The sequence below is a fragment of the Dysidea avara genome, chromosome 1, assembly GCF_963678975.1.
Source record: "Dysidea avara chromosome 1, odDysAvar1.4, whole genome shotgun sequence".
Classification (NCBI taxonomy): Eukaryota; Metazoa; Porifera; class Demospongiae; order Dictyoceratida; family Dysideidae; genus Dysidea; species Dysidea avara.
Genome location: NC_089272.1, coordinates 24,389,797 through 24,533,975, shown reverse-complemented (window position 1 = coordinate 24,533,975; position 144,179 = coordinate 24,389,797). Strand labels below are relative to the sequence as shown.

At 38.7% G+C, this 144,179-nt stretch overlaps 8 protein-coding genes, 1 long non-coding RNA gene and 2 pseudogenes across 15 annotated transcripts; 4 read left to right on the top strand and 7 right to left on the bottom strand.

Moving 5' to 3' along the window:
* Nucleotides 1-14,498: 14,498 nt before the first annotated feature.
* On the bottom strand, nucleotides 14,499-29,101 carry LOC136260197 (exosome complex component RRP43-like). The gene is made up of 9 exons (XM_066053836.1): nucleotides 29,013-29,101; nucleotides 27,683-27,749; nucleotides 25,939-26,012; nucleotides 25,841-25,886; nucleotides 25,160-25,232; nucleotides 24,617-24,756; nucleotides 23,783-23,900; nucleotides 14,688-14,800; nucleotides 14,499-14,635 (listed from the first exon to the last, which is right to left on the bottom strand). The coding sequence occupies exons 1-9, from the start codon at nucleotides 29,064-29,066 to the stop codon at nucleotides 14,544-14,546; spliced, it is 777 nt and encodes a 258-aa protein (XP_065909908.1). The 5' UTR covers nucleotides 29,067-29,101; the 3' UTR covers nucleotides 14,499-14,543.
* A 998-nt stretch (nucleotides 29,102-30,099) lies between these two features.
* On the bottom strand, nucleotides 30,100-38,439 carry LOC136260181 (uncharacterized). 2 transcript variants are annotated; one of them, XM_066053821.1, is made up of 2 exons: nucleotides 38,342-38,439; nucleotides 30,100-31,449 (listed from the first exon to the last, which is right to left on the bottom strand). In XM_066053821.1, exon 2 carries the CDS (start codon nucleotides 31,441-31,443, stop codon nucleotides 30,151-30,153), a length of 1,293 nt encoding a protein of 430 aa, XP_065909893.1. In that variant the 5' UTR covers nucleotides 31,444-31,449; nucleotides 38,342-38,439; the 3' UTR covers nucleotides 30,100-30,150. The 2 variants fall into 2 exon arrangements, with proteins under 2 accessions (XP_065909893.1, XP_065909901.1); XM_066053829.1 differs by lacking the exon at nucleotides 38,342-38,439 and adding an exon at nucleotides 35,747-35,766.
* A 16,779-nt stretch (nucleotides 38,440-55,218) lies between these two features.
* Nucleotides 55,219-55,748, bottom strand: LOC136237716 (zinc finger MYM-type protein 1-like; annotated as a pseudogene).
* Nucleotides 55,749-67,857: 12,109 nt separating this feature from the next.
* LOC136237629 (galanin receptor 2b-like) lies at nucleotides 67,858-68,853 on the top strand. Its single transcript, XM_066027874.1, has one exon. It carries the CDS (start codon nucleotides 67,858-67,860, stop codon nucleotides 68,851-68,853), a length of 996 nt encoding a protein of 331 aa, XP_065883946.1.
* Nucleotides 68,854-72,888: 4,035 nt separating this feature from the next.
* Nucleotides 72,889-76,296, top strand: LOC136237559 (uncharacterized). Its single transcript, XM_066027789.1, has 7 exons — nucleotides 72,889-72,994; nucleotides 73,208-73,390; nucleotides 73,717-73,935; nucleotides 74,243-74,395; nucleotides 74,445-74,687; nucleotides 74,754-75,637; nucleotides 75,697-76,296. Exons 1-7 carry the CDS (start codon nucleotides 72,889-72,891, stop codon nucleotides 76,294-76,296), a joined length of 2,388 nt encoding a protein of 795 aa, XP_065883861.1.
* Nucleotides 76,297-87,595: 11,299 nt separating this feature from the next.
* Nucleotides 87,596-90,229, top strand: LOC136260163 (uncharacterized). The gene is made up of 2 exons (XM_066053797.1): nucleotides 87,596-87,708; nucleotides 87,819-90,229. The coding sequence occupies exon 2, from the start codon at nucleotides 87,819-87,821 to the stop codon at nucleotides 90,084-90,086; it is 2,268 nt and encodes a 755-aa protein (XP_065909869.1). The 5' UTR covers nucleotides 87,596-87,708; the 3' UTR covers nucleotides 90,087-90,229.
* A 752-nt stretch (nucleotides 90,230-90,981) lies between these two features.
* On the bottom strand, nucleotides 90,982-99,928 carry LOC136260175 (NACHT, LRR and PYD domains-containing protein 12-like). The gene is made up of 2 exons (XM_066053809.1): nucleotides 99,487-99,928; nucleotides 90,982-93,856 (listed from the first exon to the last, which is right to left on the bottom strand). Exons 1-2 carry the CDS (start codon nucleotides 99,654-99,656, stop codon nucleotides 92,047-92,049), a joined length of 1,980 nt encoding a protein of 659 aa, XP_065909881.1. The 5' UTR covers nucleotides 99,657-99,928; the 3' UTR covers nucleotides 90,982-92,046.
* Nucleotides 99,929-112,033: 12,105 nt separating this feature from the next.
* Nucleotides 112,034-118,519, bottom strand: LOC136260150 (uncharacterized). The gene is made up of 3 exons (XR_010703440.1): nucleotides 118,207-118,519; nucleotides 112,780-112,851; nucleotides 112,034-112,265 (listed from the first exon to the last, which is right to left on the bottom strand). It is a non-coding gene; the product is annotated as an uncharacterized lncRNA (long non-coding RNA).
* On the bottom strand, nucleotides 115,135-116,660 carry LOC136241736 (zinc finger MYM-type protein 1-like; annotated as a pseudogene).
* Nucleotides 118,520-119,800: 1,281 nt separating the features above from the next.
* LOC136260111 (uncharacterized) lies at nucleotides 119,801-141,540 on the bottom strand. Of its 6 annotated transcripts, none has more exons than XM_066053741.1 (14): nucleotides 141,384-141,539; nucleotides 141,178-141,268; nucleotides 129,052-129,157; nucleotides 127,999-128,122; nucleotides 127,806-127,950; nucleotides 127,634-127,759; nucleotides 127,542-127,580; nucleotides 127,438-127,476; nucleotides 127,347-127,388; nucleotides 127,237-127,293; nucleotides 127,128-127,169; nucleotides 120,127-120,171; nucleotides 120,013-120,072; nucleotides 119,801-119,957 (listed from the first exon to the last, which is right to left on the bottom strand). In XM_066053741.1, the coding sequence occupies exons 6-14, from the start codon at nucleotides 127,659-127,661 to the stop codon at nucleotides 119,863-119,865; spliced, it is 447 nt and encodes a 148-aa protein (XP_065909813.1). In that variant the 5' UTR covers nucleotides 127,662-127,759; nucleotides 127,806-127,950; nucleotides 127,999-128,122; nucleotides 129,052-129,157; nucleotides 141,178-141,268; nucleotides 141,384-141,539; the 3' UTR covers nucleotides 119,801-119,862. The 6 variants fall into 6 exon arrangements, with proteins under 6 accessions (XP_065909813.1, XP_065909825.1, XP_065909837.1 ...); XM_066053753.1 differs by having other exon boundaries at nucleotides 127,438-127,473; XM_066053765.1 differs by lacking the exon at nucleotides 127,128-127,169 and having other exon boundaries at nucleotides 141,384-141,540.
* Nucleotides 137,041-138,051, top strand: LOC136249164 (uncharacterized). The gene has a single exon (XM_066041116.1). It carries the CDS (start codon nucleotides 137,193-137,195, stop codon nucleotides 137,988-137,990), a length of 798 nt encoding a protein of 265 aa, XP_065897188.1. The 5' UTR covers nucleotides 137,041-137,192; the 3' UTR covers nucleotides 137,991-138,051.
* Nucleotides 141,541-144,179: the final 2,639 nt, after the last annotated feature.

Here is a 144,179-nt window from a genome sequence, read left to right as displayed (position 1 = left end):
CTCTGCAGGTTGATTAATTTGCAGCCGATCTCTCTACAAGGTAATTTGTTTGTAGCTGAACTGTCTATAAAGTGATTTATTTGTAGCTGATCTCTCTGCAGGTTGATTTGTTTTAGCTGAACTCTCTACAGGGTGATTTACTTGTAGCTGAACTCCTTACATTGTGTCTAGTTTCTAGCTGATCTCTCTACAGGGTGATTTGTTTGTAGCTGATCTCTCTACAAGTTGATTTGTGTGTAGCTGATCTTTCTACAGGTTGATTTGTTTGTAGCCGATCTCTCTACAGGGTAATTTGTTTGTAGTTGAACTCTGTACAAGGTGCTTTTTTGTAGGTGATCCCACTGCAGGTTGATTTGTTTGTAGCTGAACTCACTAAAGTGTGATTTGCTTGTAGCTGAACTCCTTACATTGTGTCTGGTTTCTAGCTGATCTCTCTACAGGGTGATTTGTTTGTAGCTGAACTCTCTATAAGGTGATTTGTTTGCAGCTGAACTCTCTACATGGTGGTTTCTTTGTTGCTGAACTCTCTACAGGGTGTTTTGCTTGTAGCTGAACTCTCTACAGGGTGATTTGTTTCTAGCTTATCTCTCTACAGGTTGATTTGTGTGTAACTGATCTCTCTACAAGCTGATTTGTTTGTAGCTGAATTCTCTGCAAAGTGTTTTGTTTGTAGCTGACCTCTCTTCAGGGTGATTTGTTTCTAGCTAATCTCTCTACAGGGTGATTTTTTTGTAGCTGACCTCTCTTCAGGGTGATTCGTTTCTAGCTGATCTCTCTACAGGGTAATTTTTTGTAGCTGACCTCTCTTCAGGGTGATTTGTTTCTAGCTGATTGCTCTGCAGGTTGATTTGCTTGTAGATGAACTCTCTACAGGGTAACTTGCTTGTAGCTGAACTCCTTACTTTGTGTCTAGTTTGTAGCTGATCTCTGTACAGGGTGATTTGAACTCCTTACATTGTGTGTAGTTTCTAGCTGATCTCTCTACAGGGTGATTTGTTTGTAGCTGATCTATATACAAGTTGATTTGTGTGTAGCTGATCTCTCTGCAGGGTGATTTGTTTGTAGCCGATCTCTCTACAAGGTAATTTGTTTGTAGCTGAACTATCTATAAGGTGATTTGTATGTAGCTAATCTCTCTGCAGATTGATTTGTTTTAGCTGAACTCTGATTTGTTTTTAGCTTATCTCTGTACAGGTTGATTTGTGTGTAACTGATCTCACTACAAGCTGATTTGTTTGTAGCTGATCACTCTGCAGGTTGATTTGTTTCTAGATGATCTCTCTACAGGTTGATTTGTTTGTTGCTGATCACTCTAAAGGTTGATTTGTTTGTAGCTGAACTCTCTGCAAAATGTTTTGTTTGTAGTTGATCTCTCTATAAGGTGATTTTTTGTAGCTGACCTCTCTTCAGGGTGATTTGTTTCTAGCTGATATCTCTACAGGGTGATTTTTTGTAGCTGACCTCTCTTCAGGGTGATTTGTTTCTAGCTGATCGCTCTACAGGTTGGTTTGTTTGTAGCTGAACTCTCTACACGGTGATTTGCTTGTAGCTGAACTCCTTACATTGTGTCTAGTTTCTAGCTGATCTCTCTACAGGGTGATTTGTTTGTAGCTGATCTCTCTACAAGTTGAATTGTGTGTAGCTGATCTCTCTGCAGGTTGATTTGTTTGTAGCCAATCTCTCTACAAGGTAATTTGTTTGTAGCTGAACTGTCTAAAAGGTGATTTGTTTGTAGCTGATCTCTCTGCAGGTTGATTTGTTTTAGCTGAACTCTCTACAGGGTGATTTATTTGTAGCTGAACTCCTTACATTGTGTGTAGTTTCTAGCTGATCTCTCTACAAGTTGATTTGTGTGTAGCTGATCTCTCTGCAGGTTGATTTGTTTGTAGCCGATCTCTCTATAGGGTAATTTGTTTGTAGCTGAACTCTCTATAAGGTGATTTGTTTGTAGTTGACAGGTTGATTTGTTTTAACTGAACTCTCTATGGGCTGATTTGTTTGTAGCCGATCTCTCTACAGGGTAATTTGTTTGTAGCTGAACTCTCTACAAGTTGATTTGTGTGTAGCTGATCTCTGCAGGTTGATTTGTTTGTAGCCGATCTCTCTACAGGGCAATTTGTTTGTTGTTGATCTCTCTACAGGGTGATTTTTTTGTAGCTGATCTCTCTACAGGATGATTTGTTTCAAGCTGATTGCTCTACAGGTTGATTTGTTTGTAGATGATCTCTCTACAGGGTGATTTGTTTGTAGCTAATCTCTATACAAGTTGATATGTGTGTAGCTGTTCTCTCTGCAGGGTGATTTGTTTGTAGCCGATCTCTCTACAAGGTAATTTTTTTGTAGCTGAACTATCTATAAGGTGATTTGTACGTAGCTGATCTCTCTGCAGATTGATTTGTTTTAGCTGAACTCTCTACAGGGTGATTTGTTTCTAGCTTATCTCTCTACAGGTTGATTTGTTTGTTGCTGATCGCTCTAAAGGTTGATTTGTTTGTAGCTGAACTCTCTGCAAAGTGTTTTGTTTGTAGTTGATTTCTCTACAACGTGATTTTTTGTAGCTGACCTCTCTTCAGGGTGATTTGTTTCTAGCTGATATCTCTACAGGGTGATTTTTTGTAGCTGACCTCTCTTCAGGGTAATTTGTTTCTAGCTGATCGCTCTACAGGTTGGTTTGTTTGTAGCTGAACTCTCTACAGGGTGATTTGCTTGTAGCTGAACTCCTTACATTGTGTCTAGTTTCTAGCTGATCTCTCTACAGGGTGATTTGTTTGTAGCTGATCTCTCTACAAGTCGAATTGTGTGTAGCTGATCTCTCTGCAGGTTGATTTGTTTGTAGCCGATCTCTCTACAAGGTAATTTGTTTGTAGCTGAACTGTCTATAAGGTGATTTGTTTGTAGCTGATCTCTCTGCAGGTTGATTTGTTTTAGCTGAACTCTCTACAGGGTGATTTGTTTGTAGCTGAACTCCTTACATTGTGTCTAGTTTCTAGCTGATCTCCCTACAGGGTGATTTGTTTGTAGCTGATCTCTCTACAAGTTGATTTGTGTGTAGCTGATCTCTCTGCAGGTTGATTTGTTTGTAGCCGATCTCTCTACAGGCAATCTGTTTGTAGCTGAACTGTCTATAAGGTGATTTGTTTGTAGCTGATCTCTCTGCAGGTTGATTTGTTTTAGCTGAACTCTCTACAGGGTGATTGCTTGTAGCTGAACTCCTTACATTGTGTCTAGTTTATAGCTGATGTCTCTACAGGGTGATTTTTTGTAGCTGAACTCTCTACAGGGTGATTTGTTTCTAGCTTATCTCTCTACAGGTAGATTTGTGTTGATTTGTTCATTGCTGATCGCTCTAAAGGTTGATTTGTTGCAGCTGAATACCCTGCAAAGTGTTTTGTTTGTAGCTGATCACTCTAAAGGGTAATTTGTTTGTAGCTGAACTCTCTCCACAGTGACTTGTGTGTAGCTGAATTCTGTGTAACTGAATTCTCTAGAGAGTGACTTAATTGTAGCTGAATTCTCTACACAGTGCATGACTTGTTTATAGCTGAACTTTCTTCAGTGTGACTTGTAATGTTCTGAATCTCTATAGTGATATATTTGCTTAACTCTCCACATGGTGACTGTCTTCTTGTTGAACTGTCTATAAGATTAACTGTTTGCAGCTGAACTCCCTACAGAATAACTTGTGATGTAATAAAATTCTATAATGGAATAAATAAATTAGCCGAATGCTCTATTAGGGTGACTGTTCTATTAGAGTATCTCGATCTCGCATTTGCTACACGGAGTTGGCTTTCGAATCATAACTCAGTGGTTTGTTATCCGATTCTTCTGTACTACTGCAAGGACTTTCTATGAAGATTATTCCAGCTATACACCGATTTTCAGCTCATTGCTCTAAGCGGTTTGCCTAGTAGGCGTGAAAACTAATACTTTTTTATTCATAAAAATCGATCGCGTAATTGTGACACTGGTTGGGTTTTGTGTCATATCTCCGTGGTCTTTATCTCGATTCCTTTCAAACCACCAAAAGGCACTCCTACGATGGTTACTCCATCTACATAGCAATTTTCAACTCATTCCATGAAGCGGTTTACCCTGTAGGCGTGACAACAAATCGATCTTGTTTTACGCGAATAATCGGTCATAACTCCTGAACCATTCATCGGATTTGTACAAAATTTGATGCTAGGATTCGCCTTTGGACTCCCTTTCTGTGTGCCAAATTTCAAGGCGATCGGAGTACGCGTTTGCGTGTTATAGCAATTTTTGCAATTGTGCGAAAAGACGAAGAAGAAGAAAAAAAACGAAGAAAAAAAAACGAAACTTTGGCAGCTCGTATCTCGGAAATGGCTGGAGCGATTTCCTTCAAAATTGGAATGTAGACTCCCTTGGCTGGCGGGCAACTGTGTAGCAAATTTGGTTCCAATCAGATAAGTGATCACCGAGATACAGAGGTGTGAAAATGACGTTTTCGTTCTTCCTGTCAATATACTCACGGGTGTGGCGCGCCGGCTTCTTGGGCCGCACGACACACTACCGTGTGTCTTGATTGTGCTGTTCCAGTGTCATCTCAGCTCTTCTCTGTCTGTGGTATTCTTTTTGTCTGGATCTTCTTGCTTGTTTCTATTGTAAAGTTTCTTTATCACATTTTTGTCTATACAGGTCTCTACGCCTTCGTCTACGTCTATCATCTTGACTTTCAAATGAGCGTTCAACAGTAGTGCCCTCTGACTGCGTTCATCCAGGGGATAGTCGATAGCATTTGGAGCATCAGTAATTTACAGCGTATATTCATCTGATGGTTGATAGCATCAACCATATTTGGAGCATCAGTAATCTTACAGCATATATTCATCATGTGATGGTCAATGGCGTGAACCATATTTGGAGCATCAGTAATCTACAGCATATATTCATGGTGTGTTGGTTGATAACATGAACAATATTTTGAGCATCAGTAATCTACAGCGTATATTCATTGTGTAATAGTTGATAGCACGAACCAAATGTGTTGTTTTCAGGAACATGATGCTCATACCACAGTCAAATGACTACCAATCTGTGTGGGGCTTGCTCAGGCTCGCCCCGGCTCATCTCAAATATTGATGAATTCAAATTTGGCAGTTTGGTAATGAATTGCCAAATTGTGTGCCTTTAGAGTGATTGAAATTGTAACCCAAAATGTGTGCCTTCAGAGTGATTCAAAATACTTAAGCTTCTGATATATTTCTAAACAATTCCCAACTACAGTAAATGCTACAGGCTCAATTTCTTCACTGTACAAGCCTAATATGTGCCTTTTAACCTACCACTGCAACACCATTGATAAAGCTAATGTACATGTAGCTATACAGTGGTGGATACAGGGGGGGTTGCAATGACTAGTTGAAACCCCCTCTGAAAATAGCACGTGCCCCTAATCTATTTATGATTCATGTGGGTGACGATTCGTGATCATCGTGTGGGTAATAACACCACCAAGAGTTATATACATAGTTGAGTGTATTATATTAGGACTTTTTCTACTAGCCAAACTTCATACTTTTGCCTTTAAAATCAGCATTACGTCGTTCAACAGTAGAGAATTACCTATTTTTTGGTCTTCGACTTAAAGTTAGACTGAAGTTGCAATTCCAGGACAGTGAAAACTTGAAATCCCCTCTGAACATTTCTATATCCTCCACTACTATATGACTGAAGTATATAGCTGTAGGTACTTTGCAATTTTATTATCATTTGTGATATTTTTCCTGATACATGTAGTTACTTGTATTACAGAAGTATTAGGTAAATCATATATTACTACTCTCTCTCTCCCCATTCACTCTCACTCACTCACTCACTCACTCACTCACTCACTCACTCACTCACTCACTCACTCACTCACTCACTCACTCACTCACTCACTCACTCACTCACTCACTCACTCACTCACTCACTCACTCACTCACTCACTCACTCACTCACTCACTCACTCACTCACTCACTCACTCACTCACTCACTCACTCACTCACTCACTCACTCACTCACACACACACATATATGCACAAACACAAATGCATATGCTGACAGTGGGGATAAAAGTGGGAGGTACCATGTCCCTGAGCACTTTTGTCATTGTAACATTTGGTCACCTATCTCATACTCAGAAACTATGTGAAGGCTCAATAGAGTCAGAATCTTGTAATTGACATTAAAAATGTGGAGTAAATTTTGACTTGATCTCTAGACATCATGCAGTCAAGGCTATAGCAGCTGTGATCTGGAACTTCTGTGATACCTTTAGTAGTATGTGATTGGTATAAGATCTACATGCACTGACAATCCAGCAAGTAGTTGATTGTACCCTATAATTTATGTGTACACAGTGTCATCATCAAGCAGTCAAGATCCAGTAATTTTATACCCATCAACAACTGCTTCTTAAATTTGCAACTTCGAATGTTCTTTTGGGGATCAGACATACCCACAGCCACTTTATGGTTCAATCAATGGGTAATATGCATGCATGCACAATTTGCATGCATACACAATTTGCATGCATGCAGTTACAGTGTCAGGATTGGTTATAAATGATGATTTATTATAGCTAGACACGACAACTTGTTGCTGGAAAATATACACTACGAATAGTCATAATAAAGTATGGAAAAAGGAAAAAAACTGATCTGTGGAGCTCTTCGTAGTTGCAAGGCAAACTGCAAGAAAGAGAATGTGAAGGCTGTTTTGAAAGGTGAATTTGATATGCCAGACAATAAGTACTCCTTTGCCCTAAAGCTCTCCACAAATTCCTTGTTGTCTGTGTATTTTTTGATTCAACTGATATACCCCTTTATCATCATTGGAGTTGAGAGGGAGAATTATACATATAATTTTACCTGTGCTGGTATCTCTTTGTTTGGACTGCTGTCACAACTTTTTGACATCCCTGATTTGGTTAATTCAGTTCAAAAGTTGGTGGGATGCATTAGAGCTCGGTCTTATAATGAAGTTAGAGATTTGGAGAACTGTTGTTCTTGTGATCACCATGAGAAATGCAACACTTTCAAGAATGGGTGCTCGTGGTTTACTGATACGTTGTCTGAGTCTCTAGTTTATCCAGCTCTTATTTGCAATTTGATGGGATTTATCAATGAAAGAACTTGGGAGTTTGATGAAGGACTGGACTATAGGACTTTTCTGCTTGGGAATCTTCACAGACGTAGTGCTAAAGTACATTAAAAAGATTTGGAAGTACATCTTAGTGAAAAATGAAATAAACAAATATATTAACGACATGGAAGCAGATAGAAAGTGCAAGTGTGCATGGTGCAATGTGTTCAACTACACCTTGTTCTACCTAATATTTCAAACACTGATGCGACTTACGATGCTTGGAATAATTTCCTGCAAACTATATACAGATGTGTTTGGTAGCATAGAAAACACAGAAGAGGGAAATTACAGAGTGGAGGGCTGGACATGGTTCATTATTGTTGCAGGATGGTATCTTCCAACAGTGTCATGGTTAGCATTCTTCTTCATTAACATTTATTGCTTTATGAGGCCAATGCATCTCCTTACTAATGAAAAAACTGATGTATGGGTATCAACCGACTTGACATTCTTCGGTTCTATCCGTAATCCATGTGCTATTATCTTTATATACATACTTTTGGTAACACTCGTGCTATTTCATGTTGGTGGAACCAATCCACAGGGTGAAACCAATGACATACCGGATGGTCTTAATGCAGCTTGGGCATTCTTTTTTATACTATTTGATTTGTTTTTTATAATTTCAAATTTTCAGGCTGTATTATTTCATTGTCTGTGTTGTCAAATCCCATGTGTGTACTGTTTTGTGTGTTTTTGTACTAATGCAGGAAATCCTGCAAATGAAGCATCCATAAAATACTTTGAACGTTAAATGTGAACATTATACACTATTTGTACTTGTGTGCATCCACTATGTACATATATAGTATACAAGCAAGTGTGTATGTATACATTGTAACAACAATAACAAATATAAAAGGTTAATAGGTGAAACGTATAAATGGAGTATAATAACTGGAAGCATATGACGTCTAGAATTACGTATACATATATTTCAGTGACTAGAGGAGAAGCAATAACTTGGAGAAGTGGAAGGTGATAACTTTCCAAACCCAACATAGCACAAATTTTAAAGTAGATTGGAGCAATTACTCAGAGCTATAAATACACAGCTTTTGTTTCTGCTGAATACCTAGCACCAACCACCCATAAAATCCTACACATGTGGTAACTACCACATCACTTATTCATACATCCATCATCAGTTTCTCATAGCAGTGGCAAAGATTCCTGGAAAAGCATTTAGTGTCTTCCCTCCCAAACTATTAACCAACCACCACTTGAAAGGTGACCATCATGCATGTACACAAAGGTAATTACATGAGAAATACACTATAAGCTATATATGGTTATATTTTCTGTACCAGCAGTAATGCCTCTATCCAGCACCCTTGCATGTTTACAGTACACAGTACATATAGGCCATAATCAACTTGTAGACACTAGCTAGTTGGCCATTCACTAGCACTAGCCACAAACAAAGTAGTATACTGGATAAGGCAAAAACATGCTTGCACTTAGCTAACCCTACTGTGAACACTTCAGTTTATTCATTATATAGATGAATGTCTAACTCCACTCTATATGTTTTCGATGTGACAATGTCATAGTTTTTGTCTCAAGCCTCAAATATGTATTGTGGTCTTGAAACTTCCTTTGCTTCTAAAAGATTTAATGGTACAACCTAGAAATTGTAGACAGTAATGTGGTAGCAAAACTAGCTATAAAGGCACTGGTTCTAGGAAAAGCATTTAGGGGAGACCTCCCAAGCCATAATGTAACAATGTGATAGTTTATTACAAGTTTAACCACAGGTTAAACAGTGTTAACTAGAAGGTTGTTTACATTCATATAGCTAGCGCTGTTGATCTGGAAATCAGTATGAACAACAGTGCAGTCACGTGTACCAACATAGTGTGGGCGGGAATTTTAAATAAGATCGAGGCGCCCGCCAACTGGTTACTTAGCGACGTTCAACAGACAAACCCGAGAACCATAGTGAGCTGGGAAGCTTCTTACTTTTATTCGCCAGCAGAACGACTCCTGGACTTGGGTGGAGGCGTTTACACTAGAAACAGCGCCGGGAGAGCGCAAACGCGGACCGAACTTGCGTTTGTTTCAGTACGTTAGGCCATACCTATTGGATTTTATGTTGCACGACTGTCTTTTTTCATGACCTGAAATGATAATGATAATCATGTGATATAGGATCACGTGTGCTAAGATGGTCAATCTCGTATCTGCTAGTGAAAATCAGCTATTGGGATAACCAGGCTCCTCTAGGGATTAAACTCTTCAAAAGGTTGAGCTTTAATGGTGAAGATACTCCAAACGAAATAGTTCTTATATTCAAGAGGTTTGATTCATTGTACAGCAATACATTATGGTGCTGCAGAACACCCTATATGTTTCATTGACGTTTTTTGTAGTTGTTGCTCTTTTTGTATGGTTCATAATACTTTAATTTTCTATTATGTACTAATTATTATTGTCATTATCAAATCGACCTACCTACCCAAATTTTCTGAGGTTTTGCCCGCGCAACATAAGATCCAGTAGGTATGGCCTTACAGTACTCACGTAACTACCTTGCATTTGTTACTCACGTAACTAACTCACAAGCCCACGGACGCCTAGGCAGGTAGTTAATATGGTGTATATTTGTTAGAGTTTGGCGTGGGTGCACGCTTGCCTACTGGTGGGTTCAATGTAGAAATTTGGGCAGCATGGAAACTATACTTTCCTGATATTACAGTGGGAAACCAACGGATATTTGCCATTTAATGTGGGAGAAGATTCAAACAAGAGCGCTCTGTGGTAGAAAGTAATGTTCAATTACAGGGATGTTCATATGCGCTACAGCTTAATACTCGTATAAATGCTTTTCCAGCAATCTAGACTTCAGTTGCTATGCAAGACCAATCAGAGATGGATCAATTTATCATGCTACCAACTGCAGCTTACTCATATTACTGTTTCTGAAACTCCACTTGATTGAAGAGGAAGAAGGAATGAGAAAAGAACTTTGTGTACCACTGTCCATTGGAGGTGCAACTATTGTCTGGCTGTTCTCTTCTTTCTAATGAGATATTGTGTTTTTAAAAGGGTCAGTGCACTAGCTGTTCTCAGAATTATTGGTATATTGTGTACTATCTATTATTCAAGTGTTGGGCGTTACTCAAGTGGGACTTGGCATGCTTGTGTGACCGGCATGCTTGCCATTAATATGTGTTACGGAAAAGGGACTGGCATGTTTGCCACCATATATGTTACTCAAAAGGATCAGGCACACGTGCCATTATGCATTGGTTACTGGATGTCACATAAGATGGACTGACATGCTTGCCATTGTGTGTTGTCCAATAGTGTGGCCCAGTTTTGCCATCTAACTGTGTGTTCAGCAGTGTTAGGCCCAGCCTTTGAAACTCAAACCTCCACTCAATCATAGTACTAGAAGTAATAGAAAGTCACCTCCACAGTCTGGATAACAGAAAATTCGGATAATTGCTGGCTGGACAATTGAGGGTCCACTGTATCTACAACACAACCCATGTTATATCATGATGTTCTCCTACACATTATGTTGTTTGTATATGTGATAGCTCGTCATCTTCAACTATGACAGCTCATTAACTGGTACACTTGCCATTATGTATTACTCAAGTGGGATTGGAACATATATGTTGCTCAAGAGGGGCTGGCACGCTTGCCATTATGTGTTACTTATAAGAGACTGGTACACTTGCCATTTTGTGTTACACAAGAGGGGCGGCACGCTTGCCATTATGTGTTACTTATAAGAGACTGGTACACTTGCCATTATGTGTTACACAAGAGGGGCTGGCACGCTTGCCATTATGTGTTACTTATAAGAGGCCAGTACACTTGCAATTATGTGTCACTCAGGAGGGACTGGCTTGCTTTCCATTATGTGCTACACAAGATGGGCTGGCATGCTTACCATTATGTGTTACTTATTTAAGAGACTGGTACATTTGCCGTTATGTGTTACACAAGGACTGGCACACTTGCCATTATGTGTTACTCAAGAGGGACTGGCACACTTGTCATTATGTGTTGCTTATAAAATACTGATACACTTGCCTTTATGTGTTACACAAGAGGGAGTCAGCATAAGGGACTGGCACGCTGGCCAGCATGCTTTACTCAGCTTGCTTACCATTATGCATTACTCAACTGGCATGCTTTCTATTAGGTGTTGTTTAAGTGGATCATGTGTGCTTGCTATTATACATTTTTGGCATGCTTGCAATGTGTTGCTCAACAGGCTGGCATACGTATGCTTACCAACTATATAAGATGCTGTGTGGTAGTAACAGTGATAGGAGTATCTTTCATCTTAAAAACAGAGTTACTGGCATGTTTACTGGAAAGGAAAGCAAAAGTTTCTAGTCCAGTTGATGACTGTCCCTCAGTTGCAACAATCCATCATATCATTTTTTCTGCAAATGTTCTCTACACAGAAATTTTGTTGGCTCCACCCTGTGCTTATCTCATCACAAATAGTGGTACTCATGTATGTAAGAGTTCATTATCTTCAATCACTGACAAGCCATTATGTATAAGGATACTCTTCATCATGTTTATTTTATTACATTATACACCTTATGTGTGGTGATACTGGATCCTGCAGCTGTGCTCTACACTCTTCATAAGCTAATCACTATCATGCAGTCCTTAGGAGGAGAAAGGGGCCTTATGTTCCACCCCTTTTAGGGGTGTGATCATCATTAAGGCTGTCCACTCTCTCTAATGTATTGTGTAGATAGTTGTTTTGTGTTTATACGTACACAGTATGTACTTCCCAGCAATCAATCACTTATCTCACACCTTCTTGGTATATATACAATGATTTACAGAGACAATGCTATTGGATTTTGATCACATACTGATTGATGGTAACAGGCAATTTCACTATGATTCTATTTGTGATAAAGCTTTGGAAGTTTTAGTATGGATTGTAGAATTTGCACATCTGATCACAACATTGTCGTGCTCTTAAAGACCCTATGTTCATTGTTATAATGAAAGCAATTACAGCTTGTCGCTATCATAATTTATTAAACCATTCTTTAACTTAAACTCTACCAGGGCCGTATATAGCCAGACTTTTACCTGGGTAGGTTCTTTAGACAAAAAGGTGGACCTCTTGTGTGGTATGATACAGAATTCCATCGTGGTGTGCTAAAGAAGGATCTGAGGCTATGTGGCTCTCCCCAAGAAATTTTTGGAAATAGATACCAAAGGTTAAATTTAGTGACATTTCAGACTTTCAATCACTAAAAATAATAAAATTTTGGACTTTAGTACTGAAATTGTGGACCTTTTTACTGAAAATGACTTTTTTGCTGAAGAGGGGGGTTCTCCAAACCCCCACTTCCCTACAGGCCTGTCCACTAAAAGATACTGTAACATGTCTGGATCAAATTATGCTACAAGTGATTTTAACTCTTCCAAGCCAGTGTTTGCTAAAGAGAAATGACAATTTTCTCAATAAATACCTTCACAATTATTGTCCTAGCTCCTGGAACATAATGGTACTGGAGCAGAATGCTGACAGCTCAAGTCTCTTGTACACTATTAATGCTATAATGTACCTAGCCTGTAATAATAATAACAAGGCGATGTGGATATCGGATGTACGTACTAGTACAATGCTATTATTTGGATTTTTAATTGTGGACACAAGTACAACATTAATTTAATTAAAACTTTGCTGATTTTTTTTCTTCCTACTTTTATAGTGAAGGATAATATGTTGTAAGTGGTCTTGTACCTCAAGTTAGTTGTTCATGTAGTCATTGTTAGCCAGTGTAGTAATCATAACTTGGTAATTATCGTGTCTGTAAATATCCATTTGTATGAAGTAATGAAGTATTTATTTACATTACTGTGACAATTGTGACACTTAATTACAACATTGTCATACATTTTTTTTCTATTCATATCATCATATTTACACCTCTTTGGATCCCCGGTTCTATCCAGTCTCCAAGTTCAACCTGAGATGAAACACACCAAATGGTCTCCCTTGAGCCCAAGCCAAGTCTGGTGAGGTACTCAGTGGATAAATGGCTCAGTTCAATGCCCCTGGACAATGTCGGAAATGTATGGCAAATGACTTTTGGTGGTTTTGAGTTACCACATGTGTGCAATGTCAAATGAAGACTCAACCTTATCCCATGCTGCAACTGATCCAGCTGCAGTGTGCCTCAAGCAGATGTACATGCAGGAATTCTTCCCCACTTGCCTGATGTTTTATTATATCAGTTTTACACCTCAGATTAAAATAAAATGGCAATGATAGTAGCATACATGTACGTCTCTGGCTCCATAACATGGCTTCCTTATGATTATATCATATTGGGCAGAAAATTCATTGTAATGAGAGTCATGTGAATATAAGCTGCCATAGTAAGGTTTAAGCAGGCCAAGCAGTACCATCAAATAGGTTCAAGTGTACTATAAGTTATGGCAGTATGTGAAGGCACTTACTTAATTGGTAGATTGAGCATTCACCATAGCTTTGTTCTAATGACAGACTTGTTTGTTGGCTGTGTATATACCATCACATCTATGGGTAAGTGACTTTTTAAATGCAATGGCTTGCTTGTATGGGTGTTGCCAGATTCCACATTGTGACTAATGTGGGTAATTAAATGCTGGCATCGTTAATGCCAGCTTAGGTGGGTTGTTTACCACATGAGTTTGTAATGAAGATTTGTAGTGACTGAATTGTCTTCCGGATCACGTGAGATTCTCACGTGTCCCCTAAACCAGGAATACGGTTAACTACACAAAAACGATACAAGACAATTCAGCCATTCCACCCTGGCACACCCATTCCTCCACACGAGCCTCATATGTATTCATATAATAGTATTGGTGGTCATAGAAACCGCAACTAGTTAATCATAGTTGTTACACAAAGTCTAAGCAGCTACTAAATATTATCAGCACCCTTACAAATCAGTGTGACCTTGAGAATACATACAATCTAATACCATCTCTCTGCTTTGTACATGTATACCTCAATAGTACTCTTGCATACATAGTATAGTGAATTAAAACTAGGACTTACAAGCATAAAATTTATGCACATCAACTATGAGGGTAGATGACAAGATCATTAGTGGATTTCTATATAATGTCTTCTGTAGGCTACTGACATCTTCTAAGACATACACACTACATCTATGGGTGTACATGTGAGCTCACTATTATCCCACCTCTTGGTTGGTTTCCTCTTGTACTATGAAAAAGGATCAACCATTACATTGTAGTATTTCTCTTTTGCATTAATGTCATACCCTGTACATAGTGACAGGTAGGATACACAACTTACATACTGAGATGAAAAAAGCAAAAGCCACATAGCTGACACTTTTAAATTAATTACTAATTTAGCATGTAGGAACATAAGCTACACACTAGTTAGTAATGTTCTTATAGTTAACAACAACTTTGGTGCTGCCTGTAGACACTTCTTAACATCGTCATGATCACCGATGGGTCCTAATATAGACAAACTCATAGCAAAGTAGCACAGTAATAATAATAATCCAACCTGATACACTAATTGTGTTGAGCTCAGAAAAGTCATCCTTGTTGTTTGATATGATGCACACCGTACCATCACATATTTCTAGTTCCTCGTGACTGGGGTCTGCTACCATCTCACTATGATAACAAGAAAATGTGATAAATTAATAGTTTTGTTTGCATAGCCTCTAGATTATCACCATATGTTACAGTAGTAGGGACCATGAAAGTGTACACTTCCCCACCCCCTAAAAAACCAGTCTCATCTTCCTGTTGTTGGCAGCATTGGATAGGTACCAAATATTACAGCAACAAAAATTGGCAATAAAATAAATTTGGCAAAATTGGCAATTCACCAAACCGCCAAATTTGAATTCATCAGTATTATTTTCATACCTTGTGATCAAGCCATTGATAGCAGCTGTTGAAGTAGGTTTTCACAAACTGATTCATGGTTAAACACACATTACTGGTAAATCAGCATGGTTTTACAGATGCAAATGGATATGGCTCACGACAGAAGCTACCTGCTGTAAAACTAGACGAACTCGTATTCGATTAGTGGGCGTGGCTCAATATGCTTGCAGACAGCAACAGATATGGATTAGTGCACAGCCACTGATAAATGTGTGGGGGTCTACATTAGTCTTGCACAGCCAGACCACTTGTTCTTCTTCTGTAATGGGCCTGACTCAATACAAAAGAAGAAAAGGCAGTCTGGCTGTGAGAGACTAGCTCGGCCCCTACTCTACGTACACTGTATGCTTACAAACACATGATCCTGATAAGTGGACGTGACCCACGAAAGAAACTGGACCACCTGGATATTCTATATAGCGGGATGATCAAACCCATGAAAGCAGCCCGGCCAGATGCATGCAGTGCCTGAATACATAAGATCAACATTTGAGCACAAAAGGATTGTACTACATGCATACTTCGTCCTTCTGTCTGCTTACACCACGTACAACCTCACGTGCAACGGTGCACTGCCAATTTTTCAGTGAGAACATTTCACCAAATTAATATTTCACCAAATATTAATTACACCAATATTTGTTGTTATATGGTATAAAATTGTATTCAGAACAACCCAAAATGCTTCAATTGTACTTAACCTTATTTTCTAATGAATAACTGATGTCTATTGCCAAGCATAACAAAGGGGTTAGTGGGAAAAGGGACATTTTGAGATTTGCCATTTTGTGAAAACAAAATTGCTTGGTCAGGCATGCTAATAATGGTTCCACTAAATTTAACAACAGGACTTAAAAGTTCATGTCACAACATAATTTAAATTTACATTAGTATACTGCAATTCAGGAATGTCAGAAAATTATATTTAATGCCCATTACATACCCATTTTATTTTTCAAATGTGGGTTACCCCCTTTTTCCACTGACCCCTTCAATTCAACTATGGTAAAAGTTATGGGCTTGATTTCTACACCGTTCAACACCGTTCAACATCACCGAGGCCCAACATGCATCTTTTCATCTACTGCTGTAGCTACAAACTGCAATACATGAATCATGGACTTCCCTTTGTCATGCCCCCATTTTTTTCCACTATATACCACATACTGTAGGTGTTAATTAGTGGGTAGCATGTAAGTGGCTTCTTGTGCTGGCTATTACGAAAATTGTCTGCATAATTTTTGTTATGAGCAGATTGATTGCAGAGATGCTTCTTATACTTGTAATGCTGTACAATGAGCGGAACAGAACTGAAAACAGGTAGACTGGCATACATCATTTTTCATTAATTGACAGTTAGGACATGAGTTCAGTTGTGGAATTAATTTTATAACACCTGGCACCATTCTTTTCGTTGATGCCATATGCATTGGCTCACCAATCATATTTAATGCTATACAGAAAAGTAAACAAACAAGTATAAGGAAAAATTAGAAACTATAGGGAGTGTGGTAGTAGGGATCATGAAGGTTTGGGCTTTCCTGCCCACCCCAAGTTAGAGAATAAGGAGCGCCCCTATTTGATCGCATACACAGTTTAAATAATTTATTGTCAACTGGACACAAAATCAATGACAAGCACAACTAACACAATGATACATCTCAGTCTATTTATATGTCAATGTTCCGGTTATCATCCGTATTCTCCATCTCCCCCCAAGTCTGTATCATAATCACATGGTAGAGACTAATTTAATAAAGGATGATATCTTCTGAGGTTTGCCATTTAGGGGGTTGTCTGATCCGGGTAGAGCGCCGCAACTTGATTGGAGAGGTCTGTGGTTAAACAGGCAGCTGTGGTGAAGTCTCCGTCTGGGCTGGCTGTGGCGAGGCCATCAACTGAGGTGAAATAATTGGAGTTGTTGAGGGTGGTCTTGGTGACAATGTAGGAGAGTAACTTTGTGGAGGGATCGGGGCTACTGGTTGATCCTGTTCAACAGGAGGGGAGGTCGATATGTGCACCTCAGGTGAATTGCCTGGAGAGGAAACATCAGGATGGATGGGTACATCATCAGTATGTGTAGTGGAGGTTGGTGGTGACTGATCAGCAGAGCAGCTAGGTGGCAGGTACTTCAAGTCATCCAGTATCGATCTTTTCCTATCAGGTTTATATACAGGAGTGTATTTTCGTAGAAATTTACGATTTCTGATAGTAATTCTGCCTGAACCATCCACTCTAACAACATACTGATGATACTGACGTACTTCAATGACAATTCCAGTTTTATCCCATTTTCTGGGGTGATTATCAACCTGATTCTGAATCCTTACATGATCCCCGACAGACAGAGGTGGAAGGCGTCTGGTATGCTCTTGCCATCTTTCATGATTGGCTATGTGACGCCTCCTCAGTGCTGCCTCTCTAGCCAGTAATGACTCTTTCCACACTGGATGTGGCTGGTATTTGCCAGGTAGGATTGGGATGAGATATTTGATAGGTCTGCCAAATATGCACATTGCAGGAGATAGTTTGGTGTCCTTGTCTGGAGTGTTGCGGTATTGCAGAATTGCTTGTTGGAACTTGTCCAAATCAAGGTTACCTCCAGGTCCAACATTGTCGACAATTAGTCGCTTGATTGTTTTGACTCCAACTTCTGCTCTGCAATTGCTGTGAGGAAAGGCCACTGAGCTAAGTCGGTGATGAACGCCCCAACTAGATAAAAATGATCTTGTGATGTGGGAGACAAACTCAGGCCCGCCATCAGAAGACAGCTCATCTGGGATCCCATAAGTGGCGAATGTCCGTCAAAGTACCGCAATGAGGCCTTCGGATCCATTCTGCGCCCTTTCAACTATTGGCCAATCGAATATCGGTCCACAATGACAAGGTAGTTCATTCCCTGTTGGTGAAAATAATCAGCACATATACATTGAAAAGGATACACTGCAAGAATTGGTGGTGTAGGTGGCAAAGCAGGTTGGGATGGTGCCAACTGGTTACAGTAGCTGCAATTGGCCCTAGTTGCTTGAATGTCGTAGGTGATACCCGGCCAGAAGATTGAAGCATCCGATCTAGAAATCATTGAGGAAGTGCCCTGATGCGCTGCATGAAGAGCAGACAAGCAGCATTGCCGAAGAGATGGTGGAATAACGATTCTATCTTTGTACAGAATTACACCATCTATACTGTACAGATGCTCCTTAAATTGGTGATAGTCTCTAAGCTGAGATGGTAGCTGGCATCTTTGGTCTGGCATACCATCTTCAATAATAGAGAGTAAGGAATGCATATCTGTGTCTGAACTTGTGGCAATGCGGACTTGATTCCAATCAACTATTTGAATGTCCTCAAGTTGAGCAGCCGCAGAATGCCTCAAAGCAGCCTCCATGTCATCTGATGGTAGTTGATCATCACAAAGTACACCTGCAAAAAGTTGAAGAGGAATGTTAAGTCCCGGAGACACGAGAGGATCCGAGGTGATGTAGGAGATGTCATCATCTGATAATTCCATCTTGGATGGGATTGGGTCACCAGAGGGATACCTAGAGATAGCATTGGAAGCTCTGTTCTTGACTCCCGGAATGTGTACCATTTTAAAACTATAGCGGAGTTTTTTCCTTAAGGTTACGTAGTCGAGGATTGCTTACTTGATCTAAAGATCTATCTCCAAATATCTTCAATAAAGGTTTGTGGTCAACTGCAACCACAAGATTATCACATCCCAAAACAAAGTGCCTTGCCTTGTCGAGGGCATCCGCCACTGCCAGAGCTTCTCCCTCAATTGGTGCATAACGGGATTCTGCAGGGTGAGTGAATCTACTGCCCACTAGGGTGATCATCCATCCCTGACGACAACAGAAGAGGCCAATTGATGGGCACGAGCAGTGCTTCTGAAAAAGCCAGAAGCCTATGCCATGCCTGGACCAATCTGTAGCGAGGCAAGTTGGTTTGGTTTTGTCAAAGATCTTCACCCCATCAGAAATTTCAGAAACAATCACAGTTTTGGACTCCTCAAATAACTGATTAAGACTACCATCCCAATGAAACGGTGTGGCTGGTTTGAGCAGATTTCTAAATGGGAGCATCCGTTCAGCCATGCTAAAGGCATATGCCACTTGATTGAGTAGGCCGAACCATGATCTAACATCTGTAATGTTTCTAGGTGTAGGAAACTCCACAATAGCTCTAAGGTATTTCTTACAAGGGCGAACCGTATCACTTGTTATCTCAAATCCAGCAAATTCCACATTGTCTTGGGCGAACACAAACTTCTCTGGGTTGAGGATGATACCACTTCGTCCACAGATGTCAAGCCATTTGGCTGCTTGAAAGAAACAGTCATGGATAGTGTCTGACCACAAGAGCGTATCGTCCACACATTTAGTCTTCTGGGGGAACAATGCTACAACTTCATCGTAGCACCTGGAGTAACCATCCCCTGAAGCAATGTATCCTTGAGGTGCAGTACAATATCGGTACCTGCCCCACGGAGTGATAAAGGTGGTATAATGACGATCATCAGGGTGAAGAGGAACACTGTGATAGCCATTCCAAGCATCAAATACAGTTTTCTTCTTTCCGTGGGGAACAGATCTAGCCTGATGAAAAGGAGATTGAGTATGGTGAGTTTCCCGAGTGGCATGACTGTTGAGTGGTTGAAAGTCAATGGTCCTCCTAGGCTTTCCATTCTTTTTGGCACAAATGACCATTCTGTGACACCAAGTTACTGGCTCACCAATGGGGACAGGTTCTAAAACACCCAGCCTGACATCTCTGTCCAATTCTGCCTTAACGTCATCTTGCCAATGAATAGGGACCGGTATTGGTGAATGATAGGCAGTTGGTTTTGCCTTGGGGTCAATCATTAGATGCATAGGTGGTCCCTCCATCGTGGGCAGAGGTTGATGTTCACATGTATTAAAAGTGCTGGAGCCATAATATTCTAATAAGAATTGCTTGAGCTTCACTATGTTTTCTTCGGTGGCAGCACAGGGGAGGGTGGTGGGGAGAGGCGGCGGTTTGGTTCTCCTCGGACAATTACATTTCAGAGAAGCCACTTCCCGAGAGGAACTGGTATGGTCAATACTAAGTACCTGGTGATCCACCCGTGGAGGTATCTCACCTACAATTGGAAATTGAGTTGGTATAATACCCAAGTCCATACAAGCTTCCCGACTAAGAAAGAACTTATCTGTATTGTTGGTGATGTAAACCATCTGTCGAGTCACCCTCTCACTACCTGATTGGTCCCTCCCAGATAGCCTAAAAATCGTAGCACCCAGAATCGGGATGTCACGATTGTCAGCAGAATGCATCCGCATGTTAACCGGGATGAGATCCTCACTGGAAAGTCCTGACTTCTCAGCCAGCTTGAGCCCTGCCAAGCAACTCTGGCACCCTGTGTCTGCCATGGCATCAATTAGAATATTACTTGGTGAGAAGGATAAGTGAAACCCAAAACGTTTGTAGTCATCCTTCTCCACTCTCACTGATAACCTGACAAATGGCTGGGGCTTTGATGGGTGCCGCAACCATTTGTTTGATGGTTGATCATAAACATGATGATCTGGGGAAACAGATGTCAAATTATGCTGTATTGTTAACTCACATAAGGCGTCAAATATCGCACTCTCATTAGTGGTATCCACTCTGACCTTGACTTTTGCTCTGCAGACACTTTCAAAGTGATGGTCCTTGCCACAATGGCCACAAACTGTGCCATATGCTGGGAATTCTCTACGTCTCAGACGTGCGGGTGCACTTTTTCCATGACCTCTCTTCCCACAATATGAGCATGAATCCTGCTCCCTTGGTGGTCTCTCCGCAGCGTCTCTTTTCTGACGCTTATATGTACTGCCAGCAATGGCATCAGTTGCGTGTGGCAAAAGGAGCTGGGTAGCTGACCTCTTACCAGCTTCATTAGCTTCTATAAATCTAAGCATTTGTTCAAAGGTCATGTCCTGGTTTTTATCACCCAATAGATCGAGCTGAATCTCAGCATCTTCCATACCCCGGCACAACACGTCCCGCAGTATGGCTTCAGTATAACCTACATGAATGTCACAATTTGTACATTTTTGTATGAACTTACATACACTGGCCTGCCCTCGAAGTCTAGCTCCAAAAGCACGAATTGGTTCACCTCTGTCTTGTTTCATATTGTGGAGCGCCACTCTGGCCACCATAACGTTCTCCTCCCTGACTGCCAGGGTCTTCACAGCCGCAAGTACCTCTTCTTCTGACTTTCCCGTAAGAGTTCCTCCAGCATTTCGAGTAAGGTCCCTTCGTAGTTGGTCGTCGCAGCATTCAAGTAGTTGGATCACTTTGTCCACACCTGATAGGTTAGTCGCTCTCACATAGTCGCTCCATCTGGACTGAAAATACTGCCATTCTTCCATCGTTCCAGCAGACGATATACACGGGCGTTTCACCTTTTCGGCTTTCGCCGCAGGAACAACAGGGTGGGGTACAGCATGGACGCTCACATGTGTTGTGATAAGGGCAGCAGCCACCACAGGGTCCACATCCGGCGTTTGGTACACGCAACCTTCAATTGGGCACCGGATGGCAGGCATCTCTTCACAATAGCAATGCTCTTTAATTAGATCAGCTGACCTTTCACCAGGTAGATTGCCAAGCTTTTCGTCCCGCTCTTGAGGAAGCCAGTCACCAGACAGCCGTCACCCTGAGCGTTGAGTCGTGCTTGTCATAGAGAATAAGGAGCGCCCCTATTTGATCGTATACACAGTTTAAATAATTTATTGTCAACTGGACACGAAATCAATGACAAGCACAACTAACACAATGATACATCTCAGTCTATTTATATGTCAATGTTCCGGTTATCATCCGTATTCTCTACAAATCAGCTTCAGATTTGCCTCAGGACAGTTTGGCAGTGTTGGTTAGCCATAATCAAAACCCAAATGTGCCTCCAGAACAACCCCAAATACTCCTATGGAGCTTTTAAAACCAGGCGTGTGATGGGCTACTGAAATCGGTTTGGCAAAAACCATGTGTCTGCGTGTGTGTCCAACACCCAATAGTCTTTGAGCTACAGAAATTAAACCTTACTTCAATGAATAAAGGCTGTTTTAAAGCCCAACTTTCTGTTTTCGTCATGTTTACTTGAAGGGGGTATGGCTGGTAACTGAAACTAATTGAAACAGTACACTAGGAGCTAGCCTACGTGCTGTAACAGGCACATAACAAATGAAAAACAATGTATCAGGTGTCATAAGCTACCAGGAATGGTGTATCTTCTTGAGTTACAAAGGAGCATATCCCCTTTGTACGCGAACGAAAATTAAGAACAGCCTGTGTAGAGAATTTATGCAAGAAAACACAATAGACAAAGATACTTCTGTGAATAATTTGCGGTTTAAAGTGGTTTGCTTGAGTTATGCTTCCTTAGAAATGCATAGCAACGTAATTGATGAATTATGAAATAATTGGTGAATTACAAAATTCGTTTAATTTTAACGTACTACATGTATTGTTACAAAGCAAGACGAGAAACAAAGCCATAGTATACTGTATGGTTAATTAAATTATTTAATTTATAAGAGTTGATTGATTCAAGGAATACTATTTACTGGGCGCCTGGTTTTTAGAAGTAGCACAGCATCAACTTGTTTAAATAACCAAATTTTCTTCTGACTAATAACAGTAACTGGTTGATGTTTTCAGCCTTGACTATGAGTAATTCTACAGGCTTGATTTACTCACTGCTTAATATCAGTATCGGCATTGGTATTTCACTGGCCAATATATTGGTTATTGGATTAATTTCCTTATCAGTGCACCCTAGGCAGAACTAGTAGCCCTATGCAGATACAGACTGCCAAAACCTGAAGTTCCACAACAACTCCAATACTGCTAGGTGAGATTAGCACAGTGGGACATTTGCTTCCCAGTTGACACTAGACCAGGTTCTCATTATACAGCCGGGAAGAGACTGGAGCAAGGTGAGTACAAGACATGTCTTGTTAAAAAAAAAGACGCATTAAACCTGGAACCTTGCAACTACCACATCAGTGCTCATTATGCTGCCTCTCTCCCTCATACACACACGCACGCACGCACAGACACACACCTTGAACTTTGAAAAGCCCATTCTGAGATGATAGCTTGTCCTTGGAAAGCTCAGCTTAACTGGACAGAGTATGCATATCTACTGTTGGTTGCTTGCTTCTACAAAACTTTAAATGTCAAGCTAAGTCTCCTTTACAACGAAAAGAGCGTTCACATCCACAGACACACACCCACGCAGACACACACGCTATACACATCTACTAATACATATACGTATACACCTACTAACAGTGGGGACAAAAGTGGGAAGCACTCTGAACACTTCCGTCATTGTAACATTTGCCCACCTATCTCATACATCTCATCATGTTACGTACTATCCCACTATTAACTAGTGAGAAGGCTAAAGGAGTTTGGAGGAACTGGTGAGGAGTTTTGATGTCAGAATCTTGACATCAAAACTCTACTGAAATGTAGAAAATTTTGATCCCTATACAACAAGTACAGTAGTCTAGGAACTATTACGCTGGGATCTGGAACTTCTATAATATCCTTAAGCAGCATATGATCTGCTAATACAGTGTACAATACTGTAGATCTACATGTACTGACAATCCAACATGTAAATGATTGTACCTTACATATATACAGAATGTGTGTGTTACTTACTCATTGATTCTTGCAATGGTTACTGCTACAGGAGCACTGGACAATGTAATATACTGTCTATTGTTAGTGGTTACCACAGGAATGTTATCATTGTTGATAGAAACAGTTGGCAATTGAGCTACACAGAACATATACCATCATGTACATAAGCACACGTAACTATATCACAAGTTTATAATACAAATATTATAGACAATGTATAGAATTGCTGCTACTGCCAAGGAATATATGTGATTTGTTACTCAAATATTAACTGTAAAATAACATTCTAGAGTTATGCAGTAAACAGAGATAGAGCCTGGAGCAGCATTGAAACCAGGTCACTATTGCTGACCTGGATGACCTACTGACCCTGACAGAAACTCGGGACAGACCTGGATAATAAAAACCGAGGCATACACTAAAAGTTACAGAAAATTTTGGGTGCTCACTAGCGCAGTAGTTTAATTTTTTTTTATAATTAATGATCAGTCAGTGGGTGTGGTTCCATGCAAGTTTACAGACAACTGGGTGTGGGTTTGTGTGTACCTACAAACATCAACACACTGTACTGATAAATTATTATGACTTCATACATTTTCAGATGAGTGGGCATAGCTCACGAGAGAAGCTGGGCTGCTGCAAGACTAGACTATGACTTTCACAATAACAATCAACACGAAAAAGGTTTTAAAATCTCTAAAACAAGGTCATCTGAGGTATAGCCTGGACTATTGACCCGGTTTCAATCCTGCCAACAACTTTTAGCTCAATTTTTAGCACCGAACTGCTACATGCAGCACACACATCAGTACACATTGGCACATACTGTACACACGTACATGTATATCATACTATTTTGCAGGGCAGCTGTGGTGGCAAGGATGCAGGCATCTAGTGACATAGAAGGGGTCAGACTGACACAGTCTACATACAGTACCCAACACCATTGATCAGGGACTAGCCATAACTGATCACAGTCCAATACAGTAGACCTGAAAGCATTGTACATATCATGAATGACCGCTACACACAAGTGACACAATGGGTTGTATATTAGCACTAAATTTGCCTTGCATGCTGTTGATGACCACTATGTACATTTGATAATTGTTACATGGTAGAAAGAAAGGAAACAGACTGCTGTACAAACACCAGCTATTTAACTTTGTCATTTCATTTTCTGAGTATATGTACATAAAACACAACATCAGGCTAGCATGACATTCAAGTGTAGTACTCTAATATTACTTTAATACAGCAAAACATTAACCATTTAGTCTAGACCGTTCTATTGCTAGAGCTGGTAAAGTGCAACCTTTGGTTACGTCACAAAAGTGGTACAAAGTGCATAGCTAACAACAGTTCCCAGATATTCACTATACAGTGTGTACTTACTGTTGAAAAAGTTTGCTAAGATGTTCTGTGTACAACAAGTTGGTAGTTTTGTCATGGTGATAAGCAGTGAGCACTAATAAGAACAACAATACAATAAGGACACAGCAAACCACACAGGTGAAATACAGTATTTACATGTAGAAGCTAAGCATTCAGACCCTAATCCTAGGAACCTTTAAGTCCCTAAGTACCCTATTCCTTAGAGTGCACCAAGATAATAATGTATATTTACAAATCAGTCCGTATGCTACAATGAAATACAACCCATCATTGTACCACTACATACTGTAACAGTACATGACTCTAATGTTTGACTTTAGCATTAAGTACAGATTGACATTCATTTACACTATTAAACTGGCAATCAAAAGATCACTGGGTGAGTGTTCCTAGAAAGTTAGCACCCTCGTATAGGCCTTGAACTTTTTGGTGAAACCCTGTCCTTAACATAACTGTTTGTCCTATAGTTTTGGCATACATTAATTCATTTTATTTCATCATTACATTACCTCAACTAGATTCTTACTATTCTTAGTAGTAGTTAAATTAACATAGAACCAAAATGTATTTTGGTCGACCAAATGTTGAATTGTCCAAAAAAACAGCCAATGGTATATTACTACTAGTATCCATCTACTTTATTTGAGCCAACTGTATGATGGATAACATATACATACTAACCAACAGTTTTTGGTTTATCCAGTCCTTCTATTGGCTTTAATAATTCCTGTATGTTGGGTGGATCACATGACATCAAATGAGTCAGGGAGAACACTCACACTCTTCACTCCACACAATACAATACAGCTACCCAACTTGACCAGGGCAGATCCTTCACAATGGCTGAGGGTTCCTACAGATCATATAACAAGTATGTATTACATAATATACGATACAATTTTGATGTAAGTTCCCTATTGTTTTAAAGAACACACATCTGGTACACAACAGTTTATGACTACATTCTGGAAAAAGCCAATGTACTGCGGTTTTCCAAGTTCTTGCAATGCAAAGCGTCGTGCGCTAATATTGTATCAGTATGTGCAGTCCTTTAAATGAGCGTAACTACACCTGTGGCTGTTGAGTTGTATGCGTAGGCATGTATAGAGTCCTGTGAGTCAGTAGCTGTCACTGAAAATCTGCTGTTGAACAACTGTGCACGCACATGCTTGTACAGCGCATGACACTTTGTATTGCAAGAACTCGGAAAACAGATTGCCAGCTACAAGTTTCAATCTTTAATAAGACCATACCCATGACCCATGGTAATACAGTATACATTATACCACGTACAGCCACCAGTAGCCCTTCACAAGTGGTTTAGTAGACATGTTAATACTATTGGACCATGCATCCACCATTCCTGCCACTACCCATGATCATGTATTCGTGTTACAGATGCAATTGCATAAAAATAGCATAAAATGATTTATTTCATGGTGAAAAATTGGTTTCAATGGTCTGTGTGTAGATCAACAATTTGATTACAATACATGTAATATAATTGAAGATACAATACGTACATCGCTGTACAGAAAATGCAAAGATTAAGAAATTATTATGTATGTGCTGCAACGGCAAATAAGATACAACTCACTGGACTTATTTATTGAAAGTTTACTGGGCATGATTCCTTCTACGTATTTGGGTCACCATCCCAGTGATCCTGAGAGAGAGAGAGAGGTACAGTACTACTGAGGGATGGTCTGCCCTTTGTCTTCAACTTCAGTGGCACTGTTACTAACTATTAACTTTGTAATGTGTATCATTGTACACAGCCATTATTATGTGTGTGCACTGTATTTGCTATCATTTTTTAAAAACCCTTTGGCCCCTAAAGCCACTATAGTGGCTTTGGTTCTTAAAAACGAAAGTTATTTTACGAAAAATATGCATTTTGACATACAAACTTGGGCTCCTGTTACTCCATGTAGGAACCACCTATTCCTTCGTGTTTGCATTAAACTACTCACGAAGGATAGATCTACCACATCATATAACTCTTACTAACCTTATTTATTTTGTCTCTGCTTTGTGCCAGGTAGTATTATCATAACTATCGTCTTAAAAACGGCCAAAAATTATTTCAAACGCAGATTCGCCTTACATCACGCTCGATTGTGCTACAATGTTCGGATAAAGCTTACGATAATATCCGTTAACTGCAGAGTAGCATGGTCCAAGCTGTATATTCATAAGATGTTTTGTTACAAGATATATGCGTTTGAACGCATGCGTGTAACAAGAGCCACTATAGTGGCTTTCGTGTTTAACGGAACACTTTTATTTATTAATGTAGGGGCCAAAGGATTAATTAAATGACACATATACAGTATACTAGGTTATATACCCAATACACTACACTAAAATAATGAAGATGGGTATAACCATGGCACAAACGTGACTGTACTTTAAAAATGCAGCCTTTTAAAAAGTAAGTTACATGGGATAAAAATAACAAGTAACTAGTCACTTTTATGAAGTAACTACTGTATGTATACCACAACACTAAATACACTTAACCTGTATTCAGTCCAATGTTACGATATTCCAGCAATGACCTCCCATCAGGTCTGTGTCCATCCTTCTTCTACGAGACAGAACAGAAAATGAATCATAATGTATAGTACAAAATTCTGGCAGCATAAAACATTGGCAAATTGCCACTTAATTCACCATTCCACCAAAGTACATACTGTATATTTCTGGCTGTCGTTAGCTAATATAGTGACACGTGACAAAACACAATTCGCCACAGCATTTTTGCCAATAGCAATAGTTTTATGCCTTCAGAGTTCCTGACTAAATCTCCACAAAAAAATTATAATTATAGATGCCATACCACATCCAAATATAAAAATAAACTGTGTTTCAGTAGCCTTGGGGAGAATAAGAAATTGGTAATGTAATTATGTAAGGTCCTTAGTGCTACTATAAGACATACTAAAAAACAACAGATTCTTCATAGTGATATACATCCATCATGGACGATCATTAAGATTTGTGGTTGTTTGATAAATGCAGGGATCATTAATGGTGAATTGGTGACTGTGACATGTTGTTATTTGGAACACTGATTTCTTCATAACGGCTTTGTTTTTCTGCACAAATCACACCATTGCAAATATAGACAGAGCAGAATTCAACTACAGTACCTATCAAACCTTATCTATCCTCCTCTTAGTTGTACAGTAACCATTGCCTCACATGAAATACTTTCACATGGGCTTGTCCTGTCTTTGTATGTTGTCTACATGTACAGTAGTTAAGCAATTAACTAGAAATAGCTTGAGCAGTTGGCACATGTTGCCATCTGACCCTCAGCACCACCCCACACTATTTTTGCACGTAGCTATTTTAATTCTGTAATCTTGCATCTGGTGTTGTAATTATAAATAATAAATAAAAATGGAGCACACAGTGTAGGTTACACCACACCACAGCCTAAGATATTATACGAGGTCCAGTAAACAGCAGCGTTGCACCCACACAGCATTTATCTTCTTTTTTGTTAAAACAAATCTGTGCTGAGCCAGACGGTAGACGTTAGAACTACGTGGGAGTGGGTGACTCTCGGTGTGACTGGCTTTCTCACAACCAGGTCTGCTCTCAGGGTGAGAGGTCTGCAATGATTGGTAGTCTCGCAAGGCCAGACCACCTTTTTTAGTTGGAGGGATTCTACCCAATGACCGTTGAGGGTATTGTTTCCCAGTAAATTTTGACAAATCCGAGCACAAATCAAACTGCCAATCATAGAATGAAAAAAAAGAAGCAGTCTGGCCACGCGGACGTAGACTACATGTACAGACATAACTCACAACGATTACATACACACAGGTACATTCAAAGTTACCACACACTGTGTCCAAAACTCTCGAGTGAACTGCGTAAGCATTGCACACTCCATGTAAAGCGCATCAAGACCTTTTATAAATGTCCGGATATTTGTAATTTGTCCGCGGCGGGCCCAGCTACAAACTGTGTATTACTTTTATTTATCATTGCTTTACAACACCAGATGCAAGATTACAGAATTACAGCTAGCATTTTATGAGTGTGGTGTAACTGGTGTTTTAAGAATATAGACTACCTGCATGGTTGCAATGGTACAGACCGTGCAGCTGTGAGGGAAATCAGATGAGGGGATTGACTGATGTTGGCATAGCTAGGCAGATTGTATAGGGCACGAATATACTATCTATGGGCAGATTCATTCATAATTGATCATTTATTACTAATGGACATCACAGTATATATTCAGCACCACCTTGCTAGCCGGCTAGGAAGTGAAAATGCTAATTAGTACACTAGAGAATCTGATTCAGTAATGATTTGAACTGAGATCTGCATGTCAGGGCCCAAATTTTGTAGTATATCACTTGTATTTAGAACATGCATATGACTCAAATGTCTACTAAGAAATCTATTCAGTCAACTAATACACATGTAGATTGGCTACTGAGCTATAGTTAATCATGTGAAATTTCATTTTGTGTGTGTACCATGCTGACAACCAACACTACTGGAAGAGTTCTCATGAAAACCCAATGAAAGCAATTTTGAAAACCCTCTGAAAATGTTGAAAACCCTCTGAAAAGTCAAAATTTCAATGGATAGCCAAGAATTTTCATTACATTTTCACATACTAAACCTATGAAAATCCATTGAAACTTTACCAATCAATACTCCATGAAATATGAATTTTCATTGGTTATTTTAATTGGATATTTTAATTGGATATTCGTTGATTTGTCCAATGAACCATTGTCCTTACTGAACTATGAATAATTATTATACCTTAATTGTATACTGTTATATGTATCATTATTGCAGCACACTTATTGTTTTTACTTTGTAACATTTGCTATAATATAGATTTAGAATCCTATGATATACCGTAAATATGAACGTACAGTACGTATCCTGGATAAATCAGTATACAGAGTTAAGAGAATTTATTGACACAGCTTGCTGTATAAACTATATACAGTCTATGAACCACAATAGTCACATCTATGATAATCATAACAAATAGTTCTGGTAATTGGCATTCCACAAAAAGCAAATGCTACTTCTGGGAATGAAGAATGACCATGTACTACAAGAGAAGCTTCTGCCATTATAAGAACATCTTGCCATGTATCAAGCATGCTGCTGTTAGTTAGATGAGCTGTCTTATCTACATGTACTATCTGGTTGTCTAGCACCTTCACTTGATGGTACTTGTTTGATAACATTTTCTTTGCTTCTTCATCATCAGATAACAGAACCACTACACCATCTGGTCCAATAAGGTTGTTAGCTTGTTGTATGGCACATTTTGTTGCATGTTTCCAGTTATGCAAAGAGCTTGCAAATCGAGTTTTACTTTCAGTAATATTTCCACCAAACTCTCCTGTTCTTAAATGTACAGCAACGTAGTGTTTTCCCTGTAAATTAAGCCTGCTCAGGACATCACCTGCCAACAATTGTATTTGTGCACCAACTGTAAACAAAAATTTAAAAGATGCAAGTTGAGCTAAATCAATTCGAATTACAATGGATAGGAGCTTTTGCTTTAATCGTCCGTTTGTGTCATTTTTAATGGAAAAAATTCCTGACAACATCCTATTTAAATGCTTATCTCTGTTGTACAGCATTTGTAGATGCGTTTTATCTCCAGCAATTACATTAATCCATTTTGACTCATAGTTTTCTCCTGTATTTGCATACCGAATTATATAGGTTCCAAGGTTAACAGAAGACCCAGTCAGTGAATAATCATGATACCGCCAGTCTATCATGTTAGGTAATAGATGCGTATTTTCCAGTGAAACTTTGTCCCATTTCAATAACAATACCCTATCACTGAAGATTGCTAACAAGAGATTTACTATAATTCCTTTGAAACGAAATCCCAAACCACCACATTCATCTCTGCAGTGCCACGTGAGTGTTCGAACTTTTCTACTATTTCCATTATGCAAATGTTTAACACCTGCTCTATGAAAATCTTTATAAATATCCATCAAATTCCATAGCATTTGCAACTGTTCTAGTTCCATTTCAGTATACTTTGTTGAGTTATCTGATGACCACTGGCAGTGTATGCCATTTGAACTAGTCAGCCAGTCAAGTTTTGCTGGAGGCTGCTGTTCTCTGATGACAGTATAATGATGTGTTTCACCTGATACTGAGGGATCATTCTCAATATAACTACAATAGAGTACTATTATTATCAGTGAAAATATACACATTAAGGGAATTCCTCTTCTACCATAACTGATGAGTGACTGGTTATTCATCCTTCCCTATGAAAGGAAGCAAAACAATGACAATACAAATCTACAAAAGAGAAAATGAGTGTGACTATGCATGTGACAAGATGGCTCAGATGTTCTCAAGGTCACCAAATTATACTCTGAGTATAAGTTACTGCATGACCTTTGAGCCTTAGTCTACTTTAAGTATCCTTAATGGGGTTGTATGGCTAGAAGTAGTACTACAGGTTACTTATTGAATCACATTTATAAGGTAGAAAGTAGGGAATACGAGCAGCTAGCAGCAGTAGCACACACTGGCCTTTCACACCGGTATTTCACCCCATTTTTTTCATTTTTCCAACCTTTTGTGTAAGTTTTTATTTCATACAGAGCTGGATGAATAGCACCTTCCTAGAAAATATTATTGCTGTGTAGCTGAAAATTGGTAACTCAAGCAAAGTAACTAACATTGTTTTATTTAATTTTAAAGTATTCGGCATACATTATAAGGCTTAAAAAGACAACAAAGTGACACAAAACTTACATGACAAAACAAAGATTTCCACAAAGATCAGCATATGGACAAACTTCATATCAATTCTCATCCCCATAGGAGCTCGGATGATGGAGCAATCCCAAGTTAAGCATGCACTGTTATTTTGTGCCAGGGAATATATGGAAATATAAATATTTTATTAAGGAATCTCAGATACAGTATTAGTGTATCTCGATTGTTTTATTATTCTACTTTCTTTCATATATGGTTTGAGCTGATGGTTAGCCTATGATTTTCAATATAATCCAATGAACAGTTGCCCAAAACAATGGTATTTTGTATATATGCTGAAAATTGATAACTCTGTTGGGTTTGTACCAATGAGAGTACAGACACAGCAATTCAAAGTGTATGGATGGCATTCTGGTATCCTAACTTGATTGAGGCACATGATAGTGAGCCATGCCAATCAAAGAAGCTGAGCCTGAAGCAAAAAGTCAAATGTTTCGATGTACAGTGAGTTTTTTAAAAAAAATCGAAATTCACCTGCATTTCGTCTGCCAGCCTGCCTGCTGTAAGACCCGGTAGCGCTAGGTGTACGGCCCCAGAAATTTTAGACAGTCAAGGTAATGATGTCGGATTCACGAATCTGTTATTCCGATTACGCTCTGTCCACTGCACCATGCTGTGTGCTTTCATCATTCACCCGCTTCTTTGTTCATCTCGAAGGATAATTAATAATCGCGGTGCTTAATAGTTGCGGCGCGCACCACAACTTAAACACATGATTTTAATGAAGTGCGAATATGTGTGCGTAAGATGAGGGTGAACGGGTGTAGTACCCAACGAGTTGTCTCTAGCATTTGTTAACACTGAGTAGTCGTCTTTTTGTGAGGTAGCTAGCTAATAATGTCTTTGAGGGGCGGATTTACTTCGGGATCCAGACTTCTAAAAGCGAGGGTTCCACTCTTATAATGGTGGACTCTCCAGCGATGTTTTACTGTAAAGTCATCAACATTTAGGCCCCTATTTGGTAATTGTTAGTTTCTCATCCACCGCCCGCATCCTTCTTTAGCTGTACCGCATGGTAAGCCATTATTTACTCTGTGCATGCTCAGAAGAACATGTGATACCAAACTGTTATAATTTTTTGTTGATAAATGCTACAATGTGCTATATATCGCCAGGAGAACTGTTGTTTTCCTTAGAAAATTGCTGCAGTGCCAGTTGCAATCGTGTTCTTTCGACTTCATCAAAGCAGGCTTTCAGTTGACTGTCGAAAAACAGTTGGCGATCACGAAAAGTAGAATCAGCTGGTGAAGGAAATGTTTGTAGTAAGAAAGAAAGAAAGACAATTTGGACAAGGTCTGTACATCAGTGTATTAATATTATAAAATAATGGCATAATGGTGATACCCTCCCGCCCGCATCATAATAATTAGAAAGGCTGGATGAGAAACTAATAATCACCAAATAGGGGCTTTAGGCAATTAGAAATGCAGCTAAAGCCTTAAACAGTTGCAGTAATAGCTTTAAAAGACAAGACAATAAATATTTTTAGAGGCACTTATTGCGTACAAAGGTGAAAGATAGCTGCTTCAAGTGATATTTATACTATGTGGAAAACAAAAAGAGTATAATATAGCTAGCTAGCTAGACAAAAAAAAGTAAACAAAGTAGCTACTTAAAAAATTAAAAATTTCAAAAGGAAGTAGGGGTTGATATAATATACACACTACAAAAAGTAAGGAAACAAGCTCAAAAATGTTATAGCTGAAATGAGAAATGATCCAGCAGCAAAAGGTAAGGAAACAAGATTAGACGACTACTTGATAAAATGAGACACACTTTAATCCCTACTGTTGGCTAATTTGATGGTCTCATTTCAAGATGCTAGCCAAAAGTAGGCATTAAAGTGTGTCTCATTTTAGCAAGTAGTCGTCTATTCTTGTTTCCTTACTTTTTACTGCTGGATCATTTCTCATTTCAGCTGTAACATTTTTGAGCTTGTTTCCTTACTTTTTGTAGCGTGCATATTATATCAACCCCTACTTCCTTTTGAAATTTTAATTTTTTTAAATAGCTAATGCCTTTAGCATTTGCTCTATAGCAGTTTGACCGTTGATTTATAAAAATAAAATTTAAAAAACATAATAACTCTAATGTTTCTTGATGTGTGTTGCCAACTGCAGCTACATCTGTGGAAATAATCACAATGAAATGATTGCAGGAGCTTTGAAAAATCTTGCTGAAGATCCTACTGTCTTGCAAGTTATGTATGTATAATTTCATAAAATTACATTAGCTAACTATAGTTATTGATTGTGGGTTTTGAGCATTTTGTTTGACCTTTGGCCCACTGCACACTACAAGGTACATTACTTGTGCAGCCGCATCTTTTGCCATCATTCTAGTCAATAAAATAATTGATGGCTACCGTGGCAGCAGAAGCCCTGAAAATAGCTAGAAAGCACAACAATATTAATTCCATATAACGCTGCAGAAAAATTGACATTCATCACCCAGATGGTGAGAAGTCTTAGATCCTTTCCAAACTAACAGCATAGACAGACTATGGATCCAACCTTATCACATCACTATGAGGAAGAGTTGACTTTTCTTGTCTTGGCTGGTGTGGTAGCTGGAATTCGAAAATTCATGCTTTATGTCTTTTAAAGAAAGCAGCTCTGTGCCAGCAATCCATGCAGTCAATAAATTGCTTATTGCTGTGTGCACTTTTTAACTACATCAACTCTAGATAAGATCCAGCAATTTTCATACGACTTCATGTGGAGCATGAATTATTAAAACAAATTTTGCATCTCATGAGATATTAAAGCGATATTTCTGTGAATACAATAATCGTGCCTTGGTGGATTAGTAATGGGGTACTACGATGAACATCCCACAATGGTAGGGAGATCGATGATATTTTGTAGGTTGTGGACCCTAACAAGGGGTATCACATGACTTAAGCCTTTTTCAGCGTGTGACCTGAGACTCGTACTGAACCATTATACTTTTTGATTGTGGGTTTCAAATTTTTGTCTTTGATTGGCTGTAATTGCAGATCGACCTACTGTGTGCCCCCTTGATGAAGTATTTATGATTGACGTGGCAAGGGGGTGACATACATGCACTCACTGTAGGTAGATCTGCGACCAAGGTCAAAGTCTATGTCAAAGGTCAAGACCACCAAATTCATGCCAAGTTAAAGCCAAGGGAAAGCTTTCCAATCCACAATCGAAAAGTACTGAAATATCATCACTAAGTCTGGACAAAGATTGAAAAAGGCTCTCAGTCACAGATCAAAGCAAAATTTCAGCCAGTCAAGACTTTGACCACGGTCGCAGATCTACCAACAGCGCTAACCTACGTGACACCCTCTTAGTCTCATACCCAGACCACTTTTTTTTGCTTTTGTATTTTGGTGGGGAAAAAAGGGTCTGGTGTAACTCCATATAGCCATTTCATTCAAATTCTGGGGATTGGTTGAAGGGCTGCAAACAAGCCACGAACAAAGTAAAATTAAAGTTTTGTGTTGTTGTTTTTTTCAACCCCCACACTCCATCTAACCGTTCCACTAGTTCTAGGGTAGTTTATAGGAGACATGAAATGTCTAAGAAGTGCTCATACAAGAACTGAATACGTGAAATAGAGGATGGTTTATTTATTTATTATCAATTTTTGTCAATGACAGGGGTCACACAAAAGGCATAAGCCTGTACAGGGTGCTTCCCCATGGTTCATTTATTCCATTAATTTTCTCGGCTACTGGAGGAATGGCTGACGAAGCTACTGTGTTTTATAAGGGTCTTGCCTCCCTCTTTTCCAACAAATGGGACACACCTTATGCTGCCGTTATGAGATGCTGTTTATCTTTTTCCCTTTTGCATTCATCCATTAGATGTTTACATGGATCTTCCAAGGGATGTTTGGGACAGTCTTTAACAGTAATGACTTAATCCAGCAGCTGCTATATTAAAAAGAACTACTTTGCTGTATTTGTGTAGATTTTTTTGCTATGAAAATGTTTTTGTGTTTCATGAACCTGTCGCAGAAATCACTAGGAGCTGCAACAGGCGCACAGAACAAGAAAACATCTTGTTCGCAGCTTGTTTTCCACTCTTCAAGCAATTCCCAGATCAGGGATTCAGAACAAAATTTCTATTGGACTTTAATGATATGATATATTTGGACCCAGGGGTCCACTTTTTCTTGAAATATTTGGATCCCTCTGAAATATTTTATCCCCCCACTAGAAAAGCTGCTGGAATCATGCACTACTTCATTTAAAATGGGGTCCAAATATTTCAGCTGAAATAATCACCCCCCCCCCCCCGATTATAATTAGCTAACATAAACTACGAACAGAAAAAAAGATGATGGGAAATCTACAATGACATAGACTGACTCACAGACTGACAATGGTTATTCCCAGCCTTCAGTATCATAGCTAGATGTCAGAGGGAACTTCGCAGCTTTACTATACGTACAGTTACTCCTGCCACGTGAGTACGTGTGAGCACGTGTACCACTAATCACTAATCATGCCATTCTAAGTGGTAATCCTGTTTCTGGTCCCCTCCTGCATAAGTTTTTGGCTTTCTCTGAATTTAGTGTTAGTGTAAAGTGCCTCTTACTATACAGAAGAATTATGAATAAGTTGTATGCATGAGTGCAGCATTGTGAATTAATCTGCAATGGCTAGTAGCTATGCATAAGTTGTGTGTATGCATGGATAATTTAAGTTCGTTGGTGGGGATAGTAGCCTATACCACGGTGTAAAGGTCAAGTCTACACTAGCTATACCTTAGGAATGCAGTGCACATGTACCTAACTATACATAGCTGCATATTATATTCAATTCTTTTAAGCTAAAGACTGTACGTCACTTTAATTTGTTGCACTCTGAGCAAGCATTTCAATTTGTTGTAACCTGTGCAAGCCTCAGCCAGAAAGGTGTTTCTAAGTTATCCGATATCCACAGAAGAATATGTACTATCTCTTTAAGGAACATGATGAAGTACGTTGCTACAACAAGGTTTTCTCTAGTTATTCTACACTACAATGCTGCAAGGAAAGAAATGTTTCACTTCAAATTATCCCCTAAACTTATTAACTTATTGAGTGTGGGGAGAAAAATATTTCACTTCAAATATTTTATCCCCCTGTTATGAATGCTTATTGACTATGGGGGAACAAATAATTGATCGCCCCTTGTGTAAGCTTATTAGCTATGGGTGTAACAATTCTTTCACTTAAATTGAGTTTGATCTTCCCTTGTACATGTGTAGCTAAACCTATTGGTCGTGGGGGAACACATATTTCACTTGAAATATTTGATCCCCTTAAATATTTGTTCCCCGATTCCTTGAGCCGGTGGAATACATGCATACACCATGTACAGTGGCAGATCCAGGGGGGGCACGTCCCCCCCCTTTTAAATAAAATTACATACAAAATCGAGATACTCTAATAGTCAGAGCAGTCAATCACTCTTAGACTAATAAAGCAGTCACAGTGTTCATGAGGCAGTGTAGCTTATATGAAGCTATGAATAAGGATCTGAATAAGGGTCTTTATAGTATGTACATTTGGTAAAGCACAGCCATTATTGCTGTGACCCTTTTTTTTTTTTTTTTGCTCTTCACCTTTTTCAGCAAAGTGCACCTCCCGTTTCCAAACTCTGGATCCACCCCTGATGTACACGTAGGGCAAGAATACCAGGTAATCATCTATGGAATAATATAGATAGGGGGATTGATTATTTCAGCTAAAAATCTGGACCCCCTTTTGAATATGTATGCATGCATGCAAATGGTGTTAAAATAAATTTTGTAGGACGGATAAAATATTGAGCAAGTCCACAAAATTATTTCAAACATTTTTGTTCCAGGGGGCCCAAATATTTGAACCAAATTCTGACTGGAGTTATGTATCTTCAGGTGTTCCTTAGGGATCCATTTGGGGTCCTCTTTTGTTCATTCTGTATATCAATGACCTTACCTCTGTAGTGCAACAGAGATAATATAGCTAGACAGGAAGGATCGATTATTTCAGCTGAAATATCTGGACCCCCTTTGCCAGTGAATGCGTGCAAATGGTGTTAATAATAAAATTTGTGATAAAATATTTCAGAGGGGGTCCTTATTTCAAACATTTTAGTTCCGGGGGTCCAAATATTTCGATATATTTGGACGGGGGGACCAAAATAGGGGGGCCTAATTATTCGTGACATGACTTCTTTTTCCCCTACCCAAATACAGAAGGGAAAAAAAGTGGTCTGGGCACGAGGCTAACACTCCCTTGCGTGTCTATTAACACATGATGCTCAGCTGTCTCCCTGTTGAAATAACTATGAAAAAAAAAAACATACTCAAACACCTAGCCTATACAAAACGGCTAATAGCTTGACACAACGCTGACCAAGTGTTACTGTACCTCAGGTAAGTCGTCAGTTCCAGGTCGCCTTTATTGACCTGATCAGTGTCTATAGTCCGGCGGAGTTCGAATATACGGAGGGGGAAAACCATACGAATATCCGGCCTACTGTGTAGAACATCAATTTTGCTGTTTGTTTGTTTGTTGTTTTTTTCCTTGCCATGCGCACAATGGTTCCATATCTGGTCTTTCTTAGTCACGGGCTGCATGTTGACCAAGGAACTCACATGCTTATTTCTTGGTTGTACATATTAATCATTAATGTTGGTTTTCTCAGGCTGTTAAGATTGGGGGAGGAGGGGGGGTATGCAAGGGATGAAAACTTTCACTCACAAAGTGTTAGGAGTTCAAGGCTCCATCCACTATGAAGTGGTCTAATCAGTAAGGTCATGAAAAAATACGTCTTAATTAGCTATATACTGTATGTTTGGGACCTACTTGACTCATCACTAAGAAAATTCATGATGATACTCTGAGGCAGCTAGCTACATGTATATCAAATTGGCCATCAAATCACATATTTATCCAAATTTAGTGCTAAAATGTCTGCCTTAAAGTTCAATATTTTACTCAGGAAGCCATGAAACACCTTGCTCATAACATGATCAGTGTAACACTAAGTTATGTGTAAAGTATCTGGAAATATTACAATTGGTATTTGACAAGTTTCAGCATGTGCACTTTGATCAATGATATTATAACATGACTGGTTGGGCATGTGCCAGATAAGCAACTTGATAAACGTTATTAAAACCCAAGTCTAAACTGCACATCAGTAGTTACAAAATTCAAACCACTGTATTGTGAACTTGCCAGGGGGAGTGAGCACAGAACCATAATTGTGTCAATTTATTTCCTTTCAGAGCATTTATTTTTATAGACAGCATATAGCTGCACAGCAAAAAAATACAAAAACTACAGTAGATGACAGTATGTTGACTGTGTTGTTTACCTATAGTGTCTAAGCTGTCTATACTTCGATCTTGGGTAGGACTCCCCCAACCCTCTAAAAATTTTTTTGTACACATGCCTATTGAGTTATAAATGACATCTTTGTCTCAATTACTGATGCTTTATCTTTCTATTTGTGCCGTTTACAGTAAGTGTACAGATGTTGTTGAGCATCATCACTCTTTATCATGTGATTGCTGCAGCTCCAATTGCAAGCCATGTAATCAAAAACCCACCAATTAAGTATACTTGAGCGCTATAAGCAGCTATAGCTGTGCAAATGCTTATGGTGAAGTGAGGCTATTCACAGCTGTTTGGACTCTCTTAAAGAACCTAATGTGATTGGGCATAACCCACAGCATCCTCATAAATCAGAGCTGTCACCCCCAGAAATTAGAATGTACCACAGCCAATTCAGTCTACGCCAGTTACCTTCAAGCCAATTTTTTGCCTTATAAGGCAGTTAGCTGTTTTAGACAGGTGGAGTAGTGTATAAATTCTTGGGGACTTTAAGTTGTGTTCTTTATAGGCAGGTGGTGTCTTAGACAGGTTTTTGTCTAGCCGCTGCTATCACTGCCACTGCTATCACTGCTGCATGCAGAATGTGCACCATGGATGTGCATAGCTATTGCATAGGTGTTAGCTATAGATTGTGTAAAGCAAATTATCAGTTTAAAATTTGGACATGTTCTCCCCCCCTTTCAAAAGTCTGGATCCACCCCTGGTCTTTGCATTTGTGGCAATTTGACACCTAAGCCTATTGGAAGCTTGAAGCTTGCAGCCCTCAGGCAAGTGCATATATACCAGGCAAAGCACACATGCATATAATAATGTCTCTTTGATTTGACAGTGATTCATTTATGTACCAAAACTTGTTCTGACAAACCAGATAGCATGGCCATTCTAGAGCTAACATACTGCAGGGGTACATGTAGCATAAATGTTGTTGTATATATGGCTGTAGAATGTCATAGTATTTGGGGTAGTAGATATACATATAGGATTTTTTACAATTCAAATTTAAAGGCTCTTATAATATTAAAAATACTAGCTAAAAGTATCAATCCAATCTACCAAAGTAATTACTGAAATATTTCCCCAATATTTCAAAGGCTATTTTTCACTGTAGCCCCCTTCCATACCTTCTTAGAATCAGCCCTTGACAAAGTGGAACCTCCTTTTGAGAAATTCTGGTTACAGGTCTGAGTTGAATAACTCAACAGCTTTAACATATTGGAAACGTCGTGTCACACTGAATTAAGAAATACACCTCGATGAAAAGGAATTGGTGAGGTATTCCAGTTCTTTATGGTAGCAATAACAAGCAACTCCAGTAAAATAGAATTGACCTGAACTGAAAGTACATTCATAAGTACATATAGTCGTATACAAAATGTTAAACTGCATATTAGATGCACTGTAAATTCAGAAGAATGAAGTTCATACTGAAGGTATACCTTTCCTGCACATGTGGTCACACAGAAAGATGGACATCCTACTACGTAAGTGACCGCATGCAAGAGGTACAAAGTTCTTATTTTACAGGATATATTAATCAAATACATAATTGAATCTATGTAGTTTCAAAACTGTGAATTGCATTTGCTTTCAATACTCAGCCTTATACAGTGGTTCTAATTAATTCATTCTTGCCCAGTATATCTTTAGAAATAGCGTTAATCTTCAGACTACTAGTGATACAACTAAAAGGTTTCATTGCTGACAGCATATATAGTATCCCACTATTTTCAAGTTTGCAGTAGAAGTGTGAGTGTGTTTATATGCTGCAGCTGTTTCTGTCCTAAGAAATGGATGATCTTGTCTACTTCAGGCTCTGGAGCTGGTCAAGAAACAACCAGGCTATGTTCTTCCAAAATATTTTGACTACCTGAGTTTGATATTCCAGTTGATTATGACAATGATGATTTTGCCAATGGCTGGTTGGGTGTTTTTCACTATTAAAACTACAAGGAATTTACATAAACCCCATAACATCTTTGTGGCCAACTTGATGGTTGTTGATATAGTGCTTGCCATTGTTCAGACCAGTGTCACAGTTGAATGGGTCACTGGATTAGATTTGCTTAGCTGTAATGTTGTGCATTTTCTTTTATTCCCAATAGTTGTGATTCATTTCACATATTTGATGATATCAGTTGATAAGGTGATAAGTATAGCATTTCCTTACAAGCACAGAAATATCATGACCCCTCGAGGTGTTGCTAGCATGACTACTACTGCCTGGGTTTTAGGCTTATTGTTGTCTGTTAAGGGGCTTTTGAATGATCACCAGTTTTGTGTGAATGGTATATATAGTAAATAAGAGTTTGTGCTATTTCAGTTGCTGCCCATCTTCTTGTCATCAACTGTAGCAATTAGTCTTAACATCTACTTAACCATCAAGGCTTATAAAATCCGCAAGCAGATACAACAAGAGAGCAAATTGTTAGGGGTAAACAGCCAAGTTGCAGTATTGAAAAAGACACACACTAAGATTAAGAAGGACCTAAAGCCGGCTATAACATTGGCAGTAGTTTTGTTTGGGAGTTCCTCCATAACAATGGTGTATGTGCTGCTATTGCATCTGTTAGGATTGTTGTGGAATCCCCAAATTATTGCAAAAGTAGATAGAGCTGTTAGTCCAAACATCATTTTCATTGTGTTCCTTCTCCACCCCATTGTGTATGGACTGTATTTCAAGCAAGTCCGAGAGCCGATGATGAAGACACTGAAGGGACTGAATTGCAAGAAAAAATTCAACACAGCAGTTGCTGCTCCAATGCCATGAAGGATTGCCTGGATGTGACTGACTAACATGACCCTGTGTGTAGTTAGGCATAAAGTATATATATAGTCCACATTGTAGTATTACTATGATATCATTACATTTGTTGTTATGTATTATCATGCTAGCTTTATGTATACATGAATTGTTAGTGCAGCATGTCTTCCCAGGATGAAACCAATATTCTATGCATTATATTATTGGGAATTTTTATAGCTATTTAATATTTGACTGGTTGATTTACAGTAAGTTTTTTTTTGGTGCGATCACTAACACATGGGCATCTACTCCTTTAGACATTATACTGAGAGGTTCTGAAGAGGGATGGTTTACTGTTTTGAAACTGTTACAGAGACATCTTTGTGTTTAATTGTATATGTTGTATGCTCTTTGGATGATATTGTAAATTTAAAAAAAAGTAGTGATGTAAAATAAGGAGGAAATTTCTGAATACAATAATTATCCAGTGCAAAATGAACCAGTCTGCAGTTATACTGAATACTGAGCAGACTATATACACATTTTTGTTGTCTGACATTAAAGTAACACTGTTTCTGTTTCACTTGCTATTAGTTAAACTTGTTTTACGTAAGCAGAAGTTAACCGAATCATTCAGTTTACACAAATTAGATACTTTTTGATTATTATTGAATAACAAACAGTGGGATAATTAAACTGATTGTGATAATGAAAACACCAACTTAGCTGTGTAGTAATGTACCTCTGTAACTTCACATAATTTGTGATCATAATCTCAATTCCATACTCAGCTCTCTAAGTAGTGCAGCAGTTTAGCTATGCAGCTCAGCATTTATAGTAGCAATTACTATAAGCTATCCTTGTTAGCACATATGAGTGAACTGTTAATATGAATAATCCTTATACAGGACATACAATTATGGTACGCGCATTTGAGACACTGTTAAAAACATTAACATCAGCTGGACACTACATAAATATTAGAGCCTATGGAACTGTATAGGCTCTAATATCTATGGACACTCTTCCCACTATATAAGCATATTATCCAATAGGCTCAGTTGTCTGACAGTATATGTACACTGTAAATACTCTTTATCATTACTTAATATCCTACCAGGGTCTAGCAAGAAGGTTGAAATGACAGCCAGTAAAGGAGGAAGTCGGAATAATTATCACTATAGGCCGAATTCAGAAAAACTTCCATGAAGCCTCCATGCAAATGGTGGTTCCAGAATTTTGGAATTTCACATAGCAGAGATACTAAATTTTACAATATATAAGTATAGGGAAAGGAGTGTTGACAGGTCATATATATTTTGCCACGCAATGTTTTATACCACAGTCTAAAAGAAGAAATTTTATATGGAGTGCTTGACTGAGATAGTAAGTAAGTAATAGTACAGGTTCATTATGCAGCCTTGTTAATTCAAGATTTAATATTACATACACTTTGCTACAATGAGTGCATTTCAACCCAAAATTAAGTTTGTAGCTAAAACTGAAAAGTATATTAACTGAACAAATGTGAATAGATTGCATTTATGATTATACTACCACACGTAGACAGAATGTGCTCTTTCTTAAATTCTGGTAAAATTGATAAGCTATATAGTCAAGACACCATTGTATTTCTGCATTGCAAAAATTCAAGAAGTGCTCGCTATGGCATTAGATGATAATCAGTAGATCAAAAACTAATGTGAAGCTATAGCAGTTTTAAACATCAAGTTTCATTAAATTTCAAGCATTATAACACTAAAATCTTTCCAGCGTCAGGGGGCTGTGTCCCCAGAACACTGCTATCTGAGTCTCACTATCACTGGAAAACCTCCCAAATCCTATATCTGCCTTTGTGACACACCTCCATATGGTATGAAAGCAACCACACACCTGGAAAATAAAATGTTTGGTAACTGCTAGCAAAAAATGTAGATAAATAGCTAAAGAATAAGGCTGTTGATTGGTAGGGGCAGATTCAGGAGCTGGCAAGGAGAGGTGCACAAACAAGCTAAGTTGTACTGTAGCTAGGTGATTGTGTAGAACTGATCAGCATGCAGATTCTCTTAACAGCTGTATTTTTAAGCAGCAAATTAATGTCTAAATGTTGATTTTTACCATCAGATTTCAGCCATTGCATATGATGGCTACATCTTAAAAGAAGAAAGACTATGAATATCTTAAACAGAACTTTAGTCAACTCTTCTTTCAACACCAGACTACAGTGTGGTGGAATTCATTGCCATCTAGTTTATTTGATGATATCACTGTCTGCATAAGCACTGTAGCTACTGTAACAGTACATGATTCATCCTGTGCTGTTTAATTGTGATATTTTTACTACAGTTGTAATATTTTTTTTGTGTTGTGTGTATCTTTGTATATATAAGGTTGCTGTGTCTGCACTGTTAAAAATTCAGGAGTAATCATAACCACCTTTTCAAACATACTTTATGTAACAACTTTCAACAGGCTGTAAGACCAGGTGTCCTACAGACCTTCAGCACTTGTGCTGTAAAGCCTTAATAAAAATAATTACACATTACAGATGTCTGCTTGCATGTTTGGATTCAGCACCTAGTCAGCATCCTAGCTAAGTACTGCTTTAATGTGCTGTGATGACACTCACAGGGTGTTACAAAGGAGTGCTAAAGTGGGTGTTGTGGTGACACACTAGGCATTCATTCTAGTTTTCCTAAGTTTAATGGGGGTGGAGTCATATTAATCCCTTCATTTACATTGATATAGTTAGTTATTTAGGAAACACAATTGACCTGTGAAATACAGTAATTCAACAAGATTATAAGTACACTTACTTGCTTGTCTTTCTACATTTATGTAATTTACAAAATGCAACTACCAAAATAACTTTAATTGCGGGATTTTATTTACAAGGGTGTTACAGATACACTGGTGTGACCTCTTAACTTAAGGTACTTGTTATTGTCATTGGTGCTGTAATAACACCCCCTTAAAGTTTAGATAAATAATAGGTGTTGTGGTACCACCTCAATTTTAGCAATAATGCTATATGTACCAGTACGGAAGAACAGCTTTGCCAAGTACTGTTGAGTTTAAATAATTTATCAATCAATCATTGCAAAAATTGTTTAGAGGTGCTGCTTAGTGTGATTTGATAACATTTTCTTTGCTTCTTTATTGTCTGATAATGGAACCACTACACCATCTGGTCCAATAAGATTGCTAGCTTGTTGTATGGCACATTCTATTGCATGTTTCCAGTTAGCTGCTGAGTACAGAAAAAAACACAGACCTGTAGCAACATGCAGTCTAGGCATCTAGGCATGCAGTAGAGCTATGCAGCTGTGATCTGGAACTTCCTCCACTTAAACTTGTACATGGTATACATAGTGGAGAGAGATGTGGACACAAAAGAGGACAAATCATGGTGCATGCACTGCAGCTCAGTGGTAGGTAAAAAAGAATGTCTCAGATGTCAAAAACAGTCAAGCCCCATAACATTTACCATACTTGTTGCTGGCATCAATCAGCAATTAGAAAATGTTATTAAAGTTTAAAAATTTAGAGGCATTTTGAGTAACCTGAAGGTACTTCCGGGCCTAATTATATACCTAACCAATACTGCCAAGTCATCATGAAGGAAAGGTGAGGCTGATTTTTGAGGGATATTTTATGGTACCTAGGAAAGCATAAATTTTTGTGATCCCTACTATACATTACTTCTGTACTGTATGACAAAGAGAGTTTAATTAATGTGTACAAAATATTATTGTTAATTTAATTATGCATGATAATAGCGACATTTATCATGTTCATAACTAATAGTTCTAGAAAGTGGTATTCCACAAAAAGCAAATGCTACTTCTGGAAAGGAAGAATGACCATGTACTACAAGAGAAGCTTCTGCCATTATAAGAACATCTTGCCATGTATCAAGCATGCTGCTGTTAGTTAGATGAGCTGTCTTATCTACATGTACTATCTGGTTGTCTAGCACCTTCACTTGGTGGTACTCGTTTGATAACATTTTCTTTGCTTCTTCATCATCAGATAATAGAACCACTACACCATCTGGTCCAATAAGGTTGTTAGCTTGTTGTATGGCACATTTTGTTGCATGTTTCCAGTTATGCAAAGAGCTTGCAAATCGAGATTTACTTTCAGTAATATTTCCACCAAACTCTCCTGTTCTTAAATGTACAGCAACATAGTGTTTTCCCTGTAAATTAAGCCTGTTCAGGACATCACCTGCCAGCAATTGTATTTGTGTACCAACTGTAAACAAAAATTTAAAAGACACAAGTTGAACTAAATCAATTCGAATTACAATGGATAGGAGCTTTTGCTTTAATTGTCCGTTAGTGTCATTCTTAATGGCAAAAATTCCTGACAGCATCCTCTTTAAATGCTTATCATTGTTGTATAGCATTTGTAGATGCGTTTTATCTCCAGCAATTACTTTAATCCATTTTGTCTCTTCTCTTGTATTTGCATACCGAACTAGATAGGTTCCAAGGTCAACAGAAGACCCAGTCAGTGAATAATCATGATACCGCCAGTCTATCATGTTAGGTAATAGATGCGTATCTTCCAGTGAAACTTTGTCCCATTTCAATAACAATACCCTATCACTGAATATTGCTAACAAGAGACTTACTATAATTCCTTTGAAACGATATCCCAAACCACCACATTCATCTCTGCAGTGCCATGTGAGTGTTCGAACTTTTCTACTATTTCCATTACGCAAATGTTTAACACCTGCTCTATGAAAATCTTTATAAATATCCATCAAATTCCATAGCATTTGCAACTGTTCTAGTTCCATTTCAGTATACTTTGTTGAGTTATCTGATGGCCACTGGCAGTGTATGCCATTTGAACTAGTCAGCCAGTCAAGTTTTGCTGGAGGCTGCTGTTCTCTGATGACAGTATAATGATGTGTTTCACCTGATATTGAAGGATCATTCTCAAGATAACTACAATCTAATCCAAAACAGCCAAGCTGTAAAAAAAGTGTGCGGCCCTCAGAAAGGCTATGGTGAAAAAAGATGTGAAATCCAAGGTGGCGGCCAAGAAATGGCTGTGATGGTAGGTTAATGGTAAAACTTTTAATAACGACAATTCAGGTGAATTTTTGTGCCGCACAAAATTTACCTAAATTGTCATTATTAAAATTTTTACCATTAACCTACCATCACAGCCATTTCTTGGCCGCCACCTTGGATTTCACATCTTTTTTCACCATAGCCTTTCTGAGGGCCGCACACTTTTTTTACAGCTTGGCTGTTTTGGATTAGATTTCATTTCTTTTTGTATTTGTATACCCCAAAGCCGGCCTATGGCCAGCTTTGGGACTTTTTAACCTATGTTTTTTTCTTTACTACAGGAAGAAGAAAAGATGAAGTAGATGTACTTTAAATATTTTATCAGTAAAATTAATGTACAAATTATATATACTGTATAATACATATGTGACTGGATTTGCGAAAAGGGGTCTTCCACACACATCCAATTTGCCAACTTTGACAATTGATAACTTCAGATTGGAAAGAGCTATTGCCTTGAATTTTGGACAGCGGTGAGCACCACTATAGCTGAATACGTGGTGAAATTTTCAAGTTAATATGTTACTTGAACACTGAGTTATGGTCTCCAACGGTTACGGAATTGGATGTGTGTGGAAGACCCCTTTTCGCAAATCCGGTCACATAATATTATATTGATTACAGAAATCTCCATGGTGGTTTCTTTGTAACTGAACACTCTACAAAGTGACTTCTTCTAATTGCTCTCTCTACAGGGTGAATTGTTTGTAGCTGAACAATCTACAAGGTAACTTCTTCTAGCTGATCTCTCTACAGGGTGATGTGTTTGTAGCTGAATTCTGTATAGGTGATTTGTTTGCAGCTGAGCTCTTTACAGAATGGTTTCTTTGTAGCTGAAATCTCTAAAAGGTAACTTCTTCTAACTGATCTTTCTACAGGGCAATTTGTTTCTGGCAGAATTTTCTACAGGGTGATTTCTTTGCAGCTGAACTCTCTACATGGTGGTTTCTTTGTAGCTGAACTCTCTACAAGGTAATTTCTTCTAGCTGATCTCTCTACAGGGAGATTTGTTTGTAGCTGAACTATCTACAAGGTAACTTCTTCTAGCTGATCTCTCTACAGGGTGATTTGTTCGTAGTTGAATTCTGTACAGGTGATTTGTTCGCAGCTGAGCTCTTTACAAAATGGTTTCTTTGTAGCTGAACTTTCTCCAAGGTAACTTCTTCTAACTGATCTTTCTACAGGGTGATTTGTTTGTAGCTGAACTATCTACAAGGTAATTTCTTCTAGCTGATCTCTCTACAGGGTGATTTGTTTGTAGCTGAATTCTGTACAAGTGATTTGTTTGCAGCTGAGCTCTTTACAGAATGGTTTCTTTGTAGCTGAACTCTCTACAGGGTGATTTGTTTGTAGCTGAAATCCCTACAAGGTAACTTCTTCTAGCTGATCTTTCTACAGGGCAATTTGCTTGTAGCTGAGTTCTCTACAGTTTTTTGCTTGCAGCTGAATTCTCTACATGGTGGTTTCTTTATAGCTGAACTCTCTACAAGGTGACTTCTTCTAGCTGATCTCTCTACAGGGTGATTTGTTTGTAGCTGAACTCTCTACAGGTGATTTGTTTGTAGCTGAACTCTCTACAAGGCGATACTTCTAGGTGATCTCTCTACAGGATTCCTTGTTTCTAACTGAACTCTCAACAGGGTGATCTGTTCATAGCTGAACTTTCTACTGGGTGATTTGTTTGCAGCTGAACTCTCTAAATGGTGGTTTCTTTGTAGCTGAACTCTCTACAACGTGACTTCTTCTAGCTGAACTCTCTACAAGGTGACTTGTTTCTAGCTGATCTCTCTACAGGGTGACTTGTTTCTAGCTGAACTCTCTACAGGTGATTTGTTTGTAGCTGAACTCTCTACATGGTGGTTTCGTTGTAGCTGAACTCTCTACAAGGTAACTTCTTCTAGCTGATCTTTTTACACTGCATATTTGTTTGTAGCTGAGTTCTCTACAGGGTGATTTGTTTGCAGCTGAACTCTCTACATGGGAGTTTCATTGTAGCTGAACTCTCTACAATGTGACTTCTTCTAGCTGAACTCTCTACAGGGTGACTTGTTTCTAGCTGAACTCTCTATAGGTGATTTGTTTGCAGCTGAACTCTCTACATGGTGGTTTCTTTGTAGCTGAACTCTCTACAAGGTAACTTCTTCTAGCCGATCTTTCTACAAGGTGATTGAGTTTTTTGCAGCTGAACTCTTTACATGGTGGTTGCTTTGTAGCTGAACTCTCTAAAAGGTGACTTCTTCTAGCTGAACTCTCTACAGGATGATTTGTTTGCAGCTGAACTCTCTACGTGGTAGTTTCTTTGTAGCTGAACTCTCTACAATGTGACTTCTTCTAGCTGAACTCTCTACAGGGTGACTTGTTTTTAGCTGATCTCTCTACAGGGTGACTTGTTTCTAGCTGAACTCTCTACAGGTGATTTGTTTGCAGCTGAACTCTCTACATGGTGGTTTCTTTGTAGCTGAACTCTCTACAAGGTAACTTCTTCTAGCTGATCTTTCTACAGGGTGATTTGTTTGTAGCTGAATTCTCTACAGGGTGATTTATTTGCAGCTTAACTCTCTACAAGGTGACTTCTTCTAGTTGAACTCTCAACAGAGTGATTGATTTTTTTTGCAGCTGAACTCTCTACATGGTGGTTTCTTTGTAACTGAACTCTCTACAGGATGATTTGTTTGTAGCTGAACTCTCTACAGGGTGATTTGTTTGTAGCTGAACTCTCTACAGGGTGATCTGTTCATAGCTGAACTCCCTATAAGGTAACTTCTTCTAGCTAATCTTTCTACAGGGCGATTTGTTTGTAGCTGAGTTCTCTACAGGGTGATTTGTTTGCAGCTGAACTCTACATGGTAGTTTCTTTGTAGCTCTACAATGTGATTTTTTCTAGCTGAACTATCTACAAGGTGACCTGATCTCTCTACAGGGTGACTTGTTTCTAGCTGAACTCTCTACAGGTGATTTGTTTGCAGCTGAACTCTCTACATGGTTTATTTCTTTGTAACTGAACTCCCTGCAAGGTGACTTCTTCTAGCTGATCTCTCTACAGGGAGATTTGTTTGTAGCTTAACTCTCTACAGGTGATTTGTTTGTAGCTGAACTCTCTACATGATGGTTTCTTTGTAGTTGAACTCTCTACAAGGTAATTTCTTCTAGCTGATCTCTCTACAGGCCGATTTGTTTGTAGCTGAACTCTCTACATGATGGTTTCTTTGTAGCTGAACTCTCTACAAGGTGATTTCTTCTATAGCTGATTTTTCTACAGGGTGATTTGTTTGTAGTTGAACTCTCTACATGATAGTTTCTTTGTAGCTGAACTCTCTACAAGGTGATTTCTTCTATAGCTGATCTTTCTACAGGGTGATTTGTTTGTACCTGAACTATCTACATGATGGTTTCTTTGTAGCTGAACTCTCTACAAGGTAACTTCTTCTAGCTGATCTCTCTACAGGACAATTTGTTTGTACCTGAACTCTCACATGATTGCTTCTTTGAAGCTGAACTCTCTACAAGGTGATTTCTTCTAGCTGATCTTTCTACAGGGTGATTTGTTTGTAGCAGAACTCTCTACAAGGAAACTTCTTCTAGCTGATCTCTCTACAGGGAGATTTGTTTGTAGCTGAACTCTCTATACATGATTTGTTTGCGGCTGAATTCTCTACATGATGGTTTCTTTGTAGCTGGACTCTCTACAAGGTAACTTCTTCTAGCTGATCTCTTTACAGGGTGAATTGTTTGTAGCTGAACGATCTACAAGGTAACTTCTTCTAACTGATCTCTCTACAGGGTGATTTGTCTGTAGCTGAACTCTCTACAAGGAAACCTCTTTTAACTGAGCTCTGTACAGGGTGAATTGTTTGTAGCTGAACTATCTACAAGGTACCTTCTTCTAGCTGATCTCTCTACAGGATGATTTGTTTGTAGCTGAACTATCAACAAGGTAACTTCTTCTAGCTGATCTCTCTACAGGGTGATTTGTTTGTAGCTGAATTCTGTACAGGTGATTTGTTTGCAGCTGAGTTCTTTACAGAATGGTTTCTTTGTAGCTGAACTCTCTACAAGGTAACTTCTTCTAGCTGATGTATCTACAGGGTCACTAGTTTGTAGCTGAATTCTCTACATGGTGGTTTCTTTGTAACTGAACTATCTATAAGGTGACATCTTCTAGCTGATCTTTCAACAGGGTGATTTGTTTGTAACTGAACTCTCTACAAGAAAACTTCTTCTAACTGATGTCTGAACAGGGTGAATTGTTTGTAGCTGAACTCTCTACAGGGTGATTTGTTTGTAGCTGATCTCTATACAGGTTACTTATTTCTAACTGATCTCTTGAATTCTGTTCAGGGTGACTGCTCTATTAGGATGACTGCTCTATTAGAGTATCTCGATCTCGCACTTGCTACACCAAGTTGGATTTCGTGTTATAACTCCGTGGCTTTAAGTCTGATTTTTCTACACCATTGAAGAGCCTTTCTAAGATGATAACTCCATCTGTACAGCGATTTTCAAAGCATTACCCCAAGTGGTTTATCTGGTAGGCGTGGCAAGCATAATAATAATAATAATAATAATAAAAATTAGCTAATCTCGATTGCGTAATTGTTACACACTGTTGATTTTTTCGCTGTATCTTCCTGGTTTTTAGCTCGATTTCTTTCAAACCACAAAAGGTTTGAGGTTCAATAGTTAACCTATTCACCCACCGATTTTCAGTTTCTTCCCATACGCGGTTTACCCTGTAGGCGTGACAACATATTGGTGTTATTTTTCGTGCATAATCGCTCATAACTCTTTGCCTGTTTATGGTATTCCAGCCAAAGTTGGTACAGAGATGCGCCTTTATACCCCCCTTCTGTGTGCCAAATTTCAAGGCAATCGGATAACGCGTTCGCGTTTTATAGCAGTTTTTGTAAGTGTGCGAAAAGAGGAAGAAAAATAAGAAGAAAAAAAAAACGAAGAAACTAAGCCAATTTTTGAAGTCGCATATCTCAGGAATGCCTGAAGCGATTTCGCTCAAATTTGGAATGTGGAGTACTGCAGTTGGAGGGAATGTGCACAGCAAAATTTGTCTTGTTTCATCAAGGCAGCACAGAGCTACGGAGGTGCGAAAATTGCGTTTTCTTTCTTCCTGTCAATATACTCACGGGGTTGCGCGCCGGCTTCTTGGGCCGCACGACACACTACCGTGTGTCTTGATACTGTACTACTACTATCAGTAAAAATATACACATTAAGGAAATCCCTCTTCTACCATAACTGATAAGTGACTGGTTATGCATCATTCTATATGAAAGGAAGCAAAACATTGACAATACAAATCTACAAAAGAGAAAATGAGTGTGACTGTGCAAGTGACAAGATGGCTCAGATGCTCTCAAGGTCACCAACTTATACTCTGTTACTGCATGGCCTTTGAGCCTTAGTCTACTTTAAGTACCCTTAATGGGGTTGTATGGCTAGAAATAGTACTACAGGTTACTTATTGAATCACATTTATAAGACAGAAAGTAGGGAATGTGAGCAGCTAGCAGCAGTAGCACACACTGGCCTTTCGCCCCATTTTTTTCATTTTGCCAACCTTTTGTGTAAGTTTTGTATTTCGTATGGAACTGGATGAATAGCACCTTCCTACAAAATATTATTGTTGTGTAGCTGAAAATTGGTAACTCAAGCAAAGTAACTAACATTGTTTTTTTTTTAATTTCAAAGTATTCGGCATACATTATAAGGCTTAAAAAGACGACAAAACAACACAAAAGTTACTTACATGACAAAAGATTTCTAGCATATGGACAAACCCCATATCAATTTTCATCCCCATAGGAGCCCAGATGACAGAACAATCCCAAGTTAAATGTGCATTGTTATTTTGTGCCAGGGAATATATGGAATGTTTTTTTTATTAACAAATCTCAGATACTGGAATGCATAGTTTTAGTATATCTCGATTGCTTTATTATTCTACATTCTTTCAAATATGGTTTGAGCTGATGGTTAGCCTATGATTTTCAATATAATGATTATTCTGATGAACAGTTGCCCAAAACAATGGTATTTTGTATATATGCTGAAAATTGATCATAACTCTGTTGGCCAATGAGAGTACAGACACAGCAATGCAAAGTGTATGGATGGCATTCCAGTATCCTAACTTGATTGAGGTACATGATAGTGAGCCATGCCACTCAAAGAAGCTGAGCCTGGAATATGCATTGGGATTCTCTGCATTCGACATTTTGCCTAAAGGGATGGCTTTGTGTAAATTCAAGTCACATACGTATAGCAAAAGTTTCACGTATGCATGGTTCTTTCTAATGAGACAGTACAGTACACGATTAAGATGCAAATGGTTATTTCATTAGTCAGGTGCTTAAACTTAGACCCAGTATTGCAGTATTTTAAGTTGCAATAAAGCCTCACTCAAATGCCTTCATTTGTGGTAAGTAATGCAATATTGCCCAGCTCCATGTAACATAGATCAAATATGTGCCCATTTAATCATTTCTAGTTTTCTAGTTCTAGGAGAAGGTATGAGTACATGTTGCAGGTCTATCTGGATTTAAACCAGGGACCTCCACACATAATACCAATGATTGTAGCCATTAGCTACATAGCACACGCTGCCAGCTTATATAAACAAAAGTTGATGTATCACTGCTGCAGAGGAGTCAGAAGCAATTTGTCATTGGTCAGACAGATTTCTGTGGCAAATTTAAGACTATGAAGGTGGAACAGAGTTGGGCACACTTTCATGCCATTCTAGGGGAGTCTGGGGGCATGCCCCCCAGAAACCATGAATCATGAAGGTTATTATATTCATTTCAGGTGGTTGAAAAGAATTTCAATTTCTCATAAATTTTCATAACAATTTATTAAGTACAGCATTGTAGTCATTTAGTAATCATGTAATACTAGTAATCATGTGATTATTGTAATGATCATGTATTGTAAGTACTGAATTAGTTTCACTACTATAACACATGTTTACAATCAGGCATATGTCAATGAGTCTTACATGCATTAGCTACTCAAACTTGCCAAAGAATTGAAGACGCTGTTCACTCCCTTGAATAAACTGGTTGCCAGTAGCATTAAAATCAAGACTATCCAGCATTATAAGATGTATAATCATTAAGTGGTTCAATCTGCTTTGTGTCATTGTACTTCTCAAATAACTTTTGAGTCTTTGCATAGCTGAAAAGCTCACTGCATTCGTTGCAGGCATCACCAGAATTAACCGCATTAGAATGCAAACCTGGCTATAAAAGGAACGCTGTGCAGCTGATAAATTCCGGAAATATTTTATGCAGTCCTGTAGAGTGACCTTGTTGCCTTGTTCAGCAAAGTGAACACTGAGCATTTTCAGTTGTGCAGACAGTTCACTAGGGTTCAAATCATCTTTGTAAAAGGATGTGATATCTATAAAGCATTCATCATATGGAGCATTGTTGACAGCGTTGACCAGAAGGTCTTCAAGACTTTGGTACAGAGTGTATCCTGGCTGATCAAAGCGGTCTGTAATCCCTATAATTACAAAGTCAAGGACTTCATAATAAATTGGACGATAGTGTTCCTGTACTGAAGTGCTATGGTAACCTTCGCCTGTGCCAACTTCCAGATGACGAGGAGCTTTTCTTTTTCGTGGAAGAGAAGGCTTGCCAACATCATGCTTATCACAAAACTTTTCAACAAGCTCAAAAACATATCAAATGCCTCACCACTTCTCATGCCTTTTAATGTTGTAATGGTAAGCCTGGCAACTTCTTGACCTTCAGCAGCAGATAGAGTTTGCTTTTGTAATGTTTTACTGTAATCAGCAAAATCTTCTTACACAGATGCAAGTCAAACAACAATTTGTACTATGACATCTGTGTTTTAGCACTGATTATCCTCCCCTTTACATCTGGGTCTAATTTTGTTTCCAAGCACTCCTCCCAGACTTGTGACATAAAATAGTGATTCTCAATAATACTTGCAATAGCATCACCTCTAACTGTCCACCTAGTAGGACAAAATGCTCGAATACCCATAGTATAGCCATCTTCATCTCCAGGAACTTCCCTGTCAAATGCTGCATTTCATTTGGAAGAAAAACGAATCAATTTGCTTATTTCAAAAGCTGTATCCATGGAGTCACAGAATAGCCTGGATTGCTTGATGGTGTCACTTATTGCAAGATGAGTGCATGCCCATAGCAGTGAGTTAGTACTGTGTGACTTTCTTTTGCTTGAATCTGTTTAGCAACACCATTTCTACTCCTCAACATATTAGAAGCATCATCATAGCACTGGCCACGACACTGACTATAAGACAAGTTAGCTCTCTTTATTAAGACATCGTCAATAGCATTAACTAAGCTACCTGCATCAATTGCATCTACTTTATACAAGCCCAATACATCTTCATGATCTACAAGATCTTCATCCCATCTTAAACCTATAGTGAACTGCTCTTTATTGGACACGTCAGTACATTCATCAGCCATAATTGTATAAAACCCATTGCGAGCAACATCTCTGAAAATTTGTCTTACAATGTAAAAAGCCATTTCTTTTAAGCAATCATTCTGCATACCTGCCGAAGTGTACTTGTTTGTCTTCTTAGCCATCCATGCAAGTATTTCAGGGCAATCATACAATCTCAATTGAAGTAACTGGGTAAAATTGCTGTCCAGTCCACTGTCATGTCCTCCAAAAGCCAGTCCTCAGTGAACTAAGAAACACAAGTTTTGCAAAATACGTTTAAACATTGCTCTGTTAGCAGCCTTCTCTTTACTGGTTGAAGTATCACAGAGCTCACCAATGTCCTTAACCTGTCTGGAAGTATTTCGATGGCCTCTACAGCTTCTTGATGGCAATTGCAAGCGCTGTCCATGTGCTTCTTAAACACTGTAACTGCTTCCTTCCAATACGTGAAGCCAGCACTAATGAATGCAGGATCCCTTTTCGTGCTACCCAGGAACTTCTCGAATTCTGCTGTCATGCAGAGATGACAAAACGCCGCATCGGAAGTAGCATTATAATGTAGTCATGTGTAAGAGGTGTACCATTCAGAACGAAATGATCTCTGATCTTTTCCTTGCGTGCCAAATTTTCTTTTAGGAAACGTAAAATTCTTTGAAGAATGAAATAGGCTTCAACACCAATAACTCTTTTAAAGTGACAGCATCACCATGTCATTAGTAAAAAATTGATTGATAGTAACATCATTGTGTGATGCAGTTATTTTTTGGCTGCTACCCATGATTCACAACTTATCTATTCTGAAGTACACACTCTTTATCATAGTTTGGTTTTTTTGACATAGATATGTACAACATAATAGTTATTACTTATGCCATCATACTCCCACAGGTTAGAAACAGCTATAATCGAAGCTCTAGTAAATCCTTTTACCACTAACTTTCAGCATTGTCATGCTGTACTGAAATTAAGAGTACTATAAATCCATCAATCAACATATCTAATTTTTGTTGAAATGTATACACTTTCACACTGGTGGTACTAACATTTTCAATGTAAATCCTTCAGCCCTAAATGTTCATTACAGCTAAAGTGCAAGCTGATCTGAGAATGACTTACTATGTCTTAAATCAAGACTCACGGTAGTGAGTTGTGCGGCCAAGGAAAGTAGCTACCATGAGTTATTTACACGAACGACTAACTCTAATAGAATGCACACCTAAAACCTACCTTTAAAACTATACTTTTGTAAAAAAAAACCTCGCGATACAACAAAACCTTTGGTATATTGCTATATAAGCGTATTACTAAGTAAGTAATCCCTGTTATATTTCAGTAACACCGCATGAAATTTTGCTGAAAATGTCATATTCTTCTCCTTCTCCTTCGCATCCTCATTAGTGCGAGCCGCTTTTATTTTTACTCTTACATCTTAGACTGTGAAAGTTCTACAGGACTTGCTATCACAAGTTCTTTGGCTAGTTAAACTTCTTCAGTACAAGTCTTGGAACTCCACCTCTCTTGCGAGAGCCACTATAAGCGATTTTCTCAAAGTTTGATTCATTCACTCTTGCGCTTCATGGGACAATCTTTGATATGTAATTAAACATATGGAGTAGTTTCACTCGATTATGACTTGCTGTTTTTCTGGGAAGTGGTGAGTTAATTTCCATACGTGTACTCATAGGATAATAATGTAACCTACGCTAATTGCTGATTTATTTTACGGTCTTTTAGAACCCTATCTTAAATTTAAGGCACCTCTAACTACAGTAGCGTTTATTTACAGTCGGTGAACTCGATGCAAATTCGGCCGTAAACATCAACGCTAGGTGAACATGATCAATGTAGTAGCCTCAATGAACTTGCCATTGCATGTGCTATTCTCGTAAGTGTTTGTTGTTCAATTGTTATTTAATAATGGATCTGAAGTAGCTAACGCAGCCCACAATACAGCTTTGTTTGTGCATTTCAAGAGAGAATCCAGTATAATAAGAAGTTTGGGGCACATTCTCACCTGCCGGGAGATGGCCTTTACTCAATCTGTTCACTGATGGTTTTAATGGTGCCTAGAAACCATACCATGACCCTACTAAGGTTGCGACACCAACAAGTACCTGCCTACTTGTACCAAACTACATTCTTTGGTTTTGCCACTTCATGTCCCAAGCTATATATATGATGTAGTACACACAATAACTGTTGAAGCTGTTGTGATATCCAAAGGTGGCTTGTATGAAACTAGCTATTAGCTCTATGCATTAATTTTTTTGGTCTTGCTCAGTGAAAAAAATATGTGATATCCTAAAACAAAAACAGCCTTGGGGTTGTAAAAAAGGGTGCTGCCAAGCAAAGTAGGATCAATCAAACAAGCTTATTCAACATGACTGGTAAGAAAAGACTGATATCAAGTTGCGGCCAAGTATTGGCCACAACTTGATATCAATCCTTGGTTGTTTAACAGATTGATCATGGTAATATTCCAATCTATTTGGCCGCAACTTGATATCAGTCTTTTTTCTTACCAGTCATGTTGAATAAGCTTGTTTGATTGATCCTACTTTGCTTGGCAGCGCCCTTTTTTTACAGCCTCAAGGCTGTTTTTGCTTTAGTATAATTTTCTGTGAAGAATGTTGTGTGCACATGTGGACACATGCTCATGCCCATGCAATTCTTAACAGGTGAAGTCCTTTAAGCAATCACATGTGCTTTGGTTGCAGATTTTCCTGCACTGGTTTCCTCATTGTGACCTCTCTTTGCCAGGCCACTGAAAGTTGTAACCAATCAGTAGGGAAAGGTTTAGTACACACTGCACATTAGTTTAGACTGAATAAAAGTTTTGTAAAAATCAGAAGCCTCATAGCTATATCTTCAAAACCAAGTACTTTAGTATCTGCCAGATAAAATTATATTCTTGCAAACTACTATAGCCTATTGCTACTATTTTAGTGATAAATTTACAGATAACTAGTAACTGACAATGGTAGAGGAATAGGAAGCACACACACCCCTAATTGAAAACAAATGGGGTTTGAAACTTTGCAGCATTTGCAACAGCATAAATGCACATCAATTAGACAAGTGAGCAGCACTAATACATGGGGGGTTACTAATGTATTGGACAGCTGACTGATGTTTATACATAGATATACAATTTATGGCTTTAGTGACTCACATTATGCATCCAATGGTAACCCATAATCATCTTAGCCGATCACTCAATAGAAACTTTGTACAATGGATCTGGGAGTCATGGATAAAGCACTGTGTACATATACAGTCAATAGCCAGCATAAATAAGCTCACACACAGAAATACACAATAGCTAGTTAGGTAAAGACGCATGACACATTTTTAAATTTCTCTATTAGGAGCCCATATTCAATCAAAATGCATGTAGAATCAAACTTTTTGTAGGCTCTGCTGCTGCTGCTGGAAAGCTGGAAAGTGATGGACATTCTGTCTTGGAATGCCAGGCAGTTGGTTACACATTTAAGGGAATGTCACTCCCAATGTATTGCAAGTTATATGACCACAGGAAAACTGACAGTGAGTGGACAAGATCAATTGTAAGTCCAAGGCAATGGTAAAGCTGTTTATCTGGAGCAGTCAAAGCCATGTGAGTAAATAGTGCACAAAAGTGTCAACTTTTGACTATGGTCACAGATTATTGTGGAAAAGGGCTATAACATATAGCACTAGGCATATACTGATTTGCAACCACAGTCAAATTCTTGACCTGCAAAATCTTGACCTATGACTTAAAGTACCAATTCACATATACCTTCAATGGCGGATCCAGGATGAGGCATTTGGGGCAAATATCCCCCTTCCTGCAACCTTGGTTGAACAGCCATACTTCTTTTGATAGAAATATTATACACCTTGCAGTGCTCCCGATAAGAATTATTAAGTGTCAGGACAAAATATCCTGACAAATCCAAAGTTGTCCGGACAAATTTATGCTTTGTAAGGACACAAGTGACCTATAACACTGCCTGTAGTAAGCATTCTCTGATGTAAGGCACTCTGGCTGCAGGCATTCCCTTTGTTGTGCTGAAGATAGACATTCTTTTATGTGCTGAGACACTATATTACAAGTGATTTTGTGAGGTTTCTGTACAGCAGAAGGGTTGGTGTTGGTATATTAGTGGTCACTCTCTTGGGTGGCTTGAATGTTTAATCTCCTAGCAACCAAGAGACAGCTATTAGTAGTAAAGTAAACAGTAAACCAAATATGCACACCCTGGGTTTTTGGGGTAGGTAAAAACAGTGGACCCGGGACCAGGGGACCCACGGAAATCCAACTCTTCTTGGAACTTTTTACACTTCACAGTATTCTATACTTGTACTAGGTACCTCTGCAAGCAATCTTGCATGTCCAATCCACTTTTCCCCCTCGTGGCATCTTGCACGATATTTACACCAATTAGAAATTATAAGCGCCTCTGAAAAAGTGTCTGAAGCAGACTGCATTAATTACAGGTCACTCGCTATTTTCCCAGAGTATTTGTTTGCATAATGTTTCTAAACTTTAGTAGCTAGGTGACATAATAGACTAGTATGCTGATTGTGCAGCAGGCAAACAATTACCAGCTAAGCCAAGCTAAGCAAGTTCCAGCAGCTCTTCATACGTCATGGTGGATTTGCACAATGTTCCTAAACTACTTTAGTAACTAGGCGGCATAATAGACTAGTATGCATACCATGCAGCAGGCAGTGGCCTATAAATGCAGTCAGCTTCAGACACTTTTTAGAGGCGCTTATAATTTCTAATTGGTGCAAACATCATGCAAGACGCCTTGAGGGGAGAAAAAGTGGATTGACCATGCAAGATTACTTGCAAAGGTACCTAGTACAAGTTTAGAATACTGTGAGGTGTATAAAATTCCAAGAAGAGTTGGATTTCCGTGGGTCCCCGGGTCCCGGGTCCTTGGTCCCCGGGTCCACTGTTTTTACCTACCCCTTTTTGGGCTCCTTTGATAGGACATTATGTCCTGCCAAATACAATTATGGTCAGACATTGGCTAATTTGTCCGGAAATTGTCCAACCGTTATCAGGAGCACTGCCTTGTCCAACTGTCATCAGGAGCTGCCTTGTCAGACCAAAATCAATTTATATAAGTCATGAAAACTGTATATTATCACCATTATTACAACCTAAAATCTAAGTTAAAACAACTGTCAAACTCTCCCAACACCATCATACATACTAAGCGCCTCTAAAATAATTATCTTGTTGCTGGTATTTAAGACTTTCATAGCCTTTTAAACAGCTTTTAAGACTTCACAACCATCTGCAAAAGGCCACAATAAGAAAAATCAACCTGCTAAGGAGTGATTATTACTACTTAAAAAGTACAGCAACTAGTGCTCTCCCCAGCCACTTACAACTTGTGTCCCTCCCCTTTCCAGTTCCTGGCATGGATCCACCCCTGACCTTTAGCATTTGCTCTAGCAGTTTGACCATTGATTTATAAAAATAAAATTTTAAAAAACATAATAATAATTATAACTCTAATATTTCTTGATGTGTGGTGCCTACTGAAGCTACATCTGTGGAAAAGTCATAATGGAATGATTGCAGGAGCTTTGAAAAGTCTTGCTGAAGATCCTTCTGTCTTGCAAGTTATGCAAATTTTATTAGCTAACTATAGTTATTGATGGTGGGTTTTGAGCATTTTGACCTTTGGCCCACTGCACACTACAGGGTACACTACTTGTGGTAAGCCTGAGTCAACGTGAGTTTACAGATACAGACCTACGCCAACATTCTTGTGTGACATCCCTTCAATGCAGGCTATGGAAATACAAACACTGAGTTATACCAGTAGTGTACTTCTAGGCTGTGGTAAAAAGGATCTCTGATTTTGATAGGATGCATTATTGTTGTCTTCACATAAATATCATCTTCACTATCTCACGAGATGCAGAATTCATTTTTAAAATTTCGTGCTCACATAAAGGACTGGGTGAAACTTGCTACTTTACCAAATCTTATCTAGAGTTGTTGTTTAAAAGTATGCACAGCAATAAGCAAATGATTGGCTGGATTCCCAGCACAGGGCTGCCTTCTTTAAAATCTCAGGAAACAAAAACAAATTTTCAAATTCAAACTGCCCTACCAGCCAAGACAAGAAAAGCCAACTCTTTCTCATAGTGATCTGATAATGTTGGGTGCATAGTCTGTCTATACTATTAGTCTGGAAAGTATCTGAGACTTCTCACCATCTGGGTGACGAGCGTCAAAAATTTGTGCTTCATTATGAGATTCTCTCAGTGACTCCGAAGTCCTGCTATACATTGGTCACCTAATTTTGTGTTTAGCAGCTAGTGGTGGCAGTTGGTGTTTCTGCGATTTCATATGATGCAGTATACCAGCAACTTGATGCGAAAATAAAATTTGTGCTTTTTTTGGTTAGATATTTTGCAACTTGATTGTGTGTAGAGTGATCTAGTAAAGATTTGAAGCTGCTGTGCAGTATAAGAGGTGAAGTCAAATGTGGACAATTTGGCTGGTGTAGAGCTTTAAATGATGCATGGAGGTTATGGATGAAAATATTAACAGCCACTGGTACATAACGTCCAGCTGCATCTTTTTCCATCGTTCTAGTCAATAAAATAATTGATGGCTACTGTAGCAGCAGAAGCCCTGAAAATAGCTAGAAAGCACAACAATATAAATTCCTTAACACTGCAGAAAAATTTGACATTCATCACCCAGATGGTGAGAAGTCTTAGATCCTTTCCAAACTAACAGCATAGACAGACTATGGATCCAACCTTATCACATCACTATGATGAAGAGTTGACTTTTCTTGTCTTGGCTGGTAGGGTAGCTTGAATTCAAAAATTCATGCTTTATGTCATTTAAACAAAGCAGCTTTGTGCCAGGAATCCAGACAATCATTTGCTTATTGCTGTGTGCACTTTTAAACTACATCAACTCTAGATAATTAGATCCGGCAATTTTCATACGACTTCGTGTGGAACACGAAATTTTAAAACAAATTTTGTATATCGTGAGATATTAAAGCAATGATTCTGTGAATGCAACAATTGTGCCTCAGTGGATCTAGCAATGGGGTACTACAATGAACATCCCACAATGGTAGGGAGACTGATGATATTTTTTCAGATTGTGGACTCTAACAAGGTGGTATCACATGACTTAAACCTTTTTTCAGCTTGTGACCTGAAACTCGGACCAAACAATTATACTTTTTGATTGTGGGTTTCAAATTTTTGTCCTTTGGTTGGCCACAATTACAGATCAACCTACTGTGTGCCCCTTTGACAAAGTATTTATGATTGACGTGGCAAGGGGGTGACATATAGGCACTCACTGTAGGTACATTTGCAACCAAGGTCAAAGTCTAAATCAAAGGTCAAGGCCACCAAATTCATGCCAAGTCAAAGGCCAATCTTTCTAACCCACAATCGAAAAGTACTGAAATATCGTCACTAAGTCTGGATAAAGATTGAAAAAGGCGCTTAGTCACAGATCAAAGCAAAATTTTGGCTGGTCAAGACTTTGACTGCGGTAGCAGATCTACCAACAGCATGTACCTACGTGACACCCTCTTAGTCTCGTACCCAGACCACTTTTTTTTTTCCTTTTGTATTTGAGTGGGAGAAAATGGTCTGGTGTAACTCCACCATTTCATTCTGTTGCCATTTCATTCGGATTGTTTGAAGGGCTGCAAACAAGCCGCGAACAAAGTAAAACTAAAGTTTTGTGTTGTTGCTTTTTCAACCCCCACGCTCCATCTAACCATTCCTCTAGTTCTAGGGCAGTTTATAGGAGACATGAAATGTCTAAGAAGTGCTCATACAAGACCCGAATACGTGAAATAGAGGATGGTTCATTTACTCCATTAATTTTCTCAGCTACTGGAGGAATGGCTGATGAAGCTACTGTGTTTTATAAGCATCTTGCCTCCCTCCTTTCCAACAAATGGGACACACTTTATGCTGCTGCTATGGGATGGGTGAGATGCTATTTATCTTTTCCCCTTTTGCGTTCATCCATGCATTAGATGCTTAGATCTTCCAAGGGATGATGACTTAATCCAGCGGCTGTTATCTTTAAAAAAGAATTACTTTGCTGTATTTGTTTTAAGTTTTTTTTTGCTATAAAAATGTTTTTGTGTTTCATGAACCTGTTGCAGAAATCACTCAGTAGCTGCAACAGGCACATGGAACAAGAAAACATCTTGTTTGCAGCTTGTTTGTCACTCTTCAAGCAATCCCCAGATCAAGGATTCAGAACGAAATTTCTATTGGACCCTTATCTTTCCCACCCAAACACAAACGGGAAAAAAGCCGAGGGATCCGCAACTAGAAAAAATCCTGTACGAGACTTCAAATCTTTGCAATTTATGGCAAGATTTCAAGTAATTTATGGCAAGATTTCAAAGCATTTAAAATCTTAGATACCGCAAGAGTAGCATCACGTGATACGCAGTATAGGAAAATATGTGGGAGGTTGCATACCTGACACTTCAAATACGGCAGTATACAGGAGATATACGGAACTTTACAACAATTTTCAGATTTCAACAAGATTTCAAAGAGGGCTGTACGAGATTTCAAGGAGTTGCGGACTCCCGAAAAAAGCGGTCTGGGTACGAGACTAACACCCCCTTGAGTGCCTATTAACACAGCTTTGCTGATGCTGTCTCCCTGTTGAAATAACTATTGAAAAAAACATACAATACTCAAACAACTAGCCTATACATAGCGGCTAATAGCTTGACACAACTGACAAAGTGTTACTATACCTCAGGTAAGTTCAACTAAGTTGTCAGTAGTCCAGGTCACCTTTATACGAGCCTTTATACCTAACCAGCTATCAGCGTCTTTAAAGCAGTGAGTAGGAGTTTGAATATACGGAGGGGGGGGGGGGGGGGGGGGGAACCATACGAATATCCGGCCTACTGACGTCTATATAATATTATAGAACTGCAATTTTGCTGCAGTTTTTTTTCCCTTGCCATGCCCACCAATGGTTCCATATCTGGTCCCTTCTTTGTCACGGGCTGCATGTTGACCAAGGAACTCACATGCTTATTTTGTTGTACATATTGATCATTAATGCTGGTTTTCTCGGGCTATGTTAAGGTTGGGGGGATGTGCAAGGGATGAACACTTTCACTCACAAAATGCTAGGAGTTCAAGGCTGCACTACGAAGTGGTCTAATCGGTAAGGTCATGAAAAATACATTTTAATTAGCTATATAATAATATGTTTGGGGCCTACTTGACCCATCACTAAGAAAATTCACGATGATACACTGAGGCAGCTAGTGCTATATCAAATTGGCCATTAAATCACATATTCAATCCCAATTTTAATGCTAAATGTCTGCTTTAAAGTTCAATATTCTACTCAGGAAGCCATGAAACACCTTGCTCATAACATGATCAGTGCAACACTAAGTTATGTGGAAAGTATCTGAAAATATTGGTATTTGACAAGTTTCAGCATGTGTACTTTAATTGATGACTCATTGGGAATGTGCCAGATAAGCAGCTTGATAAAACTTTATTAAAACCCAAGTCTAAACTGCACATCAGTAGCAGTGGCAGATCCGGGGGGGGGGGGGGGGGGGGCACAGGGGGCACGCACCCCCCTCTTCAAAAAATTGCATACGAGATCGAGATTAGATTAGATTAGATTATCGATTTTGTCAAAAGACAAGGGTCACACAAAAGGCAAAGCCTGCAAACGTGCTCCCCTTACAAAGACATACATACATACATACAGTTACAAGTACAAAATAAAACATAGAGCAAAAACATGACACACGACAACTACATACCTATACAAAAAGAAAACAAAGAGAAAATTACAAAATCAGGTTAGCTGAGCAGAAATCGACGAAGTGCCATCCGAAAAGGAATTGCTTTGGAAATTTGTAAAATTTCTACAGGTATTGAGTTCCAAAGAAATGGAGAATTTATAAAAAAAGAAAAACGGTATGCGTTAATGGTAGATGATGATGTGGTAAGTGAAAGTGAATGGGATCTAGTATTGGTGCTTGAAAACTTGAAATGTGAGTTGAATGGGATAGAAACTCTGTCATGTAAAATATCGTGTACTTGAGTGATAGTAAAATAGGACTGACGAGTATGGAGCGCAGGCCATCTTAGGTCCTGCAAACAAGAAGTAGAAGATTTGGACCAGTTATGTGAATGAGGATTCCATCTGCTACCACACACCCAGCGTGCAGCTCGTCTCTGAATTGCTTCTAGTCTATCAATGTCTCTGGCAGTGTGTAAATACCATACAGGTGAGGCATATTCTAGTAATGGTCTAACAAGGCAATTGTAGGCAGCAGATTTAACAGTAGATGGGATACTCTAATAGAGCAGTCAATTACTCTAATAAAGCAGTCACAGTGTTCATGAAGCAGTGTAGCTTACCTATGAAGCTATAAATAAGGATTTTATTTTACATACGTGATATAATATACATTTGGTAAAGGATAACTAGCTATTATTGCTGTGATCTTTTTGTTTTTTGTTTTTTTTTTGCTCTTCAACTTTTTCAGCAAAGTTCCCCCCTCTTTCCAAACTCTCTGAGTAGTTTCAAAATTTAAACCACTGTACTGTGAACTTGCCAGGGGGAGTGAGCACAGAACCATGGTTGCATCAAATTTATTGCCTTTTAGAGCATTTATTTTTATAGATAGCATATAGCTGTACAGTAAAAATATATACAGTAGATGACAGTGTGTTGACTGTGCTGTTTAGCTGTTTAGTGTCTAAGCTGTCTATACCTCGACCTTGGGTAGGACTCCCCCAACTCTACAAAACTTTGTTGTACACATGTCTATTGTGTTATAAATGACAGCTTTGTCTCAACTACTGATGCTTTATCTTTTATTTGTGACATTTACAGTAAGTGTTCAGATGTTGTTGAGCATCATCACTCTTTATCATGTGATTGCTGCAGTTCCAATGGCAAGCCATGTAGACTATAGTAATCAAAACCCCACCAATTAAGTATACTTGAGTGTTATAAGTAGCTTTAGCTGTGCAAATGCTTATGGTGAAGTTAGACTATTCACAGCTGTTTAAAGAACCTAATGTGATTGGGCATAACCCACAGCATCCTCATGCATCAGAATAGTCACATGTACAGCTATAGCTACTTATAGCACTCAAGTATACTTAATTGGTGGGTTTTTGATTACTACATCAAATCACTCCCCCAAAAATTAGAATGTACCACAGCCAATTCAGTGGATCCTGCAGCCATAGTGTTTGTAATTGTCTTGTTGCATTTGCAAAGAAGCAAAGTTACCCATGTACTAACACCATACTTGCTGAGCAGAGTTACCAGGCAGTCATTCCTACACAGTACATAAGTCTAAGACATCTTATCCATGACACAAATGAGACCTCTAGTCTGAGATTACATAATGTGAATACTAAGTCTCCTTCATAAATGCAGACCATTCTTGAAAAGCTAAATAATTTAGCATTGTATCAGCCTCTTTCTAATTGACATCAACCTGCTGCACACACACACAGATATCAATATGCCTCCAGTGAGTCAGATAAATAATATCACATCATCTGAATAGGTGTTCACAGAATGTTCAGAAAATGAGAGTCGGATCATATAATGACTTTAGAGTACTAGGGGAGCAAATCATTTAGCTCTCTTTCAGCACAGTATCCAATCAATAGAATTTGGGTATATAGACAGTCTCAGAGGCAATGGAATTAGGAGTATCATCATACACTAATCTGCAGGAACTTTCCTGAAAATATTCAAGACTTTAGCACAATACCAACACAGAGGGTTCATCTTATTACTTCACCCACTTTGTGTTTAGAAGGGTATCATAACAGATATCATGAATCATGGAGACATCATACTAAGTGACCACATGCAAGAGGTATGAAGTTCTGAATTTGCAGTGTGATTACTAGTCAGCTCAGTAGCTAGTAGTTCCCTCAATAATTCTAACAGAATAATTAATCAAATACATAATTGAAACTATGTAGTTTCAAAACTGTGAATTGCATTTGCTTTCAGTACTCAGCCATATACAGTACTAGTGGTTCTAATTAATTCATGCTCACCTTGTATATCTTTAGAAATAGTGTTAATCATCAGACTGCTAGTGATAGAGCTAAAAGGTTTCATTATTGACAACGTATAGTAGTATCTCACTATTTTCAAGTTTTCAGTAAAAGTGTGAGTGTGTTTGTACACTATAGCTGTTCCTTTCCTGAGAAATGGATGATCTTGCTGAGATGTCTACTTCAGGCTCTGGAGCTGGTCAAGAAACAACTTCAACTGATGGACCAGACTATGTTCTTCCAAGATATTTTGACTACCTGAGTTTGATATTCCAGTTCATTATGACAATGATGATTTTGCCAATGGCTGGTTGGGTGTTTGTCACCATTAAAACTACAAGGAATTTACATAAACCCCATAACATCTTTGTGGCCAACTTGATGGTTGTTGATATAGTGCTTGCCATTGTTCGAACCAGTGTCACTGTTCACTGGGTCATTGGATTAGATTTGCTTAGCTGTAATGTTGTGCATTTTCTTTTATTCCCAATAGTTGTGATTCATTTCACATATTTGATGATATCAGTTGATAAGGTGATAAGTATAGCATTTCCATACAAGCACAGAAATATCATGACCCCTCATGTTGTTGCTAGCATGATTACCACTGCCTGGCTTTTAGGCTTATTATTGTCTGTTAAAGGGCTTTTGGATGATCACCAGCTTTGTGTAAATGGCAATAAATTAGAGATTTCGCTATTTCGGTTGCTGCCCATGTTCTTGTCATCAACTGTAGCAATTAGTCTTAATGCCTACTTAACTATCAAGGCTTATAAAATCCGCAAGCAGATACAACAAGAGAGCAAATTGTCAGGGGTAAACAGCCAAGTTGCAGTATTGAAAAAGACACACACTAAGATTAAGAAGGACCTAAAGCCGGCTATAACATTGGCAGTAGTTTTGTTTGGGAGCTCCTCCATAACATTGGTGTATGTGCTGCTATTGCATCTGTTAGGATTGCTGTGGAATCCCCAAATTATTGCAGAAGTAGACGTAACTGTTAGTCCAAACATCATCTTCATTGTGTTCCTTCTCCACCCTGTTGTGTATGGACTGTATTTCAAGCAAGTCCGAGAGCCGATGATGAAGACACTGAAGGGACTGAATTGCAAGAACAAATTCAACACAGCAGTTGTTGCTCCAATGCCATGAAGGATTGCCTGGATGTGACTGACTAACATGACCCTGTGTGTAGTTAGGCATACATTTATGCTATGAAAGTATATATAGTCCACATTGTAGTATCGCTATGATATCATTACTTTTGTTGTTATATATACCATGCTATAGCTTAGTGTATACATGAATTATTTGTGCAACATGTCTTCCCAGGTTGCAACCAATATGCTATGCATTATTTTATTGGGAATTATTATAGCTATTTAATATTTTACTGGTTAACTTACAGTAAGTTTTTTGGTGCGATCACTAACATATGGGTGTCTACTCCTTTTGACATCAAGCTGAGTGGTTCTAAAGAGGGATAGTTTACTGGTTTGAAACTGTTACAGAGACATTTTTGTGTTTAATTGTATGTTGTATGCTCTTTGGATGATATTGTAAATAAAAAAAGTAGTGATGTAAAATAAGGAGAAAATTTCCAATAACAATAATTATCCAGTGCAAAATGAAATTATTTTAATCTTTTAATCTGGCTTCAATAGCTACCAGTCTGCAGTTATACTGATTACCGAGCAGACTGTATACACATTTTTGTTGTCTAAAATTAAAGTAACACTTTCTGTTTCATTTGCTATTAGTTAAACTTTTTTTTACGTAAGCAGAAGTTAACCGAATCATTCAGTTTACACAAATTAGATACTTTTTGATTATTATTAAATAACAACAAACAGTGGGATAATTAAACTGATTGTGATAATGAAAACACCAACTTAGCTGTGCAGTAGTGTACCTCTGTGACCTCACATAATTTGTGATCATAATCTCAATTCAATACTCAGCTTTCTAAGCAGTGCAGCTGTTTAGAAATATGTAGCTCAGCATTTATAGTAACAATTACCATAAGTTATCCTTGTTAGCACATATGATTGAACTGTTAATATGAGCAATTCTTATACAGAACATACAGTTATGCTATAACTAATGAGCATTTTAGACACTGTTAAAAACATATCAGCTGGATACTACATAAATATTAAAGCCTGTGGAACCGTATAGGCTGTAATATCTATGGACACTCTTCCCGCTATATAAACATATTATCCAATAGACTCAATTGTCTGACAGTATATGTACACTGTAAATACTCTTTATCATTACTTAATATCCTATCAGGGTCCAGCAAGAAGGTTGAAATGACAGCCTGTAAAGGAGGAAGTCAGAATAACATTATAGGTTGAATTCAGAAAAAATTCCAGGAAGCCTGACTCAATCCCCAGACAATCCATCATATCGGCAAAGTGCCTACATGCAAGGAGCCATGCAAATGGTGGTTCCAGAATTTTCTTTACTTTCACATAACAGAGATGCTAAATTCTTACAATATATAAGTATAGGGACAAGAGTTATGACAGGTCATATATATTTTGCCATGCAATATTTTATACCACTTGGAGAAAAGGTTTAGTCTACTCTTACAAATGACAAGTTACTGTTTATTGTTTCTTAACAGTCACTGTTTATTATATATAATAAGTCACTGTTTATTATTCAGATATTTTCCAGTGTTGCCCTTTTTGAAGGTTACCCTTTGTCATGGTAAAAATAGAGCAGTACTATAACACTTTTTCTCTCTGCTAAAAGACTCTGTAAAGATTGCTCCTAAACTCTACAAGAAGTTTTATTGATAGCTGAATTCTACAAGAAGGTTTTGCTGAGGACTAGCTGAAGAAGAAGAGAGACTTAACTGTTTATTGTTGGTAACTGAATTGCTGTCATTTTGTATGCCACAAGATTATTAAAATCATTCGTAAATTAAGTTGTCTTGAAACCACACTTTCTGGTAGCAGAGGATGGTTCAGAATGGGGTCAGAACAGAAAGATAGTGATGAAGATAGATATAACACACTGGAGGACAATGGACTATTTGAATAAACTGTAGTGGACTTGAAACAGGGTAAGGCAAGGTGTAAAACAGCTTTTACCAGAACTAGGAGAAGGTTATTAGTGTTGATACAGCAATCAGATGTCAAAATAGAGCAGATAGATGAAGCAAGTGAACACTTAAATATCGCTATGGATGAAGGATGAAGCAATGGAAGCTATGGACAGACTATCCACCAAATATAAAGAGGAAAAGGATAGTAAGAGTAACGAGAAACTTGGCTCAGAGATCGAACAAATTGAGATAGAGTTTACTGATATGCAAAATCGTGCGCAGAAAGTTCGTGATGAGCTGAGTGATAGAATGGTGTATAGTAAGTTTGTAGAAGGTTTGAATAGAGAACAGCCATTATCAGTAAATACATCAATTGTAAATAGTTTACCCATGCAGAGTGACTCTGGAATGTCAGACAAAGTAGAGGAGCAATCGACAGTGCCTCATATGCAGAAAGCAACTTGTAATATGACAGAGAAGCAGTTTGGCGTGCAGTTACCTGAACCAGAGTACAGGTCTGGAGGTGTTAGCCAAGTGGGGGTGAATACCCAGTTAACAGGTCAAGATAGGAGTGAGTATACTAGAATGACAACAGTACCGTGTTCTGTGAGAGAATATCGTCCACTAGTTGTTGGACCCACGAGCCACAGGATTTATTCACAATCACGTACTTTGGTGGATGGCAATGCTCCAAACCAGAGTGATTCTACATTATTTTATAGGGCAGGATCTCTGGAAACAGTTGAAAAGAGTGAGTGTTCCTGTATTTTCAGGAGACAAAAAGATGTACGAAAATTGGAAGGCAGCATTCACCACATGTATTGATCAGGCTCCAGCAACTGCAGAGTACAAACTGTTACAGTTAAGACAATGTCTTAGTGGAGAAGCATTGAAAGCTATTGAACGTTTAGGTCATTCTGCTGCAGCTTACCAAGCAGCAATAGAGCGACTGGAGAGAAAGTTTGGTGGTCAGCGCCGACAGGTAGCTCTTTACTTGGAAGAGATTGATCATTCAAACAATTTAGACCAGTACGTCCAGGAAGATTTGGAGCATTATGCTGACCTATTAGACATCGCTATCATTAATCTGAAGGAAGCTAATCGTTATGAGGAGTTACGAGATGGTCTACTGTACATGAAACTACAGAAGAAGCTTCCTACATCAATGTTGACTGGATATCACCGGTGGATTTATGAGAATCATAAAATAGAGTAAATAGAGTCAATAGAGATCCTGAGAGAGTGGGTGATTCAAGAAACAGAATTTCAGACTAGAGCAGTAGAAACTGTTCAAGGATTAACAGGAAAATGTGAGAGAAAGATTGCTACAAAGGAAATACTCCTTACTTTTTTTGGGAAGTCATCTACAAATCTGAGATCAGAAGTACAGTCAAAACATCGTGTTTGTAAACTATGTGGAAAGCCACACAGAATTTGGACCTGTGGTGAGTTTCAAGAGATGGAAGTATCAAGAAGGTGGGAATGTGCTAAGAAATTAAATTGTGTTTCAGATGCTTAGGTGAAGGTCACCAAGGACAGAGTTGTTTTCGGACTAGAGTGTGTGGTTTAGAGGGTTGTCAAGAAGTTCATCATAGATTTCTACACCCACCTGCTTTTAAAAAGCATTCAAATGTTTTAGTAAGTGAGTTCAAGCAGACTACAAAGGGCAGTCTCAACTTGGTGTTAAATCTAATTCAGGTGCACCATGGAATAAGGCAGTTGTTTCCACTACTGAAGGGGAGATTGCAGTTAAAACAGAGAATATAACACATGAGGCTACAGTCAAAACAGATAAGACCACCATGATATCAAACACTTTTACACGTGTTGGAAATGTGGCACTAAGGACAGTCTCAGTGTATATTAAAAGTGGAGGACGTAAGTTGAAAATCAATGCCTTATTAGATGATGCTAGCACTAAAACCTATGTTAATGCTGGTGTTGCTGCAGAACTAGGTTTACATGGCCATCCTCAAAGGGTAAATGTTAATGTTTTAAATGTACAGATAGAAACATTTGAGGCTACACCTGTGGAATTTATTTTAGAGTTTAGATGGCAACATCTTTAATGTTATAGCTTTCACTACTAATAGAGTTACAGGAAACATGAGAGTTACTGATTGGAGTAGATGTGCCAGGGAATAGCTTTTCACCAGTTGGGATCACAACCTATTGTGGACCTACTTATTGGCTTGGACTATGCTGATTTACATTACTCGTTTAAGGATAATCGAGGTGAGCCGGGTGAACCAATAGCTTGACTTGCACCTTTGGGATGGACATGTGTTGGCGTACTGAGTCAGATGGATCAAGGTGATGTTACTACTAATTTTATTAGAACCTATTTTATTTCAGAACAGACAACTACATAGGAAGTAAGCACAGTGTTGCGCCAATTTTGGGAGATTGATAGCAGTGGAATTACCAACTTACCTTTTGTGTCAAAAGATGAACAGCTGCTTCTGGAAAGAGCAGAGAAGTCAATAAGACTTACAGAAGGTCACTATCAAATAGCTCTACCATGGAAACAAGAGATGTTACAACTGCCAGACAATTACAGAATGGCATTAAACAGACTAGAGAATTTGGAACGACGTTTGAAGAAATGCCCACAAACTGCTGCTGCTTATGGTGAGGTAATTGTCAACCATTTGGAAAAGGGGTATGTTAGAAAAGTTGATCCATCTGAGAAAATAAGCATTACAAAATGATTTTTGCCCCATTTTCCTGTTGTCAAAACGGATCAAGTAACTACCAAAATAAGAGATAGTATTTGATGCTTCTACCAAATATAATGGTATTTCTCTAAATGATGCTATTCATTCAGGACCCAAACTTCATAACCAGTTATTTGATGTGCTGTAGCGTTTTAGACGTTATCCTATTGCAATAGCGTGTGATACTTCAGAGCTGTACCTAAGGATTCAGTTGTACCCAAGTGATAGACCATTTCATAGATTTCTTTGAAGATCGAGATTTAGAATCGAGTAAGCCACCTGATGTTTATGAGTTTAACAGTTTGGTGTTTGGAGTAAATGCTTCCCCCTTTTTGGCGCAGTATGTATCTCAATTCCATGCCAATTTATTTAAGCACAGTCATCCAAGAGCTTCAGAAACAATTTTGAAATCCACTTATATGGATGACAGCATGGATTCTGTCATGAGTAAAGCTGAAGGTGTGAAGCTATACAAAGAGCTGTCTGAATTGTAGGTTAAGGCTGGAATGAAGACGCACAAGTGGTTGTCCAATTCCTCTGTAGTGATGGAAGAGATACCTCTGGAAGACAGAGCTTGTAAATTACAATTAGATGACAACAATTTGTTTTCAACTAAAGCTTTGGGTATATTGTGGATGGCTTCAGAAGATACCTTTACATTTGATTCAAAACTTAGTTCCTGTGAAGAGAGATTTACTAAACAAAACTTTGTGAAAAATATTGCTACCCTGTTTGATCCATTGGGTTTTTTTGTCACCTTTTACAGTCAGAGCTAAGGTATTGATGCAAGAGATATGGATTGCTGGAGTGGAATGGGATAATTGTCTTCCAGATGAGATAAATTCAAAAGTGAAGGCGTGGTTTGATGAATTGAAAGATCTTGAAAGGATAAGAATTCCTAGAAGCCTACAGAATAGAGGTACGTATAGTCAAATCAATTTGTTTACATACTTTTGTGGATGCCTCAGAGAATGCCTACGAAGCAGTTGTATATGTTAGAATAGAATATGATGATAAGAGTATATCTGCATCTCTGGCTACAGCTAAAACAAAGGTTTCTCCTTTAAAGGCTGTTTCTATTCCAAGATTAGAGTTGATGGGAGCTCATCTGGGAAGTGGCCTAGCCCAGTCAGTGGCAAGAGTATTGTCAGTCACTCAAAGACAAATGATATTCTGGTCAGACAGTGTAGATGTTCTCTGGTGGATAAGGGGTTATAGGATGTATAAGCCATTTGTTTCTAATTGAGTTGGGGATATTCAGTCCTCTTCTGATCCAGAGCAGTGGAGATATGTTCCAACTAATGCTAATCCAGCTGATTATCTTACAAGAGGCTTACGAATTTCCGAATTAATCGAACTGAGGAGTTGGTGGACTGGACCTGAGTATTTACAATGTTCAGAAACACAGTGGCCAGTCAATAAAGTGTGTAAGCCTGTTGTTAAAGAAGTAAGAAAGAAGTATGTTAGAGAAGAGGAAAGTTTTGTGACAACAAATATAACGTTTGATGAAGAAAATTCTTTATGGAGACTTGACCCAAAGCATTTCTCAAGTTGGGTAAGATTAGTGAGAGTCCATTCATGGGTGAACAGGTTTATTGGTAATAGTCTGGAAGGTGAAGAGCATAGAGCAAAAGGTGAACTTACCTTGAATGAGTTGAGCGACACAGAGAAGTACATAATCAGAGATGTTCAAAGGAAAGTATTCTATGAGGAATATTTTGCTTTACAAAAAGGAAAGAAGCTTTCACCACACAATAAAATACTTGGCTTGTGCCCAAAGATAGATGAGGATGGAATTATGAGATTGGATACCAGATTACAGTATGCAGAATTTATACCGTATGATGTTAGACACCCTATATTGTTGCCACGAAAACACTGGGTCACGAAACTTGTTGTTAAACATTATCATGAGAAAGGGCACCACAACTCAGGAACAAATCAAACATTGTCTTTGCTGTCTACCAAGTATTGGATCATAGCTGCTCATGAAGAAATAATTGAATGGGAGAAGGAATGTGCTACTTGTAAGCGAAGAAAGGCAAAGAATGCTCAACAGATTATGGCACCGTTGCCAGCAAATCATTTGAAGTTATCACTTAGAAGTTTCACAAGAGCTGCAGTGGACTTTGGAGGCCCTTTTCAACCAAGCAAGGAAGAGGTAAACCTAGACAGAAACGTTACCTGTGTCTCTTTACGTCAGATGCTGTTCATTTGGAGATGGCATACGGTCTTGATACTGACTCTTTCATGAGAGCATTTTGCAGAATGTCTAATCATCGTGGTCTTCCAGAAGAGATGATATCCGATAATGGGACCAACTTTGTAGGAGCAAATGAAGAATTGCGTAAACTGACTAGACAAATGACAGAAAACAGTAGACTAAAAGAGAATTTCGTGATCAAAGGAGTAAAATGGACTTTCAACCCACCAAATGCACCTCATTTTGGTGGTGTGTTTGAAACTATGATCAAGGCTGCTAAAAGAGCCATACTAGCTATTTTAGGTAATGCAGACATCACAGACGAGGAGTTACTCATGGCATTCACTGAAGCAGAATATTTATTGAATTCAAGGCCACTAACATACCAGACTGCAGATCCTGAGGATGATGTACCCTTGACACCAAATCATTTTTTATATGGTCAGGTAGGAGGAAGATTTGCACCGGAAATAGACATGCAAGAAGGTTATGACCTCAAGAAAAGATGGAGAAGAATTCAAGAATTAACAAGGCATTTTTGGCATCGATGGATGACTGAATGGGTACCCAGCTTGAGCACAAGGAAGGAATGGTACAAGGGAAGGAAAAACCTTTAAGTTGATGATGTTGTATTGATAGTTTCACCTGAGAATCAAAGAGCATATTGGCCAATGGGAAGAGTGATAGAAGCATATCTGGGTAAAGATGGACAAGTTCACTCTGTCAAATTGCAAGTAGGAAACAAACAATTAATTAGACTTATAGTAAAGCTGTGTCCGCTGGAACTGGACAGCTCTATCTGATAATGTACCAAGGCGTAAGGAACTATTGTAGATTCATTATTTTATTTACAGATTTACAATTGTTGAGCTAGCTGATTTTTCAATTAATTATCATGTGGATCATGATAATGAAGGGGAGAAAATGGAGAAAAGGTTTAGTCTACTCTTACAAATGACAAGTTACTATTTATTGTTTCTTAACAGTCACTGTTTATTATTTCATAAGTCACTGTTTATTATTCAGATATTTTCCAGTGTTGCCCTTTTTGAAGGTTACCTTTTGTCATAGTATAAATAGAGCAGTGCTATAACACTTTTTCTCTCTGCTAAAAGACTCTGTAAAGGTTGCTCCTAAACTCTACAAGAAGTTTTATTGATAGCTGAATTCTACAAGAAGTTTTTGCTGAGGACTAGCTGAAGAAGAAGAGAGACTTAACTCTTTATTGTTGATAACTGAATTGCTGTCATTTTGTATACCACAAGATTATTGAAATCATTCTTAAATTAAGTTGTCTTGAAACCATTCTTAAATTAAGTTGTCTTGAAACCACCACTAACAGTCTAAAAGAAGAAATTTTATATGCATATTTATATGCATGCATATATACATATATTATATGCATATTGTTATATATATGTGGAGTGCTTGACTAGAGTATAGTAAGTAATAGTAGAGGCTCATTATGTAGCCTTGTTAATTCAATATTATATACACTTTGCTACAGTGAGTGCATTTCAACCCAAAAATTAAGTTTGTAGCTAAAACTGAAAAGTACATGCTATAAATATTTAGCCATGTACTTTTTTAAGCACCTAGCTATAAAGCATTGTAGCTCAGTTATGTAGATCAGTGTACAAAATGTATCTCAACCTGGTTTGGAACACAGGATGTGTACTAATGAATTTAATTAAATAGCGCGCTGAATGTAAAGGTTAATAAAGAAGAGGCATGCACAATTTCACTGGTCATTTTTCTTTAGTAAAATTTCTTGGATGTTTATTGGAGTATAGTTGACTGTTTTATTGGTGCTTTAAACCATGTAAATACAAATGTGTTTCATATAGCCCTTTGTTCTTTTCATATTCCATTGCCTATATATATATGCTTAAAATACGATGTTCTACTGGCTTCCAAGCTATCACAGCAAACATTTTTGAAAAGGAAAGCATACTTCTCTGCAACCTATACTTAAACAGTATGATATCTTGTAGATTTAAAATAACTAGGGACCAGGAAAAAAGGTGATATAGCCTGTTACAGCATGCAGTGAGTCAGAATCTTAGCTAGGCCCTAATCTTGGCATTGTAAAACTCCCAGGTGGTGGCTTGGTTGTCCATTGATTCTATACATCATACAGTATACAGTATACTATCTAAGTACTTTAAATCTAAAGTCTTACTCCTTTACTTCTGCTTTATCGATTGCACTGGCATAAATGATTACATGTAGCTGTTGTAAGATTGTATTTACCAGAGCTCCCATCACGAAAGACAATACATATAATCAAGGAAGTGGACATGTATTCTGCCTGATAATAAACACCCACCTACACGATAACAGTGTGTTATCTCATTCTGCTCCTACACAAATTTTGCACCCACATGTATTGGAGGTGTGATAACACACTTCCTTATCTGATGAACACACTGTTAAAAATAAGGAGTAACTGTTACTCCCCTAGGGGAGTTCCCAGTGTAGGGAGGATTTAACACCCCTATATTTTTGTGGAGAGTAACTAACACCCCACAAAGGAGTAACAGGAACCCTTTGAAAAATCTATTGTAGGGAGTTTTAGTTACTCTGGGAGAGTTTACATAAGCATGCTAGGCGTTTCCTTTACTCCATGAAATTCTGCAAATAACTCTGTATAAAATTTCAAATGATGTTAAAGACATACAGCAAAACTGTAACAAAATATTTACAATATCCAGCTTTATAATATTGGAAAGTCTCTGAAAAAAAGAGACCAGTAGCAAGGCTTCATCAGCAAACGATGCTTCACTGCCACTTCACTGGAGTTACTTCCTGCCACATGACATGTTATCAGCTGTAGTAAATAGCAGTATAGTAAAGAAATATTCAACAATCACATGCTTGTTACCTTTGATGGTAGGTTAATGGTAAAAATTTTAATAACAGCAATTAAGGTGAATTATGTACCACTTGGTCTTGGCATCAAATTCACCTGAATTGTCGCTATTAAAATTTTTACCATTAACCTACCATCACAGCCATTTCTTGGCCACCACCTTGGATTTCACATCTTTTTTCACCATAGCCTTTTCAAGGGCCGCACTGTTTTTTTTTTTACAGCTTGGCTGTTTTGGATTAGATATGTATATCAGCTGCATATGAATTAATTATGCATAGCCAGCAATTCATTAAAGAATTTTGCTGCATGTAAACGATGTTAACAGTAAACATAGCTACATTAATTATTAAAGATGCATCCTTGAGCAGTACTCTAACTTTTACCATACATCACAGCAAGTATATATACATGTTTTCAGACCGCATTCTCCATTGATCATGAGTCCCTGTATTTAGCTTAATTTCTCCCAGGTGTACATGTAATGATAAGTATTGCAGTGATAATGGCAGTCACACACATAATTTCATATGATAATGTATTAATGTGTCATTACAGCAGCTAATTTATGCTCACCTACAGTAGTAGTAGTAGTCACAGTAGTCTTAATAGGAGCAGTGTAGCAAGCTATGTATGTAGTTATAAATAAGGAAACATAGTTGGTGAGGGCAGCTATTGTCAGCAGGCAGTAACCCTTTTTTTTGGGTCTTAGACCTTCGGCTAGGCTAAAGTTGTAATTCCAGAGTGGAACCCCTCTTTTAAAAAGTCTGGATCCTCCCCTGTTATCCTTGGGATTCAAGGTGATCATGACAATGATGATCTTTATTGCCAATGGCTTGATGGGTGTTTGTCACCATCAAGACTACAAGAAGGTTACACAATTATTGTCAATTAAGTCTCATAATATCTTTGTGGCAAACTTGATGATAACTGATATAATACTGGCTCTGGTGAGTTGCGTGGTATCTAGCATCATGACTGTTGGTCATGTCATTGGAAGATTTGGAACAGGAGATTTCATCACTTGTAATGTATACAAGTTTCTTTTTCATCCGGTACTTGTAATCCATTTCACTTTTCTGATGATATCAGTTGATAAGACAATAACCATAATCCTTCCTTTCAAGTACAGGAAAATCATGACAGTTCATGCAGTTGCTTGCATAATTGCTGCTTCATGGCTTAAAGTCTATTTTGATATCTCTTTATACATTTTTCAGCAATGATGGTGACTCCAAGAAAGTGGCAAAATTTGGTACATGCAGATTTGAAAGTGATTTCATCGAAATTATCCTCACTTACACACTGCCTATTTTCATTGAATCATTTGTCACAATATCACTAAACATTTTCTTAGCTTATCAGGTTCAGAAGAAAATTCAAGAGGAAAACAGGTCATCAGGTTTTAACACACAAGTTGAAGCTTTAAGACAAAAGCAGAGTAAAATCAGTCGCCACTATATATAATAACACTTTTGGTCATTGTGCTGGGGAGCTCATCTATTGGTTTACTGTTCCTGATTATGTATGTATGTACCATCAAAACTTCTTGTACATTCTTCAGTTTACTTGACTATATTATCAATCCAAATATTACATACATAATACTCTTTCCTCATCCATTTGTGTATAGGCTGTACTTCAAACAAGTCCTTAAGCCAATGATGAAGTTTTAAAGAGCCTGGTGTGTATGGACAAAAACACTTCAACTTATTGACAGTCATAAAGTCAACAGCAACTCCATGTATACCTAAAGTTTTGCTTAAAACGTATTTGAAAACATATTAATATAATTAATGTATAACACCCGAATCCCGCCACACTGCAGGCAGTGCAGATGGGATTGGTTGATGATGTGCTGTTTCTTTCAAATTTTAGTATGTATATTTTATGTGATGTGCTGTATGTACCTACGTATTTATTCATCACAATTACAGGTAGCTATAATGGTCAAATCATGGATGTAACTACATATTACATCTTTTGCTTTGACACAAACAATTACGGTAGTCACAAAGGCTTAAGTTTCTTACTTGTGCCATGCTACTCTGCAAGAGCAACAAAGCTTGTCTTAACAGAAACATCGAGTGCATTTGTTAAACTAAGCTTGGTACCAAATACTTATGAAAATTAACAATTACTGAATCAATTTCTACTACATTTTCAAGTACTGTAGCTTGAGCACATACTAATTTAATCCATCATGCATGAATATGGCACACACTGTGACTAAATTACATATGCCAGTAGCTAACAAGTGGCCCCAGTATAGTACATTTACATACATTTGACTATGCAGCGAAATGCACTTAGTTTTCCTGAATTATATTTGGCATCAAATATGTACAGGCTTGTCAAACAAGGGTAGATTAGTGCAAGTCGGATCAAACCAGGCAATGATGTGGGGCATCAATAGGAGGTCCATCAATAGCAGTGGCGGATCCAGGGGGGAGGGGGGGGCACGTCCTTTAAAAAAAAAGCATACAAGATCGAGATACTATAGGGCAGTCAATCACTCTAATAAAGCAGTCACGGTGCTCATAAGGCAGTGTAGCTTAACTATGAAGCTATGAATAAGGATCTAAATAAGGATTTTTATACTTTATAGTATATACATTTGGTAAAGGACAGCCATTATTGCTGCAACTTTTTTTTTTTTTTTTTGGTTTTCAACTTTTTTCAGCAAAGTGCACCCCCTCCCCTTTCCAAACTCTGGATCCACCCCTGAATAAGAGTAACACATGTGCAGCAATATGCACAGCCAGGCACCACATGTTATCACCCAAGCAAAAAGCACTAAGCTAGCATGGTGGCCCTCACATCTTTTCAAAGTTAACAGGCTTTCCCATGCAGCAGTCAAGGCCCTGTAGCTACATCAACCAAACCCATCAGATTATAAGGGGATACTAACCTCCAGATCACAACATCTAAACATACTAGGACTGGTTAGCAAGTACTAGTAGATGTACTGATGACTTTTTATGTTAGACCTATAAAGAAGACTACTCAAATTGCACACATGCAAAAGTTAACTTACACAGTGTCATTTACTGCATGCTTGTACATTAACTATGTTTAAACTACTTAAACGTTATGTGTGCATATAACTTGATAGCTTGAGCCAAAAGTTGTGTATGATTAACTAGTCCAAATGCCTGTTGATGCATTAATCAAAGTGTAGTTGTGAATATACTTCTTAAAATGTTGGTATAGTAACTGCCACTTACTGGTCTAATATCAGTTTGCTGAGCAACCTATCTTTGCATCTTTAAATCATAAAGACAATACTAAACCTTTTACATAGGTGGAAAATTTAAAAGGTGCTGGGAAAGATGCATAACATTGTTTAGAATCTAGACAGCATTCTTGGATGGCTACTATATAGCACTACATTTGTCACTTGAAAGCAAAGGTTATGGAAGAGTCTGTAACATAGGCTTTATGCAAATTGCCAGCCTCAATACTTTTGGAAGAATATTCAGCACCGGCTCCTAAGCAAGTTAATAATCTATATCAATGTTCTAAGATTACTATGGCACTTCATACATTTGCTTTGCATTGACCTGCAAGCCATGTTGTAACATATTCTGATTACACATATCTGCATGCTGTATTATTACTGTGCGGCATATTAAGCCACAGAGCCACCATCACTTTAGAATAGATTGTCGTGATGCAATGTTCAGTAGTAAACTAGTTTGCATGGTGGATCATAAGCTCTGAAGTTAATCACATGGACAATTCAGTCTGTTTTCTGCTTTGCAATACAAGTAGCTCCATTGTAACCATGTATATTAGTCATATCATATGTTCTGCATACATCTTTTCTTGAATCTTGAGTTTCCTAACTTGTCTTGTACACTGTCTATTTATGTAGCACTCTATCATTTCATCTAAAGTTGTATAGTGGTAAATTGCATTCTGTGCAGTCATTACAGGGGACCAACTCCAGAAAATTTTCATCACATTACTGCACTATCCATCACATGCAATATCTTAATGTACGTACTTTTAAAAACTCAAAAAATGCTTACAAACTAGACTCCCCGACCCAGCAAGTTAGGTCTCTAGATCATCAACATAATTATGTCACATATAATTAATGTTAGTTGAAAGTGCACTAAAGATGTAAACTGTTATAATATTTACATCATACTGAGCTACCATGAAATTGTCATGGGCCAGCCCTGCAAGTTTAAGAGCAAGCAGGTCAAAATTTAGACTTACTGTACTCTACTTAAGAGAAGCCAAAGGAAGTACTGTGTTGTCCTTACCCCTATACTCTTAGCATGCAGCAGCAAGCCAGAAAGTGGGGGATTACGCAGGCAGATGTGGATTCTGTTCTTGGGTCTGGGGTTATACTCTCCAGGAATATTTTAGATTATAGAAGGTCTGTTACAGCATTTGAGACTGTTCTTACTGTGTTTTTACAGACAAATTGTTTGCCACAGCTTTTAAAGGAGATATGCAATGTATAATTAGTGTGGTTGACTGCTATATTAGAGTATTTAGATATTTTGCTACAAGCAGTAATCAATAATAATGGGAGCATGGCACCCCTTCTAAAAATAGTCACAATGATTCAACAAACCTTCAGAGAAAATTGGTGATCCAATTCATAACAATTTCTTCAAAATTTGATGCTATGCTACCTTACCATATGCATAACATAATTCCTTCATCACTCTGTATAATTGCATGCAGTATATGATTTTGTAGCAAATCGATGTAATGTAAAAGTCTACATTGCATGCAGACTGCTTTGAAACAGGAAATACCATTGGAATGACATTAATTGAGATATGCATGAGGTCATGCTTTTGTACCATATTAACTACAGAAATAGCTGGTGCTAGAATCACAAACAATGCCAAAATAATAATGAGTATTCTCAAAACAAATTAATTACAAATGATAACAAAAGAACCAGATACTGTACATGTATACTCTAATAAGGTTATATATTAATAGCAGTCTTATATAAACATATGCATACTCAAAATAGAACAGTCACATCACTCTTAGCTTGGAACGCCAAGAGCGCATGCAATCTGAACATAGCTAATAGTAAAAATTGAAAATGTTGATTTCGATTGTCACAGGATTAGAAGAGCTTTCTTCTCTACCCATAAAATGGTATATGTACTGAGATTAAGGAATTATGTCAACAGTCTGGTGGGACTAAATAATTAGAAATAATTTTTTAAAAGAAAACTATTTGGAAAGTTTAAAGGCAATATAATTGTATATAGAAATCATACAAGTGCAGAGGTTTGAATTTTTATTGTAACTAATATGACTTGGTATAATTTTTACTCTCCCTCTCCTCCCAATATAAAGGCTCACAAACAAGGCTGTGACCATTTTTCACATACATATCTGATGATTAATGGTGGATATTATAGCTCAGACAGACAGTTAACTTTATTTAATAGTTATACCATGGCCACAAGGGATTTACCTGATATATATGCCCAAGCCCAAGGATCGCAGGTCCGAGAGTGTGGGAATATATATCAGGCAAATCCCGAGTGGCCATGGCATAAGTCATATATACCACTCTGGTATGCTCACCTATTAATAATAGGTGAAGGAAGACAAACCTGCATTCACCACATTACTTTTATACAGAGGTTTGCAAACATCAATTGTGGATTTAAATTGTGGGCACAAAAAAAAAAATGATTGTGGTGATACTATTTTAAACCGAAAAACCACTTCGTGGATGAATAAAGTAACCCAAGGTGCTAAAATAAACACTTAGACATATAGGTTGTGAATGTTTGAGGCATCTTTTCATGCAGTTGAAATGTACTCTGTAGAAAAACAATCCCCACATTACAGATTATTTAGTGATGCTTAGAAACTGAACTATGCAATGCTGACTCACTCAATTCTTTTTGCTTCACAACAATGCCCCTAACTAAACCAACATATTTAACTCAGACCCACAATGCAAAACTTTAAGCAGCTCTATTTCAAACCCACAATGCAAAACTTTATCAGCTCTATATAAATAATCAAAGGGAACTGATGTTTTGTAACTGCCTCAGCATCAAAGGCAGTTGTGGTCAGGGCTATATCATGATATTGCCCTAACCACAGGGCAATATCTAGGATATTTCCCTGTGGTCAGGGCAATATGTGATATATAACCCTGTGGTTTCTTTTGATCTGAGGTGTCAAAGTGGTATATATTAATATATTGTTAACAGGCAATAAAGTTTAACCACCAACTATCTTTTACTTCCAGAATTCTGGTAAAGCTTTAAAAGTAATGGGTCAAATCCCTGGTAGCAAATGTTAATGTGACAATTTTTTGTGGAAAAATACAAACAAATTGACTGCTCTATTAGAGTGTTTAATGTTCTATTAGAGTATAGTGCCTAGCCCCACCCCTATACGCCGCCCATGTAGTGAATCACTTGAGTGACACATATAGGCAGGTCAACATGTGACTGCAGTCAAACTTAATGTCAACAGTCAAAGTCACTCAATTGGTGCCTAGTCAACGGTCAAGGACCAAAATTTGAAACCCACAATGGAAAATATAGTGTTTGTCTCGAGGTCACAGGATCACCACTCAGCCTTTGGGACAAGGAGAAGCATAAGTTCTGTACATAGCACCTTTATGCTTTGGCTACGCAGCTATATCTGCTAATTAATTCAGTACACAAATAAATAGTGCCAGGTATTGGCTTTTTTATCTATCAAAGACCTATGTTGCATCATAATTTGATCTACAACCTAAGGAAAGGAGTGATTTTTCAAGATATCTGTTTCTGGCTCAGGAATCAACGAGGACATTTTCACAAATGACGACCAACCTCTAGTTCTTCCAGAATACAATACCTACATATCTATGGGATTCAAGGTAGTCATAACAACGATGATTTTCTTAATGGCTGGATGGGTCTTTGTCACCATCAAGACTACGAGACACTTGCATCGATCTTGCAACATCTTTGTGGCTAACCTGATGATTGTAAATGTGGTATTGGCTTTTTTAAGCACCACCATATCTGGCATCATGACAATTGGTCATGCTGCTGGAGTGGGAGATTTTTTATCAGTTTCAATCTAGCCTTCTTTTTAATGCACCAGTGATTGTAATTCATTCAAAATTCGTGGTGATATCAGTTGACAAGGTGATAGCCATAGAATTCCCTTTTAAGCATAGGCAATTTATGACCAATCGTTTTGCTGTATTCAACCTACTTCAAAGTTGTTGAGAACATCATTGGTACCAATGTCTACTATATAGCAGTCCTTCTTCATCCTTTTGTGTATGGATTGTACTTTAATCAAACCCGTGAACCAATGGTGGAGAAAATGAACAAGTTGTGTGCAGATATGTAGAATTTCACCTTAAATGCTGTCAAGACTTCATGTGGCTTATCAATAAAAAGTGTAAAAAGCTGTCGTGCAAGTACTATTATCAATAGCATTATATGTAATTGTGTGCAATAACATTTTATGTATGTAAACTGTATCATTATATTCAGTATAAATCTATGATGGATGCTACTTCTGAAGTGCAATACAATTATAAGCAATAACAGAATTGCATGTTCATTATTAAATGTGTTCATCAGATAAAGAATGACTCAGAATCCTAATACGTTACCTAAGATTAATTGTATAATGTGAAATTAAGAAATACCAAATCAACCACGATGGTGGAAAGACAGCTGTACAACATGGCTTTGGGATAGACAGCTCTAGCTAGTTGAAATAGTGAGATGGGGCTAGTTGTAATAGTCAGACTGAATCGGAATCACAAAATAAATTATTATAAAGTCAAAAAAGTATGCAGTCTACCATTTGACAATAAGTAGTTCACGATTTGGCCTTATAATAGCTATAATATATTCTCTTTTGTTGTCCACTATTTGATTAAAGTTACCTTGCTATCTAATTTAGCCACTCATAGCTATATACTTTTATAAAATCCAATAACATAATTCTTTTACTTGATTGAAATTCCTAATCCTGCTGATAAATTTCCTCTTTTAAAATTGCTTCCACATTCAATCGCATGCTGAATGTGCAGATTCCTTCAACTTGCCTCATTACCACACAAGCAAACTCCTCACACTTGCAAGTTTGAATCATACGACTCTATGGTACATAGAGCACAAAATACTCCAAAAACATGCAAATTTGTTTTCAGTAGCATAAACCATGTCACTGCTGAAAAACTTTCACTTTCACTTTTTTTCCTTGAAAACACATGTACAGCAAATCCCTCCCCTCACCTCCTGTTATTTTAGAGCTAGTTGTAAGATATAAACTTTACCATTGAAATGCTAATTGACTGTACTAACATTACTGGTTCCACTGCATCCACGGAGTTAATGTTTCTCTTTGAAAAATATTCCATGACATAGACCAGGCTAAGTATTCAGTTTTGTTCAAAACTTATTTGGCCTGAGGATAGAAGGTAATGTCAAGAGACCTCCATAAACAATCTTGAATACCAGAACTACAAAATCAGGTTCCATCACAGAGCAATTTTATTGCTAACTCATTACTTAATCTGAACATACTGTGCAATTCAACTACATATATGGTATTTCTAGGTATTGCCACTGAATCAGATTACCAGAATGAAATTATAGGCAAATGCAAACTAGTACTAATTAGTAACTTAATTTGTATAGCCATAAGAAATTCCCTCAGTTCACTGGTGTTTCTTGGTAATACCACACACTGGTTGCCACTGTAATTTCATTCTGGTAATCTGATTCAATGGCAATACCTAGAAATGCCATATAGTTAAACACCACAATCACATAACTACCCATTTTGGTAATTCCCTCTATTCATTAGCAATTCCTAGAAATGTAGCATTACCACACGGGAATTATTACTTCTTAGCTACCATATGCACATGCTTAACTAAGTAGATTATTATCAGGGAATATTTATACATTTCTTGAGAATATATTATGTCACCATAATAAAATATTATTGTACTAACCACTAATGCGATGTATATATGCATCTATAACTGCAAGCAAAGCATTATTGCTGCATGTATGCATGCACAAATCATTCACTACAGATCTTGCGGTGTCCCTGTAGGTATATATGTGACTCACTGAAAGGATTTACTTGCATTATCACCCAAGGTGTTTTAAATAATACATTCGAAGTTAGTTGTTGTAATGTGCACACAAGTACACGTGTAGGTTCCTAACATGTCATAATAGTATCTGTTTTAGTGTGAATTCATGTTGTTAATATATTTGTTCACCATTATAGATGTTGCTTGGGTTGCTGCTCTCAGTAAGCATTGTCAGTGTGGTCAACTGTGGATACAACAACTTGCCCCAGTATAATCCAGAAGAGAAAACAATAGAATGTAATTCTAATGGAGATTTTTGTCACATTACATTGGTAATTGAGGCACTAGAATCAATGAGCTACTTTCAGTATGAAAATGGTCACAGGAAACTTCAAGGTTTTAGGGCATTCTACAACCACACAGCTTCAGATTTTGATGTTGCTTGCCCAGAGAGTTACTATAAACCACCACCCCATAAAAGCAGATTGCAGCCACCGATTGTTACAGATGGATACTTTCGGCCAATTTTCACCATAAATGGTCAGATGCCAGGTCCTACTATTGTTGCAAACAAAAACCAGGAATTGCGTATAACAGTCTACAATGAGCTAAAGAGTAGTGAAGGAATTGCTATGCACTGGCATGGAATGCATCAAGTGAATACATCAGCAATGGATGGAGTACCCTACATAACGCAGTACCCAATTTTGCCTGCTCATAAAATGACATACCAGTTTAAGGCAAGCCCACGAGGCACTCATTGGTACCATGCTCATGGAGGAACTCAGAGAACTGATGGCATATATGGTGCCCTCATTGTGAAGGATACAATTCCTGAGATGGACTTAGAAGATTTTTATCAAGATCATACGCTTCTATTAATGGATTGGACAAAGGTGCCATCACGAGATATTGGACAACAATTAGTCAGCTCACTGAAATTTTGGCAGGAACCATCTCAAAATGTGTGTAGTTCTCAATACACTACAACACAAGGTCCAGATGACACCATGGTAGGCCCATTTCCCTTCTGGTCAGGTATCATTAATGACAGGGGACGACACTGTGACAATTATGATGCAATTGGAGAAACATGTGTTCAGTACAGTCTTCCTCCAAGTGCTTTAAACTACTTCACTGTTGCACCTGATAAACTGTATCGATTTAGGCTAATTGGAGCACAATCAGTTTATGCATTCAAGTTTTCTATCCAAGACCACTTGCTAACTGTAGTTGCTACAGATGGTTACCCTATTGAGCCAATCAGAGATGTGAATTACGTGATTGTCAACACTGGTGAAAGATATGATGTGGTGGTTAATACTAGTAGATACCGACATCTCCAAGATGGTAATAGCCTGGATTACTGGGTATTAGCTGAAACATTAGAAAAAGATTTTACTGGGGATGGAGGATTTTATACTCCGATAAGTGAACATAAAGCTGAAGCTATCTTACGTTACAATGTGAATTTGGCATCATCACCAATTCAAGAACCATCTAGATCTTGGAACTGCACAAGAGAATTTCCATGCAGAGTTGTAAATTGTCCGTTTTCTAGTGACAGTTCCACAGCAGAAGTTATGAACTATCATTGCATTAATGTTCACGACTTTGAAACTGAATTGGCACAATCTGTTCCTCCTTCTGTCCATTCCCCATCTAAAACTCTATTTTATAATTTTGACTTCTATGGTGAGAAATCTACCAATGCTAGTTCTGTAGATGGCATAAATTTCCGGTATCCTCCTTACCCGCCAGTTACAGCACATGAAGAGTTTGAGGCAGAAAAAGATGATTTTATTTGCCCTGGAAGAGGATGCCCACATCGCTTGTCAGGCTCTGAAGTGCCTTTCTGTGCTTGCACTCACCAAATTGACATCAGCAACATACCCAAAGGAGAGACTATTGAAATCGTCATTAGCAACATCAATACGCTTGTGAATGGCAGATTAAAAGTAGGCAGTTCCCATTCAATTCATCTACATGGTCATACATTTTATGTGGTCAAAACGGGATACCCAGTATATCAACCAGATGGAAGAATTGCTTTATTTAACAGAGATCTTCAATGCATTAATAAAGTGACTGACAGCGAATGCAAAGAACTGTTTTCAGTAATAGAAACAGAAAATGATGATGGGTATTTTAATCTTCAAGAGATCAACTGGAGAAATGATAGCATGGGTTACATCAACACTAGAAACAAAGCCCTGTCCAGGAAAGATACTGTAATAGTTCCTTATGGTGGTTACGTTGTCATTAGATTTGTAGTAGACAACCCAGGATGGTGGTTCTTCCACTGCCATATTGAATATCATCAACTAGAAGGCATGGCTGCTGTTATTACAGAACTGCCCCAGATGATGAAACCTGAATCAAATGTTTCAGGAGGAGCAAATGCCAGTATGAAGGCATCTGTGATGGTGATAGGGCTTTTTATGCTTCTCAAGATGTTATTCTGATGGAAACAGTGGTATTGCTCATTCTTAAACTGACTTTCATATTGTAGTTTTAGCATTACTAATACGTAAGTACGTAGTCACCAGACACTTTGCTGCTTTTCTTGTTTTAAATAATTATATTACATAATATTTCTGCTTTTTAACTAGCGGGATATAATATACAGTTAATGTGTTGACAGGTATATTCATCAACATAGAATACAGGCAGGTACTGTACCTCTGTTACTAGCCTTTGCACAATTTAGTCATAATAGGAGAGGTTATTATTAACTCTTGTTTATACCTCCAAATAAACACTCACAATGTAATGCAGATAGCATGTACATCAGTACAGAAATTATCACACAGTTCCACTATATACGTATACAACCAAGGGGTCAACTATCAAGAAAGCAAACAAAACCACCTGTACCCTGTAGATGAGGGCCACGCTTCATATGCTGTCCAGAGAATAAACTGCATGTAGAAACTGTCCTTGGTCTGTTGCACTACAGTTGCCTGTTAGATAGCATGTTGTGTATCCCACATTGTCTTTATGTAAGTTAGACATACATACACTTTATTGAAAATCAATTGGCTAAGTGTAAAGTACTGTATAGAGTGCAGAGTACAGGGGTAGGTACCACAGGCAGATGGTCTGTACAAGTACACTTTTCCAGGAATAGTTATCTCATAACCACAACATGCAAGCTTATGCATTTCATCATATTGGATACATGAGGAATGTAATATCAAAATCTTTTTTTTGTTCTGGGTATTCACCAGGATGATATCACTGTGTTAATATTAATTTAATGGCCTGAAATCCAATAAAAAATTATTTCTGGGCATGTAGCAATAACAATATTAAAGGGGGATGATGTGGTTATGGCTGTAAGGTGTTGGCATTTACCACTATCAAGCACTTCACAAAGTGGAAAACATACTCATTGTGCTTTATGCAAAAAATTGGATTACATGTAGTTCACTACAAGGTGACAAAAGAGCATACTTAAACTACACCTTTAGTTAATTGAAAACAAAATTATGTAGGTGATGCTGAAATGCTGCTAAATAATCATTATAGAATCACAATAAGTAACCAGATTGCTTACAATGTAATAATAAACTCTATGCAAACCAATAGGCCAACTCATGTATTTCATTGCTGTTCCGGTAGGTATTAATGTCATGCCTATACTTGGTAATCTTTGAGTGGCTTTCATATTTTTCGTCCAAAAATAAGTCCCTTAATGATCTGTTGTAATATTTTATGTTTTTCAGGAATGATATTAAATCTTTTGCTGAATATAAGTTATTCCGTATATCAAGTTGCTGTATTGTCATGTTGCTTCTAAGCATTTGACTTGTTGCTGCTAGCCCTTCAGTATTAATGTCACAATGATTTATGTGGAGTTTCATTATAGTCGTGTTATGTGCCAAACTAATGCAAAGTTTTGTAACTCCTTCATCACCCAATGAAGCACTGAATGATAAGTAGAGCCATTGAAGGTAACTTTGTGACTGGACTAATGTGCAAAGATCATCTTTTTCTGAAGGTGAAACAATGTAGCAGAATCTCCACAACCGTTCTGATACACCTGGCTTACAGAGGTACTTGTACAATAATTGAATTCCAGAAGTTATTGGAACTCCACAATAAAAGGACCATTTTCTGTTTGTGTGTGCCATAAAGTAGGACAGACTCAACATCACATGTGGCATTGCACTCGATGTGGGTATATCAATACAACATGTCTCTGGTTGATAAAAATGGTCACAAATAGATACACACATTTGAGGATTTTGTGATTCATAACAGCAGATTACCAACGTCAACAAAAACTGTTCAGATCCAAATGTTGAAGTTAATGTAGTATAATGGGTATGGGAAGCTTCCCAGATAGCAGTTAAAGATCTATGAGCACCAGGGTTGAATGCAGGTAGTGTACACTCAATTGCAATAGATGGGAGTACTTTTTCAGGTGAGAATAACTTCATTTTGGTAACCCCCAGCATAAAATAACCATACCATTTCAAATCGTGGATCTCCAAATATTCTTTTCAGCTCATGATTCTGTTCCTCTGGACTCATCTGGTATAAATACAAGGCAGCCAGTAACTCTTGTACAGTTTTGTGAAGAAAGTTAAATGAACGACTAACACCTGTAAGTAACTCCAACTGGTGCACTTCAAATAGGCCCATGCCATCAAAATTCCATGGAATGTCTTGTGAGTCAAACAAAACATCAGATATTTCTTCATCACTGAATGTAAGCTGCTCCTGTAGTAAAGATTCATATGCTAACTGTTGTAGAGCAGTTAAAATCTTAAGCAGATCCTTAGGTAGTTTTTGTAAGGATCTTAAGGGCCTTTTATCACCACTTGTTCTTTCTTTGTGACGCTGGAAAGTGATCAGTAAGAAACTCATGTATACTTCAGTGAGTGTACCAGGCAACTGATGTTGGTGTAATTTAAACACATGTACAAGAATGCAAAGACTTAATGGAATGTATCCTAATGTCATCAGATTGGGAACTCTCTTTAATTCCATCTTAAAACTTTCACTGTCATTTGTTGGTATATTGTCATTGTCACAAGAAAAACTACGATCGATATATTCATTCATTTGCTTCTCAACAAAACCAAGGATTTCAATTCTACGAGTTATGCAGTCATTTTGCAAACTACCAACAGCTGATGGTCGTGTAGTTAATACTATAGTTGCTTGTGGCAACAATACACCTGAAATAAGATCAGAGAAAACTGATTCCGATTTTTGACTGTCAATTAATTCATCCCAACCTTCCAGCCATAGGGCAAAGCCAGCACCACAGCAAGCAACCATTTCTTCTACCACATCTAAAGCAGGCCTTCCTAACTGTAGGCTGATTATATCACATAGACTATTTGATTTCGCTAACCTTTGGTCACGCAATTTGAGAAGAATTACATGAGAAAATTCATGTAGAGCAGAATTCTCAGCCCAGTCTTTGCATAGTTTGTGTGCAAGTGTTGTCTTCCCAGAGCCAGCATTGCCCTCTATCAAGATTACTTGGTGGCCTTGTTTCTTGTAGTCAAAAATTTGCTTGGGATCATCCAACATTTCTAGTTTATAATTCCTTTCTTGGGTAAATAATATACTGTATGTGTGAGGCTTAGAATCTTTTTGCCTTTTAGTAAGTGTGACCAAAGCCAGGTTAATAAAATGCATATGAGGGTTTGGTGGCCAATCTTCAGCAAGTACTTTAATAGATTGGGTATACGTTTTCTTAAGATGGTAACTATAGAACTGAAGTGGACCATTTCTGATTGTACTTTTACAAGTAGGAGGATTGTACGGTAACACTGTTTCACTGTGAGAAGTTTCGGTAATAGATTTTTTCAGATCATCAATGGAATTGGATATTCTAACATGAAGATCAAATAAACTATCTTCTCTACGAACAGTTTCTAGAAAATCAATGTGAAATTGTGGGCACTTTGATTTCATCAACTTAATAAAATACTCTTCCCTACTTATTCCACTAGTGTACTTATCACCAACTTCAACAGATAACAATAACATTTCACTAGAGTTAAGCTGGCCTTGTTTTCGAAGAGCCTGACTTAACAGTTCAACATTCACTTGTGTCCTGATATAGTCATCATTCTGATGTATAGCATAAAACACAACCATTCTGTGTATATAGTCTTGGTAGTCGGCTTCAGTCTGTAACACTGAGCAATACTTTATGAAGGAGGGGTAACCATTGGCAGGAACGTGTTTAATTATAGCATTCATTAGGACCCTAACAAATAAAGATATTGACTCATTAAAATCACTAACAATATATGACAACATACATCACATTAGCTAATACACTGTACAGTGAAACCTCAGTATCAAGGCCACCTCCTATGGGACCTTTAATATCGAGGTGGTCTTAATAATGAGGTCATAAAGTACACCTTATAGTTATGTTTGGGACATACTTGACATGATCTAATTGATTAAGAAGAGGTAGCTGTCAAGAGCAGTTATAGAGCCAGTATCTGCCCATGTTTGCCCTACCTAATATATGCTGTACGCTTTCCTTCAAAAGTGCCCAAAAAAGTATATTTAAAAATATTAAAAAATACCACCAGAGATTTTAACTGGCAACTTATGTTTACAAGCCACGCACTTTACCTTTTTAACCATGTGATCCGTAACTTGGAAGGGCTTTATTATAAAATTTGTTTATAAAGGCATGCGTAATTTTAATGGAATAATGCTTGCTTTACACCCTTGCATTCAATACACTGTAAATGACAAACAATGGGAGTTTGAAGCTTCTTTTAAAAGCAACTTCACTTTTAGATACACATAGCAAGTTCAAATGATATGCAGATGGACAGACAACTTTATATACACGGTCCTTACATTGAGTTTACTGTTTATCATGAAGTGCCTGCAGCTGCATCTATACTCTACCACAACTTTCACTTTGTGTCAAATATGGTTAACTGAAGGTAGCAAGGTTATGTACACATTGTATGTGATCATTAAACAGTAAACATGACAATCACATGTCTTCTTGATATTTGAATAGAATTCCAAGGAAGTACTGATGCCATTTATAGTCATGTAATGTACAGTATTCACCAAACTACTTGCAAACTCTAAAACTTTATTATTGACTACTACCACAACCATTGAGGTACAAAACATGTTTATCATAGTTAATGACCACACCAACACATGACCAAAATAAAAGATTATTGATCTTAACAAGTAAACATACATAGTCCTCTCACAAGACTGCCCCATGGGTGTTACCTGTACATGTCTCACAGTGTAAATTGATAGAGCCTGGATTTAATTATTTTAGATGGTACAACAAGATGAGCAGGCTTGGATGCAGTGTGAACATAATTTTATTTTGGGATACTCAACTCAGAAGAATTTGTTTTTGTTGGACACTCAGCCACAGCTACAATATACACACCATGCTTCTTACTGACTCCCACCCATTTCACTCTACTGATGTATTACCTAAGTACCAAAACCAAATACTGGTGAACACACAGTAGCTATATTATATTTTGCAATATACAACTTATTTCAGCACATTTGTCACTCAGTAGCTATACTATATGAAGCCTAAATTACTGTATGAAGAGTTTTATGCATTTTTGTACTTATTCTATTTAGTACATGTTAGGGCTGTACGATCAAAATAATAAACAACCACTCTTGATTATGATGTAATATCACAGGACTGTTTTGTAAGTATGTGTTGACTTGTAGTATTTGTTAAGTCAGTATTTCCCCAACTAGTTTGACACATTTCCACAAGTTTTTCATCTGACTATGGTTTATTTACTATATTTATGATGGCATCACGATAATTTTTCATCTAAGCTATCTCCTAGCCCTAGTGCACATGATCTCAAGCTCATGTTAGATGGTAAGATTGCAAGACAGTTGTCAGGTACAATCCCTTTTGCTGGTGATACCACATGAAAAACAGCAAATCAGATACTTCGTAAGAATTTGAAAAAGTTTGGCTGCCTATCATTGGTTGATTTTCACTTGAGTCCAATTCAGAATTTTTGTTCAACATGCAAATCACTGTACAAACAAGAGTAACCCTAGTTTAATATAATACGAGTTGATAACAAGCTTGGTTAATATGGATAGGATGTTATTTCACACCAACTACCTTAGTGTATCTACACATGCCATGGGGTAAGCAGTGTAATATCACAGCACATGCATGTTAACTACTGTATACAATACGTTAAACAATAGAAATGCACACAACTGAGCTAAGGCAACCTGCAGAGTACATAAGTACTATATATAGCATTGTGAATGTCTCAGTAGCTATAATACCAGATGCCAGTGACTAAAGAGAATGCCAGAAAGTTGTCGTGAGCAGGAAACAAGCCCTGAATGTCAACTTCAGAGCTGCTTGTCTGCAATGTGACAGCTAGAATGTCAGCTACTCTCCTTAATAGATAGTGCACTTTCCCTGAATGAAAGTTTCTTTCATATTTACAATCTGAGTTTTATTGTAGAGTAACACAGAGGTAGGAAGTATGGAATAGTTTAATAGCAATACAAAGTAATAAGTCTCCACTAACATAACAGTTACGTACATGTGTGCATGCATGTGGGTAAATTAATTTTATAGGTATATCAGTATAAAGCAGGACCCCAAAGGCCTCATGATACAACAGATACTACTAGTTATTAATAAAATACATTCACTTTGAATAGAAAGTTAGTGCAAATATCTAAATAAACTGCAATATTAATTACCAATAACAATACTGTATAGCCGGAATTTTCAAGGGATGAAACTTTTGCGAATTTTGCGTGTGATGATAGCGTCATGAAAATATAATCGTGAAATGTTTCAGTTTATACACACAGCTATTACTCACTTTCTAGACTTTCGTGAATTTAAAAACATGAAAATCATATTTTGCAGTTTCACGAAAGTTTCATCCCTCAAAAATTTCCCACTATACGGTAAGCCCATACTGATAATGTGGTAAAATGATTACCACAAACAAGACAGATTTATAAGGGCATTAATTGCTAGATTTATATTGTAAGAGAAATAATACAATGCGATTAAAACAAAAATTAGCTCAATAAAACGGAAACCAATATGATAGCTTTGTTGTTACGTATGAAGAGTAAAGACATTATTTTAGGTCAACCTTTGATCAAAGGAGACTGACTGCATGGTCATGTTCCATAACATAACTGTAAGACGTGAATGTATGAAGGTTTAATTTATGCATTAAAATAGCTACTAGGTATTGATACTGTAGTGTTGGGATTACACTTTTTCTTGATATTTGATGATGCAGGACCAACTTCCTACCTTAGACATTTCAGTAGCATTTTTTCACAATTTAATGCTTTATTATGTGATTACAGATGGTACTGTAATACAAGACAACTTACTGAAACAAGGTTGTTTGTGAGGTCAATAACGTACAAGCCAGGATGTGTAATGACAAGATATCCATGAAACCAATGAATAGGCTTGAAAAGCTACCTTTTCCGGTTTGTGGAGATCCCTACATCCATCCATATACAAGCAGTCGGTGAATGGCATTAAATAGTTCAAGTAAGACAGATATCGTAATATAAATTTATTAGGTGACACCCAACTATTGTTTCACTAACACTATGGTAAGACCTTAATTACCTGAATGCGTCCCCTTTAGAGTAACTTAATTTAGTGCAAACAAATGTGCTGAAATTCAAAGGTTCACTCGTTTAAAGCAATTGAATGTAAAATCAAAACATTCAAAATCTAGTTGGAAACAGCCCAATGTCTAATTAGCAGCCGGAAGTTATATAGGGCAGTGCCAAGTTGTTTACAGTGATAATATTATGTATCCCACAGCAAGCATATTTAATAGTTATACCACAGCTGTGAAGGATTTTGCTGATATATACACCCAAAGCTCAAGGGCCGCAGGCCCGAGGGCTGTATATGTCAGCAAAATCCCAAGCAGCCGTGGTATAAGCGATATATATCACTTGGGGCGCACTCACCTAATAGGTGAAAGAACTAACGAGAACTCATCCCATTTGTTTTATACAGTAGCATCTGAAAATCGATCGTGGTTTTAAAAGCATGGGCTAAATAGCCATCAAAACGTTGTCCTTACGTTAAAACGTCATTAATACGTTACTATGCTTCCACACACTATGTTAGAAAACTTGCGATTGTGGGATTGAGTTTACATTGTTATCATTTTTGTACTAAGTTAGGCCAACTAACTTCGCTATTGGGACAGTAAGTAAGTTATTATATTAAGTTAAGTACTTAGGACTGTAAGTTACTAACCTATTTCAGCGTAGCAGTAGTAGTTTTTTCGTTCTGTGGTCTGTTCAAAGGCTGATACGCGGTGGGTAGAAATAGGGGAATTTGTGATTTACGCATACTCGAAGTATACGGAACATAAATAAAACTGACCAAAACTGGACGTATAAATTTAGGAATTGACTGGACAAAATGTGAAAAACCAGCCCTATGAGGTATTCTTGTGTATTAACGAAGGTTTAGAATTAGTTGCTCATGTTTTTAAAAGCTTTCTAGCGAGATATTTAGAGAGAAAATTCGCTAAGAGGGCGGTTTTGCTCGTACCCATGCCTGATATGGACATTGACATAACAGCCTTACTGTTAAAGCTTCGGAGCTCAAACTCCCGACACAACATTGCTGTGAACTGGCTAACAACAAGACGTGTTCAATTACAAAATCCGGCTGCTTGTTCAGTAGAAATCTCGACTTCAATATCACAAATTGAAGTCGAGGTTTCTACTGAACAAGCAGCCGGATTTTGTAATTGAACACGTCTTGTTGTTAGCCAGTTCACAGCAATGTTGTGTCGGGAGTTTGAGCTCCGAAGCTTTAACAGTAAGGCTGTTATGCCAATGTCTGTATCAGGCATGGGTACGAGCAAAACCGCCCTCTTAACAAATTTTCTCTCTAAATATCTCGCTAGAAAGTTTTTAAAAACATTAGCAACCAATTCTAAACCTTCTTTAATATATAAGAGTACCTGACAGAGCTGCTTTTTCACATTTTGTCTATTGATTGCCAAATTTTATACGTCCAGTGTCGTAAATTTTCGTGACGCATAAAAAATCCGTAAATATGCGCAATTCACAAATTCCCCTATATGCATCCACGATCGCCCAACTGAACAGTTATTTTGTGCCTTCATTATCCTTTACTAACAACCAACTAGTCCATCTTAGAGTATATACTCAGTTTAGCAACCACTACAAAATCGAGTCCCACAATGCAAAGCTCTATGTCGCTCAATATAACGAGTCATAGCGTATCATTTCTTTGAACTGGCTGGGCATCAGGGTCATTGGCAAACCGCTTTCCCATGATATTGCCCGGGCAATATGCGAGTTAAGCACCGAGCGGTGCCTTTGAACGCCCACGCTAAAGTGGTATATAGCTAGCTATACTTTTTTATTAATGCTTTACAGCACAAGTACTGAAGGTCTGTAGGACACCTGGTCCTACAGCCTGCTCAAAGACTCTAGCTACATTAGGTGTGTTTTAAAAGTTGGAGAAGGGAGAAAAAAATCCATGACTGGACCTAGGTAGCCTCGAACCTGCAGCCATCCGATTTACGCTCGAATGCTTACAGGAGTCTACCAGGTGGTCAGGATGTTTTCTCCTTGTTATTTTCATGTAATTATATCCATAGGAATTCTAGAGAGTAACTCATTATCTCTAAGTACCCAAAGTAGAACCAAATGGACACTAGTTTATTTATTAATGCTTTACAGCACAAGTGCTGAAGGTCTGTAGGACATACTGACCAGGCCCAACACTGAGTCCAGGCATGGTCTTCGCTTTGGGTGGGATAGCCAGGGGCTATCCTAGATATTGTATGAGCTTACCTATTTTTATCAATTGTACTTAACGTAGACGCTATCTTTTCCAGTGTGTATTTATCCACTAAACCACACGTGTGACATCTCTCTACAACAGGCGAGCAATCACTGAGATCCTCAAACATTTTGTAGTGTCTTTGTAGGGTTAAATACTCCAGTGAGCGATTGTATTCCATTACCGCTGTTTTCACCGGTCATGATACGGCGTCAACATCTCCACTGTCACACTATAGCTGTCACGCACTGTCAGCAAAACTGAGTTCAAGGCGGCTCGTCTAGAACAGAAGAACTAATTAGTCGCGCCCGCCAACAATGCCGCTGTTATCTGTCATGCCCTACTGAGGTCTAGAAGCAGCCAACATAGTCTATACCACCGATCAATCACTCCAAATAATAGCCAGTCCAGTATGCAAGAGTATGCCGGTATGAAGGGACTACCGTAAAGGGGGGAAACTTTTGCGGTTTTGTTGCGAAAGTTCCCTCCTGCGGCGAATTCTATTGCTAGCTACCTCTGTCGGATTGGACCTGATATGTGAAATACGAGGTAAAATGATTAGAAGGTCCAGCTTCTTTCGTGAGCCACGCCTACTTATCGGGATGTGTATCACTGTTAGTCGAACTGACCCGGGTTCGAGACTATATCACTGCAGGGCCGTAGCCAGACTTTTACCTGGGTAGGTTCTTTAGACAAAAAGATGGACCTTTTGTACAGTTTACATCTCGGAGTGGTAAAGAAGTATCTGAGAGTATGGTCCTCCCGGGGAAATTTTTTGAAAATACGTACCAAAAAAGCTAAATTTGGTGACATTTCAGACTTTCAGTCACTAAAATGATAAAATTATGGACCTTTCTACTAAAACTGTGGACCTTTTACTGAAAATGCGCACTGTCTGTAGCATAGGCGGCGGAAAGGGGGGGGGGGGGGCTTATAACCCCCCTCAGAATGATATCACACCGAAATTATCTTTCTTGGAGTGGGGCTGAAAACCGTGATAAAGATCGAGATACTCTAATAGAGTAGTCACTCTAATAAAGTAGTCAGTGTGTAGCGAGCTATGTAAGGATTTTTATGTAGTTTATCAGCTAGAAATGGTAGCTGGTGAGGTGGAAAGCTCTTGTCAGTTGGTTGTGACCTTTTTTTTTTTTTTTTTTGGTCTCACCTTACCAAACTATAGAAATAAGTCTGGGTCAGCTCAGCGGAGCCCCCCCTCATATCAACTACTTCCTCCGCCGCTGGTCTGTAGTCATATACCGTTCATACGTGCCCATTTATCAGTAGGAATGCCTTATCAGTAAGGCGTGTTGCAACCATAGATAGCTATATATGTTGCAACAGAAACGGTGTAGCTATGCAAGAAAGCCATGTTTCAGGTGTATGCAAGAATTCCATGTTCATTGCTGTGCCTATATGATCTATGGCTGTGTGTACGTTTACGTGGAGCCACGCCCAGTGTGCTCCTATCGAGTATGTACGCGTCTAGTCACTAATGAAGAACACATGATCAACCAGACATTGTACCAACCAGGCCTTGGTCTTATTTATTTATTATTTATTTATTAATGCTTTATAGTACACACACACAAGCATGAGCTCAGGTACACACACACACACACACACACAGATACAAGGTTGATAATACCAGTAATATGGTGTACTAAAGGTCTGTAGGCTTGTACCTACAGCCAAAAGTATTTTTTTCCTTACTTTGGCCCCTTTTCTGTTACACCTTTTCAGTCAGTAAGTCAAGTCATTAGGTCTAAGTCCCTGAAATTAGGTTAGGTAATTCTAAGGCTGCAGCACATGTTGCTGTCAGACCTTCAGTGCTGGTCACTGTAAAGTGTTAATAATAATAAAAAAGTAGTAATTATAAAATGATAAAAAAAGATCACATGATAAATTGTCTAAACAGTGTGTAGTTAATTGAGAAATGATCAGTAACACAGCGACTACAAGGACAGAGGTAGTGCAGTGTATGAGGATTGAGGGGGGTCAAAGTTATGAATGAAATGATTCCAGAAGTGGGACTTGACTCTGTTCCTGATAGTGTCAATAGACAGATTAATGTCAATTAATGGAAGCGCATTCCATAAGCGACAGATCCTTACAAAGTAAAAGTGTCGTTGCTTGTTAGTGGTGGAGGGATTGTGATGTAATTTGAAGCCACCTGATCTGGCACTGGTAGAGAAGGAAATGAAATGGTGAATATTGAAACTACTGGATGTAGTCGTTCAGAATATACTTTGTGGCTCGTCTCTGAAGATGTTCTAGGTTATTGATGTCTTTCACTAAATACGGATGCCAGATTGGGGAGCAGTACATGAGCTGAGACCTGATTAAAGATACATATAACCATAGATAATGTATGTGTAACATACATTATCTATGATATAACTTAACTTTAGTCAGTGGTGGTATAGATGAACTGAAGGTTCTTCGTACAAGACCCAACGTCTTATAAGCTTTACTTAAAATAATGTCATGATGAGTTTTCCATTCAAGATTATCACTTAATGTAACTCCAAGATCTTTATGTGATTGTTTAGTAATGATTATGTTACCACTAATATTATATGATGTAGGAAACTTCCGATTAAAGGATAAATGGCAGCTTTTAACTGAGTTAAAATGTAAATTAGAGGATGTACTCCAGCTAAAAAGGTTGTTAATGTCATGTTGTAACAGTGATCATGTTTGTATAAATTTTAAGCACTTGTGCTATGTGGAGAGGAGCAATAGACCAGTTCCTAGGTTTAATTTATATCATGCTGATTTTAACAAGCTGAATAGTTTACTCACTTCAGTTGATTGGGAAGACGTTCTGAAGGACCTTGACATCAATAGTGCTTGGGATCACTTTTCTGGTATGTTTGATAACTACATAAAAGAATGCATTCCTATGTCAGTCCCAAGAAAAAGAACAACCTTTACATTACTCGAGAAGCTAAAGCTTTAAAGAACAAAAGAAACTGTTTGTGGAAAAGATATGCCAGATCACAATCTACTGCTGATAATGTTGCTTACACTCAAACTCGTAATTCCTTGCGTACTTTTACACACAACTTGCGTAAACAGTTTGAGAGACAGCAGATAGCTAACAATGTTAAAGAAAATCCAAAAGCATTTTGGAATTATGCAAGAAATAGAATGAAAACGTGACCAGCTTTAGGAAATATTGAAGGAATTTGATGGCAAACTTTATACCTCAGATATAGATAAATCCAATGCACTTAACAAGTTCTTTTCCAGCATTTTTACAAATGAGGACCCAAGTACAGTACCAACCTTTAACATAGACAAAAGTGATGACGTCTCATTATCCAGTATTACCATAGATCCATCTATTGTGTTTGAAAAATTGGCTTCTCTTAAAACTGGTAAGGCACCTGGACCAGATGGATGGCCAGCGGAGGTTTTACAGTGTGCAGATCAGTTATGTGTCCCTCTGTCTATCCTTTTTAACAAATCCTTAGAAAGTAGTGTACTACCAGATGATTGGAAAATTGGTTATCGTCCCGTTTGTCTAACATCTACTGTCATTACAATATTTGAATCTATTATAAAGGATACTCTGTCCAATTACCTCTCTGACAATAACTTACTCTCACCTAATCAGCATGGGTTTGTTCCTACAAGATCATGTTGTACTCAACTATTACTGCTTTAAATGATTGGACCTTATCACTCGATGAACATCTCTCTACTGATGTAGTTTATTTTGATTTCTCAAAAGCATTTGACAGCGTCCCACATACTAGACTTTTATTGAAACTTCAAGCATATGGAATTAATGTTCAACTTTTGAGCTGGTTCAAAAGTTTTCTTATGGGCCGACGTCAATGTGTTAAAATTAATGATGTCTTGTCATCTTGGGTACAGGTTTCCAGCAGTGTCCCACAAGGTTCAATACTTGGTCCGTTATTGTTTACTCTATATGAACTGCCATCACTTGTCTCCAGTCAGTTACTGATGTTTGCAGATGATATAAAGCTCTATCGTACCATCCATTCTTCTGCAAAATGACATAAATATCTTGCTTGACTGGTCAAAACGTTGGTTATTATCTTTTAATATTTTAAAATGCATGGTCTTACATATTGGCAATCCTCCAAACACCAGCAATTATATTATAGCAGGAATCCAGCTGGAGCTATTGGATAACATTCAAAATCTTGGCATACAAATTGACTCAAAATTAAAATTTCATATTCACACAGATATGGTAATTAAAAAGGCCTACCGGATTCTAGGTCTCATCTGTAAATCATTTGAGTGTAAAGACTCTGATGTCATGGTGAAACTATATAAAACACTTGTTCGCCCAATTGTTGAATATAACAATTTCATATGGTGACCTTCTTACACACTTGACAGTCAAAAACTTGAAAGAATACAGCGTAAAGCAATCAGAATGATTCCATCTATCAGCCATTTATCATACTACGACAGATTAAGACATCTAAACATACATACCATCACAACACCGTAGATGAAGGGGTGATTTGATCTATTTTTACCAAATTCTCAAAGGCAGTTATGACATAGAAAATCATTTATTTACCCCATCCACTTCTACTGTAACAAGAGGTCACACAAGGAAATTATTCAAACATCACACTAATTCATATACAAGATCTAATTTTTATAGTAACAGAGTAATCAATGACTGGATTTCATTACCCCAATCTATTGTTGATTCTCTCTCTGTCAATGATTTTAGAACACTGCTGGACAGACACTACAGTAATTGCTTATTTGATTTTGTATAGCAATTAGAATAGCTAAGTGCATAATTTGTTTATGGATGTACAGGCATAAGCCTTTATCCTTAAAATACAAATAGTACAGTCATAATCGTTGTGAGTCATGCCCATTTATCCCATTGGGAATGTGCCTAATGGCTACATTTGGGTGCCGCCAACTGCAAAAGGTTAACCGTGAATAAGTTTTCCCTTTATACCGCAAAAATTTTACCCATTGAAACTTTCCGGTATGTGTTATGAGAGATAGGGATCAATTTTGCCGGGGAGAACTTTGTTGTTTACCATTTAAATCCCTTAGCTACCAAATGTTGTGCAGATTTATTGACTGGATTTGTATGCAGACACGTCACCAAAACTTTCATCACACCTGACTTTACTCCACTATAGAACAACAAAAGAGCAAACAACTTTGTGCAGAACTAGCTAATCTTAATAAGGAAGGAAAACGTTAGAATCAAGCATGGTAAGATAATTCTGAGGGAAGCAGCTACTTTCCAAAGCAACAAGTAAAGTCAGCCAGCTCCAAACAACATGTACCTGTAAAACCATATTGATGATGTGATGAACAAAATTAATGAAATCAAGCTTGATGTTGTGTTTCAACATCTTATTATAGAATTCATTTGTACCATTATCTGTGTTATATACTTTCTGTGAGGTTTACACAGTAATTATCACAGGAAAAATTTTTCCAATACCAATATTGGGAATTATTCAGCACTGGATACCAATGTTTACATTGGGATTTCAAACAATACCAATATTGACCAGTATTGTTATTCCTTGAAATCCCGATGTAAACATTGGTATTGCTGAACAATTCCCAATATTGGTATCGCAATTTTTTTCCTGTGTATATACAACCAAGTACTAAAGGTAATACGAAATGCGGTTAAATTATGTCATAAATAAATAATTAGGCTGTTGATATTTAGCCGGTCATTGCTATTTAAACTTATAAAAAAATGTGACAAAAAGGTATAAGAAATGAAGAAAAAAACTGTGATCTGACCTAGGTTCGAACCAACACAACCAGGTTTGGAGTACCCACGCTCTACCACTGGTGCTTGCTGGCTACTCCTCTTGTTTTGTCACTATTTAAATGTCACAAATATAAAATACTATAATATAGTCTAACCCATACCAGTGAAGAAGAAACCAAAGCCGAACCCGAACCGACCCTAACACTAACCTGACATTTGCCTGTTGGCATAATGATGACTTTCACTATCTGTATAAAGGTAAGTTTTTGGGTGAGTTTTAGATGAGCTAGGGTTGGCCCGGCTTTGCCGAGACGCTCTACTTCAGAAAGAATCCAATGCCGGGCAACCAAATTTATTCTAAATGACTATGTAACCAATTACAAAACAAATCTTGTCAAACTTAACATCATCCAACGAACAAAGTAACTTCTACTTCAACAGATTACCAAGAACCTACAACAGTCTACCAGTACTTGACTTAAATCGACCTTTTTCCACCATTAAATCACAGTTACTCAAGATCTTCTTGCAGCATTTCACAAACGATTTTGACTCTGACAATCCTCGCAGTCTGCACTTTGTTTGCCCTTGTAGTGCCTGCTCAAAGTCTCCCTGCCCACCAAACTTCACTATATATCAAATGTAAAATGTATGTAATAACCTTAGCCAGTTAACTTAAATTTGATAGTAATTTTATACATTCAATTATAAATGTAAGTTGTATGTATACTTTTTCTGGCTGTGGGCACTAGTTGCCCACAGACCTTGCCTGCATTAAAAAACAGTTAAAATAAAAATAAATAAATACAAGAAAACACATGCCAAGCTCTTTACAATACAGTTACATATAAAATACAAGTAAACAATCTTGTCTTCAGCGGCTGGCTTGGCGAACTTCCTTTGTGTTGGTGTCAGGCAATTCAACACATGCTAAATCGCTTTTGCCTTCACCTGGCTTAGCTACTAGGTTCTGGCTAGCTTAGTTGTCTTCCTTTATCTGGTTCATCTGGTTTCCATACTCCTACAGTATTGTGTAGCTATCTCCTGCAAGTTGTGTATGCATAATTATAGTGTGTCACCCGTCACTGTGCCATTGCTACACCACTGATGAACCTTATTTAGGTCTAGTTGATGTTGATACTGTGCTGTATATTATTGGCTAATAATTTGATGCTGCCTATAATTTGCTGCATACAATACTGCAATAATATATAGTTCTCCCCTGTACCAAAAATAAAAACATAAACAAAAAATTGCTTCAAGCGATATATAATACATCAATCAATCCACTTGTGTGTGCTCAGAGCAACAATAGATCCAAGTGATGTTCCAGCAAAAAGAACCCTACATGAAAAATAGCATAAAGTTTTTGCAGTTTATAATAGCTTACTGATTGTTTTTCTGAAAATCTCAAGACAGTTGCATTAGCTGAAAGTGACTTGTAATTATTGAATTTAAACAATTTAATAATTGCTATGGTGTTTCCAACACAACCAACAGCCATATACTTGCCATCCGTAGTTAAAGTTAGTGTCTAAAAGTATTAAAAAGAATGGAAATGATTACATAGGCAACCTTCATTCTGCTATACACATATATACAAACTGCATGCTTATATCATAAACAAATTCCAACTAAATGTATCGTATATAAGTTCTAGTGTAGAGTGTTGTATAGTAAAAATATTACATGTTATCTCATACTTGACCAAAGCGTATAATTACATTCAGCAGCCATGCATGAAATATATTTTGCCAAGAGTACAAACATTGGTTCCACATTGCTGGTTCCTAATAAGTTGACAATAGAGTTATAGCCAGTCAAGCACAGAACAATATAAGGAGCCAAAACGTACTGCACATATATAGCATCTCTTGTAGATTTATTGCATACAATTATACATACTTTATGTCAATGGTTACATCAAAGTAATACTTTATGGATTAGTAATTGTGGTGGTGCACATGTTATTGTATAGTTTACATTTTAACACCTATAGCTCACCATTATGTTTTTAATGTATCGAGTTAAAACATACTATGTACACACATCAACAATAAATTAGTCAAAAAATTTGTTTAGCACCGCCCGCATCTTTGCTAAAAGTAAGGGTCTGGTAAAATACAGATCCCATATCAGTTCTAGCACAGAAATTCCACACTAGCCAATTAATGTGTGCCAATGAAGTTCAGCCATATGTCAAACACAAGTCGCCTTGGCAACACAATGCCTTGCAGGGCAATCATCTGACATACATACACTGTCAAACACAATTTTACCAGATTCTTACTTTTAAGGGTGGGCAGCACCAGATAATGGTGATACTAATGTTTGGAGATTTCCTTGTACATTACTAGCATATGGTCAGAACAGATATAAATAATTATTACCGAGACATAAAATTGTCAATTGCATCAATTTGTCAACTTTAGTGAACCATTTCCCTTAATTAGTTGTCATCAATCACTGTTAGCAGTCATGTTTAGAGGACATGCAATTGTATTAGTACTGTAGGGAGTGAAATATAGTATGAGGGGTTGAGACCACTATAGCAGTAGCACAAGGCAAAGCTGAGTACTATATTTCACATGTGGCATGAGTCTTTTTCAATTGGTTTAATGAAATTAGCTAGCTTAGCATTTTTAAAAGCAGGATTAGAAATGAGAAAGCGACACAGTGATTTCTTCTAGCTTGATTCATGCAAGAGTATAAATACTATCCAAAGTTCAATTGGAGAATGGATGGGTACAGGCTCAGGTATTGACAAAGGTACCAATATGTCTAGCTATTCCTCAGGTTTGAAGCAGACCTTATTGTTTGACTGTTTGATGACGTGTACAGCATAAAGTAATACACGTGAAGAAGCAGGAAAAAGGTGTAACTATGGACAATGAAACACAGAACAGTAAATGTTTAAGCCTACAAGAAAAGAAAGCCACTGTCTGAACTGGCAAATCAAAGTAATCAACATGTATTCAAAGTAGGGCTGGGACGAAGCTTTGAATGCTTCGTGGGTTCGAAGGTTAAGTAAACTTCAAATTATAAAAGTATCCTTCGAAGCTTTATAATGCACTCATAGTCTACAAAAGAATTACAAATAAACATCGTTATCTTTATTGCAGCTGCTTATTCCTCTTGTGTGATCAACGTTCATCTGTTCGTGATCGATCTTTGTGTGCCACGCCCACTTTTAAACCATCAAAGTTCAACTTACTACCATAGTTGCAGCCTTAAAACATCTTATAAAGTGATAGATAATGCATGGAAGGTATACTTTTAGCCATTTCTACCTGTGCATGATTGTAGTATAGCGGACACGCCCATTTGCAATCGATTGATCGTGTCATTCAGTAATGCTGCTATGCACTTTCCAAATTCTTACAAACTTATTAAATAGGTTTAGAAAGATAAAACTTAAGAAGGATGTGCATAAATACAAGAAAACCTGTAACTTGAAAGTTAACGCCGAAGCTTCAAATGTTCGAACATTTTATTAGCGAATATTCGAAGGTAAATTTCAATATTCGTCCCAGCCCTAATTCAAAGATGTCATTGTGGAAAACAAAGTTTGTTAAATGTACGTTCTTGTAGGGTCTGATCACTGTGTTCCACATGATTTAGTGACTTGGTACACTAGACAATGTGTTGGTGTAAAAATCTGAGTTTGCAGTCTCAGTGTACAATGGAGGAATTTGGATATGGACTGATTACAGCTACAGAAAGGCAGATGGTCCTCCAGCTGAGAATAAGCCTGAAATTCATGGTAAACAAGCAAGTCATATAAAATTAAATGTCCACTAGCATATCTGCAGGTGTATCTCCCTTGTTTCTCTACTTTTTTGTTCTATGTTCCTTAAAATTCCATTTGTTTACTTTTTTGTAATGACTAATAAACCTGCTCATCCCGTATGAAAGAAAGAACAGTGCCAGAGTTAATCTTTTCATCTGAATGTATGTCCCAGCTATCAATTACTGCCTCGAAGTGAAGTGGCCATAACACTTTACTTTCAGCTTTGTTCAGACTATTACACAGCATTGTAATGGAGAAGTGCTTCTGCAATCAATCCAGTCACCACAGAAAATATGGACAATTCCTACAAACGTAGGGAAGCCATCTTATGCTACCATGAATCAACACCTTGGGCTGTCAGCAAAAAGAAATAGGACACAAAGGAGCACAAGGTAAGTCCATGATACATGCGTTGTACATACTGTGGTATGCCAAAAGACACCTGTCAGGCTGAAGTGATGTCAAACAGTGAAAAAATCAAGCCTGTAGCCTTACGCCTGTCTGAAGGCATTAGTAAGTAAGTACGTGGAACCTCTCTTATCCGGGCGGTCTGGTACATATCTCAGAAATGTCCATAACTAAGAATAACATGCTATTTTGCTAAATGACTAGCTTAAATTCAAGTTATTCTTGCTACTCCCTCCTTGTGCTTTCATCTAAACCAAACTCCATTACAAACTACTCCATTACAAGCCACATGACCAATTTGGGCTGTCCAGACAATGGCACATAAATATAACAGGGTAAGTAGAATTCAAGGAAAACGGGAACGGGATGGGAATGGAAATGGGAACAACCCACGGAAAATACCTGATAAAGGTCATCATACAGGTTGGACAGGTTTGATTTTGCAGCACAATGTCATTGTTTGGATCCTTTTGCTAAAACGATCAAACACTCTAATAGAGCAGTCAAGAATGTATTGTTACCTATCCCACCAGGGACCCACATTGATGGCTTGTGAATTAATGGACTATAGTTGTCATACTGTAGGTATTATAGACTAGGTAAGCAGGGATGGATACAAGAGGGGGGGGGGGGCATAGGGGGCTCTGATCCCACCTCCAAACTTTTTGCATACCAAGATCAAGATACTCTAATAGAGCAGTCACTCTAATAAAGCAGTCACAGTATTAGAGCAGTGTGTAGTGAGCTATGTAAGAATTTTTATGTACTTTATCAGCTATAAATGCGTAGTTGGTGAGGTGGGCAGCTATTGTCAGTTGGCTGTGGCCTTTTTATTTTTATTTTGGTCTCACCTTACCAAAAACCAGACAATGTAGTGCTTCAGTTCATTTTGATCCCCCCTTCTGTAAGTCTGGATCCACACCTGTAACTGAGTCATCAATATTGAAAGTTCTCTACTTCTCTGAAACCATAACATTAAACATTATTATAACTTGAAATTAATAATGAGATTCTCAAATCCCAAAAGTACTCTAGTTAACTGACAGTGCCTATTATAGGGTCACTTAATGTTTCCAGGTAATTTAGAAGTCACATGATGGGAATATACATCAGGGGAGGAGAACAGTACTCAAAAGTGGGGGAAGGGGGCACTATTCCATTTTTGCATAACTGGAATAAAATAAACTTTTTTTAAAATTATTGTATAACTTTTAGCACAAACTCTAGTACATCAAGGCAAAGTAAGTTGGCTAATGACTACAACAGTTGTTTTACTTTAGCAACTGGGCATTGAGGAGGCACTGCCTCCTCCCCCCCCCCCAACTCCCATTTCTCTATTCCCCTGGTATACATGCAGCACTGGTATGCTTGTCAATTCTTGACTGCTCTATTAGAGTATTTTTAATGCAGGTGACTACTCTATTAGAGTGTTTCAATTGTTTTATTGAAAGGATTCAAACAACACTGCAAAGAAACATTGTGCTGCAAAATCAAACCTGTCCAACTTGCATATTGCATGATGACCTTTATCAGGTGGGTCATTTCCATTTCCGCTTTCCGTTCCGTTTTCCTTAAATCAAGACTCACGGTAGTGAGTCGCGCGGCCAGTAAAGCAGAAACGCGCGCCGCAGACAATAAATGACGCGACCACTACGTGAGGATTTTACAAGAACGAACGTTGTCAAATTCGGCCTTCCTGTAGTCCACCCTTCACTTACGCTATCCCTCTGAAACTCTGGAGTTGAACTCATCGTGTCACTAGTAACTACCACACAAGCAGTGAAGCAAATCCATGCCGATTGTTTCGTGATCGAGGTTGCCGACATCAAAGGGGAAGTTTCATTTTTTTTTTATCGCATGCGGTTAGATGCAACCGCAGGTGTATGCCTTGCGTTCCTTTGTGCATTCCGAACATTGATCGCCCTGTTATCGCTTCAGTATTCACTCAATCACCTCAAGATTCACATCATTGATTTCACCATACATGATTACCCTACAGTCGTGATTTCAGCACCAAACGAAGTTTCAGTCGTCCTCAGTCGACCTAGAGGCCAAATACAAATCCCAGATTGTTGTTTTCCGCAATACTCGCTTGGCATGTAGGGCAATGTGTCTTTAAACTGTTCTGAAAGTTTTGTTCAGATTGAAACATTTGTTTTCGAGAATGGCTAGTTTGAAATTTGAATTTAGTCGCCCCCACGTCATTTGCTCTCTAAGAATTTTACTCGGAATTTAAAGAATGATGCAGAGCACAACTGCGGTCACTGGGTATTGATGAACTGGCGCTCTATGTAGTTAATCAGTACATATAGCCACCAAGAAGTGTGCTGCCATAGATTATAGTCCATAGATATAATCTATGGTGCTGCATACCATCCTTCGTTTTGAAATTAGTCGCCCCCACATAATTTGTCCTCTAAGGGCGCGGCTTAAAGAATGACGCAAGAGTACAACTGCGGTTACCAGTTGTTGACACAAGCTGTGAGTAATTAGCACATGTAGCTAGCTTAAAAGGAAGTGTGCAAAATCGCCTAATACAGTGTCACCATGCATTATTGCATTTTATAGCACCCCCACACAAAATTACACATGTAATTACAACATACAGAGGCGACACATGAATACCAAACACTTTTCACCACAATAATGTAAGAATTGTACAATAATGACTGTAATATAACTGCTATGCAAATGTTTTCCAGTGGCCCGCCATGGTAGCAAGTCTCACATGACGGCATGTATATTCATCCAAACACAATGGGAGTAACGAGTAAGTATGATGACAACAAGTTGGTATGACTCCATTTGTAGAATCCAGATGAGTGGGTGTGGCTCCAGTATGTCTAAACAGTTAACAAACATTCCTGTTATAAATACGTGCTAGAGTTGCAATATAATACTATAGTATTTAAATGCAACAATACATAGTCTCCATTGCATCACTATCAAACGACACTAAGTGGAGGATATTGTTGCATCTCTAGTATGTACACTCTATCAGTACAACCTATCTTAATGGCCACTAGTATAGAAAGACAACCACTCTTGAAAAGCCAATTCCAATTGAGAATTTATACACCGTTACCTGCTGAATGAGTGAAGGTGGCAATAAACAAGTTCCACCGTAATTTATACACGTGATCTGATCCTGTATATTCTGTCAGTGGATGAGATCCACTTGGCCAGGACAAAATGTGACTCAAGTGCCCTGGATGATCCATACTCAACCAACTTATGACCCAGTGGCACAATGGAACTGACTATTTATAGAGAATACAATTGTATTTATTTCTAAGATGTGTGGATGTGTGGACACATTACAACACATTACATGTACATACAAGACATGCTACGTACTGTTTTAGCATTTCAAGTCACCACATTATACACGTACCAGTCAACAATGCTTCATAGTGCCCATCAGTAAACCTGAAGAAAAGTTATGAAAAATAAAAATTCACATAAGTACAATGAAACCTCATTAATATGGCAGGCTGTGGGACCAAAAAATTTGGTCTGAATAACAAGGTGGCCTTATTAATGAGGTCATAAGTAATGCTTAGCTATATTTGGGACCTACTAGAGGTGGCCAATATAATGAGGTGGTCTTATTAGAGAGGTGGCCACTAAGTGAGGTTTCACTGTACATATATTTCACAATATTGTGAACAATATTAATGGTTAACAATATACACTGAAACCTGCAGGTCACTTCTTGTGGAAGATTGCTCTCTACACAAAATGACACATTCAGAGATTGTATTTAGATGGATGATACAGTAATGCATTGTGACTTCAATACTCGTGATGTGTCACTGCTAGGAAGCAACCATATACACGGCACTGCCACATCGCACTTGCTCGCACACACAATTTTGCTAAAGATTTTACAAATTGATAATTAAGGGGTGTGGCAACTAGCTGTTTTGCTCGCAAGACTGTGTGGCAGCTGTTTCTCTTCTGTACAAGTGGCCACCAAGACAGATCCACTGTGGATGAAAGCCAGGCATTAGATATTTGGTATTTCATGTGTTGAAGACATTCCAGGGCTTCTGGTAGTCTCAAATCTCACCACAGTTTAACTCAGGCAGTGTTGTGGTCACCACTAAACTACTGGAATGCTGTGTTATGTTCATCTTATGCTTGGCTACTATATTGTAGAACTGAAATGGATACTCTGAAAAATATATCCTATGGATAATGACTTCATCACTTTCTTCATCAGGAGCTTATAAGGACCAATAGTGAAACTTTTTACACTTGGGGCTGACAGTCAACTGCCTATGTCTGAAGCAGTGCCTTTGGTGCTCTAACAGATTGGCTGCCCCCTTGCTGCCAGCACTCACTGTCTCATACGCTGTCATACACTAAATCCATCTCTATAGCCAGTTAGAACAGCATGCTTCTTACCTTTTTTTAAGGCCGCATAATGCAGCCACCTCTTTAAAAGGCAAGGTCAGAAAATTTTGTCCCTACGGCCTGAATAATGACCAGTTTTCACTGTACTATTAGTGATTAGTGATCATGGGGGATTATTTATTAAGATACTAAGATATACAAACGCTACAACCTCTAAATATAGCAGTAAATTGTTTACCCTGGTCCAATGTCTCGTAATAATCGTGACTTCGTGAGAGACTCTACTGTGACAAATACACGTTTATCACAGGGGCGTAGCTAGCTGGAAGGTGGTGGGGGGGCAGGCCCCTTGAAATGTTCAAAATCGTTCGTGACTGTACAAAAGGCTAATGACCCAGTGATGGGCTAGCCAACATACGGTGTTGTATTACTACAGCTTACATAACTTACTACGTAACTACATTACTATCAGTTGCCACTTATCAATGGAGGTATTTACGTCGAGCATCATCGCACGTGCCACAACTGTACTCCAACAAATTCGTCCACAATCCATTAGAACTACAGGTATATTGTGAATAATTTAGTACAAATACAATGTATCACAGTAACTTACATTAGCTACAATCTGTGCCAGTCCTCAGTACCAGGCACACCGCTGGCATAATGTGACGAGTTCACTCACTTCAGCCGGCGAAATTCAAATGCCACGTCTTGCATGCATATGAAATCCCAGCTCTACATCCCTGAGGCGGTGACACCTCTCTTGCTAGTAGAACTTGTAAGGTTGTACCAGATCCACCTGACTGACTAAGTAAAAATGGCATGCTACTGCCAGTATGATCAACTCGAGAAAATAAAGTTGGTAGCTACATTTAATTTATCACTTTGTAGGCAGTAGGTTCCTAGCATCATCGCATATCACTGAACACTGAACTCTTGTCACTTCTGAGTTGCGACTCTTGCGAGGTCACTATCACGTGAGTAGTCAGGCTAAATATAGAAGTGGATGTCTAATATTTTCGTTTGGTGTCTGCTAGCATGACCTGACGGTTCTTCTACCTTTTCAACTACTGCATGTTGAAAGCCTAGCAAGTGGATAGCCGATGTATTGAATACTACATCGAGTTGTTTGACAGTTTTAGATTGTGTTGAGTGATGATCAAAATATAGCAGTGTGTGGTTACAATTTAATGTGTACACCTGTATTACTGTATCTACATTACTTATTACAGTCACAATTATTAAAAGTTTACCTCTAGCTACATAATATGTTAGATACGGTTTAATATTAGCTACATAATATTCAAAAAAGCTCAAGCTGGGTTACCATTAAAGCTGTTAACCATGTACTTATACAAGAAGTATTCTTGTGTTCTTATCTTCTGCAGCAAATTGGTCAATCACTTCATCTAGTGAAAGTTCCTTCTCGATTGAAAGCACCGCCAAGTCCACTAGTCGTTGCTGAGACATTGTTGAACGCAGATACGTTTTTGTACGTTTCAGGCAAGAAAAAGACCTCTCACATTCAGCTGTACTGACAGTAATTGTAAGAGATATTTGGAGTAGTTTGAACAACTCAGGAAATGCATCACGTAAAGGTAAAATTTCTAAAATAACTTCATTTACACTTTCCAGCTCTTTATCTTTTAGGGTCCTCTTAGCTAAGGTGCATTCTACAGTTAAAGACTCCCTATCTAAGTGATATCCAGTGATGAGGGGCATTAAATGCTCTACCTCCAGAAAGTTAGGAGATTCGGGATGACAGCACTGGATTGCTTTCATCAGTTTAACATTTTTATTATCAAATCTCTTGTGAAATTCAGTTATCACTGCATCTAGCATTACAAAATACAAGGAAACCCTGTATTCATCTGAACCTGTTGGGATAGTCCTATTTCCAGTAGTTTCCATGACAATACCATCATGTAACCATCTTGGTGCTCACCGTTGGCGCTGTGGTCTCAGTGGTGTAACAGTGATGTTGTTCAACGCAGCCACATCATGGATATACTTATACATCTTATCCCACTCTTCATCACATCTAAACTGCTGAAGTGTTTCTAAGGTAGCAGTTGCCAAATCTGCTGTTTTACCCATATCTATGCGTGTATTTTGCAGGTGGTCAGATAGTCGTTTTGTGTAGGATAAGATTCTCCAAACAATGATAAGTGTTGTGAGAAATTTAAACGAGTTGATTTGTAAATAAATTCCTGAAGCCTCAACTGCTTTACATCTATCATCACCATCTATTATGGATTGCAGTGTTGCCAGTATTGAATCTATTGTACTGCACACAGCATCAACAGCAGCATACCTGCAAGCCCAACGAGTGTTTGAAAGATGCTGCAGTTGACGTACTGGTTTGTGAGGGTGCAAAGTGGTTTGCTGCTGTATATACAATGTATGTGCTTTACTGGATGACATGAAGACATACAAAATTTCTAGTAATGCAAAAAATTCTGCTGCCTCAGGTACAGATTTTGTGCTGTCTACTAGAACAAGGTTGAGGCAGTGAGCATAGCAGTGTACGTACACAGCCATGGGTGCAACTGCTCTAATTCTTTGTTGCACACCTGAACAGCGTCCACTCATGACAGAAGCACCATCATACCCCTGTGAAACATACCACTGGGGTCTAACCCATTATCATCCAAGACTTTAAGGATCAATGAGGACAATGCTTCAGCATCAAGGAACTCAGCCTTAACATATGTCAAGAAATGTTCATGTATTTTAGCTGTGTTCATGTCTACGTACCTTATAACAATAGACAACTGTTCTACTTTAGAACAGTCTTTAGTTTCATCTGCTAATACTGAATATACTCCAGCTCTTTTAACACTTGAACAAATTTTTGAGGTTACATTGCTTGCCATTCACTTTAGCAATGTACTCTGCATGTCAGGGGATGTATATGTAGCATTCCTAGGGCCACATTCTAACTGCTGGTGAACTATTGGATCGTGTTTTCCAATCAGGTTCAGCAGTTGCCTCTGTTGAGGGAATCACAACCCTCCCTATGACCACGAAGTTCTATTTCTTGTTGGGCACAATACAATAATGCTTCCATGATTGATGTAAGGTAGTGTTGATTTTGCTTGATTTTGGTTGACCTATTTGAATTAGACCATTCTGGAATACTTGTTCCTTGCTGCAAGTTCAGTTTATATTGCTGCCATGCTACTTCTGAACTTTTGTGAGAAATGCTATTGGCATGCCGGCTAAGTACACCATTCTTACCAGTAGCCTTCTTCCAGTTTCTGAACCCAGTAACAGTAAAACTAGCTTCTGGTCTAGATACACCAAAACTGGTAGTTGATCCAAATATGTGGCATGGATAACAAAAACATGCATCACGTTCTATGGAATACTCCAACCACTTAAACCTATCATACCAAGATGCACTAAAGCTTCTACTACTGCTACCAAACTTTGTTTGTGGAAATATTACATTCTTTGGTTGTGCTGGAGGAAAAGCAGCTGTCTGTGCTATATCACTAGGCAATGTAGGAATGGAACTGATGGTAGGTTCAGTGGTATTGGTTACTGAGGCAGTTGCAATGTTCGATGGCCCTGGGAGATCAGGAGCAGCTGTAAGCATAGCACCAGCAGTCGTACTGGTGGGCAGGGTAACACCATCGTTGTGCAAATATCTCTCAGTCTCAGACTCACCACTGAATGTACCAGGGTCTTCATCTGAGCTGCTGTTAATAAAAATAGGGGAATGGCAAACGTACGGAGGAGATGGTGGTACTGACACCCATTGTGCAACATAATTTGTTACTGGTACATTCACAGATTGCTGATTATTAGCAGACGCAGTATCACTGTCTATTATATTGCATACCTCTAACTCTGACACCTGAGGTCTTGGGACCTGGTCGTGCAAGCCAGACTTCGGCGATGAATCAGAACATCCAGAGGTATGCGACACACCTGCAATAACGGAGTCTGCATTCGCTCGAGGTTGTTTTGAAGGTGGTGCACTAAACAGCGTTACTTGGCGGATTCTCGACATAATGCAAATATTTGTTACACGTGGCCAGGACTGTACGTGGCGAATCGTGGCAATTACTGTGAAATGTGCGTACGGGGGAAACCCCTAGGGATTCAGACATACCATATTTTTGGCGCATCATTTCATTGCTTGTAACGCGCAAGAAATCATTATCACGATTCACGAACGAGTTGAATGTTGTGTGCGCTAGCAACCCTTGGTGATACCATGTATAGTAGCGCACAGTAAGATAATTTGGGATGCGTGTCATTTACTGGTAAGTTTGTGAAAAAAAAAATAGTGATGGGGGGGCAAATGCCCCCCCTTGCCCCCCCTTAGCTACACCTCTGGTTTATCATGATATGTGCTAATCGCCTTTTTACAATTAAGTTTTACAACACAAATACATGTATAGTTAAACTCACCAATTGCGACTAAATCCCTTCAACACGAAAAGATAAGTAATGAGACAACCTTGGAGACAACAGCCACACAAGCCTATTCTGGTGAGTTTATTTAGTAGTAATATAAATTTTAAAGGCGTTTATTTACAACAGGACATAATTACGCGCCCCTCTATTGTCTCTGTACATACTTGCCTTTTCTTTACTATTCTCATTTCATTTCACAAGATCTCTTGGCAGGGGCGTAGATTCTTCACTTGAATTAGTCAATGCTTGAAGTAGATCGAGATACTCTAATAGAACAGTCACATTTCTACAAGTGCCATATTTTTATATTGTAAAGTGTGTAAGTAGCTAGTAATTTAAACTATACAATCCGATGCTAAGCAGAAGTTGTAACTATGCTAAATATTGATTGTTGTGTTACAGCTGTTTTGTGACTGCTATAATAGAGTATCTTGATCGTTTCAATGCAGTACAAGATGAAAGGCAAAGTGTTGTTAAGGGTTTACTAGTTTAAATGGGTGTTAGTTGACTGCAGTTGCATGCCACTAACAGGGCCGTCCAGAGAAATTAGAGGGCCCAGGGAAAAGAGTTAAAGAGGGGCCCAGGGGCAAGGAAGGGTCTAGATCCTGACTGCTCTATTAGAGTATATCGATCTTTCTTTAAATAGGTATTCAAGTGGCCCCTTTCGGGCTGTGGTAGGGGGAAAATACCCCAGTTACCCCCAATGTGGGCGGCCCTGGCCACTAAAATTACAGTTATATTTTAATATTCTGTCACTGTAATCTGGGGTTTCTGTCAAAACCATGGAAACTCACCTACTGTTATCAACAGTGCATTGCTTATTCTAACAAAAAGTATTGAAATCCCATCCAAAAACAGCTTATAGCTGTAACAAAAGTGCGCGTCCAAGTAAAGCAGAGTTAACTGTGACAAAAAGTAATGATATCATAATGCGGCCATGTGCGAGGTGTGCAAGTTGTAAAATTAATATTAGCTAATCAGATAATACAATGTTATTGTTAATGTGTTAATGAGAACTATGTGATGCTGCTAGTTTTTAAGTGTGTGAGCATCTTCATAAATGCCACATAAATTTAATTCTCAATAAAGCAATGTGTATAGATTCTCTGATGGTAATAAATAGTTTGAGTTTGGCCGCCTTTCCTGTATATGGCAATGCTACGAACAAAGGAAAGGTGGCCAAACTCAAACTATTTATTGCTATCAGAGAATCTATACACATTGCTTTATTGAGAATTAAATTTGTGTGGCATTTATGACGATGCTCACACACTTAAAAATAGCAGCATCACATAGTTCTCATTAACACTTTAACAATAACATTGTATTATCTGATTAGCTAATATTAATTTTACAACTTGCACACCTCGCATATGGCCGCATTATGATATCATTACTTTTTGTCGCAGTTAACTCTGCTTTACTTGGACGCGCACTTTTTTTACAGCAATAAGCTGTTTATGGATGGGATATATATATATAATTATATATTATTCAGTTTTCTCGTCGATTGATCGATAGTATCCGGCCCCACTAAGCCTCCGTATCTAGCAATATGCTCTTCCGTATTTCGAAATAGCGATTGTAATTCAGTTAAATTTTAATTTTAAAATACTGATCGTAATTCATTTAAATTATATTTAATGAAAATCACACTATTAGCTGTAGCTGATATGGTCGATTAATAATCACTATCATAGTCATAATTATCAATCCCTTGCAAAAGCTGAGATGAGCTGATCTGACTAAAAAATAAGAGTACATATAATGTGTAAATACTACAGTAGAACAGTGAAATACCTGTGATTCCTATTAGTATCTGGATCTCTCCTTCTGCAGGACTCATGCAACAACAATTCACTACAATGTGAAAAAGCTTGAACAGCAGTTTATTACAACAAACACAATACTTACCGTTGCAGTGTCTCCCTGTCGTCATTTGATCTTGTAGGCAAATCACTAAAGAACAAAAAACAAAAGGTAACAGTCTAATGAACTACTTAAGGTGTAACTAGCACACAATAATTTAACTATCATATAGAGAGTGAGAAACTTTAGCAGAGTTAAACTTAGTTGGCAAATTTCTATTTAGTGAAATATGAATTTCTGTTATACAGTTACTCTGCTGCATACAATTTTGCATACAATGATTGCATGCACTAGCTGTTTAGTCAGTTTGCAGTTCGACTGAGCACATCACGTCCTTCTGTCTCTAGATTTTTAATTGATTCCAGGTCATAAAGTAAGGAGTGTTATATTTGATGTCTACTTCTAAAAACCAGGTGCCGCGCAGCTCTACTTGGACTTAATCGCCAATACATAAATATTACATACATTGTACTTTGGGCTTTTGTTTTGTAATATTCACATACAGTGTTTTAAATCACTGCATAGCTACGTATGATTCCTACGGAGTCTTGCTGGCCAGACACTATTCTGCACAGGGAATTATCCTGTGCACAGAGTAGCATCTGGCCATTGAGACTACCCAATAGAATACAATCACAGGTGAAAATAATGCTTCCTACAGTGGAACCGTGTTAACAGTACTGAAGTAAGTGGTCAACTTTGTATATTGCAATGGCTACCATCACAAGGTATTTCCAATGCATTGTGGGCTGTGTTAAGCGGTCACCTGTCTAACACTTACAAATTGCTGTACACATATTTTCAACTCTCACAGAGTGGTTGCTGCCTTATAAAGAGAAGTTGGGGCTCTGTTTCAGTAAACTCACAATTATCACAGTATAATCCATCTGGCCTCAACCATATGCATGCATGCACACTCATACACACAAATGATCAATGTGAATAAAGTAGTTGTGAAGTTTAAGTGGCAGGCATCAGGAACACAGAACAATTGACTGTACAGCAAAAAAATTTATAGGCGCTCTTCAGTCAGACATAACTAACAAAGGAAACAAGCTGACATGCTGTATAGAATGAGGTGGCAAAAGCAAAACCAGATGTCAACACCTATAGTATGTTCACGTTGAGTTGAATCCTGAAAAAATGGCTAAAAATTAAAAGTGGATTTTTTCTCAACAGAATTAAAATTCAGCCAACCAGATGATTATTGGTAACAGCAAAGGTGTCAACAACAGACACGTACGGTTTGGCTCCATTACAAGTTCGGGTGTATTGGACACTGTACTTATATGGCTTCCCCATAGGAAATGTATTGTGAAAATTTTGATTGACCATATACTGTAAATATTATGTCTAACATTTGAACAAGATCTTGAAATATTTTTAGCATGTTAAGCAGTACTACTAATGAGCCAAATTTCAAGATCGTGTGTAATTGCATCCATGAGTTATTAAATGTTTTTGAGGGTTCAGCTCAACGTGAACATACTATAAGTAGGCAAGGTCAGTTGGACATTGATGAAATAGTTGGGTGGGCTGCTTCCCAGTTAACACCAGCTATAAGTTCCCCAATGAACCTTATCCGCAACTACATCAAAACAGAAAAATGGCCGACAGAGTGTGGTAGTTTGTACAGTAAGCCATTGGGAGAGATGGCTTTTTGCTCTGATAAGTTGATAATGTTTATGCAGTTCAGCATGGGGCTTTGTGAGGCATACATACTTACCTAAAAGACAAATTAGTTGTCTGGTTGAATTATTTCACACCGCAAATTCATGCTAACCAGTCTTTTACCTTCATTATCCCATGGCTTCATGTCCAGAAAGTTGTAAACTATCAATGCACCGATAATTGGTGGATAATCAGAAATTGGCTTAATCGGCAATATTTTCAATATTGGTATCAGTAATTATTTTGCCAATATGTTTTTGCTGAACCAGATGATATTGCTTTCATAAAAAGTAGATCAAAATAGTGTTTTTAAAATGACAATTTCATCAAATTCATGTGAAATCTTGGGAATTATAAACATTGGATCTGTCATAGGTATCGGTCATCATGTGAATTATAATATCAGCTAATTGGATAATCAGAAAAATCTCATATCGGCGCATCACTATTGTAAACAAAGTCTATTTTGATGAACACGCTACAAAGTATCGCCGATCACACCGCCATTTTGTCAATTATGATGTAATTGTGAATATAGCTCATTCATACAGTAATCAAATTATTACTCAAAATACTACCAAAGTGACACACATGCATGCATAGGCGGATCTGAGGGGGGGCCAAGGGGTGCTGTGCCCCCCCTGGCCCTTCCCTTGCCCCCCTTGGATTCACAGTACTATATTGATACTAGAAACCGTGGAATCATGCATTCACACTGTATTCAGAAGTATAGAAAGCCAATGGACAAATAGAAGACAACAGTTATAAATGTACTTTACAGTTATACTGTACACTGTAAAGAAAGTAAGTTTAAGTTTTTGTGCCAAGATCGAGATACTCTAATAGAGCAGTCACTACTCTAATCCAACAGTCACAATTCTAATGTCATTATAACAATACTAGCTACGTACACCTTTATAGCTATTTACACTTTACCATCAAACAGGTTTTATCTCAGATAGGCTAACTAATCTTTATATACATTGCAAGCATACACTTTTTAGCTAAATGTTACCAAAAATGCTCCCAAATCCAAACCTAGGAGGTCTAATTTTAAAAAATTTTCCCTAACTACAATCTTACAATTGTATGTCTATCATTCATCCAGCTATACTGAATATAGTTATGCAACTGAGTATAACCTGTGTACTAGAATTCCTCTTAGTGGGATAGACACTGTTGTACACTAAAACTTTTTGCCCCCCCTTGGCCCCCCCTGACAGTGCCTCCTAGATCCGCCTATGCATGCATGAATTTTTGTACATGTACACCCCTGTACAAATTGTTGTATACGTATGTACAAATTTTGCAAGGGACGTAATTTTCTGCAGATCAAGACACACGGTAGTGTGTCATGCGGCTCAAAAATCCGGCGCGCCACACCCGTGAGTATAATGACAGGAAGAACGAAAACGTCATTTTCACACCTTTGTATCTCAGTGATCACTTATCCGATTGGAACCAAATTTGCTACACAGTTGCCCGCCAGCCAGGGGAGTATACATTCAAAATTTGAAGGAAATCGCTCCAGCCATTTCCGAGATACGAGCTGCCAAAGTTTCTTTTTTTCTTCTTCGTTTTTTTTCTTCTTCGTCTTTTTGCACACTTGCAAAAATTGCTATAACGAGCAAACGCGTACTCCGATCGCCATGAACTTTGGCACACAGAAAGGGAGTCCAACGGCGAATCCTACCATCACATTTGGTACAAATCCGATGAATGGTTCAGGAGTTATGACCGATTATTCGCGTAAAACAAGATCGATTTGTTGTCACGCCTACAGGGTAAATCGCTTCATGGAATGAGTTGAAAAATTGCTATGTAGATGGAGTAACCATCGTAGGAGTGCCTTTTGGTGGTTTGAAAGGAATCGAGATAAAGACCATGGAGATATGACACAAAACCCAACCTGTGTCACAATTACGCGATCGATTTTTACGAATAAAAAAGTACTAGTTTTCACGCCTACTAGGCAAACCGCTTAAAGCAATGAGCTGAAAATCGGTGTATAGCTGAAATAATCTTCATAGAAAGTCCTTGCAGTAGTACAGAAGAATCGGATTACAAACCACTGAGTTATGATTCTGAAGCCAACTCCATGTAGCAAATGCGAGATCGAGATACTCTAATAGAACAGTCACCCTAATAGAGCATTCGACTAATTTATTTACTCCATTATAGAATTTTATTACATCACAAGTTATTCTGTAGGGAGTTCAGCTGCAAACAGTTAATCTTATAGACAGTTCAGCAAGAAGCAAGTCACCATGTGGAGAGTTAAGCAAATATATCACTATAGAGATTCAGAACATTACAAGTCACACTGAAGAAAGTTCAGCTATAAACAAGTCGTGCACCCTGTAGAGAATTCAGCTACAATTAAGTCACTCTCTAGAGAATTCAGCTACACAGAATTCAGCTACACACAAGTCACTGTGGAGAGAGTTCAGCTACAAACAAATTACCCTGTAGAGAGATCAGCTACAAATAAAACACTTTGCAGAGTGTTCAGCTACAACAAATCAACCTTTAGAGCGATCAGCAATGAACAAATCAACACAAATCTACCTGTAGAGAGATAAGCTAGAAACAAATCACCCTGTAGAGAGTTCAGCTACAAAAAATCACCCTGTAGAGACATCAACTAGAAACTAGACACAATGTGAGGAGTTCAGCTACAAGCAATCACCCTGTAGAGAGTTCAGCTAAAACAAATCAACCTGCAGAGAGATCAGCTACAAACAAATCACCTTATAGAGAGTTCAGCTACAAACAAATTACCCTGTAGAGAGATCAGCTAGAAACTAGACACAATGTAAGGAGTTCAGCTACAAGCAAATCACCCTGTAGAGAGTTCAGCTAAAACAAATCAACTTGCAGAGAGATCAGCTACACACAAATCAACTTGTAGAGAGATCAGCTACAAACAAATCACCCTGTAGAGAGATCAGCTAGAAACTAGACACAATGTAAGGAGTTCAGCTACAAGTAAATCAGCCTGTAGAGAGTTCAGCTAAAACAAATCAACCTGCAGAGAGATCAGCTACAAACAAATCACCTTATAGACAGTTCAACTACAAACAAATTACCCTGTAGAGAGATCAGCTACACTCAAATCAACTTGTAGAGAGATTAGCTACAAACAAATCACCCTGTAGAGAGATCAGCTAGAAACTAGACACAATGCAAGGAGTTCAGCTACAAGCAAATCACCCTTTAGTGAGTTCAGCTACAAACAAATCAACCTGCAGTGAGATCACCCACAAAAACGCACCTTGTACAGAGTTCAGTTACAAACAAATTACCCTGTAGAGAGATCAGGTAAAAGAATTCACCTTGTAGAGAGTTCAGCAACAAAGAAACCACCATGTAGAGAGTTCAGCTGCAAACAAATCACCCGGTAGAAAGATCAGCTAGAAGAAGTCACCTTGTAAAGAGTTCAGCTACAAAGAAACCATCATGTACAGTGTTCAGCTACAAAGAAACCACCATGTAGAGTGTTTAGCTGCAAAAAATCACCTGTAGAGAGTTCAGCTAGAAACAAATCACCCTGTAGAGAGATCAGCTAGAAGAGGTCACCTTGTAGAGAGTTCAGCTACAAAGAAACCACCACATAAAGAGTTCAGCTGCAAATAAATTACTTGTAGAGAGTTCAGCTACAAATAAATCCCCCTGTAGAGGGATCAGCTAGAAGAAGTCACCTTGAAGAGAGTTCAGCTACAAAGAATCCATCATGTAGAGAGTTTATTTACAAACAAATCACCCTGTAGAGAGATCAGCTAGAAGAAGTTACCTTGTAGATAGTTCAGCTACAAACAATTCATCCTGTAGAAAGATCAGCTAGAAGAAGTCACCTTGTAGAGTGTTCAATTACAAAGAAACCATCATGTAGAGAGTTCAGCTGCAAGCAAATCACTCTGTAGAGAGTTCAGCTACAAAGAAACCGCCATGTAGAGAGTTCAGCCTCAAACAAACCACCTTGTAGAGAATTCAACTACAACAAATCACCCTGTAGAGAAGAAGTTACCTTGTAGAGAGTTCAGCTACAAAGAAACCATCATGTAGGGAGTTCAGCTACAAAGAAACCACCATGTAGAGAGTTTAGCTGCAAATAAATCACCTGTAGAGAGTTCAGCTAGAAACAAATCACCCCATAGAGAGATCAGCTGGACGAAGTCACCTTGTAAAGAGTTCAGCTACAAAGAAACCATCATGTAGAGAGTTCAGCTGCAAACAGATCACCCTGTAGAGAGTTCAGCTACAAAAAATCACCCTGTAGAGAGTTCAGCTAGACGAAGTCACCTTATAGAGAGTTCAGCTACAAAGAAACCATCATGTAGAGAGTTCAGCTACAAAGAAACCACCATGTAGAGAGTTTAGCTGCAAACAAATCTACCTGTAGAGAGACCAGCTAGAAGAGGTCACCTTGTAGAGAGTTCAGCTACAAAGAAACCATCCTGTATATAGTTCAGCTACATTTCAAGTCACCCAGTAGAGAGATCAGCTGCAAAAAAATATCCTGTGGGGAATAATGGGCATGTAATAAATATATGTATATAATTACTAATAAAATCAAAAATAATTGAAGTATTACAAATCTTCTTTAAGTTCTTTTCTTCTTCCTGTGGTAAAGAAAAAAACACATGGATTAAAAAAGCCCCAAAGCCAGCCATAGGCCGGCTTTGCAGTATACAAATACAAAAAGAAGTGATATCTAATCAAAAACAGCCAAGCTGTAAAAAAAGGTGTGGCCCCCAACAAGGCCATGGTGAAAAAAGATGTGAAATCCAAGGTGGCGGCCAAGAAATGGCTGTGATGGTAGGTTAATGGTTACATTTTAATAACGACAATTCAGGTGAATTTTGTGCCACTTGGTCTTGGAATCAAATTCACCTGAATTGTTGTTATTAAAATTTAACCATTAACCTACCGTCACAGCCATTTCTTGGCCGCCACCTTGGATTTCACATCTTTTTTCACCATGGCCTTTTTGGGGGCCGCACCTTTTTTTACAGCTTGGCTGTTTTTGATTAGATTAACTTTTCAGGATACTTTGCAGGTTTATTTTTGAGAATCACTCGTACTTCACTGAGGTTAACTGTTGATCCTAAAACAATTGTTAATTTTTGAGGATGAAAAAATTTTTAGACAGCTAGCCAACCAACCGTAAAAATGATATCACTTGAAAATTGTATGCACACGGTACATGTACACTACACACTAAACACACATGCACGTATGCACACACAGAGTAATCACACACAACAACACTGAACACACACACACACACACACACACACACACACACACACACACACACACACACACACACACACACACACACACACAGCCCTTGATTCTCATTACATACATACCAGTCATTTGAGGACACCATGCCATGTCGTATGCTTCCTCCCCTGGACCAAGTATTAAAAGACTAGACTTTGAAATAACGTTTAGTAAATATATAGTCAAATACTGTACCTGCTGGGTCACCTAGGTGTAACACTGCTATGCCTAGGGTTTCTGCTAGTATGTGGCCTATGCAAAACAAACTTCATAATAAAATGTAGAGTGTCTGTTTGTATACTTACGATTGTTGCTGTAAAAGTATTTGCACAGATGCTGATGATGAGCTACAAATATTGACAAATAAACCTAATTATTCTAAAGAAACAAAACTACCTTTGTAAAGGTGGCTGACGGATTGCACTAGGACTACTGCTGATCGGTGTCATTGGATTTGTAAGAAACATAACACAAGTACGGTATATCCTAATTTAGCTTACATGGTGGAATGATTGCTTCTAGGTGTTGGTGTTGGCTGACTGTATTAATATCAAATTGAACTAAAATACACGGTTACCCTAATATAGCTTACATGGTAGAATGATTGCCTCTATTTCCATTAGAAGTTGGTGTTGGGTGACTGTATTATTATCAAATTGAACCAAAATATATAGCTACCACAGCATGTTCTGTTCTGTCTGGCTCTTGATGTAAAGTACTGCAAACAACAACTTTAATAATAAAAACTTCAATCTCATGATCACCTTTTCACTGCCCATTGAACTGCGTCCCTTGGAATGGGCAGTGAAGATGGAACACCTTCTATCCTAGGCTTGGCGGAGAAGCGACCAGCACACACTTCCTTTTCTTTGATGTGGTCACCTAAAACTTGCTTCAGTTCTTCTAACTCTGCCAAAATCATTGTATAATACAGCAATTTAACCACACATACATTACTTTCAGATGGTAAAGCTTCATTGATCCACTCTCTTCATCACTGCTCTCCTCTGTCATGTACAGTGGATCAATTTGCTCCCATAAATTTTGCTCTTCATCTGACCTGATGACCTTTTCTCTTCTCCTGAACAGTTGTATATAAGCAAGTAACATAAACAAACAGATTTATCATATTTAGCTGGTGAAACAAAATTCTAAAACTTGAGAATTAATCCCAAATGTTTGCACAAGTCTTGACTATCTAATAAAATACAGGCCATTGTAATAATATATTAGATATGAGATTTCATTTAAATCACAAATTCTCTTTAGCTTTAACAAACTAAGCACTAAATAGCAGAACCATTGCTTGTTTATCATACTGAAAATCTTTTGTGTTATCGACCCTGACATTGTGTTGAAAGCTCACTAACATTATCTCGTAGATTGCAGTGAGCATCTAAAGGAACAAGTTGATGTTGTGCTACTTCTAAAACCACGTGCCATGCAGCCACTCTACTTAGACTTGTTACTACACTCAGTTTGAGCAAAGAAGAAGAAAGTTATCTTGAGCTAAAGCTTAGCTACAGTTTAACATATGGTTTATTTAGCCAGAAAGTTGCTTTGGTGCACAGGTGCAGGTGTGGAAAGACAAGCATACACACACTTTTCGTAAAACAATTTCAGTGAACCAGGCACACTGTGAGTGCGTGACTGGTTTAAAAACTAGTTGTAAGAATGTGATGGTTTAATCTAAAGTTTACATTTAAACTTTGAAATTCACTTCTACACTGGATTCCTCAACTGTTAGTTATCTAATCAAAGATAAAATCAAAGAACAAAGCTAAGACCATTCTAATAGAGTTATTAGTGATAAGATTTAGAGTCTCCAACACCAAAGACTGTTTCGTTTTTTAAGGATACTCTTCTCAAAGTACTCTTATGAACATTCTGTCATCATAATTGCTCAGTGAGTCGGCACTACAAAAATTCTATACAGGAATGAATTTTGATTTACAAATCATATACACAACACTGTACGAGGTAGTCAGGTACAGCGTGTATAATGTTTACCCTGTCCTGGTATCCTTCTTCTTATTCTCAGCAACCTTTGCCACTCTATGAGGTAGGGAGTCATTGTATGTTCTTCTCCTGGACTCATAATAGCGGTGTACTGCAGCTAGGAAATAGTTATCAACACAGTCAAATTCTACTATACCATGAGTATTTATATACACAATAGATAGCATGCACCACATACACAAACACGCACGCACACAAACATGCACACACTACACAAAGATTTATGTATTTATAACATAATTTGACTACATGTCAAGATGGGTGCATCTCAACAGTATGCTGCCCAAGATGGGTGCATCTAGCAGCATAAGTCAATACTGTGAATATTCAAACACACACAATGCACACACACAAACAACACACACTCGGTGTGACTCAAACCCACACACAAACAGACTACACACAAAGGTATTTACGTAACATAATTTGACTACATGTCAAGATGGGTTCATCTCAACAATATGCTGCCCAAGATGGGTGCATCTAGCAGCATAAGTCAATACTATGAATATTCAAACACACACACTCCGCGTGACTCACACCCATACACACACACATACACACACACACACACACACACACACACACACACACACACATACACTACTACACACTACACACACTCTACTACACACTACACACACACACACGCACATAAACAGTTAGTAAAATGTGGTGACCGATTTGTCAAGATGGGTGCATCTCAACAATATGTTGCCCAAGATGGAAGCATCTAGCAACATAGGTCAAAAAGGAGCTGAACACACACACACACACACACACACACACACACACACACACACACACACACACACACACACACACACTACTACACACTACACACACATGTGCACGTAAACACTTAGTAAAATGTGATGACCGATTTGTCAAGATGGGTGCATCTAAACAATATGTTGCCCAAGATAAGTGCATCTAGCAACATAGGTCAAAAGGATATGAACACACACACACACACACAAACACACACGTAAACACTTAGTAAAATGTGGTGACCGATTTGTCAAGATGGGTGCATCTCAACAATATGTCGCCCAAGACGGGTGCATCTAGCAACATAGGTCAAAAGGATAAAAACACACACACACACACACACACACATACACTACTACACACTACACACACACTACTATACACTACACACACACACGCACGTAAACAGTTAGTAAAATGTGGTGGCCAATTTGTCAAGATGGGTGCATCTCAACAATATGTCGCCCAAGATGGAAGCATCTAGCAACATAGGTCAAAAAGGAGCTGAACACACACACACACACACACACACACACACACACACACACACACACACTACTATACATGCACGCGCACGTAAACACTTAGTAAAATGCGGTGACCAATTTGTCAAGATGGGTGCATCTCAACAATATGTCGCCCAAGATGGAAGCATCTAGCAACATAGGTCAAAAAGGAGCTGAACACACACACACACACACTACTACACACTACACACACACATAAACACTTAGTAAAATGTGATGACCGATTTGTCAAGATGGGTGCATCTCAACAATATGTTGTCCAAGATGGGTGCATCTAGCAACATAGGTCAAAAGGATATGAACACACACACACACACATACACACACACACACACACACACACACACACACGTAAACACTTAGTAAAATGTGGTGACCAATTTGTCAAGATGGGTGCATCTCAACAATCTGTCGCCCAAGATGGAAGCATCTAGCAACATAGGTCAAAAAGGAGCTGAACACACACACACACACACACTACTATACACACACGCGCACGTAAACACTTAGTAAAATGTGATGACCGATTTGTCAAGATGGGTGCATCTCAACAATATGTTGCCCAAGACGGGTGCATCTAGCAACATAGGTCAAAAGGATATAAACACACACACACACACACAAACACACACACACACACACACACATACACTACTTAACAATCTTACCAGTACTTCTTTCCAACCGCCTTATGGAACGGGCGTGGGGCTGCCCGCATGCCACCCAACCGCCCCCGAGCAATTATACATTATCAGCCAGCCCCATGCCAACTTTAAGGCGGTTGTACTAGTTGACATGCACTAAATATCACACACTAGGTACGACAAGCTACACACATGCATGATTATTAATCACAATGGCATCAATACACAAGAAAGGCTCACCTTACCAGCAAACTATGTACGATTACCTCCGTTATTAAACAAAGAGAGAAAGCAGGATGGCGGCCTGTCCCTTTCCAACCATCCGCCCCCGAGCTATGCATACAATACAGTCAGGCCACCATCCAATCCTCCCTTTTAAATGTACCTGTAATATTGAATCATGCACATGTGACAATTCACTCTAGTCAAGCCTACCAAGTAGCTAAACAAAGAAGCCAGTTTAGTGGTCTAATTTGGGTGATAACTGGGCAACTGAGGGGGTCACAGAATCGCAGGTCAGCAGGTACCGAGCCGCAGTTGAAGCACATGCATTCACATGTAGAAGCAACAAACCAAACTTATCTTGAATAACATTAACTGCGGCAATGGTGAAAGTTATGCAGCAGCATGCGTCAGCACTCTCCAGTATGAGCAGCCATGAACATTTATGTAACAGTTAACAATAGCTATCATGCAATAACAGCCACGACACTCATGCAACAGGACCTCAATTCAAAGCAGCAAGTAACATGCACGCGGTGGCATTCTTAGAGCAGCAGATAACAAGCACGCAGCGGCACTCTTGGTACAGCCAGCAAATAACAGGCACGCAGCTGCACTCTCGATACAGCAAACAGCATGCACACACGCACGCAGCAGTACTCTCAGTACAGCAAACAACATGCACGCAGCAGCACTTCCAGTGCAATCATAACATGTACGCAGCAGCACACTCTGTGCAATAATAACATGTACGCACCAGCACTAATAACATGCACGCAGCAGCACTCTCAGTGCAGTGGGCAGCATGCACCATCCATCCGCAATAAATATTCATGAGATACTTAGCATGCTTCGAGTTCTAACAGGCATGCAAGTTAAACCACTGATACGCAATAAGCAACGGGTAAAAGTTGTTATTGAAGTCAAGTACACAAAGCTGTGATCATTACACACGCAAACAGTTCAAGGCTATTTGGTTAAAACTTGCCCAAATTTTCTTTGCCCAAATTAGTTTGTTTCCTATAAATTTACTTCCCCCAGTTGCCCAAGTATTCATCCTCTACACGCGGCGCCAAGGTTATATTTTATATTAGTTTATTTATTTTTAATTTTAACATTGGATAAGCAGTGGTTAACAGAATGTACATTTATGTTAACAAATACTAGCATATGGTGTGTCAGTTTAGCTGGTTAATGTGTCAATACATACAGTCTGGGTCCCATTCTGGTTGGTTGGATGCGTCCGTATGAGCTAATAATCGGTGAATAGCTGGAGTTCTTGATGGTTGGCAGTGAATATAAGACAAGTAAGCGTTGCTTGACCAGCGTCCAAGGCTTTTAATCATCCATGTTGGAAGGCCGGCAGCTGCTGCGGTGGTAGCAGCACCTATTCTAAAGCTATGTGATGCATTGTCCATGTAATTAAGACCAGCCTGTGAAAGGAGTTGTCGAATTACTCTAGTGACTGCTGGACAGGACAATAGAGTAAACGTCCCGGCGTGATATAGAAAGGCATTAGGTGGTGTGCTGGTGACAGAATCCTTATATTGTTTGAGTGCCTTAAGTGGGCAGGTAGATGAAGTAGTTTTAAAAATGTGTACAGTGTGGCCTCGTCTGAATGGATCGGTCTTTGATTGGTGTAGAGTGATTGACATTTGTTCTTCATCATAAGTTACATCATCCCAGCTGAGGTTAACATATTCACTTGCTCTGAAGAAGCCATAAAAGGCTATAGTGAATGCTGACCACAGCATAAGCTTTTCTTGGAATGCGTAAGAGGACTGGCGGAGCTGCTCCTTTAAAGTGCGTAGGATGTTAAGGGTAATTGGTAATCTGTTCCGCTGGTTATCGCCCTGATGACGACGAATGCCTCTACAGACTAGTTGCAGGAGGTTATCTCTTGTAGGATCTTGATAACCGTTCTCAATATGGTCAAGGTGAATAGCTGCCAAGTACACTTTAATGGTCTTATAAGAGATGTGGCGAGCTTCATGTACACAGAAGTATTGTAGCGTTAGAGAAGATGCTGGGTGGGTGTGGATACTGTACTGGTCGCAAAAGGCATGGAACTTTGTGAGGCCTGCACTGTACGTACGGCGTGTTGATTGGGCAACTCCATGATACCGGCATTGCAGGAGGCTCGCATGAAGGTCTGTGTCGGCCATGCAGGGGTGCTGTCCGGCCTCAGGTTGGCTGTTGGAACTAGTTTCCAGAACCAGTCCATCTGAAAACGAGATAATGCATGTGCGATATCATTACAAACACCGGGGACATGCACTACACATACATTCAATTGGTGGTGCACTGCACAAAAGTATAACAGTCTTACTAAGGCCATAGTGTGTGCAGCACCAGTTGACCCCTTGTCCCAGATGTCCACAACTGATTTGTTGTCGCAGTGAAATAGGATTTTACGACGCGACCAGAATGAGCCCCATGCTTGTACAGCAGATACTATGGCAAACAGTTCCTTCCAGGTGATATCCATCTGTTACTGGGCAGGCATCCAACAAGCTTGCAGCCATCTGCCCGACCAGTATGTCCCCCAGCCACATGATCCTGAGGCGTCTGTATAGAGGTGCAGTGTTGGTGAGGTGTCCATTCATTTTTCAGGATGAGGCTTTTCCCTGACCATTTGGGTAAGTAGTTAATCCACCATTGGATATCCAGTTGTGCTTCAGTGGTTAAAGGGATGTGATGATTAAGTTTTTTCACTGTAGTGCTCAGGTCGATCATTCTACGGAGAAACATTCTACCCGCAGGGAGAACTTTGCAGCAAAATGATAGTTTACCGATGACTGAAAGCAGCTCCTTTTTAGTGCAGCTATCTTTATGGGTCATCCAATGAAGTTCATGAAGGAGATCTAGTTTCTTTTCGGGTGTTATGCTAGCTTCCATAGTAACTGTGTCTAACTGAATTCCTAAAAATGTTAAGGTGGTGGAAGGGCCTTCCACTTTCGACATCTTAATGGGTGCATTGATCTTGTCACACAATGCAAACATAGCTTGCAGGTTCTGCTTACACACTGGAGAGTCGACGGGGCCGGCAGTAAAGAAATCGTCAAGGTAGTGAAGTAAATATTGAATGCCATATGTGTGCTGTAAAATCCAGTGAATAGAAGTTGATAGTTCATTGAAGATGTGAGGGGCTGACCTAAGTCCAAAAGGTAAACATGTGTCTACATAGAATTGGTGACGCCAGCAGATTCCCAAAAGGTTCCAGTCTTTGGGTCTGACAGGGATGAGACGGAATGCATTTTTTAAGTCTATCTTACTCATGAGAGCTCCAGGTCCTAACGTGTTGATAATTCTATATGCGTCGTCTATGGTGCAGTAAGATAAGGAATATAACGATGGGTCGATGAAATCATTAATACTAAAATTTTGCGGTGCCAATAAGTGATAAATAATTCGCCACCCTCCGTCATGTTTAGGCACAAGGCCTAAACATGAAATCACGCCCATCCAGCCTTTGTATTTTTATGGAGTCACGTGCCCCGAGTAATGGCGTCAGAAAACGCTACTGCCACAGGGACCCTGGATATCGTCTGCGGGACTTTGCAGGCTAAGTTGTTAACCGGTGACTTATCCAGTGGTTCCAGCCTTTGTATTTTGTTGGACTCTAAGACCATTACGCCATGTCAGTTTCAGCGTGAAGCAGCAAAAGCCGCGGCTAAGAATTGGAAGACCACTATCCGTTATAAGGACAAACCCTTGAAACATTTTCTAGAAAACTACGTGGACTCATCTAGAAAACGTTGCTGTCGCTTCATTATTCCTGATGACGCCCCCCTTCTCCGGTGAGGACACAATCCCCTATACATCCTACCCCACAGGATTCTCCTTGTCCTCCTGAAGTTCGGGATTCTCTGTCTCAGGTGTCACCGTCTTGTCCTGAACTTCCTGAGTTTCCACCAGTGGCAAAGTATGATTTTATTTGGGGAACTAAAGATTCTAGCAGTTTTTGTGAAGATCTGAATGTTGTCTATAGAGAGGTGGTTCACTGGCGAAGAAACGTGTTTGAAGTACCTCGTGGTTCAGCTGGTAAGGCCTTTGTTTGTGAGTTGGCAAGATTGTTTCGTGCTGTGGGGCAGGGCTCTGCCTTGGAGTCTATTTCCCTCAAGGCTGTGTTCGTGGCCTGCTCAATCTTGTTACAACGTACTTCTCCTCGTTCTAAACCTGTGGACAATGGAAGAATTCTGGGTGAGAGGATGGTACTCTGGAGGAATGGTGACCTTCTTGGTCTCTTACACGAGGGCAAAACTATTCAGGCCCGTTTGAAATCTGGATGGGGGCATCAGTCAAGTGATCACTCCTCTCGTCTATTTGCCAAGTTGATGTTTGAAGGAAAGACCAAGGCTGCCCTCCAGCTATTGGATGAACAGGGACATGGAGGAGTTTTGAATTTGAATGACAATGTTGTTGTTGATTCCACAACTTATTCAGTTAGAGATGTCCTTAAGTCTAAGCATCCTTCTGCACAGCCTTTATATGTAAACTGTTTACTGCCTGATTGGGCTAATCCACCTGTCATCCATCCTGTAATATTTGACCCTTTAGATGGCTGTGTCATTCGTTCTGCTGCACTCTGGACCACGGGTGCGGCTGGTCCATCTGGTGTGGATGCTCGCTGTTGGAGACGTCTCTGCACTGGTTTCCACTCAGCTTCAAGTGAGTTGTGTGCTGCTTTGGCTTTGTTTGCTAGACGTATCTGTACTTCATTTATTTCCCCAGAAATCCTTTCCCCTTTTGTAGCTTGTAGGTTGATTGCTTTAGACAAGAGGCCAGGAGTGAGGCCTATTGGAGTTTGTGAAGTTGTGAGGAGAATTGTGGCCAAGGCAGTCCTTTCCGTCATCAGAGAGGACATCCAGATTGTGGCTGGTCCTCTGTAAATGTGTGCCGATCAAATAGCGGGTGTGGAGGCTGCTGTTCATTCAGTACGTGAGCTTTTTGGTAATGAGGATTGCGATGCTGTTTTACTTGTGGATGCAAGTAATGCTTTTAACTCATTGAACAGGATAGTTGCTTTACATAACATTAGACAGCTCTGCCCACCCTTTGTTCCAATCTTGATTAATATTTACCGGACTCCAGCTAGTTTATTCATTTCAGGTGATGTAATACTGTCGGAAGAGGGAACTACCCAAGGGGATCCGTTGGCCATGCCCTTTTATGCTTTGGCCACAATTCCACTTCTGAGGTGTCTCCCTTCGGGAGTGGAGCAGGTTTGGTATGCTGATGATGCTTGTGCTTGTGGGAAGTTGACTGTTTTGCGTAAGTGGTGGGACTGTCTGTGTGAAATTGGCCCTTCGTTTGGGTACTTTGTTAATGCGACCAAAACTTGGCTTATCATCAAGGGACATTTGCAGCAGGATGCTGCTTCAGTCTTCAGTGGTTCTGGAATTAGAATATCTATGGAGGGCCGCCCTTATGTGGGGGCTGCTATTGGATCTGATAGTTATGTGAATAGTTTTGTTGTTGAGAAGGTTAAGGGCTGGTCTGCAGAGGTTAAGAGGTTATCAAGATTTGCGGAGAGTCAGCCCCATGCTGCATACTGTGCCTTCACCCATGGTCTATCCAGTCGTTGGCTGTTTGTTTTTCGAACAGTTCCTTGTGTGTGTGTGATGCTTTTCAGCCACTTGAAGATATGATTCGCCAAGTATTTATTCCTACTTTAACTGGCTGTTCACCGCCCAGTGATAGTTCATGGCTCCTGTTTGTCCTTCCTGCTCGGTGGGGAGGCCTGGGTATTTTTGTCCCCACAAGAAGATGTGTTAGTGAGTTGGCTGCATCTCGTGATGTCACGGGACCTCTTAGCCAATGTATATTGAATCATGATTTGAGTTTTGTTGAGGCTGTTGCCTCTCAGCAGGCCAGAAAGGCCCTTTTAAGGAAAGCCAAATCTGAACACTGTTCTACACAATTTGCTGAGCTATACCAACAGCTTGGGCCTTCCTTGAGGCGTGCGATGGACTTGGCTACTGTTAGAGGTGCTTCAAGCTGGCTCACCACCTTACCTTTGAGTGAGCATGGTTTCACTCTCCATAGATCTGCTTTCCAGGATGCTTTGGCTTTGAGGTATGGTTGGTCCCCACTTCGTCCTCCTTCCCTTTGTGCTTGCGGAACCTCCTTTTCTGTTGAACATGCTTTGTCCTGTCCCAAAGGGGGTTTACCTTCCTTGCGTCATAACGAGATTAGGGACCTTACTGCTACCCTTCTTACTGAGGTTTGCTCCCAGGTGTGTGTTGAGCCAGAGTTACAGCCGGTTCAGCATTCTGATGAGTTCCCTCTTGCCACCTCTAATACTCAGGATTCGGCTCGCTTGGATGTTGCTGTAAACGGCTTCTGGGGTGGTCGTTCGGAGAGATGTTTCATTGATGTCCGTGTTTTTAACCCTTTTGCTCCTTCTAATAGTTCCTCCTCTCTGTCGTCCACCTTTAGGAAGCATGAAAAGATTAAGCATCGTGCTTATGGTCAGCGGGTTCGAGAAGTGAAGCATGCCACTTTCACTCCAATTGTTTTGGCTGCCACTGGCGGTTTAGCCCATGAGGCTACTGTTTTTTATAAGCGACTTGCTTCTCTTCTGGCCACAAAGTGGGGAGATGATTATTCTGTGGTTCTGGGTTGGCTGCGTTGTTGCCTGAGCTTTTCGTTGTTGCGCTCGGCAATTCAGTGTATTTGTGGGGCACGGTCTTCCATTGGTGTTTACACCAGGACTCCACAGTCAGTGGACTTAGTGACCGTGGAATCCCATTTGTCTGCTTAATTTTGTTCAGTTGTCCAGCACTTGCAATCTGTGCTGGGGGTGGTAGGAAAGGGCAGTCCATCAAGCCCAGGTTAATAAAAAAATAAAAAGGAAAAAAGGCACAAGGCCTAAGCCAGAAGTACGAAAGTTCGGGAGGGGTGGGTGTTGGAAAGGTCCAAGAATACGTCCTGCTTTACACTCCTCAGTGAGGGTGGTGTCAATTACTTTAGGCTGCTGAGATGCAGATTGTAGATTGGTAGCAAAGTAGGTAAATTGAGGTCCTTCGTAGCCGATTGTACAGCCATGTCATAGATTATTGATAAGTTGCCTGACAAAGGCTTTGTTAGGATGGTTGCTTAATTCACGTTCAAGAACAAACGGTCGTAAGGGAGTCCACGGTAGTGGCTTATTGACGCCTGGGCTGCCTGCGGGAGAGGCAGCTCCTGACCGGATGGTCGCCTCCGCAGTAGTCACATTTATGGAGGTAATTGCAGTATGGGCGGTGGCAGACTGTATTGTTGTAGTCGTGGCAAATTGGTGACTGCAGCTGGGCCCTTCTCGGGTGAGATGGGTGCCCTGGGGCTCGCCGCCTAGTTCCTGGTCCGGTATCTGAAGTTCCCGCGTTTGAAATTCCAATGCTTGAAAATGACGGACGAAAAAGACATCTGTCAGGGAAATGGTTAGTGGCACCACAATGGGGGCATGGCCAACGTTGTGATTGCATGGCTTTCGAAGTCATGCATTCCAGCCACAAATCTGTGTCGCTGATATCCCACCTAAGGGATGGGTCATTCGCAGCTTTGGTACGGAACTTTACATCGTAGTTGAGCCATTCTGATATAGGGTGATCGGAGTTGGCTGAAGTAATAATGCACTGGTACCGTATTAATTCTGCCGCGCAAGAAGGATTGAAAGCTGTGCGGACCGACAGGTATACATTCCAAGCCTCCATCCAACTAGTAAAGGAGGATATCCGTTGTGAGGAAGTGCTATGAGGAACGGCTGGCTGGACTATAAAGGAGTCATCGTCAGAATTCAATCGAAGTGTGACTGATTGCTGGGACAAGGGGTTATGTGTACTAAACATTGATTTAGATAGCAGACTTGCAAAATCATTGTACTCACCTTTGGCGATTTTATCTCTGACTCTAGTTGGGATAACCGGTAGCTGAGTCCTGGTGAGGTTGACTGGTAGCTGAGTCCTGGTGAGGTTGACTGGTGGCATAGGTGATGGCAGGGTAGGCAGAGCAGGTGTGATTGTCGGTAGTGAGGTTCTAGCAAATGTGGCACTAGGTGCTAAAGTAGCTGATGCTACTGCAGTAGTGGATGTAGCCATTTGAATTGGAGCTACCATGGTGGTGTGAGTCGGCCCCGATGCAACAGACAAGTTATCATCATCAACAGTGTTACCTTGGTTTCCTGCAGTTGTGGTTTGATGTTGCTGAAGATAGGTGGCCAGCTGTTCGACAAGTTGTTGTGGCAGGGCCAGAGTGCCAGAATGTGTGGATTGTGTGGTGGAATTTGCTGGTTGAGCATTGGAATTCGTTGTATGGGTAACAGAAGTTGTTGATTGAGAGCCCACAGAACCATTAGTATTTGCTACAGAGGTGATTGTTTGTGAGCCAGCAGCACTCGCAGGATTGGTATTTCTTGGTTGAAGCCAAATGGTAATGCTTAAGGTGTGACCTCAGTGTGTTTACCGTCAACGCTGCCAGTTGAGGCTTGGGAGTGCCTACTAGGGTGTAAGGCTCAGTTACAGGGAGGTCCTGAGATTCGCGCCGGGTCGCTGGCATCACAATAATGAAGTTACTACAGGTGTGAACAACAAATTCAAATGACACAACACAAACAAAATGGACTTACGTACTTGGAGCGTAGACAACGTTGGGTATGTATCCTAGTTGTGATTGTGGCTGAGTTCAGCTGTTATTGGCGGCAGAACTTTCGCGGTCCAACAAAATCCACACTATTATTAGCGACAGGCTTTCTCACAATTTCAGCGACGGGTAGTAGCTATCCCACAGGGTAATACGCTAGCAGCAATTCCGTTCCTGAGAATTTCTAAGCTTGCGATTTTTTCACACTTCAGGCAACGTGGCGGTTCACGAGATACAGCGCATCATGTGAGCTTGGGTTTAGATTTGAATCTCTCTTAGCGCCTGATAATTTCCAGCTACTCTTAGCGCCTGATGCACCGGGTATGTTAACTTCAATTAATTGTTAATAATAAATTACATTACACACTACACACTACACACACACTACTATACACTACACACACACACGTACGTAAACAGTTAGTAAAAATGTGGTGACCAATTTGTCAAGATGGGTGTATCTCAACAATATGTCACCCAAGATGGAAGCATCTAGCAACATAGGTCAAAAAGGATATGAACACACACACACACTACACACACACGCACGTAAACACTTAGGAAAATGTGGTGACCGATTTGTCAAGATGGGTGCATCTCAACAATATGTCGCCCAAGATGGGTGCATCTAGCAACATAGGTCAAAAGGATATGAACACACACACACACACACACACACACACGCACACACACACACACACACACACACACACACACACACACACACACACACACACGTAAACACTTAGTAAAATGTGGTGACCGATTTGTCAAGATGGGTGCATCTCAACAATATGTCGCCCAAGATGGAAGCATCTAGCAACATAGGTCAAAAAGGAGCTGAACACACACACACACACACTACTACTACACACACACACGCACGTAAACACTTAGTAAAATGTGATGACCAATTTGTCAAGATGGGTGCATCTCAACAATATGTTACCCAAGATGGGTGCATCTAGCAACATAGGTCAAAAGGATATAAACACACACACACAAACACACACACACACACATACACTACTACACACTACACACTACACTACTATACACTACACACACACACACGCACGTAAACAGTTAGTAAAATGTGGTGACCAATTTGTCAAGATGGGTGCATCTCAACAATATGTCGCCCAAGATGGGTGCATCTAGCAACATAGGTCAAAATGGATATGAACACACACACACACACACACACACGCACGTAAACACTTAGTAAAATGAGATGACCGATTTGTCAAGATGGGTGCATCTCAACAATATGTCGCCCAAGATGGGTGCATCTAGCAACATAGGCAAATATATGCACACACATTGCATACCAATGCAAACAACTATTTGAACACACAAGAAGATACTTCCTTTTTATCCATTAGACTAGTGTTTTATCAGCCATTACTTACAGCAGGTAGCCTAAAAGATAATGTAGCACTATTTAACAATTGTACTGCATTGAATGGGTAATGAAAATAGTGTCAATAACTGTATTTTACTTTAACCAAGGGCGTTGAATAGAAAATAAACTAACCTTTAGACCTTTCGCCGTCTGCTAGTGAGTTATACGCAGAGAAGATCATTCCTTACATCTGCTGCAACGGATTAAGTCTTTCCTTGCCTCCTAAAACTAATATAGTGAGCCACACGTACTGACTTTGTAGATTGGCACCACCAGCTGCGGTATCACTCGATTCATCAATTAATGGGTGTGTCCAGTAAAACTGACGAACGTGTTTTTCCAGTGCCTGTTCACTGCGGTAGAACGAACTTGAACTGCTGCAGTATCACAGGTAATCAGTGTTCCTGATGTTGTTTCACCGTTTAGGTGGAGAAGACTGTGTATGCGTTTCGCTCAGTTCAACGCCGTTTTTTGCGATAGCTTTTTGCTGTGCTATAAGTTAGCAATATTATAGTTTGCTAGACGCCAATTTCTTCAGCAACTGTCTGTAACTTTGTGGAGGTAGCTACACTGCGAAGATGGTATTCCGCCAGTATTCGCTAACTCAGTGCTGAGGACGAACTGTCTCCAGCCTTTGACTTTGGTTAAGTTGGTAGTAGCATAGATATTATATACTACATACCATTATACTATCTATGGTAGTAGCCTCGGTTAGATAATTATCAGTTTTGTCACTCAGTATAGCTAATCACAACAAGTAGTATCGAGTGGCTTAGCTTTAATAGCATTGACATTTATAACCCGGACCAGTTTTGCTCGGGTAGGACCATTTTTGCTGTCATAGCTGGCCGCCGGACCATTTACATCGAACATATGCGGTCCGGCCAGACCGTTTATGCACCCGGTGTCAGAGTGATATGTGTTTCCCCGAGTTTTGTGTTCCCCGCACGCATATCACTAACTGGCTAGCAATCTGCAAGTCACAGTGATAAATGTTTCCCCGGATATTAAGTTCCCCAGGTAAAGCGTTCCCCGCACACATATCCCTAGGGATGCGTGTTTCCCTGACGTTCTGTTTCGAAGTGCATGTACGTATATACTGTTTTTGCTTTGTTGCTTCTACTACTGCTACTAGCCACTCTGCTGCCCCTTTTCCTGCTGCTATACTTGTCTACTAGCTGCGCCAGCTACTGTGTGCAGGATCTGAGCTCCTTTTGCTGCTCTACTTAGACTACTGCTTGTGGTGGCTCGTAGCTGCTACTGCTATAGCTACTGCTTATACTGTCCTATACTTGCTGCATGCTACCACTATAGCTATACTACCAGCTACTATATATTCACTGCAATACTATGCTTGGTGCTACTATAGCTAGCACTTGCTAGTACAACTATACTATACTATACTTCAATGGCGGATCCAGGATGGGGCATTTGGGGCAAACCCCCTCAAGAAATTGCATACAAGATCGAGATACTCTAATAGATCAGTCAATTACTCTAATAAAGCAGTCACAATGTTCATAAGGCAGTGTAGCTCACCTATGAAGCTATAAATAAGGATTTTATTTTGCATAACATATGTGATAGAATATATTTGGTAAAGGATAACTAACTATTATTGTTGTGACCTTTTTTTTTGCTCTTCAACTTTTTTCAGCAAGGTTCCCCCCTCTTTCCAAACTCTGGATCCACCGTGTACTTGTTACTACTTGTTGCTTAGTTTTTCCATTGAACATATAGTATATAATGCAATACAGATAAGCCTAGTGTTTGAACACTCGGAATTTAAATTTTTCGGTCTGGTTTCCTTGTTTGAATGCGTTTTGCATCGTCACAGTACGTGTACTACTTCTTACCTTCATTATCTCGTGGTTCCAAGTGTAGAAAACTACAGACAACATTTATTTCGAATACTGCGTGCTAAAATCTCTGAAGCCCCCACACTAACACGGCCATTTTGTCAATTATGACATCAAATTTCGTCATTGCGGATATCGTCCATTCTATTGCTTAGCTATTATTACAGAAACACAAATGGCGAAATTTTATATTATATTATATTATTATTACTGTGCAGACCTCTGAAAAGAGTATGGTGCACAGATCACAAACAAACATCAAACAAATAGCTTAATCAACATTAATAATTGTTGCTAGACCAGCTAGTCTTTGCTTAAATTGATCAATGTCCGTAGAGTCAATCACATGTTGGGGTAGAGAATTCCAAAGTTTGATAGTGGAGGGAAAGAAGGAATATAGATAAGAATCAATTCTTGTCATTGGTTGTATAAATCTCTTGCTATGGCCTCTTGTATCATGTAACATTGGTACAGGTGTTAGGTAAGAATTTGCCGAGATGTCAATGAGGTGATTAGTGATCTTAAACATCATAATAGCTTTCTGTTCTTCTCTACATTCAGCAAGGGTCGGCCAGTTAAGATTTGTTAGCATTTGTGTGACACTGGCATAATGGGAGAAGGTATTCATCACAAATCTTGCTGCTTGCCTCTGACTTCTTTCTATCATATATTGATATCCTTTTGTGTGTGTGGTGACCAAATAATGGCTGCATAATCTAGTTTAGACTTTACCATCGCTTTGTAACAATTACTTTTAATTTCAAGTGGGCAGTTATGCAAATTTCGTTGCAGAAATCCTTTAGTTCTGTTAGCCTTGTTGGTAATTTGCTTTATATGTTCAGACCAAGTTAGATTGTGACTAATTGTTACACCTAAGTACTTAGCATGGGCAGCTTCCTTAATATGTTTGGTTTGAATTTTATATTGACTTAGAATTGGATGCTTTTTGTTGGTTATTCTGAGAAACTCACACTTTTGAGGGTTAAATACCATTTTCCATTCATCAGCCCACTTTCCGAGAGAATCCAGATCTCTTTGTAACTGTTGGCAGTCCTGCTCTGAATGAATA

What these genes read in the sequence shown, in the direction of transcription:
- LOC136260197 (XM_066053836.1), bottom strand. Translation starts at nt 29,066, where the DNA reads ATGGAGTGTGCAATGCTTACGCAGTTCACTCGAGAGTTTTGGACACAG. An exon ending in TAACATTGGACTGAATACAG is followed by an intron (nt 26,013 to 27,682) that starts GTTAAGTGTATT and finishes TATGATCTGTAG; the next exon opens with GAACCCTCAGCCATTGTGAA. An exon ending in GGATAAACCAAAAACTGTTG is followed by an intron (nt 25,233 to 25,840) that starts GTTAGTATGTAT and finishes TGTTCTTATTAG; the next exon opens with TGCTCACTGCTTATCACCAT.
- LOC136260181 (XM_066053821.1), bottom strand. Translation starts at nt 31,443, where the DNA reads ATGAATAACCAGTCACTCATCAGTTATGGTAGAAGAGGAATTCCCTTA.
- LOC136237629 (XM_066027874.1), top strand. Translation starts at nt 67,858, where the DNA reads ATGGATGATCTTGCTGAGATGTCTACTTCAGGCTCTGGAGCTGGTCAA.
- LOC136237559 (XM_066027789.1), top strand. Translation starts at nt 72,889, where the DNA reads ATGTGCCAGGGAATAGCTTTTCACCAGTTGGGATCACAACCTATTGTG. An exon ending in TGTCATGAGTAAAGCTGAAG is followed by an intron (nt 73,936 to 74,242) that starts GTGTGAAGCTAT and finishes CACCTTTTACAG; the next exon opens with TCAGAGCTAAGGTATTGATG. An exon ending in TGTTCTCTGGTGGATAAGGG is followed by an intron (nt 74,688 to 74,753) that starts GTTATAGGATGT and finishes CTTCTGATCCAG; the next exon opens with AGCAGTGGAGATATGTTCCA.
- LOC136260163 (XM_066053797.1), top strand. Translation starts at nt 87,819, where the DNA reads ATGTTGCTTGGGTTGCTGCTCTCAGTAAGCATTGTCAGTGTGGTCAAC.
- LOC136260175 (XM_066053809.1), bottom strand. Translation starts at nt 99,656, where the DNA reads ATGGAATACAATCGCTCACTGGAGTATTTAACCCTACAAAGACACTAC. An exon ending in AGTACAATTGATAAAAATAG is followed by an intron (nt 93,857 to 99,486) that starts GTAAGCTCATAC and finishes TTTATTTGTTAG; the next exon opens with GGTCCTAATGAATGCTATAA.
- LOC136260111 (XM_066053741.1), bottom strand. Translation starts at nt 127,661, where the DNA reads ATGGAAATAGAGGCAATCATTCTACCAT. An exon ending in CGTCAGCCACCTTTACAAAG is followed by an intron (nt 127,389 to 127,437) that starts GTAGTTTTGTTT and finishes CAATATTTGTAG; the next exon opens with CTCATCATCAGCATCTGTGC. An exon ending in ACACCTAGGTGACCCAGCAG is followed by an intron (nt 127,170 to 127,236) that starts GTACAGTATTTG and finishes TACTTGGTCCAG; the next exon opens with GGGAGGAAGCATACGACATG.
- LOC136249164 (XM_066041116.1), top strand. Translation starts at nt 137,193, where the DNA reads ATGGACTTGGCTACTGTTAGAGGTGCTTCAAGCTGGCTCACCACCTTA.